The sequence below is a fragment of the Eretmochelys imbricata genome, chromosome 5, assembly GCF_965152235.1.
Source record: "Eretmochelys imbricata isolate rEreImb1 chromosome 5, rEreImb1.hap1, whole genome shotgun sequence".
In the NCBI taxonomy this organism is placed as follows: Eukaryota; Metazoa; Chordata; order Testudines; family Cheloniidae; genus Eretmochelys; species Eretmochelys imbricata.
In genome coordinates this window covers 43,610,278-43,754,456 of record NC_135576.1, presented here as the reverse complement: position 1 = coordinate 43,754,456, position 144,179 = coordinate 43,610,278, and the positions used below count along the sequence as shown (strand labels likewise).

The window sequence follows — 144,179 nt, the reverse complement described above, 5'->3', positions numbered from 1 at the left end:
ATCAAATTATTTAGCATCATACCAAAGGTGCATGACATATGAAGGATGAAGATGACTGCCAATGACTTCTCTATTCTCTAAACTCCTGCCTCCTTCCTTCTCTATCTCTGTTTCCATTATGCTTCCATCTCTGGTTCTTATGATCGTTATTATTTATTACCATGGCACCCAGAGTACCCCCATCAGGAGCAGCGCCCTGTTGCGCTAGGTACTGTATTTAAAAAAAAGAGGTAGACATAGTCTTTTCCCTGAAGGCCTCTTGAATCCCTTTCTTACTCACAGGTGAAATATTTTCCTTCAGACTTGAACTCTGATGACTATTCTGATTTAGTATTACTGGATTGTGATGGGTTTGCTACATACTACTCAGAAGCGACAGAAAGGCCTAAACTCTGTAGGGGGTTTTCCAATGAGACTCCTGTACCTAAGAATAAGGCTGGTACTTTCCCATGAAGTCAGGCTGTAGTTATGTTTTACATACACTCTTGGAATCTAGAAAGAAGCAGAACCCTTTACTAGGGGAGTCTCTACTCTAAAGCTCCGGCTTTCTCTTATTGCCTATAACGAATATATTTAAGCTCATTCTTGGTAAGGAAGTGGCACTAAGCAATGATGTACTGCAGATCAGGAAGACCATTTTTTCCTCATGCATAGTTTGTTGGAATCTGTTTGATTCTGGGGACAATGTATTAGAAAGATTCTTTTCATGTGCCATACCAGGACACTGGATAAACCAAAGCTAAAAAATATCTGAGGCTCCAAGAAATTCTTCCCACATTTCACAGAAGATCTAATGTATGCTGGGACCAGACTTCAGGAACTGTAGTTACTGTTGTATATGTGAACCCAAATGGATTGTATTTAATAATATTATTTGTATAGCCATAGTACTTAGGATCTCTAATCATGGAGCAGGACTCCATTGTGTTTGGTGCTGTACAAAAACAGAACAAAAAGACAGTCCAAATTTACTACCTCTCATTTACAGAATTAGTGACTTAATCCAAGGTTCCCAGAAATCTGAAACATACAATCTAACGCTCCGTGGCTTACAAGGAAGCAGGTGTATATTGTGCCATTAAATATTTGGGGCATTGCAGTACAGGCAATTTGAGGTGCTACAGGTGGCAGATACCAGTTGGCACAAAGGAGTTTCTAGACAAAAACTGGGTTTGGGGCATGCCATCAAGCTCTAAATCAAATTGTTGCTATTAGAGATTTGAGAGTTTATGGGTGTGGAGCTGTCTGTCATCTTAAAAAAATATTACTGCCAACTTATTGCACTGCCTTTCCTACTGTTGTTTGTTTGAGAACAAATTAATCTTGAAAACAAATTAACTTTAAATGTCACTTTTTGCTTCCAAACATTCTTTAACCATCTTCTCAGCAACACTGAATTATTTTTGCATTGAACTAAGACACAGAAGCGTATCTGAAAAGGGTGTTTAGATGGTTGTGGTGGGTAAGATGCCTGAGACTCGGAAGATCTGGGGTCAGTTTCCAGATCTGTTACAGACTTCTTGGATGACTGTGAGCAAGTCCCTTAGAAAAATCTGCAGCACCAAGTCTCGGAGCCTCTCCGAGTTTTGGAGCCTGGGCTCCAACTCAAGTAGGAACATCCACACTTCTATTTTTAGCCCTGCAAGTCCAAATTAATTGACTTGAGCTCCGAGACTTATCGCCAAGGGTTTTTCTTAGCAGTACAGACATACTCCAGTCTCTTTGTGTCCCATTTCCCCATCTGTAAAATATTAAACAAGATTGTTAAGAGGATAAATTAATTCATATTTAAGTTGGTCAGATACATATGACTCCCATCACCATTGTATCTGGAGTTGGATGGGAGCCTGTGGAAAACTCTGACCAGGTCCTCACAACTATAGACAAATTCATAGAATCATAGAATATCAGGGTTGGAAGGGACTCAGGAGGTCATCTAGTCCAACCCCCTGCTCAAAGCAGGACCAATCCCCAATTAAATCATCCCAGCCAGGGCTTTGTCAAGCCTGACCTTAAAAACTTCTAAGAAGGAGATTCTACCACCTCCCTAGGTAACGCATTCCAGTGTTTCACCACCCTCCTAGTGAAAAAGTTTTTCCTAATATCCAACCTAACCTCCCCCACTGCAACTTGAGACCATTACTCCTTGTCCTGTCCTCTTCCACCACTGAGAATAGTCTAGAACCATCCTCTCTGGAACCACCTCTCAGGTAATTGAAAGCAGCTATCAAATCCCCCCTCATTCTTCTCTTCTGCAGACTAAACAATCCCAGTTCTCTCAGCCTCTCCTCATAAGTCATGTGTTCCAGACCCCTAATCATTTTTGTTGCCCTTCGCTGGACTCTCTCCAATTTATCCACATCCTTCTTGTAGTGTGGGGCCCAAAACTGGACATAGTACTACAGATGAGGCCTCACCAATGCCGAATAGAGGGGGACAATCACGTCCCTCGATCTGCTCGCTATGCCCCTACTTATACATCCCAAAATGCCATTGGCCTTTTTGGCAACAAGGGCACACTGCTGACTCATATCCAGCTTCTCGTCCACTGTCACCCCTAGGTCCTTTTCCGCAGAACTGCTGCCTAGCCATTCGGTCCCTAGTCTGTAGCGGTGCATTAGGTTCTTCTGTCCTAAGTGCAGGATCCTGCACTTATCTTATTGAACCTCATCAGATTTCTTTTGGCCCAATCCTCCAATTTGTCTAGGTCCCGCTGTATCCTATCCCTGCCCTCCAGTGTATCTACCACTCCTCCTAGTTTAGTATCATCCGCAAATTTGCTGAGAGTGCAATCCACACCATCCTCCAGATCATTTATGAAGATATTGAACAAAACCGGCCCCAGGACCGACCCCTGGGGCACTCCGCTTGACACCGGCTGCCAACTAGACATGGAGCCATTGATCACTACCCGTTGAGCCTGACAATCCAGCCAACTTTCTACCCACCTTATAGTGCATTCATCCAGCCCATACTTCTTTAACTTGCTGACAAGAATACTGTGGGAGACCGTGTCAAAAGCTTTGCTAAAGTCAAGAAACAATACATCCACTGCTTTCCCTTCATCCACAAAACCAGTAATCTCATCATAGAAGGCGATTAGATTAGTCAGGCATGACCTTCCCTTCGTGAATCCATGCTGACTGTTCCTGATCACTTTCCTCTCATGTAAGTGCTTCAGGATTGATTCTTTGAGGACCTGCTCCATGATTTTTCTGGGGACTGAGGTGAGGCTGGCTGGCCTGTAGTTCCCAGGATCCTCCTTCTTCCCTTTTTTAAAGATTGGCACTACATTAGCCTTTTTCCAGTCATCCGGGACTTCCCCCGTTTGCCACGAGTTTTCAAAGATAATGGCCAATGGCTCTGCAATCACAACCGCCAATTCCTTTAGCACTCTCGGATGCAACTCGTCCGGCCCCATGGACTTGTGCACGTCCAGCTTTTCTAAATAGTCCCTAACCACCTCTTTCTCCACAGAGGGCTGGCCATCTACTCCCCATGCTGTGATGCCCAGCACAGCAGTCTGGGAGCTGACCTTGTTAGTGAAGACAGAGGCAAAAAAAGCATTGAGTACATTAGCTTTTTCCACATCCTCTGTCACTAGGTTGCCTCCCTCATTCATTAAGGGGCCCACACTTTCCTTGGCTTTCTTCTTGTTGCCAATATACCTGAAGAAACCCTTCTTGTTACTCTTGACATCTCTTGCTAGCTGCAGCTCCAGGTGCAATTTGGCCCTCCTGATTTCATTCCTACATGCCCGAGCAATATTTTTATACTCTTCCCTGGTCATATGTCCAACCTTCCACTTCTTGTAAGCTTCTTTTTTATGTTTAAGATCCACTAGGATTTCACCGTTAAGCCAAGCTGGTCGCTTGCCATATTTACTATTCTTTCGACACATCGGGATGGTTTGTCCCTGTAACCTCAACAGGGATTCCTTGAAATACAGCCAGATCTCCTGGACTCCTTTCCCCTTCATGTTAGTCCCCCAGGGGATCCTACCCATCCGTTCCCTGAGGGAGTCGAACATATGACCAGGGAAGAGTATAAAAATATTGCTCAGGCAAATTAGTAGGGTTGTCAATTAATTGCAGTTAACACACACGATTAACTCAAAAAATTAATCTCAATTTAAAAAAGTAATCTCGATTACTCGCACTGTTAAACAGTAGAATACCAATTGAAATTTGTTAAATATTTTTGATGTTTTTCTATATTTTCAAATATATTGATTTCAATTACAATGGAATACAAAGTGTACTGTGCTCACTTTATATTATTTATTACAAATTTTGCACTGTCAAAATGATAAACAAAAGAAATAGTATTTTTCAGTTCACTTCATATAAGTATTGTAGTGCAATCTCTTTATCATGAAAGTGCAACTTACAAATGTAGATTTTTTTTGTTACATAACTGCACTCAAAAACAAAACACTGTAAAATTGTAGAGCCTACATGTCCATTCAGTCCTACTTCTTGTTCAGCCAAGCACTCAGACAAACAAGTTTGTTTACATTTATGGGAGGTAATGCTTCATACTTATTATTTACAGTGTTACCTGAAAGTGAGAACAGTTGTTCGCATGGCACTTTTGTAATTGGCATTGCAAGGTATTTACATGCAAAGTATGCTAAACATTTGTATGCCCCTACAGCCACAATTCCAGAGGCTATGTTTCCGTGCTGATGATGCTTGTTTAAAAAAAAACAAACAAACCACGTGTTAATTAAATTTGTGACTGAACTCCTTGGGGGAGAATTGCATGTCTCCTGCTCTGTTTTACCTGCATTCTGCCATATATTTCATGTTACTGCAATCTCGGATGATAATCCAGCACACGTTGTTGTTTTAAGAACACTTCCACTGCAGATTTGACAAAACACGAAGGAGGTACCAATGTGAGATTTCTAAAGATAGCTACAGCACTCAACCCAAGGTTTAAGAATCTGAAGTGCCTTCTAAAATCTGAGGGGGACAAGGTGTGGGGAATGCTTTCAGAAGAGTTAAAAGAGCAACACTCCAATGTGGAAACTACAGAACCCGAACCACCAAAAAAGACAATAAACCTTCTGCTGGTGGCATCTGATTCAGATGATGAAAATTAATTTACTTCAGTCTGCACTGCTTTGGATAGTTACCAAGCAGAACCCATCATCAGCATGGATATATGTCCTCTGGAATGATGGTTGAAGCCTGAAGGGACATAGGAATCTTTAGTGCATCTGGCACGTAAATATCTTGTGACACCAGCTACAGCAGTGCCATGTGAACGCCTGTTCTTACTTTCAGGTGATATTTTAAACAAGAAGTGGGCAGCATTAGCTCCTGCAAATGTAAACAAACTTGTTTGTCTGAGTAATTGGCTGACCAAGAAGTAGGACTGAGTGGACTTGTAGGCTCTACAGTTTTAGGTTTTGTTTTTGAGTGCAGGTTTTTTTGGTACATAATTCTACATTTGTAAGTTCAACTTTCATGATAAAGAGATTGCACTACAGTACTTGTATTAGGTGAATTGAAAAATACTATTTTTTTATAGTGCAAATATTTGTAATAAAAAATAATAATAAAAAGTGAGCACTAAATGTATTCTGTGTTGTAATTGGAATTAATATATTTGAAAATGTAGGAAATATCCACAAAATATTTAAATTGTATTCTATTATTGTTTAACAGTGCGATTAATTGCAATTAATATTTTTAATCGCTTGACAGCCCTACTAATTAGAAACATGTTGATATTTCCTCAACAAATGGGTGGGAGAGGACAGGGTTAGTGTCTCTGGAAACATTTTGGCATTTATCAGTCCAGAGCCCTTTTAACACTCATTTTGCTATTAATTTATGTAATATCTATATCTATCTACCTACCTACCACATATATGTAAACTTTTGTCAAGTGGTTAAAAAGCAGCAATAAGAACTAATAAGGGCTCAATATGTCTAAAGTCCTTCCTGAAAACTAACAAAACTGGCTCAAAGCCCACCCAGAATTCTGGGAAGCATAAATCAATCCTTCTCTGTTTGCCCTTAGCAGGCAGGCTGCCCATTGTCACACACCCATCTCGTTCTAAGTATGAGTCAGTTACGGGGATTCCAAGTGCAACTGGAATTGTGGGTATGCAACATATGTAAATGAAGCTCACGACAGCTGTTCTTTTACATTTCCACCAACAGCATGAGCAGAGAGCTCCTCCTACTCTGGACCTTCTGACTATAGGCCTAATTCCAAAATATAACAAGCTCAGTCAATTGTGTTAATGTATCTTTTAGACAAGCAATGACAAGTGGGAAAATTATAAGAGGCTCCCCCGCCCTCAAGCTCTGCACTCATATAGTTATTTCATTCTCTAGGAATGTTTGTTGGACCCATCACCTTGGTATCTAATGACATTTAAATGAAATTTATAGTCCTAATGCCTGCTGTCCTTCAGGCAACAGCCAATTCCATAATAATACAAAAATAAACATAAAAACATCCATAATGGGTCAGACAAAAGGTCCATCTCGTCCAGTATCCTGTCTTCTAAGAGTGGCCAGTGCCAGGTGCTTCAGAGGGAATGAACAGAAAAGGTAATCACCATGTGATCCATCCCCTGTTGCCCATTCCCAGCTTCTGGCAAACAGAAGCTAGAGACACTTCAGAGCATGGTTTTGCATCCCTGCCCATCCTGGTTAATAGCCATTGATGGACCTATCCTCCATAAACTTATCTAGTTCTTTTTTGAACCCTGTTATAGTCTTGGCCTTCACTACATCCTCTGGCAAAGAGTTCCACAGGTTGACTGTGCATTGTGTGAGGAAATACTTCCTTTTGTTTGTTTTTAAACCTGCTGCCTATTCATTTCATTTGGTGGCCCCTATTTCTTGTGTTATGAGAAGGAGTAAATAACACTTACTTGCTCCACACCAGTCATGATTTTATAGACCTCTATCATGTCCCCCCTTAGTTTTCTCTTTTCCAAGCTGAAAAGTCTAGTCTTATTAATTTCTCCTCATATGGAAGTTGTTCCATACCCCTAATCATTTTTTAATGCCCTTTTCTGTACCTTTTCCACTTCCAGTATCTTTCTTGAGATGGGGAGACCAAATCTGCATGCAGTATTCAAATGTGGGCATACCATGGATTTATATAGAGATAAATATTTTCGGTCTTATTATCTATCCCTTTCTTAATGATTCCCAACAGTCTGTTCACTTTTTTGACTGCTGCTGCACAACCACAATGACTCCAAGCTCTCTTTCTTGAGTGCTGATGGCTAATTTAGACCCCATCATTTTATATGTATAGTTCAGATTGTTTTCCAATGTACATTACTTTGCATTAATCAACATTAAATTTCATCTGCCATTTTGTTGCCCAGTCACTCAGTTTTGTGAGATCCCTTTAACTCTTTGCAGTCTGCCTGGGACTTAACTATCTTGAGTAGTTTTGTATCATCTGCAAATTTTGCCACCTCACTGTTTATCCCTTTTTCCAGATCATTTATGAACATGTTGAACAGTAGTGGTCTCAGTACAGATCCCTGGAGGACCCTCCCATTTACTTCTTTTAATTCTGAAAACTGACCACTTATTCCTACCCTTTGTTTCCGATCTTTTAACCAGTTACTGATCCATGAGAGGATCTTCCCTCTTCTCCCATGAAAGCCTTTGGTGAGGGACTTTGTCAAAGGCTTTCTAAAAATCTCGGTATACTATCTCCACTGGATTACCCTGGTCCATATGTTTGCTGACCTCCTCAAATAATTCTAGTAGATTGGTGAGGCATGATTTCCTTTTACAAAAACCACGTTGACGCTTCCCCAACAAATTGTGTTCGTTGCTGTGTCTGATAATTTTGTTCTTTACTATAGTTTCAACCAATTTGCCTGATACTGAAGTTAGGCTTACTGGCCTGTAATTGACAGGATTGCCTCTGGCACATTTTTTAAAAATTGGCAGCACGTTATCCTCACAGCATCTGGTACAGAAGCTGATTTAAATGATAGGTTATATACCACAATTAGTAGTTTTGCAATTTCACATTTGAGTTCCTTCAGAACTCTTGGGTGAATACCATCTGGTTCTAGTGACGTATTGCTGTTTAATTTATCAATTTGTTCCAAAACCTTTTCTTTTGACACCTCAATCTGGTACAACTCTTCAGATTTGTCACTTAAAAAGAATGGCTCAGCTTTGGGAATCTCCCTCACATCCTCAGATGTGAAGACCAACGCAAAGTATTCATTTTGTTTCCCCTCAATGGCCTTATCTTCCCTGAGTGCTCCTTTAGCATCTCCATTGTCTAGTGGCCCTACTGGTTGCTTAGCAGGCTTTCTACTTCTGATGTACTTAATTGTTTTGCTGTTACTTGTTGTCTTTGGTTAGTTGTTCTTCAAATTCTTTTTTGGCCTTCCTAATTATATTTTTACACTTCACTTGCCAGTAGGGTGACCAGACTGTCACAATTTTTAATTCTTTGTCCCGCGTCCCGACCGATGCACGGTCGGGACGCCATTTGTCCCGATATTGCGGCTTTGGCCGCTCCGGTGGTTGTTTTTTGTTGTTGTTGTTTTTTTTGCTTCCCCCATGTGTCCCGATATTTTGTCCATTTCATCTGGTCACCCTACTTGCCAGAGTTTGTTCCTTTCTATTCTCCTCACTAGGATTTAACTTCCGCTTTTTAAAGGATGCCTTTTTGCAACTAACTGCTTCTTTTACTTTGTTTATCCAGAGTGACACTTTTTTTGGTCCTCTTACTATGTTTTTTAATTTGGGGTATAAATTTAAATTGAGCCTCTATTATGGTGTCTTTAAAAAGTTTCCATGCAGTGTGCAGGGATTTCACTTTTGGCCCTGTACCTTTTAATTTCTGTTTAACTTCCTCATTTTTGTATAGTTCCCTTTTCTGAAATTAAATGCTACCCTAGTGGGCTGTTTTGATGTTTTTTCCCCCCACAGGGATGTTAAATTTTTTTATGTTATGGTCAGTATAACCAAGCGGTCAGCTATATTCACCTCTTGGACCAGATCCTGTACTCCGCTTAGGACTAAATCAAGAATTGTCTCTCCTCTTGTGAGTTCCAGGACTAACTGCTCCAAGAAGCAGTCATTTAAGGTGTCAAGAAAACTTTATCTCTGCACCCCGTCCCGAGGTGACATGTACTCAGTCAATATGGGGATAGTTGAAATCCCCCATTATTACTTAGTTTTCTATTTTTATAACCTCCCTAATATCCCTTCGCAGTCACTATCACCATCCTGGTCAGGTGGTCAGTAGTATATCCCTACTGCTATATTCTTATTATTCAAGCATGAATATCCATTGAGAGTCTATTGTACAGTTCGGTTCATTTAAGATTTTTACTTCATTTGCCTCTACACTTTCTTTCAGAAATGTTATAAGGACATTCCCAAATACCCACTGGTACATTGCACTATTTATTGCAATGGACTGTTAAATGAGTCTTTTCTTGCAAGCAACACCATTCAAGGTAATAGTAAAATAAAAGTCAAACCTGGAGTTCTGTTAGAAATTGCCTCTACTCACCTTTTATTTATGCCATTTCAATAAATATTCATTTTTTTTCAGCCACCCTCACCAGGCCATTACTGATCAGTTTATTTGCTGTTCTACCAGCTAATATGTACTAAGTTCCCCAGATTATTTACTGGGTTTTTAAGACTCACATCCCATTTGCTGCACCATTTGTTTCAATACCTGTTGGCAACATTTTGTACAAGAGCTGTGCAGGAGATCACCCAGTCCCAAAGCCAGGGTACTGATGGCTTTGGTCAATTTTTCCTTACTTTCATCTTGGTGCTCAGCGAATGCTTTAAGTGTTGCTGCACTTGCTGCATAGGGCTAAGATCAGGTGACCTGGAATGGGGAGAGCAAACTGATAGTTGAGTAACGAGTGGGGGTCGGGGGAGGGGGAGAGGTTGTTTGTTACTAACTCCAAATAAACATTTTCTCAGCCTGTAGGCAGAGACAGCCCTGTACTTGAACTTTTCCTTAACAAACCTTCCCTACCATCCATCTTCCCAGACCCACAGGTGTTGTGGGGAAAGTTTATTATGCTGCAAACTTCAGTAAATACTGCCTTAGCTTTCCGCAGATGCTCGCTATTGAACTGAGAGTTCACAGATTGATCAAGGTAACGTAAAGAGGTTAGAAACATTAAGGGTAATGTAGAGAGACCAGAAACACAGAGAGAGAGAGAGAGAGAAACCCATCAAGCTGCTTTTACTTCTACTAATGCTGCAGAGGCTTTGTCACATTATGTACCTCTCTTCTCAATAAATGCAGTGGCTGGACTATTCTTTGAATTATCATCTACATGTAAATGGAGGGAGTAGGGGCTAAGGGTGCCCATTCCTAAAAAAGAATTATGGAGCATATTGCTAGGCATCACAGAATATAAAGTGTTAAAATATATTGAAGGTAGAGGTTATTGGCCTACAAGGGATGATTTTAATGTATATTATAGTGTCTTTGAAAATAGGTTTGAATAGGTGCACAAAAAGTACAGCAGTTGCCTTAATTATTTCCCTCTCAGAAGTCCTGCTTCACAATCCCTGGAAAATAAGTGAAAAAAGTTTTCCCAAATGCTTCCAATCACACACCAGAAGAAACTCTTGTCCAGGCATCCTCAGCAGTGGCAATTGAGTTGAAAGGACATCCAAGCAGCACTGTTACTAGCAATAATTCCAGCAGCACTGATTCTCCATCCACAGGTAAAGCAGATCATATGGTCAGGGCTTTGAAATGTGGTCAGTAACCCAGTGTCACACTCCTAGAATCCTAAACTATTTCAGGTGTCAAGATAACTCTGAGCACAATCCTTCGATGGACTGTTCACATCCTGTATGTTTCTCGGTGCCCTGGCTTCGAGTGAAATGGCTGAGCCAAAGGCAATTTTCATATAATAGGAAATGGCCTTAAGAAAGCCCTCATTACTAATGATATCTACAACCTATTGGCAAAACAAGTTCATTTGGATTGTATCTGTGAGATTAAAGGCTGTCCTCTAAATGTCATGCTAAAGATAATGCATTGAGTGGAGCAAAGAGTGATAAACCTAGCCACCATAGCTTGTCAAAATGTTGTGAAGTAAAGATATTTCATTGAAAAAATGGCCTACTCTAAAGATGAAAATGGTCATGAAAACATTGTAATTTTCTCAAAATTCACCAGTTTTGGACAACGTTAGTTGTTGATTGGGATTTGGTGGTATTCATTGCCATTTTCAATAGATTATCTTAGTCACATGGTGGGAATTCCCTGACCCTGAGGGTTCCCCACAAAAGTACTATGGATGCAAGGATAAGGTACTTCCAGCCTCCCCCACCATACGCAGTGGAATTTGTCCAGGGCACCTGCCCAGCAACATCTGATCTCACCAGCAGGAGCAGCTGGCAGGAGTCTTCACAGCCTTCTGACATCATGATTCACTAAACTCTGCACCTTGGACCCTGGGTGTTCTTTTTTCAGTTGCTCTGCAGCCATTAGCTGTTGGTTCTGCCCATCTTTTACTTCAGCTGCCCACCTTAGTATCCCTGCCAAAATGTGCTCCATGCCCTACTTATTTTCTTCCTGACTGCTCTCCTTTCTACCTTCCTCTCCCTTCCGCTATCCCATTTCTATTCCAATGAATGCTCCTTGAAACATTATTAGAATATAAATATGCCCAGTGTATAGATACACAAAGAGCACAACCTATCATAGAGCTAACATGATGTGGCCACTTGAAACCCTAACCGCTTTATATATATATATATATGAATGACTGACACACACACCTTTCCTCTGCCCTCCCCCACCCCCCAACTCTTGTCTTTTTAGCCAGAACTGTATGTCCTTTTAGGTTTGCACAGTATCTAATAGACTGTTGGCACGACCATAAGAATAGTAGTAATGAACAGTAATGATGATGACAGTGGTTTTGGATCTAACATGTCACAAGAAAATCAAATCAGGCTGCCATGAACAAAACAAACTGTCATGATTTTGGAACTCTCTGTTAGTTTTGTATCTAAATTGTTAGTTGATTACAACAACTACAATGACTGAATTATCACAGTCTGTATGCTTTTCAGTGCCTCAGCAGTGGTCCTTTCAAATGGACCAAATTAATTTTTGCCAGAAGTAGTATAATTACATAAATGACCTGGCAGGCTTGGTTGGCACACAAATGTCCACTGACTGTTTGAGAACATGCATATCGCCCACTGCCACTAATACAAGCCCTGACAACACATGTTCATAAGAGAACAAGGATATTTTTGTAGCCCCTTTACGAAATACTGTGATGTGCTTTCTTTAAAATCCAATGTCCCCTGTACAGCATTAAGGATGCCAGGTATTCAGTTTGTGCTTATGATCAGTAATAAAAATAAAAATTAGAAAAAAAAGCTCTTGAGATTTGGTTCTGGCCTATCTAACCTCTCTGTTCTTGCAGGAATCATTAGCTTTTACACTGTAACAATGAGGTAGGAAATATGGCCTTCCTGCCAATAAATAGGAAGACTAAGAGGTGAAGGTGCAGGGGACCAACAGGAAAATTATCTTTGAAAGTCAAGTTGCTATCAAGTAGATTTAGGTCCAAAATGTAGGTTTTTATAAAATCAAGAGATTAGATTAGACTGCTAGATATAGTACGAAGAAGGGCTGGTAACCATGTTAACAGAGGGAGGCACCTTGAAAGATTTCAATCACTGGGGGGAATATCATCAGTGTACTCAGTGTGATTTTGAAGGTTATTTTTTCAGTGCAATCTTAACCTAAATACACTCTCCCTGCTGTTGTAATCTGTATTTGTTGGCCACAGATCCTTCAGTGAAAGAAGATGGAACACTGTTCTCGCCTGCATTTCACATTTATTAAAAGATTTCATCTTCTCCTGTGTAATGTTTGCATCACAACACAAATCATCAGCTTGCTTTGACCCTGACACCATTTTATAGGCTTAATAATAATAAATCTATGTCCTGAAATAGTTTCTGCAGATTACAGCAATCAATCAAAATTCAGGGAGCCTTAAACTATTAATGTCATCGGCAATGATCCAGCACCCTGGGAATCCATCTAAATCAGCCATTATTACTGAAAACGCTGCTTAAGATAAAGATAGTATTTGGGAGCATAAATTGCAGTTCTGTATTTATCAGCCATTAAGGGATGATTTTCACAGTTACTTTTTGTATCTGTTTAGAACAAGATGTTGCTGAAACAATACCTTGTCTTGCTACATGCTGCTATTAATATTGTAATAGAAAAATACTTTGACTGTATGTCGATGCTTGAAATACTTGTACTAAAATGAGATTAAGTATTTTGTATCTAGAATAGTCTGTAAATCTGTTGAAGGAAAGGGGTAAGGGCCATGAATCCAAGACCCCCAACTCCAGCTCTGGTATACAAGAACATTTTGAGTTCAAGGCCATGCTCCAAGGAGATGCTGTGCTACTGATGTTTACAGTTTAGAACAGGTTAGGAGTTGTGGATTTGGATAATCATCATACAGGGCCCAGTGCAAATAAAACTTTCACAACTTTTTGCTGAGTGACAAGTTTATAGGGGACCTTATCCAACATTTCTCTAATCCATATAGGTCTCTATCTATTTTAGAGGTTTATACTGCCACCCATCACCAGTGTATCTGAGTGCCCTCCACGTTAAAAAAAAAAAAAAAAAGTCAATAAAAGTAGCACAGACCCCCATAGATTTAAAGTCTCTGGTCCTTCTCCCCAAAGCAAAGCTTAACCCTGAAAAGGGAGAATTTGTTGATTTGACTTTTTTAGGTTTTATTAATTTACTTTGGTTTTCGGTTGATTTGTTTCAGGGGTTTCTGGTCAATTGGGTCTTTTTGCACAGAAGAGGTATAAGTGTTGTAAGCATCATTTGTATGGTGGAAAGTCCTTTTTCAAAGAGAGAGGTTTTGGAGTGTTTCCTAAAGATGGTCAGACTGCATTCACCTTATCTCCTTTGGAAGATTGTTGCATGGCTCCTTGACAGAGAATGCTTTGAACCTAGCTCTCACATGCATTGTCTCAGAGGAGCGCATCTGTCATGGTGGTTCATAGTTCAAAGTTCTATCTTTAATGTAATAAGGGCTTGATCCAGTAATTGCTTTGAAGATTAGAACCAAAGACTTAAATGGCTTTGGAAGCTGACTGGGAGCTGGTGGAAGTACTTGAGCAAGGGCCTGAGGTGCTGGAGACAGCCTAAACCATGGAGAAGACAGGCAGCTGCATTCTGTACTAGCTGGAGTCTCTACATCACTGTCAGGTACAGTGAATTACAGTAATCCAGCCTGGAGGTGACCAGTGCATGCTAGCAAGCTGGAGGTGACATAAGGCGATTTTAGATACTGATGCCACCATGATCCTGATGTCCAGCAGGAAATGTAAACCATTTAATTGATCTATGCACTTCTAATGCATTCACCATTGCATGGAAGTTAGCAATGAAGTTCAACATGAAAAATTGCATCGCTTATCCACAGATGCAATTACAGTCTGCTATTTCTGGTCATGTGTTTTCATAGACAGAGCAAACATGTACTTACTGTTTGGATAAGGTGTCAGATGAAAGGAATCAAAGAAAAGAATACATGCAAAGCTTGCATGAGAGAGTACCGTGTGTGACACTCCCCGCAGAGCAGCAGCTGTCTTGAACTAACTCATTGGCAGACAGGCTCTTTTACAAATGAGCGTGGACTACGTAGGAAAAGAACCGTATGATTCCATAGTAACATTCTTGTCTTACCTGGTGTTACTATATTTCTGAAGTTACTACCATTCCATGAAGAGTCTGGCTGGTGTTCTGTGAGCATTTTTTCAGTAAGGCTTGTATACAAATTGTCTCTTGCATTGTGCTGTGAAGATGACCAGGTTCAGGGTAGATCTACACTGCAAAAAGGTGCTTTATTACTTGGGTTAATTAAAATAGCAGTGAAGAGACAGCAACTTGGCCTTTACCAAAGGTATGCTGCTCAAGTTCAAACCCAGGCTCCCATATAGGTTTTAACTAGAGCTGCTAATGTGAAGAATTTCCACAGCTGAGAACCCCCACAGGGTTTAGGGCTTTCTCACTGATTCCAGAAGTTTCTTCCTGGGTTCTGTCCACATTGATCCATATGTTCACCACCTGAAGATCAGTTTATTGAAACTCACTTATCATGAGTTAGCCACTTTCATGCGGCTGACTGTCGAGACCATACTGAAACTGCAGCTGATACAGCATGCAGTAGCTCACCTCTTGGACAAGGAAGACCTAAGACAACTCACCATTCTTTGATTAAAGGAAAAAGCAATACCATTTACAGGCGAGAAATGAGCAGGTGCCCCTTTTCTCATTAGTAATGTGAATTAATACCAGGATAACATATGTAAAATCATAATAAAAAACCATGCATCTAAATTATTACGTCTTCTCCTCCCCCTCCTGTCTGGCCATTTTCTAAACTGGCACACCTGACCCTTCTTGCCTTTTACATTTGACAGCTAGACTGATATCTTTCAAAAAGAGACACAGAGTTGTGACCTCGGCAATGTCAAATCCTTTTATATACCATGAGATGCACTGTCCTACTACTGCTCTAGCTGAACAATGTGACTGTTAATGGGGTCTACAGCTGTGATCGGTAGTGCAATAAGCTGTAAATGTACTCTTTTATTTTAGTTTTTACTACGTAAGTAAAACCAGTTACTGTAAAAGCTTAGAGCTGTTTGAGAAAATGGGTGACAAAACCATCTGTGAATGATGTGGGCCTTATTGTGGCCGCAATCTTGCTGTCAAAATGACACTTAAAGAATTGCTCGGTTAACTGGGGGGGCAGGGGAGCAGACCCAGGCCTTAGGAGTTTGGAATGGATAACTAGCTCATGTACCGTATGGAGCAGAATGGCAAGGACTAGCAGCAACGTTTCTATTAAGCTGTCTTTGTGGAAAGTCTTCCAGACTTGCTGAAGCTGAATTGAATTGAAGAGAGAGTGCACACACAAGCAAAGGACTCTCTTCCCATCCACATCTGGCCTGGTTTCATTCTCAAATAATAATTATGATAACAGTATTTTCGTTTGGGGAGGTAACATGGTCCAGTGGGTAGGGCCCTGGACCAGGAGACCTGGATTCTGTTCCGGCCTCTGCTGCTGATGTGCTATGTGACCTTGAGCAAGTCACCCAGCCTCTCTGCTTTTTTATCCCCCTCCCAGCGGTAGTCTGTCTTGTCTATTTAGACTGTAAGCGCTTCAGGGGAAAGACTATCTCACACAGTGCACTTGTGTGGTGTCTAGTGTAAGGAGACCCTGATCTCAATTGGGGGCTTTTGGCATTATTGAAATACAAAGAATAATAATATTAAAAGCACTCTAGTGCCTATGAAGGTGCTTGAGATGTTACAGATAGTTAACCTGCAACATAAAACAGAACACCTCCCACTATCATAGGAAAATGGGCCAGGAGGGAAGTTTGATTCTACACAGGCACCAAAAAAATCAACTGAAATAGAAAATACCCTTGAAAAAAATCAGTGTTCAATCCTCTCGTACAAGATGGGCTGAGGTAGAATTCTAGTGGGAGCGAGATCCTTACCTGCAGGTCACCACCGCATAGTTTTGGTGCCCTGCTGATCTATGTGCAATCACGAAACCCCTAAAATATGGGCAGTGTCAGAGATCTGCCAGATAAAAACCTAATCCCCAAATATGGGTAAAACCAACTTCTTTCCAGGTTCCTTTTTACAGAACAAGCAAAGGTCAATGAATCCCTGAGTTCTCCCAACAAGGTTAGGGGAAATTAAATCCCCGAGAGTTTCTGGGAAGAGGAATACCTGTACCTGGAATAGCTGTGTGTGCCCAGAATCCCTGCTCTGACAGTAGGTCCCACAGGAGCATTATCTTATCTGCCCGAAGAGATAAGTGGTCATTTGCTTTGAGTGGTATTGCTATACAGTCTAAACAGGCAGAGTATATTTCAGTGTTGGGACATATTGATGTGTGGCCTGTGTGGTGTGTGGACAATTTGTAGTTCTGTACATTTAAGTCTTTCCCTTGACTTCTGAGTGCCCTGTTGGTACCTGGAGGGTTTTTTCCATTTGATCTGTGAACTCTCATCTTTCACATAAGCTGTAGTCTGATACACAGACATGGACACAGTAGATGAAAGAGGCTCTTCCTGAGTGAAGCCCCAAAGAAGCAGCTGCATCCAGGGTGTCTACGTAGGAAGGGCACCACAACTGGATGGTGTGGTGCTGGCACATAACTTCAGACATGATGGAAATCTCTTGTGGTTCCTGTGAGATTGTACCACTTTGAATAGACTGAGGCTGCATTCAACTGAAATGATCAGTAGTGTTTTTGTTATATGAATGACAAATGTATCACAGTACATATGTTAGGCCCCAATCCTGCAAACACTTAAACATGGTCCATAAGGAGTTCCATGGGACTCCTCAGAGGTAGTTAGGCATGTGCACAAATGGCTGCACGATTGGGGACAACTTTATAAAATATGGGTCATCAGTGTCGGGATCAAACCTGGAACCTCTGGAGCTTAATGCATGAGCAAGTGTAGTCATTGCCACTGGGACCTTATGGGATCATGTATCGAAGTGGAGGTGGCCCTTGAAGTTGAGCACAAAAGGAGCTGTTGCCTCCATCGTTGTGTGTGGGAGAGGAGGTATCTTACGAGGCATTAAGATGTTTGAGAACCATTGGATTTGGTGCTGTGAAGATATATAGGTGAATATGGTCCCTGGTCCCAGTAATTTAATATCTAAGAAGGCGAAAAGAGGAATAGGTGAGGTGAAATGGGTACTGCACAGAAGCAAGTTTCATTTTCTTGTTTTTTTTTCAAGTTAAATTTATTGCAGATGTAACAGGGAGCAACCTCAAGTTACTGTACTGAAGTGTCTCAAAATTTTTGAGTCAGATAATTTAGAATGTGAAGTTTTTCCTTCTTCTAGATGAAATGTGAAGTGGAAGTGCCATCTTTTCTGCAGATGATGCATTCTGAGCTCAGTGAAGATGCAGAGTACTGTGAATTGCATACTGAAGGCTTACTGAAAACTACCCGCAGTTGTGAGACACTAACTGTATAGCATGCCTGTGCTTGGACTGATGCTTGAGTTAGCTACTAGCAGAGATATAACTGAAGAAATACACCACATTCAGAATTTCCTCTCATAGGGACTGATCCTGCCAGATGCTGAGCACCTCCTGAAAGGTGATGAGCGCTCGATTCCCACTGAAGCCAATGGGGTCTGAAAGCTGCTCCGCATTCCTCAGAAGTTGTTTGGCACCTTGTAAGACCAAGTCCTCAAACTGTTTGGCATAACTTACCAAAGAACTGCACTGGGAACCATCCATATGACTCCCACTGACTGCAGTGGAAACCTTGAAACTGAAGTCTACAATACCACTTGCAAAATAGAGTGGCTTTTCATTTTTTTTATCTACCTGAATGGTTATAAAGCTATAGTTTTTTAAAAAGTGTTTCACTTTGTTATTTTTGCGAGTATGAGGCAGAGGGTTAGGATAGACACCCCCAGAACTAGAGAGGAGAGTGTAAGTGGGTAGCATTCATAGCTGGCTCCTAATACAGTAAATACAGCCTTTGTATGATTAAATCCAGAGATTTGCCAGTATGGTTTTCTTAAACAACACAAAACAATCCCCTGCTTGCTCCTGGCTGTGTGTAGAGTTTTTGCCTGCAGCACCCTTCTGTCCCTGACCCTCGTTCCCTGTGCCTCAGAGGCCCTCTCTTAACGGATAAAGGGTGTGTGTTTCAGTCATGTTAGCTCAAGTGAATTAGCTTAGAGTGACTGAAAAGCCCCCAATCAAGATGCAGGCAGGCTAACATGTTCAAAGGGTTGTTAGCTGGCTGGCTGTGTTTTCACCTAGTGGGGAGTCTAGGCTTTAACACCACCAGCTAAAACCCCTTGAAATGTGTCTTTTGCTCGCTACACATTAATATATGAGGAAACCACTCAGACATAGTTGGGGTCCAAATAACCATGTTCACAAGTTTCAGAGTAACAGCCGTGTTAGTCTGTATTCACAAAAAGAAAAGGAGTACTTGTGGCACCTTAGAGACTAACCAATTTATTTGAGCATAAGCTTTCATGAGCTACAGCTCACTTCATCGGATGCATATTGTGAAAAATACAGAAGATGTTTTTATACACACAGACCATGAAAAAATGGGTGTTTATCACTACAAAAGGTTTTCTTTCCCCCCACCCCACTCTCCTGCTGGTAGTAGCTTATCTAAAGTGATCACTCTCCTTACAATGTGTATGATAATCAAGGTGGGCCATTTCCAGCACAAATCCAGGTTTTCTCCCCACCCGCCCACCCCCCAAAATGCATTGATTCATTATAAAAAGTAACCTATTTCCCCTTGTTTATTCCCCCCCCCCACTGTTCCTTAGATGTTCTTGTTAAACCCTGGATTTGTGCTGGAAATGGCCCACCTTGATTATCATACACATTGTAAGGAGAGTGATCACTTTAGGTAAGCTATTACCAGCAGGAGAGTGGGGTGCGGGGAGAAAAAACCTTTTGTAGTGATAAACACCCATTTTTTCATGGTCTGTGTGTATAAAAACATCTTCTGTATTTTCCACAGTTATGCATCCGATGAAGTGAGCTGTAGCTCACGAAAGCTTATGCTCAAATAAATTGGTCAGTCTGTAAGGCGCCACAAGTCCTCCTTTTCTTCATGTTCACAAGCTATATATAAATATAGAAGGCCTAGCTCCATATAGACATGGCTGCTCTAGCAGCGTTCTGGTGCTTTCTGCAGTAGAAGACTAGGAAGCCCACTAGCGGTCTCAGCTCCCAGGTATTCTATCACAAGATGCAAGGTGCTAAGTACTGGTCCAGATCTACTTCAGCTTTTCAGAGGACAGATTTCACATATAGCAACTTTCTAATTCAGATCCGGGCTTCCCTGAAGTACAAGTGTACTGTATTTAGATATTGATTGTGATGCCGGTCCATCTCTATTCCCAAGGCCAAAGCAGGATGAGGTTTTTTGCTTCCTCAGTCTCTCAGGTAGGGGAGAGGGTTCCGTGTTCTTTCCCCCCCTCCACTCCCCCATCTTGTGGTTCAGTTTCCATCTGCAGCAAACTGCAGTGCACATCAGTGACAATGGGGCTTTTACATTCATTCAAATAATGTCTTATGGAAACAGGAGAGATCCCAGTTCCACCCAGTGATGTCCCCTTTCCAGCTAGAGATGTTACCATTTGTTGACACTCACTGCTTCCTACTTTTGAGCCTGTCTGTCCCTATCTATTATACCCCTGTACCATGCGTTGCTACCCCTGGCAATGAGGAATCTTATCAAATGCTGTATGAAAATCTAACTACTGAACATTCTCTACATTCCACATTTCTCCCATAGCACTCATTTTTAAAAAAAGCCAATTTATTTCAAGCCAGTCCATCTCATAATTCCATGTTTCTAATCAAATTATGCTTCTGCTGGCTTTCTTTCAGTAATCCTTACAAAATTGTTTCTTAGCTAAGCTGATTTGTAACAAATTCTCCTCCATGGGATCAGTTCTGGGGCCAGAGCTCTTAGTCCCTCCCTTCCAATTCTGAACTTTTGAGGGTCTCAATCGTTCCTCTTAATGGGGCAGGGGATTGCTTTGACTCGTATTAGACAGGCATAATTTGTGCCATATTGCTAAGTGATTCCATATGTGAAACCTGCTTCATATGGTTTTGTTGTCAGCTTTACAACAGTACTTGGTTTTCATTTGATTCCAGAGCCCACCAGTAAGGTAACTACCGAGGGAAAGACAGGCATCCCCTGTCTGGGACTGAATGTGTTGCTGCCACATATTCTCAGTTCACATTAGCCCAGGGAATGAGAGACCGGGACTAGGATTCAAACCCAGGTCTCCACATGGTACTACAGTACACTATCATTAGGCCATGGGGATTGCCTTTACTCTGTCTTTTAATGGTTCCTTCAGCAAAGCAAAGGAAGGGATCATCATCCCTGGTTGCTGTGGGGTTTGGTAGTATCATGGGTTTGCTGAGCTTTGCAGTGAGGGCTGATGCTACGCTGTTCTTCTACAAGTGCTGTAGTGCTTGGCATGTCCCTCCTGACACTGGGGACCCCTCTAGCTGTAGCTGATATTTTAGAAGCACCAGAGTGTGTGGGAGCTTCTCCCATTAACTTTCTCATTTGTAACTTCCCATTACATATGGACTGAGCATTTCCCTCCTCAAATCAGCCGGTGGCAGTGAGCGGAGGAGATAAGACTTTGCTGAGACAGCAAAAAAGAAGGCATGTGACTAATTGCAATGACAAGTTTGCATTGGGTAACTTATCAAGTAGTCAGATGAATTCCCTGCCAACAGCACTAGTTAGCTGTTGCAGCAAGACGCCGTACTTGAACCCACAGAAAAATTCTGGGGACAGAAAAACCCTTTAATATCTCCAAGTTCTACACAACAAACAAAAATAGGCCAAACCCACCACTCCTGTAAGCAGAGATAACTGTATTCGTCAACTGAATTGCGTCCAATTATGCCAGTAGTGAATTTGTTCCAAGATTTGTGCCGATGTTAGTTGTAGGTATAAGGTCCCTTTTTACCAATCTGGGAATGACTATTCTAATGATTATGTTAAGCACCTGAGCATGCCCAGTAAATGGTATTTTCTAGACATACATGAAGAGGGTTCTGATCTCAGTTCTCACATGGTTAACAAAATGGCTGCACCTTCTGATTAACCATCGCCCTTGAGTCATTACCCACCACTACATCTGCTATTCTCTCTCTCTCTCTCTCTCACACACACACACACACACACACACACCCATACCCCCCCAAATGGTTGGAGACTGTCAAATGAAATTCAGAGTGGAACCTGGAGTTTATCAAATGAAATTAAGTTGAAACACTCCCTTTTGTGATAGATCCTCAATTAATAGCCTGAATTAGTTGCCACAGCTCTCCCCATTCAGGCCTTGGCCACGCAAACATTTAATTGGCAGCCACCCTACTTTGAAATGGGACTAGATCAAAGCAAACTAATAAACTGTTAATGCACGCCAACAGGGTGCACATGGACAGTTGGCTCCCTAGCAGGCTAGTGCAGGGTAGCATCACACCTCAGCTTGTAGACAAGCCCTTAGAAACGACCCAGAACAGTTTTGCTTGGGTCCAGATCCGATCTTTCTCTCAAAGGCTGGAGGATATTCAGTTCATGCCCAACTCGAGTCTGAAATAAATGATTAGGCAATGCCTAGGGGCTCCAGCAGAGCTTGGACCCCACTATGCTAGGTGCTATATGCCTAGTAAGACACAGGCCATGCCCCAAAGAGCTTAAAATCTAAACAGACAAGATAGAAGAAGGATGGGAGAAAATAAGCACCTATAGTTTGCAGATGAGGAAATGAGGTACAGGGAGATTAAGTGATTTGTCCCCTAAACTCAGACAGGAAATTTGTGACAGAACTGAGCTCTGTCTGCATCGAGTGTTCTAGCCACAAGATTAAACTTCCTTCATTGCCAGTCATTGTGCAAGAGGAACACCACCTTCTTTTCTGTCCCCTCCAGATAGTAATTTGGGCTCTCTTTCTGAAATGAATGGGAAAATCCTCCTGGAGTTTTAAGGACTGCAGGCTCAGGACCATAATAATTTTAATAGAGAATGTTATTTCCTTTCAGTTTGAGCCTTGCATACATGGGTAGGCAATTATTCATCTATTGCAGGCTTCCACAGACTGGATGACAGCTACTGAACTCTTGGCTTCAGATTGTTTAGATAAAGCAATACCTTAATTCTTCTCCCCCATTCTGTTAATGGGAAGAACAGCAGCTGGGAGGAACATTTGCTGTGGGTAGTGTGTAGGCTGCATTAGGGATCAGGCATTTAAGCACACCATTTCAACATTTATGCAGAACCCATTTAGATTTCAGCTGTGAACATGTTTAATCTTGTTTAAAACCGAGCCTCTTAGAATGTAGCTGCAAAAGCTGAGAAATACTAGAAATTAAGCTTGCATTTACCTTTGAAGCAAAAGGTCACTGCAACTCAGTAAAAACACACCCTTATCTGTTTGTGCTGACAAATAGTGCATTCCTAGCACTTGTAGCTATGGTTGAGCTGGTACTTTTATTGTCTGCCCTTGCAGTCAAAAACTTGTATCTTTCTGAAAAAAATGATGTATGAGATTGAAATTCCTCATGAGCCAGAGATGGAATTTTGCCAAATAAAAAAAAGTGTGTAATTTTATTTATTTACTTATTTGTTTAGCGATGGGTTTGAACCAAAATCCTAAAGAAAACAGAACCCCAAACTTTAGAGGATTCAAAGTCTAAACAAGGACATGGATCTGAATTTTGCAGCTGACCCTAGACACACAATGGACTGAACCAAAATACCCTGGACTCAGGAGGAGTTCAGAATCCAGGTGTGAATTTAGCAGCTTAGACCCCTCTCTAGTTTGCCAGAAGCTGGAAGTAGACAGCAGGGGATGGATCACTCAATGATTGCCTGTTCTGTTCATTCCCTCTGAAGCACCTGGCATTGGCCACTGATGGAAGACAGGATATTGGAGTTGATGGATCAATGGTCCGACCCAGTATGGCCATTCTTATGCTCTTAGTTGTCACCAGTTTTATTTTAAAATTTTTAAATTAGTTCTCAACGAGCACAAGTGCCTTAGCTATATTTGAAGATGTTTGAAACACCTGAAAAATCTTAGGAATTTCTGAACCAATGTGGGTAGTACCTATATGTACACAATCCAGGGCTTCCCACAGGTTTTATGTTTGATAAGACAACACAGTCGTGTGAAGCTCCAGAACCAGTGGGCCTGCTGTTCAGATCCTTGGAGGCTGTGAAGCAGTGAGTGAGCAATTTTTAGATATTTCCATGTACAAAATAGGTGTGCAGCTGCATGAATTTCAATTATGTATTGAATTATAAAATACACGCTATCAACATGTAAGAATCTACAATTTGTTCCTTTTTGCTAGAGGAAATGGAGACCTCCCTCTGCCCCGCCCATCAACAAACCACTTCCTCCACCCACCTAGCCCCGCAAGCAGACTCTTGAAAAAAGATAACCTTCAGCTGTAAGAAATGTTAGCCAACCTTGACTTGGTTGGGGAAAATGTAATTTGGTCACATAGTATTATAAAAACATACATTACACTAATACAGAATTGTGCATGTGAGCAAGAAGCACAAGTAACATTTGAATGAGACCAATAACTTAGGTTTCCTTACTTTCATTCATATAAAACTTCAAACATATAATATCAATACATTAACCAGAGCTAGCTGAAATATAGAAACACTTGAAAGCTTGTGTCTTTCACCAACAGAAGTTGGTCCAATAAAAAATATTACCTCACCCACCTTGGATCTATAATACTAATAAATGTCAGTAGAATTAATATTATTGTTACTTGGCAAATACTCTGTTGGTTGAATAGTGTTTGAACAGCTGTTGTTCAAATACACCAAAAAGAGTATTAATTGAATAAAGTATTAATCTAAAAATTCATCCATCAAGCACTTTATCCAACGAATACTCTTCAAAACAATTCTACCGTCGAAGTAGGTTTCTCCATTTAGAGCTCCCATTCAAACAAATGGGAGTCAGATTGAGCCTTTAACATATTGCATATTTCTTTAAGCCTAGAAGGAAAATCGGTGGTTTCTATTACTTACGAATTTAAAATTACAAATGCCAAGCAAAAAACCAGAAACCAACTGTAAATATATTTACCCAGCAAGTAGACAGGTAGATAAATCACTTTAATTTAACAATAATAAAAACCTTTCGAAACCTGGCTGACATCCAGCCCTGACTATAGGGACTGAAAATTTTTATTAGATTGTAGTACAGGGATTTAGGTGGATGCAGTAATCCCAGAGAAATTCCTGTCTCTCTCTCAGCCCCCCACCCCACTTATAATGCATATTAATCCATTTCCAGAGCATGTGTTCATACCAAAGCATATATGATGGGACCACAGGAGTCTGGCATTTGGAGTACTGTTCTCCAGCTAACATCATTAAGGACCTTTGTTTTCAGATCTGGCATCTTTAAATCAGTTTACCACAATCAGTGTTCCACACCACAAAATCCACGATTCCTGGAGCCACTGAGAAAGGCAGAATGGTCCAGAGCCTGGGACTTGTGAAATCTAGTTTCAAATGCCTGCTCTCGTACAAACTTTCCATGTGACCTTGGGCAAGTCACTTAAGCTCTCTGTGCCTCAGTTCCCCATTTGTACAATGAGATAATAGCACTGCCCTATCTCACAGGGTTGTTTGGAGGATAAATCATAGAATCCATAGAATATCAGGGTTGGAAGGGACCTCAGGAGGTCATCTAGTCCAACCCCCTGCTCAAAGCAGGACCAACCTCAACTAAATCATCCATTAAGGGTTGTGAGATGCTCAGGTAGTAGAGAGAAGGATATAAGAATGCATATAAGAGTACCATGCATTCAGTGGCCTGTTTGTTACCACTGAATACACCTGCTTTTTATTTCTGATCCAAGAGCTCTAGATATTCAGCTGCTACTTTTTGGTAAATATAAGCCAAAACCAGACCCTTGAATTTTGGTTGGGTCAAGATTCAAAGCTCCAAGTATGAGTAGTCCCTTCTAGTTTGGGTTCTGAGTTAGATTCCAGTCCGGAAGGGCTTATTTTCCTGTTCTGGGTTGGATGCAGCCATCTTATGTCAAAATCTCATGAGAGAAACTCACAAGGTTATGATACCTTAGACTTCAAACCTGAACTCAAAACTGAGCCCTAATTAAATTAGATTAAATTCGGAGATGCCAGGGCCAGAAGAGACCATTGAAATAATCTAGTCTGATCTCCTGTATAGGACAGGCCACAGACGTTCCCCAAAATAATTCCTTTGAACCAGAGCAGATCTTTTAGAAAGACATCCTATTTTGATTTAAACATTTCCAATGACGGAGAATCCCACACAGCCCTTGAGAAATTGTTCCCGTGATTAATTACACTCACTGTTAAAAAAATTACACCTTATTTCCAGTCTGTTTGTCCAGCTTCAACTTCTAGCCATTGGATCATATTATATATCTTTGCCTACTAGACTGAAGCACCCCTTATCAAATATTTGTTCACCATGTAGGTGCTTATAGACTGAACAAGTCACCCCTTAACCTTCTTTGTGTTGAACTAGATAGACTCCAGGAGCTCAATCTATCACTATAAGGCATGTTTTCTAATCCTTTAATCATTCTTGTGGCTCTTCCCTGAGCCCTCTCTAATTTAACAAAAACATCCTTGTTGAATTGTGGACATCAGAACTGGACGCAGTATTCCTGCCGCAGTCACACCAGTGCCAAATACATAGCTAAAATAACCTCACTATTCCTACTCAAGATTTCCAAGGATCACATTAGCCCTTTTGGCTACATTGTTGCATTGCAAACTCATATTCAGCTGATTATCCACCATGGCACCCAAATCTTTTTGACAGTCAATGTTTTCAAAGGCCTTGAACCTCAACATTAACCTAAAACGAATCCTGATGCAGATACGACATCTTCAGCCATAACGTTATGTCAAAAGCCAAGGAGTCAAGTTGGTTGGAGAAGAGAATCACAGCACTTTTATTAACAGCGTAAGCATACATCTCAGACTGAGCCTGCTTAGGTTTTGCAATCACTAGGCCCACCCGAGGCACATTCAGTGGGTAACAGAGGTACTAACATTGTCACCCCCAGATTAGTAATAGGTAAGGCTAAAATTTTGTCACGGGTATTTTTAGTAAAAGTCACAGACAGGTCATGGGCAATAAACAATAAATCATGGGTGCCTGAACCGCGTGGCCTGAGGCTGACAGCCTGAACTCGGCTGCCTGGGGCTGATGTTGCATAGGTCACTTAAAATCATGGGATCCACGACCTCTGTCAAGGTTCCTTCCCCACTCTGAACTCTAGGGTACAGATGTGGGGACCTGCATGAAAAACCCCCTAAGCTTATTTTTACCAGCTCAGGTTAAAACTTCCCCAAGGTACAAACTATTTTACCTTTTGCCCCTGGACTTTATTGCTGACACCACCAAGCGTCTAACAAATATATAACGGGGAAAGAGCCCGCTTGGAAACATCTTTCCCCCTCAAATCCTCCCAAACCCTACACCCCCTTTCCTGGGGAAGGTTTGATAAAAATCCTCACCAGTTTGTATAGGTGAACACAGACCCAAACCCTTGGATCTTAAGAACAATGAAAAAAGTAATCAGGTTCTTAAAAGAAGAATTTTAATTGAAGAAAAAGTAAAAGAATCACCTCTGTAACATCAGGATGGTAAATATCTTACAGGGTAATCAGATTCAAAACATAGAAAATCCCTCTAGGCAAAACCTTAAGTTACAAAAAGACACAAAAACAGGAATATACATTCCATTCAGCACAACTTATTTATCAGCCATTTAAACAAAACAGAATCTAACGCATATCTAACTAGATTGCTGGTTAGCCCTTTACAGGAGTTCTAACCTGCATTCCTGCTCTGGTCCTGGCAAAGAAAAACACACAGACTGAGAGAACCCTTTGTTTTTCCCCCCTCCAGCTTTGAAAGTATCTTATCTCCTCATTGGTCATTTTGGTCAGATGCCAGCGAGGTTATCTTTAGCTTCTTAACCCTTTACAGGTGAAAGGGTTTTTTCCTCTGTCCAGGAGGGATTTAAAGGTGGTTAGCCTTCCCTTTATATTTATGACAACCTCCGTGACCAACTCACAGCCTTAGTAATAGGATATGTAACTTTACATCAGTTCTGTTTATCTCGTCTCTATTGTCCGGTGTCCTTGATCAGAGCTGAAGTGTATTACTACAAAAAGGTAGGAAGTCAGCAACCACAAGTCACTGATTATGCCAAATATTATCCAAATATATGACTACAGAAATGTCTAATGTACAGAGTCACGTATAACTGTAAACTGATTAAAGATGGTAGTTTGTAAAAAGATCCTTAACAGAGTGTGTGTAATGACTGAGCTAACTAAAAAAAAAATCCACTCAGTCTTTGTGAGGCGATGTGAGCAGAAAAGTAGCAGCCTCTCTTGTGGAGTGTCCATTCTTTGCACCCCATTCAAGCAGCTCTCACAGTACGTTGAGGTGTAGAAATGGGAGACTTGAACAAAAATGGAAAGTGGAATGGATTCCAACAACTCATATCGCCTTCAGTGGAGGAGAACCTTCTCAAGCCTCTAGAACCTAGAAAGATGGGAGCTGGTGGAGAGTTGGTAGGGTTGAAAAATCTGTAAGGTACTTACAATCTTTCCTCTGCTGGAGAGCCCACAAATGGCCAGTTCAGTCCCAAAAGTAGATGGCCAAGGGATATGCTGATTCAGCAATTTCTAGTAACCAGAGATTAGGGCTGGAATTTTCAAAGGAGCCTGAGGAAGCTAGGTGCTCAACTCCCAATGAAATGCAATGGGAGTTGGTGCCTAGCCCCCTTAGCATTCTTTGAAAACCCAGCCTGAATCTGCCCATCACAAGTGGATAGGGGAAACAGAAGGCACAGTGTGGCCTGCAGAACGTTACTGATGATGAGGCATGAGTCAAAGAGAATAGTTTGACTTTTAGATCCCAGACTGAATTTGTGTGGCTGGCAATAAACTGAGAAGGATCTGAAGTGGAAGTCGTAGGCATACCATACACATGGAACCCAGACATGCTGTTTCAGACTGGAACTGTACTTTAAAGTCCCTCCAACTAAAATGGCCATGAGTGCATAGATGCACTGTGCTGCTGAACAGGCCCGTGATTGCCTATTTTGCACATGTAGCTTAATCACTCCTTTGTTTAAGTGCCCTGCATTTCTTAGGATTAGAAGGCTCTGGGGTCATCAGTTTTCTTCATTAATGTTCAGCCACTTTAAGAGACAAAGTAATTTAAAAAGAAGTGGTGGAAGAAATTTAAAACTTTTTATGGGGCATATTCATCTGGGGAACTTAACGCCAGGTCTAACTTTGTGTGCCCAGACCCATGCTCCTGACTCAGGCAACACTCCCCCTTACTTCAAATGCAGTGTTTCCAGCTTAGAAAGTGCTGGATTATTCCTAAAGTTGCAATCCTGAAATGAGCTCAGCATGAGCATCAATGCCAATGTGGTTCTTCAGAATTACAGGAGGACATACATTTGTTCTTTACTCTGGGGTATACAGTGTGAATGTGATCATGCTGGAGAAGAGTAAACTCTCAAGGCAACCTGAAAAGGGCAAGGGGCATCTGAAATACACTTGTACTATCTCTTGACTGGTTTCAGAGTAACAGCCGTGTTAGTCTGTATTCGCAGAAAGAAAAGGAGTACTTGTGGCACCTTAGAGACTAACGAATTTATTTGAGCATGAGCTTTCGTGAGCTACAGCTCACTTCATCAGATGCATACCGTGGAAACTGCAGCAGACTCTATATATACACAGAGAATATGAAACAATACCTCCTCCCACCCCACTGTCCTGCTGGTAATAGCTTATCTAAAAGCCATTTCCAGCACAAATCCAGGTTTTCTCACCCTCCACCCCCCCACACAAATTCACTCTCCTGCTGGTGATAGCCCATCCAAAGTGACAACTCTTTACACAATGTGCATGATAATGAAGTTAGGCCATTTCCTGCACAAATCCAGGGGGGTGAGGGAGTGAGAGAACCTGGATTTGTGCAGGAAATGGCCTAACTTCATTATCATGCACATTGTGTAAAGAGTTGTCACTTTGGATGGGCTATCACCAGCAGGAGAGTGAATTTGTGTGGGGGGGTGGAGGGTGAGAAAACCTGGATTTGTGCTGGAAATGGCTTTTAGATAAGCTATTACCAGCAGGACAGTGGGGTGGGAGGAGGTATTGTTTCATATTCTCTGTGTATATATAGAGTCTGCTGCAGTTTCCACGGTATGCATCTGATGAAGTGAGCTGTAGCTCACGAAAGCTCATGCTCAAATAAATTCGTTAGTCTCTAAGGTGCCACAAGTACTCCTTTTCTTTCTATCTCTTGACTCTATTAGTTTTGACAAGATGTGTCTTCTTTCTTCCTGTATATAACATCTGATATTGATGCCTGGCTTATAAAGGGAAATTGTTTTTGAATTCATGAAGTTGTGGGAGGTCCGAAGGAGTGAAAAATAAATTATAGGAAAATTGGTTATTTGCAAACTTCACCTGGAAAATTGTCCTCTATAGATATAGATTTTAGATCATAAGTATTTTAATATTATTTGATTTTGTACAATGCTCTTATGGATTTTCCCCACAGGACAAGACAAGAAGTAATGGTCTTAAATTGCAGAGAAGGTTAGTTAAGCACTGAACAAATTATCTAGGGAAGTTGTGGAAGCTCTGTCACTGGAAGTTTTAATAATAGGTTGGACAAAAAACTTGTCAGTGATGGTATGGATAATACTTAGTCCTGCCTCAGTTCAGTAGACTAGACTAGATGACCTACTGTGGTCCCTTCCAGTCCTACATTTCTATGAAAATAGAAAGTACCAGGCAAGCAGTGGAAAGTAAACTAGATTGTTAAAGTATTTTCAGTTTTAATAACTTAAGGTGTTATTAATAACATAGCTCTGGACATTTAAAACACCAACACAATATAGCATTCCACTTATTAAGCCAATCTGGATTCTTTTTCTGTTTACCCTGCCTTCCTCTAACACTTCCCCCTCCATGACCTGCCCCCGCAAAGAGTTTTTTGCGTTTATCCACCTGTTGTTGTCTTATAATATATAAACTTCTAGCACAACAGACTGGTAGCTCTAGGCACTACTGTAATACAAATAATAAAACTTGACTTTTAACATCCATTTAAAAAAAAAAGCCATTCCTCTTAATTTTTTTTAAAAAACATCGTAAATTCTTTTATCAAAGTTCAAGTATGAGAAGCCCACTCGCTCTTTTAGGCTTTAGGGATTGTTTTTATTTCAAAATGTACATGTTGCCTAGCACAAAACAATGGCAAACAACACATTCCAAGGATCTGCCACCAATAATTAAAGGAATCCTGGGACTCAAAAGTTATTAGATTTCAAGGAGCTTCAGAAAGTTCAAATTTTTCCTGTGTACACTATCACTTATCAGTATAAGCAACAGCTGCTTGCAAAATAGCTTTGGCCTGTTTGTCTCAAGCCTTGCTAAGGAACTTTATATTTTTTCAGTTACCACCCCAACCCCGCAATTCACTCTACCTGCACAGCACCCTGTTGAAGTCAATGGGGCTCTACATGGGCACAACAGTTAATTTCAGGACTGGGGACTTAGCTTTCATTTTACTAGTGGTTTCTTGCAAAGTGACACCCTTGCCTAATGCAATTTAAAGAGTTTTCTCTACTACAAAGTAAAGACCTGCAGCAGGACTGGGATCCCGGGGGTACTGCAGGACCCACTGCCAGAATAGCAGGAGCGGGATTAAAAAAAAACAGTTCCGCACAGGGCTCTACAAAGTGCAGTGTAATTGTAGGATGTGGGTAGTGCTCCAGGATCCTGTCTTCTTGCATTATCTGGGTAATGGGTGCATGGGACATGTCAGGATGCCTAAGGTAGAGAACAGTCAGGCTGATTGGGGGTTTGACTGCAGAGATTTTCAACATAGTTTTATCTTCATTATCCCCCCAACCCTGTATGCCTGGCAATGGACCCTCTTGACAACAAAGAAAAGCTGGAAAAGCAAACAGCTTACGTTCCCTTTGGCTAAGGAAGGAAACATCGATGTGGTGAGTAGCAAACTGACGTCACTAGAGAAATTCGGCAGCCTGTCTTCTCATTCAGTCATCTTTCTTCAGCTAACCGGGATCACATGATTTAGCAACAGGCTGTATTATTACTTACAGATAGGCTTGGAAGGGTTAGCTTTTTAATCAGTAAATGTTGGTAAAAGTTGATTTCATTGCGCACACATACACAAACAGACAAAAAATATTTCCATTGATCATAATTGAAATTTACAGATATGCAAAGCAAGAAAAATGTTGCTTGAGAACTTAGAGTTTGATTTAAGGCTATTTCCTTTGGCTATTTTGACATGTGATGTTGACAATTTGTGTTTTAGCAGTTATAAAGCTGTGACTTTTTAAATCTCAGGGTCTACTGTTATAAATAATTGTTGAACTCCCCACATTATCTCCTCCCACCATAATATCCCACAACTATGAAAATGTATATAAAAATGCTTAAAAAGAAACAGATGTTATCTGTCAGTTATAAAAATACAATTGAATGCTGCCAAGCCTACTTATAGAGCACCACAGATGCGCATGTACATTACACAACAGACAATGATAGAATCCCTGCCCCTAAAAATGTACAGTCCAAAGCCCTGATCAGACATGCCCACGATAATTCCATGGCTTGTTTTGGAATCAAGAATAGAAACAGAGCAGCAAATTCTCCCTTTACAATATTTATCTCCATTAACTTTAATGGAGTCACAGTGATATAACAATGAGGAAAATATGGTCCTGAAAGTTTCAAACATTACCTCCTTCAGCAGTGAAAAATGAACTACAAGAAACACTGATATGAAACGGGCTGACCTTCATGTCACAAACTAATCATGTCTTACGCTATATTCTTCATTATAACGATATCACACAACATTTGACAGGGTTAAAGAGAAGTTAGTTTCCTATCCATCGCCACATGTCCCTGAAGTTATCCAAATTTACTGTCTTATCGAAACAAGAGAGGGGGAGAAATCTGTAGAAGTCAAATGAACAGGATTGGATTAAATTCAGACCTTATGTAAGCAGGTGCAACTCCATTTGGCATTAAGAAGAAACCATTACTAAACAGTATAATAACTATCTTTCTTTGCATTTCCAGAATATCTTTCCTCTGAGGATCTATAAGTTCTTTACAACCATTAAGCCTCACACCATGCTAGTGAAATATGTGAGCATTCCTCTATGCATTCTCTAGCTGGGTAATAGGTAGGCCTTATCCATCTCTGTTAAGTGATATGTCCAGGATCACACAGCAACTCAGTATTAGTCAGGCACAGACTCTTAGAAGGCCTGATTTCTCATCCCCTACTTTGAATGCTAAACAAAACTCCCTTCAGGCATGTCACTGAAACATATGACACTTAGATGATTGAGCTGCACTATTTCCGTGTGCCCACATCTGCAAAAGATATTGGGGGACTTGTAATGCAAACCTATCTTGATAGATGTGATGAACACAAAGTTTACTGCTGTCAGGATCATGATAAGGGCTGTCAGGACTAAGGATCAGAGCAGGGTCAAACCTGAGGCTAAGAGTAGCAGAGGATTTCATAGTTAAGCTCCAGGCTAGGGTTGATACCAAGGATCCAAGTCTGAGTCAGGCTTCAGGGGTCAGAACAGGAGATGAGGTTCAAATTAAGGCAAGGTCAAAGCCAGGCATTCAAGAGCAGAAATGAATGTGGCAGCTACAGAAGATCCCTACTGCTGACTAGACACTTCCTGGATCACCCCTTGGATTTATAAAGGGCAGGGAGCCAATCAGAAGCCATGAGGCTGCTGTCTGACAAACCTCTTGAGGAGGGACATTCTGTGATTTGTGTTTGCCATGGTCAAGACCATAGACTTGGAACACTGGCTCCCGGGACCACTCTCCTGGTCCACAGCCCTCCTTGCCTACAAGGTACCAGAGGGACCTGCATTTGATTTTTGAGTCCAGCATCTTGTGGTCTTCATAATTGTCATGCCCTTGGACCCACATTGGAGGGGGCAGTGAAGGGTTTCTCAATGTAGGATTTTAGCAATGATATGTGGAACAGTAGGTGGATTTTGAGGGATCTGGGTCATTGAAGTCTCAAGGTCAGTGTGTTGATTATCTGACAGATGGAATACGGCCCGAGGTATCCGAATCCAGTTTACAACACAGCCAGTCGATGCAGAGGTGTTTGACTGAGAGCCCCACTTTGCTCAATGGTGGTGAATCCCAGGCTTTCCCAGTGCCGGCAGTCTGTAATCTTGTAATCTTCCTTGGCCGTGTCCAGGTGTGCCTTGAGTTCTTATTGGATCTCATGGATCTGGTGCACCCGGTCGGTGGCTGCAGGATTGGTGGAGTTCATAGGTATAGCCAGGTGGAGACGGAGGTGGAAGTCACAGTTTGCATAGAACAGACTCTGCCTGGTGGAGACATGATTGGCATTGTAATAAGCAAACTCTGCATGGGGTAGGAGGCTCGACCAGGTGTCCTGATGGAAATTTATGAAGCAATGTGAATATTTTCTATATTTTCTAACACTCAATTCACTCATTTGGATTGACAGTTTGTGGGTAAGTATGGACCCTGAACAATCATTGGGTTTCACACCAAGACTGCAACACAAACTGCAGACCCCAATCAGTTGTGATCACTCACTTCTGGAGTCCATGGAAACAAATTACATGAGTCACCAGGGGCTGAGCCATTTCTTTCGAGGAGGGTAGGTGCACACTGTGGACAAAGTGGACCATTTTTGTCAATTGATTGACCACAGTGAAGACTACAGTGTACCTGTTAGACACAAGGAGCTTGACTATGAAGTGCTGGGTAATGGCTGACCAGGGGTCCAAATGGGCTCTCAGAAGGCGTTAGGGTGCTAAGGGTTTTTTATTCCAGCATCTTGGTGCAGGCGCATGTCCCACAGGAATCAACATACAATTGGATTGTTGTGCTCATTCAGGGCCACCAGCAGGAGCAGATGGTCACACAGAGGGTCTTGAGGTGACCCAGATGTCCTACGAATGGTGAGTCACAACAGCACCATAGTACCTTTAATTGAAGGAGTCCTGGCAGAACATACAAGCAACCCTTGACATGAAGAAAGCCATCCTGAATCTGGTGTTGCCTCTGGCTTGCTGCCTCAAGTTCCTTGGGAAGCAGTTCCTTCCCTGCAGCTGAGCAGATCAGTGACACGGGGTCTTGGGTAATCGTAGCATCCAGGAAGTTCCAGGGCATAAGAATGCCTGGGGACTCAGCACGTATTGGCTGGTGAGGTATTCCCCTTTTCAGGACAAGGCACTGGTAGTCTTCTTCTGGGCCCCTGCGGGGTATGTGATGGTGAAATTGAAGCCTGTGAAGAACAGGGCCAAGCACAGTTGCCTCTGGTTCAGTGCCTTGGCTCAGTGTAGACATTACATTTTTAGGATCTATGTAAACCCGTATTGGGTATCAAGCACCCTGTAAATAGTGGTACCAGTGGTGCCACTCTTTGAAGGCTACTTTGATAGCTAGAAGGTGAGGAGTCGAAGGGGTGTTATCTTCAGGCCATCGGGTTGCCAATTTTGGTTGGACATATTCCTAGAGGTTTCATCACATGACATAATCTTTAATTAAAAATGAATCTTCAATTCATGGAGACTCCAGGACAATCCTGAAGGGTTGGCAACCCTATCAGGCCAACCCACTCTACCAGGCCTGAGTTTCGTTTTTCCTGAACTGAGTCATGCTGGAGCTCATGATGGGCAGATGGTGAGAGTGTGGCCAGATCCTCCACAATAGAAACACAGTCTGTGGCAACAACATTGCTCTTTTTCACCAGGCGGCTGGTAGTATTCAGATGCATTGGTTCAAGGTCCAGGTCAGAGATGAGAACCAAGGGGCACCAATTGGGGGTGCCCTGGACCCACTCCTCTCCTCACATCACTCATGGAGCTTATTGTCAATGTATAGGACAAGGTCAACCAAGGCATCTAGGTTGGTTGGAGCCTCCACATGAGTTAGCTCATCCTTAATCTCCTTGTGTAGTACCCACCAGAACTTGTTGAGTAGGGCTGCTCCATTCCAACCAGTGTCAGAGACTAGTTGCTGAAAGTGGGCAGCTTAGGAGGAGGATGGTTCCTGCCTGGCTAGAGTTTGCTCAGGGATGTCTCTGCTGAATGGGCATGGGGTGGGGGGGGAATCATCAAATATGGTTCAAAAATGCCTAGAGGAAGCCATCCCAGTCAGACAGAGCCAGGTGAGGCTAATACAGAGTACTACTTTTGCTTGGTCAGTGGAGTAGGACCAGAGGGTGAAGCAGAAACAGTAGGGGGCATTGGTTAATAACTACCCCTGAATTTTTGGCGGTACCTGTTAAAATCTTCTTGGAGGTGGTCTGGGGGCCTTGATCCAGATAGGCAGCTGCAGTGTGTGCCCATATGCAGTATTCTCATCCTGCAGCTGGGCTACCTGCTCTCACAGCATCAGGTTATCTGCCACATGCTGTGCCAGTCAGGCCTGCAGTCCCATATTTTCATCACGGATTGCCAGTGAAGAGCCTAGTTCTTTGTTGTGAGTTGCAATAGTTGGGCTCAAAGAGTGGGAAACTCTTCCTGGGAGCAGGCAGTTCATTCACTTATCTCCAGTACCCTCTGGGGCATGCTGGGCAGGGAGTGGCCCACTGCCTGCCTGGTCCCCCAAGGTAGGCCTTCACCGTAGGCTAGGCAAACTGTCAGGATCCTGACAAGGGCTGTCAGAGTCAAAGAGCAGAGTCAAACAGAGGCTGAGAGGAGCAGAGTTCATGGTCAAGTTCCAGGGGGTCTAAAGATGTTCATTATTGTCACAATACACTGGGATATCTAATGTGAAAAGTTTCTGTGTCCAGCGAAAGATGCTGCAGAGTTCCCACGTCCACAGTTTAAGTGATAAGAGATGAAAATCACTGAAAATACAGCAGCTGTCTGCTCACCAACACCCAAGTGCACAGTGTATGTGTGTGAGAGACGGTTTGAGTCATGTGAGAGTGAGGAGACCTTTGATGTTAGCAATCTTATCTGTATGCGTTATCTCTCTAGATATGATAAGTGGCTGTTGAAGTAGGGGAGTGGCAGAGTTGCCTTGTGGTTGGGGGTTGGGGTTTTGACGGGTTTGCCTTGGGGGGAGATGGGGATGCCAGTTTTTTTACATTTCAAAGGATAAAACAACAAGCATTTTGCCAGTTCTAAACATATTACCTGTTTTTTTCCATGATCCTGCAGCTTCAGACTAAAATTAATGACTCGGAAAAGATACATATTCTAATTAAACCTATCATTTTAATTAGCTGAATTTATGTCCAGTGTTATTGTCACTAGCCAGTTACTATGTGTTCAAATGACTAAACGTGGGAGGTTTTAGTGTGCTGCTGTGCGTTAGCCATCAGGTCTTCCTTCTGTAACTATTTGCATGTGCTTAAATTAGTGGCCTAAATTTCATCTAAGAATAGGACAAATGTCATCTTGCCAAAATATAAGGAATGAGTGGTAAGAAGTGGAAGGTTCTCATAATATTGTTCTGGCAATAGCCATGGCTGGGCACGTGCATGGTTAATATTCCTAATTTTTCGAGGAAACCTCAGTATCTTTCTGTTCAGCGGGTTGATGAAATCAGTACCCAGTCGGAGAGTAAAGTGCTAGTCTCCATAAAGATCATCCAAAGTCTGAATAGTGGCTGATCAATCAGTACAGCTGTTTACCTACGGTCAGAAGTGCCCCTGCACAGCTTCTATTTTTGGCACTCCACGTATCTGAGGGCATAGGTCCTTTGAAAGATCAAGACTCAGGACTGTTCTGTACAAGAATTTTATCCCCATCGGGCCTCAATTAATGAACTTTTTTTGTTGTGTCAATATCATTAATACAGGCCTTGTGTCTCTGGTGTGATTAAAGGCTGATTGGGGCCATGTTTAAGCCCACTCTCCTTGACCAGAGGGAATGGATGAACATTTATTGTCCTACTTTTAGCCAGAGAATCTGACAGCACCTTCCTGTATTTACTGATTTCCTTTTCTAGTAGCTTAGATTCTAAATAAGCCTCATATTTGGATGGGCTGGTGGCTGCAGCAGAGTACTGAGGCACTTATCAGGCAGCTGCAGTTGTATGGCAGGGCCCATAAGTAGGGGCTGTCATAGAGTTTCCTCAGGGTTGGTCAGTTTAGAATCAGGCAGCTTGGGTTGTGGGCCCCAAAACAGGTTTAATTTACCCACTGTGATTCGAAGAACCAAACAATCAGGGAGCTAGAAGGAAGGGTGCAGACTGGCCACAAAGAGAATGAAGCTGCTGCTGGACTCGGAGGAGAGGACTCTTCTAATTGGCAAGGAGGATGCTGGGGCAGGGGGGCTCATTCCACCAAACTGGGTCTTGACAAGTGTTTAAAACCACTCAAAAAGTAGAGTAATAGCATAAAACACAAGCTGCCACTGCTGCTATCTTTTATTGCTTCCTAGCCATTGATTTCACAGCCCCAATTGGCAGCAGCATGACGATGAGTCATACTTACCTTCAGTCCAGTGGCTGGCTGGCTGACTGCAAGTCACAGGTCAGACTGACTAGTGATTACTGTACTTTAAATGTGTTTCAGGAAAAGGAAGGGTGGTTGAGGTCTAACTTTGCTGTTGTGCACATGCAGTAACCCCTCCCCCCATGCTTTCTCATGTAGTCTCTACCTGTTCTTTGGTCCTTTGGCTCCAATTGTTTTGTGTGGAGTGTTGCCGTTTATCTGCACCTTGCTCAGTTGGCATAAATTGCACTATGCCTACCAGTGGCATTGCTGCTTAATGCCCAGTTGATTAATGTTGGCACTTGAGTTACTGGGTCTCTGATTTATGGACTTAGAGCAACGTACTGTAGTCCCCTGGTTTTATGAACATCGATCTTATGAAGACTAGTTATATGAGCCATTTTCCTGCCACCAAAGTCATCTTTCTTCCACTGCACGTGACTTCAATCCTTCAACCACTGTTCAGGCAGTTGTACAGGTTTGAAAAGAGAGATGTGATAGCAAAGAAAAGATGCAGTTCTCGCAAAGAAAAATCAGGCAGATTGTAGACCTTTGTTACCATTCATTTTGTACATCTCCACTGAACAATTAATTAATGGATGCATCTATCTACTATAATTCTGAGCTGTTCAATTTTATGAACTTTTTGATTTTATGAAGTCCTCAATTCCCAATTAGTTCCTATATAGGGGTTCTACTGTATAGGAAAGAAAATTCACTTTATTGCATCAGTGTTTGACCCATGGGCATATGCAGGTTAGCTTTAGGGAAGGAAAAATGGACAGGAAGAAGCGTTAAGGAGGAGGGACTAGTCCCACAGTATCATCCTTCAGGATGCTTTATTAAGCACGTGCAACTTCCCGAAATCACACTGTGTGTATCTTTTAATCTGAAGGCGGCAACAAATGAAGGGTTTACCATTTCTCTCTTTTCTGGGTTCATAAACTCAGGCAAAGGGACTAGCATGAAGGACTTGTTCAAGAACCTTATTTTGCACACATTAGACGTATTTTGTGGGGGAGGTACGGTTGGCATTCCATTCAAAATGGAACAGCAACATTTTTGCAAATTTCCATTGTCCGCCAAGGACCGCATCTACACAGTCCAGAAATACGCTTAACCAAAATCATTCCAATAGCGGACAATAAAATATTCCGTGGCTCAACGTAACACCATATAAGTTTACATCTTGAAGTTGGATCTTGTGGAAATTCATTGTTTAGAAGAGACGGTTGTGTTAACGTGTTCTGGTAGAAGAGACAAGTGTGCTATGTTTTCAGGTTTAGCAGAAGGGAACTGCAGTGTGTGTAATCCAGTTTAAAAACCCAACCAGACTTGATATTGAGAGGAATAAAAATTTAATAGTAGCCCATAGTAAATATTTTAAATAAGATGTTTGCGATGATTTGGGGAATCTATCTAGATACAGCTTCTGAATTCTGGTTGATTTGATGAATCACTGACTACTTCAAGTTTCAGAGTAACAGCCGTGTTAGTCTGTATTCGCAAAAAGAAAAGGAGTACTTGTGGCACCTTAGAGACTAACCAATTTATTTGAGCATGAGCTTTCGTTAGCTACAGCTCACTTCATCAGATGCATCAAAGAACCCTCCCCCCCCAGCAGGAGAATAAAGGGAAAGAGATGACAAAGCAGAGGTTTAAAAAGAATAAGGAGGCTTGGGGCAAGGGAGAAGAATAGAGGAGAACCCTTTTCTCCTTTTTGATGGTAAGATCAGCTGAGGAAGTAGGACAGTGAGACAGAAACTCCCGGATTCAGTGGAGAAACAATGTGCAGGATGTGGGATCCTGAATACTCTATAGGACTCTGACCAAATCCCAAACAACCTTCAAAAGTGGAGAGGGAATTGGGGCAGGGAATGACATACAGGTGTTTTATTGTTTTGTCTAGATCTGTATATCGCTTGTGCTAACGTAGAGTGTGTTAGAAACCCTTTACATAGCCTGTGTGTTATGTGTTTCAACTATCCCGTGTCTCTGGTGAGAGAAACTGTAAACCAGAGTGCCCACAAGGTTGGAGCTCTGCTTAAGCTATTGGAGTGTTTTGGGGGATCACCACAGGTCACCCAGATGCCATGGGTAATTGGATTGCGAGGTATGACTTCTGCAGAGGAATAACAGTCAGTGTCTATGCCCAGGCAGTATTCCAGAGAGGCCACAGAGATGGTCTGGGTAGGCTCCAGGACTCAGGGAAGGTTATGAGATCATGGGACCCAAACCATGGGACCCTGGTGAGTGTCCAGCAATGGGAGCTCTACTAGGGCTGTGAAAACATTAAGAACTATTATTATTTGCATGCTGTGATTTCTGGAGGCCCCAGTATGCACTTATAATTTGCACTATTTGTGCAAATTCTAAAATGGAACATTTGCTATGTATAGAACTGGTGCCTGCCCTGCCCAGATAAGGTTGTAAGCCTTCAGACATCTGGATTTGTTTTTTTATTAGGGGATATGGAAAGGGAAATCTTGATTGTTTTTCCCAAGTCCTCCCTCTTTAAAAAGTGGGGACAATTAGACATTTCCCACTAGCAAAGTCTGGAAGAAAATAACATTGAGAATGACTTTTTTTTTTCTTTTTTTTCTCATTGTTTTTTGTAGATGATTGTGTTCATGCTGCTAGGTTAAATTTGGATACGGGGATGAAATACTGGCCCCACGGAAGTCAATGGAAAAACCCTCATTGACGTCCGTGAAGCCAGGATTACACCTAGAGTCTGAAGTTATAGGGAACAGGCTTATAACATTACATTGATTTTGCAGTGTCACTGATCTAAGAAAACTACCATTCTTGGTGTCATTATATGCACGAGACTACTTCAGAGCTCTTCAGTGGCTACTGTCACTTCACTAAGTTAAACGAATAATTAAGAATGAGTATAAATCATAAGCTAACTAGCTCCCTTCACCAATATGCACCTTCAATTCTCCTCTACAAAGTGGGGAACAAGCACACTGTAGGAGTCAGTGATGTAACCTGTTGAAGTAACTTCTCAAAAAGTCCTTAGTGAGGCCTCAACAAGTAAAATGCAGTTTCAAAACAATCTTTATTCTGTTTGAAGACCTAGTACAATTTTTAAAGCAACTTAAAAACAAGACACAGCTCCATCAAATCTATAGCTTGAACAAAATTTCAAGGAGGCACATTTTTATTATTGCCTTGTAAAGGCAATTTACAACCCACCCTACCTTCCATCTCCTCCAAGACCATTTTTTTAAACAAAGTAATTTTAATGTTTTAAAGACATTTAACAGAACAGAGTTTTATTTTTTTAAAACAAGAATACAAAAAATAGCAGCATCTTGGGCAGCTAATGCAGTCTCATAGGGACAAGTGCAATGTAACTATCAGCTCACAGACCAGTCCAGTTTAGCCTTCTATGATAGTAATATTTCATTTTCTTTTTTGTACAGAATGTTGCATTTTGGAACCTTGTCCCATGGGAGGCATTGTGCGTTGAGCTGCCCATTTCTAAAGTGACCCTGAAGAAAAAATAATATCAGGACTCACTTTCCCAACTGAATACCATGCATAGCAAAAGCACTGTGTTATAACCGGCAGAAGTTTTCCCAATTAGAAGCATCAGAAGGATTTCCCAAGCATTATAGTTCATTGCCAATTACAAGACAAAGCCACTCCTTTTCTACAGAACAGCTGGCATTAAACAGAAGATTTGGCTTTACAGATTTTTTGATAGATAAGTGAACCATCCAGATGAGTTGTTTTTAAAAACAGAACTACACAATCTTCTCACTTTATTTGGAAACAACTTTCACCAAAAAAGGGGTGTGTGTTTGTTTTTAAACAAAAAAATGAGTGACAGCATGTGTTTTGATTGAGCAAAAGGACTGTGTTTGGTGTAAGATGCACCTAGATTATGATCCATTCACACACACACACCCCCTCCGGTCCCCAAATCCAAGCTTCAGTTTAAAGAAACAATAATTTGCTTTCTCTCACTTTTCTTGTGGTCACATGTACATCTACCTTTCAGCAGCCTTGTAAAAAGTACTGCGGCAGCTCAGAGACTTAAGTATTCAAAAACTTTAATCATATTAGATGGAAAAATTACCGCTGAAATGACATTAGAAGGACCGTGTTTCTTCAGTTATATCAACATACCTTTGTTTCATATGAAGTTTGAGTTTCCAGGTATAGTAAAGCTGGTTTAGTTCAACCAAAGTGAGTGGATCATACAATATATAAAGGGCATAAAACTCAGCAATCAAAAAAGGTGTTTGGCAAAGCTGCAGGACTGTACAACTCACTTTGCAGAGAGCCCACACATGGCCTAGGCACCACATCAAACCAACTAAAGCCCTATTTTGAGGGTTTAAATGACCCTTAAGTAGTGCATGGACCTTGTCCAGGCTAAATTTCAACTTAAGATGCCTTAATGAAAAAATCTTCTCAGCTTTGTGCTTGTTTGTCCTTGTTTGTGCAAGAGAAGTCAGGGGCCTGATTCTCACATATACTAGTTTTTCTCCATTGTAAGCACAGATCCTCAGGTGGTGTAAATCGGCCTAGCACCACTTAAAACAATGGAGCAACCCAATGTATCCCAGCTGAGAACTGGGCCCACTGACTTCTGTGGACGTGAGAGGAAAGTCAGGTCCCAAATGTCTGTCTACTACATCCTTTGCTGAAAAGTTTTAAGTGACACATCAATCCAGGCTATATACATTTTGCCTAAAGAAAATAAATGTAATACTTTTCCTCCAACATCTTTAATATTTTTAATTTTTGTTTTATCCTTAGAAGGATATGTTGACATACCACGAAGGTTGCTTAATTGCTGAAAACTGGATGGATTTGAATTTCGAGCTCTGTTGAATGACATTAAAAGCAGAATAAATGGTAAAGTCAAGGAAAGGCATTAGAAAAAACAAATTCAGATGGTCTCTGAGAAGTCTGCCTGGGAAGGAGAGATGAACTGTAGGCTTGTATAACTGGAAAAAAGTTCAGTTTGATTTTGAAATTGTAATTGTCCTGAGACATTAGTGATGGTTGAGCTTTGCTCCCTGATATGTGAAAGATTAGGTTCTGGTAAGATAAAATACATTCCACAGAAAAGCAAAGTCAACAGGCTAAAAAACCAAAACCAAAATAAAAACAAAAATCTCACAGCATCAGAAATGAAGAGGTAATGTAGAAATAAACCACAGGTGACAAACTAATTGCCTAACAGTATTTCTAAAAGGTACAGATTTCTAAATAAGTACTTAATACTTCCTTTTAAGAGATGTACATTTTTGAAAGGTGGCAATAATCAGAGAACTCAATGGGATTTATTCCTTCCATTGTGCATGCAACTAACTCCCTTTAACAATAAAAGGTGTTACACTTGTAGTTCAAAGGAAAAACAAATTCATATCTTCACCTGGACTAAAAATCTTCAAGAGTCCTCTCAGACATCACTGCCCTATTAATCTGTAAAACGTGAAGCAGCAGCATGAATTTTTCCAATGTTGTGAGTGGATAACCATGTCAGAAACCCACAGTGAATAAATAACCCTTTACAATTTTGGTAAGTGGGACACTGACATCCTTTGTTTCTTTAACTAACAGAAATCCTGTAACTCTCTGGTACCTAAAATTTATTCTTTTAGATGACATTACCTTTCAGCCAATAAGTTTGTGAAAAACATCAAAAGTTTGTTATGGAAATCCTGATGTTAAAAAACCAAGGGTTTCTCATCTGAATTAACCCTGTCTTGTACCCTATTGTTCAGAACAAACTTGGGAGTCTTTTTCTAGTAATACAAAAAACAAACACATTTTAGAGAAACTTCTTCCTTCATATGAAATGAAAGGTAGCTTGGCATGCTGACAAAAAGTCTACTATGGTAGGTCAAGATGCTGGATTTGCTTTTTACGATGGATTTACTATGTGGATGGAGCTTGAAATCCAAACGGACTGCTCTAGTATCCAGGGTTTCATTTGTTCTTCCGCAGTAATGCTCAGGAGGGGGTGTACATTTTTTCCCCTTCCAAATACAAAGACAATCGGGACAGACGTTCAAAATGCGCCAAGAAGCAAATACAGCATGGTACCGTATTCTAAAGATATCCTTGAAACAATATTTTTAGACTCAGTGATACTTTGTAATGCTCATATATTTTTATTGAATAAAGCAGCTTTGAAGCTTATCAGGCACGGCCCAACAAAATATTTAGTCCAGAGGGGGGGGTAAAAAAAAAAAGGAACTTTTTAACCTTCTATACAAGGAAACCTGTAAACTATTCATAGTTTTAATTCTGAAGCCAATTTTTACTGGCGTCCTGTACATTTCTTAAAAACAAAACAAAACAAAACCCGAACAACAAAATGAATATTAACAAAAAATAATACTCAGGAAAAACATTTTTCAGGCAACAAAACAACAGGAAAAAAAGCTTATCCTGTAGGTATACTTGAAAAAGAAATACAACCAAAAGAAAATTCAGTATTGCATAGCACTGTCTAAGGATTCAGCTTTCAGCAAACAGAAAAGAGAAACTAGAAGCAGTTTGGTATTGATAGTTTCCATTGATGATAGTTAGTCATCCACTATGTACATTTTTATATACCATATGCCATTGAAAGTCCCATTCTCTTCAGTCTTAAATATGTTCTTAACACGAGATTTTAAACGTCTAAACAAAACACTTCCTGGCACTTTGCTATTACATCATTTCCTCTGAACAACATACTGTAACCGAAGTCTTTTTAAAGTGTCCCTTATAAGTGAAAGTGCCATTCTGCTACATATCATTCATCAGGAAACGAAAATCCACAATGCTCTGTGCCTGGATCCACTGAGTACAGCAACACCAAATCTGAACCTCGCCATGACCGAGAAATTCCATAAACAGAATTACACAGACCTGTTGCCCCTGGGGTCTGCAGAATCCCACATTCTAGCTGGTAAAGCTTCAAAGAGATCGTAAACAAGCACCATGGTTAAAGGCCTCTATGTTCCTGCAGGGAGATAGGTATAGCATTTCCCTCTCTTGTGTTTTTCTTTTCTCAATAAAAAAGCACTTTAGATTAGAAACATACATTCACAGCTTAATACTGTGATCTCTCCCACTGCAGTTGTCAAGAAAGCTCTAGTCCCATCTGAAGACAGACAACTTTGATACTGCAGCTGAAATTCACAAATCAGGCTGAAAGGAACCTTCTCTCTCCAGAGGCCTCAGTGTTGTTGATTTTTTTGTTTTAAAACTGAGTATTAAGGTCTTCATCGCCTCTGCTGTGTATATACTGGATAGGCTAGTGTGACATTGAGAGAGTCATTGTGCTGCACGAGTGATGTGTGTTGGTAATGTAGCACCAGTTCTTTAAGAGAGCTGTACAAGTTATATGGCTCTGCAAATCCATACCCAGTAGGGGTTTTGTTTATGACACAGTGCTTTACTTCTCCATCCACCCTAAAGGGAAAAAAATAGAAAGGTTTTTAATTTGTCAAGAAAGCGAAGTTTACGTGTTAAAGAACAGGCTAGGGAATAGCGAATTGACAGTAAATATATAAATGTTGGTAAATATACAAAATGACAGTATTCTACATTGGAATAATTCCATACATCTTACATCTAACTAGAATTCTCAGGGTGTCATGCTTTACACACTGTTTGGGTAGGCAGAAGGTACAAAGAACTTAGTGGATCAGCAGCCAGTAGTTCTATGCTTCACTCTAAGGTCCGTCTGTGGGAACTTCCCAGGGTTGAACTTTGCAGGACGCAGAGGAGCAGTAATGAGGGTAGATGATCCTGACAGCCCAGTCCCAAGCCTGCTGAAGTCACTGAGATCAGGCCCTAACAGGATTTCTTGCTCATCACCCAGATAAACTTACTAGCAACAATTTTTTTTAACCTCATTGTCACCTCTATGCTTTTACAACCAAAGCAAAAAATCAGGATACATACACAACAGAGCAGGCATAGCAACCCTGTTTGCTGCTCTCCCGAACAAGGAATGTTCCATCCCGTTTTCCCCGCAGCAGATTTTCAGCTTGGCTTCTGTTGATATTTCCCACATTCCACGTTCGCTCATCATGATGGGGCAAATCCTCATCATCTTCAACCATAGAGTATTGGCTGTACAAATATGAAAAGGATAATCACAGAAATGTAGAGCTTGTCAGGACCTCGAGAAGTCATCAAGTCCAGCCCTCAAACACAGCCTTTGCAAGGGCTTGTCCAAGGTTTTTTGAACCTGGGATCTCTCTCTCACCCCAAGCAAGAATCATATGCCTACACCAGCAAGCCACATTCAGTAATGTCACAGAGAAGAAACTAGGTACAGGCAGCAAGACTTGAAAAAACCCACTAGTAGGAAGGTGAGTACAGGGGCCCAAGCCATATAATTCTTCTGACTTTAAGTTTTCATGTAAAAATAAAAATGTTATTTCTAGCATTACTGTGCAGATACCCTTATAAGTATGAAAGAAATATAAATGGAGGCAGTGTTATCTTCCTGAGTCTTCAGAGAGTGCTTCTGCTGCTGCTCCTAATTTTGGCAAGCAACAGGCCCAGCAAACTGAACAGCACCCTAGGTCAGTTTCATTGCTGATGGTCAGAACTCTGTGGTCAGCAGTGAAATTGTCAGGAATCAGTTCAATTTCATGCTGCTGTTTGGGAAAGTTATGTGCAACAGCAGAGAGGGGCAAGTGAATTATTCATTTTGGGAAAGAGACCCAAAAAAATAAAAGGTCTGGAAAGGGCAGCATAATAGACTTCTCTCTCCTCTCTGCTGCAAACGGGGGGTTCTAAGAAAGGTACAGAATAGAGGCTCTTCCCTCCCCATGCCTTTCTGCAATTAGGATACAGAAAGCTTTTCTCTCTTCCTTCAGCCACATAGGATGGAATTTCATAGTTATTCAGACTACTGTAGCTAGATAAAGCCTCCAACCAGGGTTAAAGGACAGCACCTCGACAGTAAACAAGCAGCTGGAGACTGTGGAGAAGTGGAATAACGCTCCCTCCGCACACCAAGGTATGGCTGCTAGCCTGCACTGATGGGACCCTCCAAATTTGTCCATCGGTATACTTTTGGCTAGTAGATTTAGACCTCTGGCTAGTAGGTGTCTGGTCAGTTTTTCAAGCACTGAGTAAATACGTCTTCTCATTCATCCCCAATTCCTTGATTCTAGTTAGCCTCAATCTGTGCTACAAACATCAGTGTCCACTGTTGGAATTCAGTTTCTTTGGAAGATTCTGGTTTCTCTCACTAATGAACACCATCTACCTTCCTTATCCTGTCACACCCCATTGCCCTTATTTGTATTTCTACCACTTTAACTCCAGCTATCTCCTAGACAAGGATCCCAGTTGTCTGTTTATTCTCATTTTCAGTGTTTATTTTGGCTATATTATTACTTCGGAAAACAATCTGAATGGTGTCAGCATAAATTTGAGCAGAAATCAGATGGCTCATTAGCAAGGAAAGACAAAATAAATAAAAGCTATTTTTTCAATGTTTCATTTCATATTTGGATCCTATGTTCCCAAACTGTGGCCTTGTCTGCACTAGCCTTATTTTGGAGCAATCTCCAATTGGCTCTAGCGTTAAGAAGAAAATCACAGAGCCATAGGATTAGAAGGAACTGCACAGGTCATCTAGTCTAATCCCCCTGCCAAGACGCAGGACTAGTTGTGTCTAAATCATCTAAGACAGGTGGCTATCCAGCCTCTTCTTGAAAACCTCCAGTGACGTAGCTTCCACGACTTCCCTAGGCAGCTTGTACCATTGTACTACTGTTCTTACAGTTAGGAAGTATTTCCTGAGATTTAATCTAAATCTGCTAGGCTGTAGTTTGAGCCCATTGCCTCTTGTCCTGCCCCCTGTGACAAGAGGGCAAATTTTTTCTCCATCCTTTTTTATGGTAGCCTTTCAAGTATTTGAAGACCTCTATCATATCCCCCCTTAATCTTTTCCAAACTAAACATACCCAGTTCCTTCAGCCTTTGCCCATACGGCTTGCAGTCCATCCCTTTGATCATCTTTGTCGCTTGCCTCTTGATCCTTTCCAGTTTCTCTACATCCCTTCTTTATAGCAGTGACCAAACTTGAACACAGTACTCCAACTGAGGCCTAACCAGCGCGAAGTAGAGTGGCACTATCACCCCTAGTGATTTGTAGCACCTTATTGTCTTTGTGGCATTTCATTTTGTCGTCTATAGTCCAGTTCTCCAATTTATCAAGATCCCTCTGCATTTTAGTTCTGTTCTCTAAAGTGTTTGTGGGCCCTGCTCCCTCACCTTAGTGTCATCTGCAAATCTGATCAGTATGCTCTCTAGTCCTACATCCAGGTCATTAATAAAGATGTTAAATAACACCCAGAACAGATTCCTGTGGAAACCCACTTGAGATCTCCTTTCAATCTGACATCACTCCATTCATAGTTACTTTTTGTGGTTGTTTAACTAATTATGTATCTGCACTTTGGTGCAGAATTCTTGTCATAACAATGATGGGAGGCCTAATGGAGACTGGCTGCCTACATTTTTACCACCTTATCTTCTACCTGTGCTCTGAAAGGTCAAACAACATGGTTGTAAAAATGCCTGTGCCCTGTCTATCCAATACTTCCACGATTGCCAATCCCAGTGGAGCTGCACCAGTTCTATAGCAATAGAAGACAACTAAGAAAAGCCAAACCACTATTTTAGACAAAGCTAGAGTGGAACCATAGAAAAACACATCACTGACCATGCTGCAGCTACCTCTGACCAAGAAAGGAAGTGTAGAAGGCAAGGACAGGAAGCAACATAGGGTGATAATGTTAAACAGTATATGAATTCCACTGACACCTCTTCTGAAATTCAGGTTTTATTTTTTTTTAAACTATTGATTCATGAAGTTACTCTTTGATTCATGAAGTTTCTGTTGGTTAGATTTGGTTTTAAAGGGAAACTAGAATCCATCACTATAGTCACCTCACCTAGCCTGGAATACTTGACAGTTACATGATCAACACTTTTCACCCATGATCTGTGTGTGGTGATGGTCCAGTGGCCAAAGCAAGTTAAAAACCTGTATCCAACTCATTTGCTTTAATGACAGAACAATATCTGCCTCTACTCAGACAAGTCATAAACTGGAATATAAAGGCAGAGCAGATCCACGCTCTGGATCATGTCCATCTCTGGTGATGGTTGATACTAACCACCACCAATACTTTGCGCTTGTAGAGAGCCTGTCATCAGAATTTCTCAGAGTGTTTTATAAATATTAATTCAGCTACATAATACCCCTCTGAGGAATGTATATCATATGATCCCCATTTTACAGACAGGAGCAGCAAGGTTAGAGTTTTAAGTTCAAGTCTTTCAAGAGGTCAGTGATGGAGTCAAGAGCCGAACCCAGAATCCTAGATTCCAATTCCTCATTATAGTCACCTGACCATATACCTCTCTTAGGTATTTATAGAAGAGCAAAGGATAAGACTGGTGCCCTTGCTAATATTCTCAGTAAAACAGGTGGTCAGGTCCAAACCAGTATCAGCTATGCTCAGATGTGCTGTGCCTGAGAGTCTTCCTACAGTCACTGAACTAAACATGCTTAAACTCATTAGTGTGTAGCATTATTTGATTTCAGGAGTATTCAATTCCTTAAATACTTACTCTTCTGTATTTTCATTGCCCAGCCATTCATTCAACTTCTTTTGCCGAACACCTTTTTGAGTCAACCACCTGGAAAATAAATAAAAAAACAGGTTTATATATATTTTTAATCGGCAAAAGTTGGACATTATGGGAAAACTAAATTCTTTGTAATTCATATATGTACTTACATCAAGTACTGGTCTCTTGTCTTTCTCAACTGTATAAGGTCTGGTTTAATGCTGTTCATACGTTTGTCAATCTCTCTATATTCAGCTGCTTGCTTCTTTAAATCCTCTTCTAGTCTACGTCTGCTGTCCACAATTTCACTTATTCGAGACTTCAACTTCTCATAGTTGTGCATTATTCTGAAAAGAAGAATTAGGTTTGTTATACTTTGTTAGATCCTGGTACATAATCCAGGTTTCCTATTTTCACTTGTAAACATCTAAGAGAAGATTTATTTTTCAAGATTCAGTTGCAAAATTTGTAAGCTGTCACCCACTGCATTTCAGATTTATTTCGTTGACGTACCTTCTCATGTATGGACTTTGTATTTTTTTACTTTGTCTAAATCACACACATTTTAAACAGATAAGCACTGGTACCAACCTTTGTATTTCTTTTTCATTTCCTTCCCGTTTAAACTTTTCAATATACTCTTTGCTGTATCTTTCTTGTGTCTGGCACTGCTCTTCAAATATTTTTATTGTTTCATTAAATGCTTCAATAGCCGTTCTTTTCATTTGAATTTCCTGTAAATAAAGTAATCATCATTATAGACCCTATAAAACTGAAGGGATGATTTACTGGCCTATATCTCTGGAAAGGTTTAAGTTATTTTGTAGCAAAATGATTGTACTTTAATATCCCTGAAGCAACATGTGAGTCATCTGTAGACCTTTACAATATATGAAAAGCGAGCCTTGTACAACTTGCTACAGTGATGCTGCTTTCCAAGAAAGGCAATGACCATAGGTAGAATTATCTACTACATTTGTTTTATATATTAGTTTTATTTTTACAATGGGAGCCTTTCGAAACTGCCCTCACTTTACCCTTTGTACCCCTACAGGTATAGTTGGGACTCTTGAAATACTAAGCTGATCTGAGTGATTACTTGGCGTTTCACCCACATCTCCAGTATCTTTCAAAATTCCTATCTTTTAGGTATGTTTCTTGCAGGTTCCAGAAGGCACAGTATTCATTCTGCAACCATAAAACAGTGCCACTTCCCTGGCATTCCCAGGCTCTGTTAATTACTGGTAAATATGAGAGAGGTGGGTTGCTATTCATTCCTGCACTGTGTCTAGTTGTCACACCCACGTGCCATACATTTTGTACATGATACCTTTCTCTCGAGAGAAATTCTAAGGCATTGTAGTTTGAATTTGTGCCTTCAAGGCATGGGGATCCAGACCCTACAAATGGTCAATATGCAGAGCTGCTGCCAAGCCAAGAGGAGGGTACCAACCTATGGTTATAGTGCGTAGTGGGTAACAGTGCACAGACATGAGTAAATGATTCCAACTTACTGAACTATCACATCAAGCAACTTTTGTCTTTTAAAAGAAGAAAAGAAAAAAGTACCTCAAAGTTAACATTAGCAATTTATGTCAATGTCCTTCTAAAACCAAATAAGAAGTCCTGCACTCTACAAGTCCTGCTTCAAAGATAACTCACCTGAGATGTTCTGGTGTAATCTTCATAGAGTCTGTCATATTCTCGACTCTTTTCTTGGAACTGAGTGTTATATTCATGTAATTTCTTTCCCACTGCTTCAATACTGTCCTCTTTCACAACTTGATCCTGGGAGGATAAGCAGAATGAAATAAATCCAGTAAAGGAGCAGTTACACAGTACAAATTTCATAATAAAATTGGTTAAGAAAAAAGTGACCATTAGAAAGAAATACAATATAACTTGACATTTCTCTCACAATATGGAGAAGAGATGTACTGAATGCATATAATATGCACATTTGAAATGAAATTAAGCACAAAAGACAATTTTGCACTGCCAACACATAGCATTATGCTGAAAATTATATATTTCATCATTAAAATTGTCATATTTAACCTGGTAAGTTTATTTCTTAATAAACTATGTAGAGTATTTAAAGTTTGTATTGTTTGATGTACAATTTGTAGAGTTGCTTTTTTTTTTTAAGTCTTAGATCCAGTTTATTCGTATCTCAAATATTAACTGAAGAGAGTTTCTCCATATTGAATGGCTCTACACACTAATAACTTTTCTGTACATAAACAGAATAAAAAATATTACCTGCTGGTACTTGGATACTGGATAAAGTAATTTTACATCCAGTTTCGGATTATACTGGGCTAGAGATTCATTCCGGTAGTGGTTTATTAGCTCAACCACAGAGTTGAAAGTTAATGGGTCTGAAAAGCCGTACTTCCCATCTCGGTGAAATATTTTGATTAATTTGTTATTTCCTCCTTTCCTGTAAATATAGTTTGGAAAACAGTCAGCCATACTTCGGATGCTCTTGCCAAAAGAAAGTAGCATTTTTAAATGCAGCTCTGTAAGAATATATTCCAATATCAGAATCTAGCTGAGTATTTTACCTTAGTGTAAGCGTGTAGTCTCCATGCATTTTGGTAGAAGCATCTCGTACCAAAAAGGTACCATCAGCAGTGTCACGAAGCTTCTCATTTACTTCTTCCCTAAAATGAAAGCAAAAGTAAACAATGACTACCTCTTACTAATTTCCTCACTGTAATCTATCATTTCTCCCTCTATCTTTCTTAAAACAGAAATACATCTTTGCTTTTTTCATCAGCCTTCTCTGTCTCCTTAAGAACATTACATTTATTTCATAGTTCTACTGGTGAACAAATGGAATATAAAAATGCTGTATCCAATACCCTCCCACTGCTGGAACAGATTTATATTTCTGCAAAGTTCTTCCTACTTGTTCATACAAGCCTGCACAATTGGAGCATCCAGTGACACTCTACTACTGTATCTATATATAGTAAGGTCAAAAATGTTGCTTATACACAGCATTTTTTAGTCTGGTTTATTAACACAACAGTATTGTGCCTCAGAGTTATGGTCTTGGATGCTAAAAGGAGGAAAAACGATGGTTCTCAGTGTTGTCCTTTCATGCTAGTGTTTCATATAGAGGTCTTAAAATAATAGAACAACTTACAAAGAATTATATTTTTGGACATACTGCATTCTAACTGACTGTCAGTCACTTTTTAGTCATCTTTGCAACAAAACCATCTATGGTATGTTTGTGTTGGAAAATGTTCTGAAAATGGTTCTTAATACAACAATCATTCTTCTGTAGTTAAGTAGAAAACAAAAGAGAATATAGCAAATACATACATGCCTTTTGCTGACTTACCTTGAGATATCTCCCCAATACCATTCAGCATCTTGTAAAGACATGTTGTTATTCATACCGTTGTTAATTACAGTATTAGGTTTCGGTGGCTTAGGAGGCAGTGCTGCAGAGGAGGGGGAAAAAAGTTATTTGTAGCCCGGCTGCAAATTAAATAGTACATACTTCAAAATTCTAATTTGTGCTATGATTTACAACAATCATTATGTCAAAAGAAAGCTAAAATGATTGCAAAACACAGGTTTCTGTTATTGGCAATCTTTGAAAGATACCAAGTAAATCAAGATATTTTACTGGCAACAAACTTAATTACTCCATAAGGATGTACTACACCAAAAGATGTATGTTAGTTACTGAAGAATACATTTCAAGCAAAACACAACCAAAAAAGGCATTTTGTGGCAAAAATGTTTAAACTAAAGTTTTTCACCTTTGTCCGCCTCCTACAACAAATATCCATCCTGCGATCATTACGAACAACAAAACATGTCAAGTTTCATTTTTATTTTTCCTCCCATTTAATTATCCAAGAGGAATTTTGCAACTTTCTAGTACAAGTGCCGCTGTGGGTAATAAAAGCAGCAAAACCACAGCAATACTGTATGTTTTAGGAAGAGGAATTGAGTTTCTCTGATCCTCAGCATTTTGTACAATGATCTGCTAAAAACCCCTTTAAGGAACCCACCTGTCACCCAAATATCCGTAGTGTTAATCTTAGTATTTGACAGGATAAACTGTGTTCCAAATGGCAAGTCTGATTAAAAACCACATCCCCTTTTCTCAATGTCAAAGCTGCATACGTACACCACTGGGTGCCAGAAAAGATACTGCAGCATTTCTGTCTTACTAGCTAGGAGGACAACATTGGAATCAGGGTTAAAAAGGAAACAAGGTTTTAAGTTCTATAGTAAATTTTACATAGTTTATGTATATGATTGTATAATATGCTTGACTGCAAAAGACAATGTTTTTATAATAATAAAGAGAGTGTCAGGATAGTATAACAATTCCACTATCAAATGACTAATAGATACAAAGTGAGGAATTAATTTGTTAGATTTTAAAATGTTTTCCCCGAGACAATCCTGCATACTGATGTGTAATCACTGTACCAGGAAATACAAGTGTTTTTATAGGATCTCGTCAGTCATAATGTAGAGCAGAAATAGCAAAAATAAAAATAAAAATGATGCAACATTTTTAGTATACACTAAAACAGAACTAAGACTACATATGAGAGAATAAAATCAAAATTGAAACACCTGAATTCAATTCAATTCCAATTAAAGATGAAAAAAGGTATTTACTACAGGCTATGATTCTAATTGCTACTTCTATGCATTAAAACCACAATTTAATTCCAAGTTATGAAAAAAATCATTTGCATCAATGACAAAGGAAGTAACTCCTAAACATCTAATGAGATTTTGCAGCAGCTATCATAAAGACCAAAATGAACCAGTCTTTTACAATAAGACTGCAGTATTATTACCTGGTGGATCCATTTCTATGTAAAACATCAAGTCTGTGCCACAATTTATATCTGTCCTGGGATATTCTATATCCAGTTCTTCCATATTCCAAACAGTGTTGTACATTTGTATGAGTTTCACTGAGTAAAGCTCAGTTATAAGAAAAAAGAATCAGGCTCTCTTTGTCATGGTGTCTTGGAATTCATTTTAAAACCTATAAGGGGCTGCACTGTAACCTATTACATCATCATCCTCAGCCAATCGTGTCAAAATAATGTCACCAGACCACTCCTGTTTCATCATTTTGTTCTACACTAATCTTAAAACAATTTCAGTTTCAGAAAGACTCGACATTTAAACAAAATTGCAATATATGAATGATGTTATACACAAACAGACTGACTATGTTCTCCTTATGCTGACTTCTCCATTTTATTTTTCTGACTCTTTGCAGCATGGTACATTCCACTGCTGGCAGGTTGACAAAGGCTGATATGCTGCAGCACGTAGCTTTTTTTTTTTTTTTTTTTTTTTAAAATACATATAGTGGATCTGTGTTTACAGATAGGTAGGTAACTTCTCAGTTTCAGTAGCCCATTCAGTTACCTAAAGATGACCATTCAAGACTCTTTTAGGCCTTTTGTACCTACTTTACATATTTAAAAAAAAAAAAAAAAGGGCGGGGGGGGGAATATGCACTCCAAATATGTAATGAACAGAAATTGTATTTCTATACAGTGCCGAGTTTTAAACTTTTAAATGGTCACAATGCCCTGATACGTTTTGTATCATACCAAGTGCCTTATTTCCTTATCATTTTGTAGTGCAATACAACTGTTAAACATTTTCACTTTAATTTTGAAAGCTAGAAATAAAATATTGCAATCTTATGTTAAAGATGTTAATGAGGTTTTTTTTTAAACCAGGGCAGTGAACCAAAATAAGCAAAATCTCAAAAAATGACTCTTCTGAACATACAGAGCCTGTCTGTCAGAATAATGATATAGTTTGCCTTTTCCCATTGTTTCTCTGCCCTGCTCCTATCATTTACCATGCTAGTTATTTTCTGAAAGCAGGAGCCATTGTCATTTTCTTCTTTATATATCTGACTTTATATCAACAAAAGCCTCCTGCTACTGAAAAATATTTCTTCTCAACCATACTGAATATGAAAAAAGATTTTTTGAATATTACTCTTTGAGCCTCCTCTAAAGAATACTATTAACGCAGCAGTAGGGTACTATGCATAGCACTTATGAATACTTTAATAGTCACTATCCTCTATCTAGGCAGAAAACTAGATACCAAAAATATAAGTAACTGAAGCAATTAGCAATGCAGTCATCTTAAGAAATCTTTTTGACCACTGGATAGATAAAATCTGTACATACTACGCGAATACTTGTTACATACTTAAAAATGAACAAAATTATTTGCATCTCCTCAATATTGCATCCACATCCCGACCCAACTATCTCGTTGTAGTTTTATCCTTTTAGACAAGTACTAGCATGCAAGAAGATGGCTATAGTACCAACATCATCAATACTTGTACATGCTGGTTTGCCTGCACATGATCATGCTTAAGCTCCTTTTGAAGTAGCCTCCCTCTCTTCCCCATTTAGGTAGACAAGCACCAAAGATTTGTTCCATTTGCAGAGTGTAACAGGATACATAAGATGCTCCCAGACAAGTCCAAACATTGAACTTGAGGGGTTAGCCCACCTACTCCTCAAACAGTTGAGTTGCAACAGTACATTACTTAAAGTAGGTTATGAGAGATTTCCTGCAAATAATATATTGCTACCTTTAGTCTAACAGGAGGTTAGTATGATTTTTATTTAAACTTCCATCAAAAACTGCTCCCAGGAAAAAAAATGCTTCCCACCTTTTCTTACCATTGACCAAATTCTAGACAGCCACACTTGTAAAATCAGGTTACTGCTCAGCCCAAACTAGTCTAGCTTGCTGTGACACTATACGGCAAACCAGAACAGACAGGACACAGGTGATTTTCCACTGCCCCAGCTTAACCTGGATAGGTATTGACTTTCACTCAGGCACGTTATGACTGGTGATCAATTATAATAAAGTACTGAAAATATATACACCCTATTTCTGTAAGGACTTGGGGGGGGGAACTGCATACACATTCAAAACCACTTACTTTGTAAATTATGCATCGCAAATGCTCACCCCAGTAATACTTGTATCCAACAACCTGAAAAGTTCAGATAGCAATTCTTTCACATAGAAAAGTCTTTTAAAAAAATTCCTTTGTTAGGACACTTCTCTGAATGAATTAGGTGAACAGTTCTGAAAAGACTCTGTGCTTTCCAATTAACACTCCATAAAATCCACTCGAAAGACCTGTAACATGAAGTCAGAAAATCCAAGTCCCCTCTTCTATTCTAAACAAATTAAACTTCTGTACTGTGCATTGGGTATCCACACATTTCTGGTTCATAATTAAAAAGTGAACAGGATTGTAGTACTCTAAAAAAAAAAACCTCAGTAGCTTGCACAGCTCTCTCAGATAAAGATCTCAGTTTCATGATTAACTTGGGCAGGTTCAAATATTTGCTGAGCCAGGGATTTCAGATGGGGGAGGGGGGAGAGCCAGAGTCAAAGTAAAAGTTGTCATCAGCTAACAAATGGCCAATGCAGGAGTAACTTTCTCATTTCGCCAAGTAAATGAGAAGACCATTGTAAGTGGATTTAAAATAGTCTCCATAACAGGCTGTTCAATGCAGTATTAAAGTAACTGAGTGTCAAGAAAAGCACTATGAGCAGCCAAATACAGGAAGTGGCTGAGTTAGTTCAGAAAAAAATAGAATCAAAGGCTTCCTTGTAAAGTTCTGTACCTCTCAGAACAGCCCAGTGCAAAAGTAGCTTGTTTGCATGCCCCGCACCACCTCCCACATACTTACAGGACCACAACTACAGGTGTTGATTGAAGACCCTTAGAATGAAGTTCTAAACTGTTAGTCAGAATAACAGAGAGACAAGGTGGATGAGGTAATATCTTTTATTGGACCAAATTCTGTTGGTGAGAGAGAGAAGCTTTCGAGCTTACACAGACCCGAAGAAGACGCCTGAAAGCTGTGTAAGCTTGAAAGCTTGTCTCTCTCACCAACAGAAGTTGATCCAATAAAAGACATTACCTCAGCCACCTTGCCTCTCTAATATCCTGGGACCAAGAGGACTACAACAACACTGCATAGTCAGATTAATATCAATTTAACCACTAGACAGACACATGTCTATGTCCATGGTGGTTTCCAATACTGGATACATGTTCTCTTCATTACTTGGTGAGCCAAAGGTAGCTTCATGGGCATGTGGTACAGGAAGGTCACTGGGACAAATCAATCTTCCTCGTTTTAGTGTCAGACTATGCATGCTTGATGAGGGAAGGAAGAGGGAATTAAAGGGTCAGTTTCCCCCTTCACTTACATGGCTTCACTCCTTTACCTTCAAGAGTGAAGACAGTTAAGTAACCACTTCAATTGTTACATGGAAGGAAATCAGGAGTAAGTGAAAGGAGAAACAGGCCTCCTAAAGGGATGGGGCTTAAGACTTCCTGTTTCCTTTACCAAGCCATAACTAGTATTTCTCCTAATTAGCTGTATTCCTTGGGATCCTCTGTGTTTGTCAAAAATGCTACTGCAAGGCCAACTCCTGTCCCCCAAAATAAAACTACACACATACGCACAAACTACACAGAAAAAAAACCCTATACATGACTTTTAGTTAATTTTCCAAATAAGTGGTTTCACCTACAACAATTTCTTGCTGTTGTTGTTTTTTTCCCTTTGCCTACTAAAGGATTGCCATTTTTACTTGCCCTTTGAAGCAGTCTTGTCTGGAAAAGAACATGGCATATTTCACACTTGGATGGTAATCTGTCTTTCCGTACTAATTATCAAACCGTGAGAGAACAGAAAAACCTAGCTTTTGGTAGTAACTGATATGCACTCTACTACAGGATTTAAAAAAAAATATCTAGCCAGTATGATTTACTAAACAGTGCTGTAGAAGGCTCATAGTTTTGGAGTCATCAGAGAAGTCCTGATCTTAGAGCTGGCACAGACTGTTCACCTGCTGGAGATGCCACTTTCCCTTTTCAAGGGGAGTGGGAGTAGGGGGGGAGTACAGCATGCATCACACAACCTCCATCAACCATCCACAGTACACTATGGTATTGCCACAGGAGATCTGAGGGGGAGGAACAACAGCCAAACCAGCACTGTAATTAGCACACAAACAAGACACAACTGTTGAAATTTCACTGTGGAAAAGCAGTACCAAGTCCAATGTTTGTTTAGTCCAATGTTTGTCTAATGACCCATGCAAAAATGAATTCCCACTCATCCCCACACATGCGATTCAGGTGTGTGTGTCCACATGAATATATGAACACAGATGCATTTGCGCACTATAGCTGCATCTGAGACTTTACTTATCTTTACAAGTTACATCACCTCAACTGGTATGCACTTTTTGTCATCAAACCGATAGCTTTTACAACTGCTGAAAGATCAGATTTCATACTAATTCTTATTACATGATTGCTGCTACTTAAAGTGCTTTACATGCAAGACATACAATGTAAGAAGCAGGACTGAGAGCTGGGCATGGGGCTGAGTGGTGTACAGTTAATTGGTACATATTTGTTATAATACAGTACATGTGGTTTTACCAATAATTACAAGGCGTTGAGAAACCTAAGCTCTACATAGTGTCAAAATTTAAACAGGACAACCTCGTGTTGCCCAGGCTGGAGATTAGTTAACAATGTATTTTGATTTCGTTAGATTAGGTGTAAACCGCATGATTTTTATTAGCTTAGAAGGGGAGCCCTCTGCTGGATGAAAAGGAGAATGTACAACAGCTATAATTGTGAAAAGTCAAAACAGTCTTAGCATAGGCCACAATATTCACAGGACTATTAACATTTAAAAAATAATGTTGAATTATGATAAACATTTAGACTAAATCTCTGACATTGCATGTAAAGTACTGACAACTGATAATAGTCTTACTTTTGTACTGTGTTGTGATACAAAACAAAAATACAGTTATGAACTAGAGGGCAGATTCTGCACCAGTGAAATCAGTGGGAGCTTTGGTACTGATTTCAATGGGAACAGGAGTGAGCCATTATTTTCCTGCTGTTTATTACTCCACTAAACTCACCCGAAACAACTAGCATCAGTTACAGCTTCTGTATATGTCATAACATTTACGCTGGAAATCTCTCTAATGCATTTACAGCTATAAAAACAGAGAATTTGTCTTTCAGCTTTGCCATTGACATTTATGACCACCCCACCAACCAACATTTCAGCAAGTGACAGTTTGTGTATAAACCAGAAGTGTAAGATAGTCTCATTACCTCATATGTTCTTTTACCTTTGACCCTATAAAAACAGTAAAATCTGACATCTCACACCAAAGTTTGTAACATTTGTCACAGGAGACGTCTTTCACAAATGTTATTTGCAAACCTGGAATAAATTAGGATAATAGCCTAGATAGAAAAGCCAAGGTCACTGATGGGGGACAGGGTGGGTGAGGTAATATTTTTTATTGGACCAACTTCTGAGGCAAAATTTCCAGCTTACCCAGAGCTCTTCTGCTATGTAGCTTGAAAGCTTGTCTCTCTCTCCAACAGAAGTTGGTCCATAATAGATATTACCTCACCCACCCTGTCTTTCTAATATCCTGGGACCAACACAGCCACAACTACACTGCTAACATCATTCATGACCTGAAAAATCAGCTGGCTTCTTAGACCTGTAGGAACTTATAGCCCCAACTCCCAAATACTCTTCTTAAAACATGTAAAAGGACATGTTCCTTGATATTTTTTAAACTGCACTATAGTTAAGATACTTTTGTTTCATATGGCACATATAAGGAACACACACCTTTTTCCGGATGCTATACCCGTCAATTCAATGTCAAAATTCCCAGTGACTTAAACAGTAGAAGCAGTCTCTCCCCTCTCTCTCCACCAGCTTGATATTTTGATTTAGCTGATCAAGTTTGGATGTTAAAAAAAAAAAAATTGAAAAAATCTGGTAATTCTAGTCAAAAGACTGAACAGCTACACAGAACGAGAGAGGGACAAGGTAATACAGACAATGGAACTGGTTAATAATAATTTCTGCGACTAGACTCTTTTTTCTAATCTCTTTGCTCCTGTAACCTTACTTTTTCTCCATAGGATTACACAGATATTGACAAAATGTATTTCACTGTGGCATATTTTTGTATGATATTAAACTGTGTCCTCAGTTCATGAACAAAACGTTGTAGGTGTTGGGTTGGACATATTGGCAGGGTAAGGTCAATACACGCTTGTGTTAAAAACATTTCAAAAATGGGCTTAGGATGCTCATCATAATAACTACAGATGCAAAGCTGCACATGGCTCAATTTAACATACAAGTCCTACTTTTCTCACTTTCCATGGCTGCATGGAGAGAAAGAAAGTTTGCATTTAAAAGAAAACAAGCAATTAACACATCTGCCTCCTGTATATGACACCACGAAAATTCACACAACTCATTTTAGACAGACTTATTTCTTTCCAGGTTAAAGGGTAACAGGAAAGAAAGACAAACAGGCAAAACCAAATCACTTTATGAAGAAGTCAATCTTTTTTTAAAAAGTAAGATCTTTTAAAAAAAGTCCTTCCATTTCTCATCTTTGAAATTCTTTTCACTAGGGCATTGTCACAAACTGCTCAACACCAGGAAAAAGATCGCTGAAAGTTGCCTTTCACTTTTTTAGGAATCTTCCTTTATTTTAACATCTTGCAATATCCCTGGTTGAAGCTCAAGCCAGAGATGTTAAAAGGCCTGATTCATAACTGTACTGCACATGAATATTCTGCAACATACCAGATATCAGAAATGAACTTTGACAGTGGGTTTTGCATCTTTTACATACGCTTAAGGTGTTCAATTTTTAGACTTCAGTTATGATGCAATGCACCATAACTATCTAGAAATGACAGCTTTTCCATCCAGAAAGAAAAATGTCCAGCAAATTAAAGATATACAAGAGAAGGAGATATTTTCTTAGAGACAGTCAGAAGCACATGGATGCATTTTTGAAAGTGTCATCTCAAAATATAACACATATAAACCCCAGTTTATTGTACTTTTGTCTGGTAGAACATTTACATTGTTTAGGGTTGACTGGGCATTGGGAGCCAGCCTTGTCAAAATAAAGATGTCAAAAGTAAACCCCTGCCTCGGTAAATTGCAAATTCCCCTTCCCCACTTATAACCATTACAATTCAGTTAGTGTCAAGATGTTTGTAAAACAATTTAAGTCAGAATTCTCTAGTTTAGCTGCCTAAATGATATGAAGGGCCAAATTTTCATAAGAGCTCAGCTCTAATGTAGGAACCTAAATGCTGTTTCCCCTAAGAACAATATGGAGCTGCTGGGGGCTGGGCACTTTTGAAAATCCGTCCCTAAATCTTCGACGTGAGCTGTGGGGACTCTGCACTTCTAAACAGATGTCTCAATTTTTCAGGAGCTCAAGCAGAGATCTGGATCCTAAACCTGCAAAGATTTACTCATATGCTTCTGAAAAATATTCAGGCATGCAAAAGTTAAGCACAAGCAAAAGTCTTTTCAGGAGGCTGCCAAGTTTGAAAATTTTGGCCTAAACCTTTTGGCTACATATTAATGGATGGGCAGATATTATATTTAACTGAAGAATAATGTACAGTATGGCAATTACTACACAGATTGTCCTTTTGCCAAGTATGGACTTTGAAATATACAGATAAGAATGGAAGTTGTCATAACACATCCTATCAAAATGCAGAGTTAAAACCTAGTAAGCAAGGCAGGATTAATGAAGAGGCCACTTCGGCATGTTCCTAGGGCCCATATTCATGGAGAGACCAAAAATCATAGGCCACAATCCTTCACCGGCTTCTCTTTGCCTTAACGAGGGGACATAGACCACCTTCAGAGCACCCTTTGCCCTGGCACTGGAACCCTAATCCTGGCCCAGTGTTGCGGGGAGGCACAGAGAGGAAGTTGGAAAGCAAGCCCACTGCGCATTCACCCTGCAGCTTGGGGCTAGGCCTGGCTCCCCGCACCTGTCTGGTTTGGCCTAGCTGCCCCTCCAGCATAAAGGTACTGCAACTCTGCATATCAGGTTGCAAGATTACTCACTCAAATCAATGTACGGTGGGTTTGGAAGATACCTTGTTCCAACACTCTGAGAAGTCTGTACCAGCTCTTCCAGTTCTTACCCAATCCTGCAAAACCTTACTGCTGTGGTCTCTTACTGTACTTTAGAAGCAGAGAGGGAGGAACACTAAAACAACGTTCTGTTTCTTTGTTAAAGTACCCTTTGCTAATATTACTGTAAGTCAAGGCTTTCAACTTCTCTATATCGACATGCGCTTGCTTTGCTGAACTGAGAAATCACGTTGCACAGCAGCACAAGTTCTTTTGCACAAGTCTGGCAACACTGCCTCACCCATACTAAGAAAAGGAGGAACGCTTGATTTCAAATACAATCTGTTGCATTAAAGTAGTGCTAACCTTTGCTCTTGGTTGTATGAACTAAATGCTAACACAGACAGTGAAAACGTGTCAACTAGCTATCCTGAAGCAGTTTTGATTCTGCCTACACTAATAAGAATGTAGATTTTGGCTGAAAAATGCACAAAGCTAAACAGAGGACTAAATTTGAGGTCTTTAATCAGTCCCCACTGGGCACAGTTCTTTTGAGGAAATATGCTTAAAAAGGCTTGAGTGAGAGCTAAGAAAGGACTTCATAATTTGTCCGCTTTTAATAGTAAGGAATGCAAAAGTACATATATACTGCTTCACAAGTATCTCACATTCTTGATTTTTCATACAGTGTTCAATAAGAAGCAATACAAATTCTAAGGCTATGGAAAAATCTGCACACATTATTCAATGCAAAATTATTTCAGAGTAAAGAACAGTTCCTTGAAAACAAAAATTAACTTCTGCTGCATATCTACTTACTTCCATAATTTTATTACTTTAATACATTTGTTCAATGAGCTTACTTAATCTGAAGAAAAAAATAATGGACCTTTAATGGCCACCAAACTGATTTTTGAACTATATAAAAATCATCCATAACCAATTACTCTTTAAAATCCAAACTTTTTTTTACCTGGTACAGGCTGTCTCTCATTCCATTCACTTGTGATTAAAACTTCTAGGATTTTTATGAGGTGTTCAGCATTATCAGAGCTGTAAAATAGAATGGAAAAAATTTAAAGGTTTACATTAATGCCTTTAGAAAAGTAATGCAAAGATAACAGCATGAGCACAAGTCCTCTACATTAACTTATTAACTATTTTGAATAACAGAGCCACATATCATGGTTACAATACACTAGATAATTAAGATGTCTCACATACCTTCCTAACTGGAATTTGAAAAGCAGAGGGCTGAAAATTTCAGCTAAGGATCTTGCATTCAAGAGATTTTTGCTGGAGGTTTGACAAAGTCTGAAGAAATGTTTGAGCAAATATTGGAGAGTGAGCCAATACTGGTGAGGTATATTTGGAGACCTGATGAGTTTCTTCAGCAACTGAGCATATTCGTCTGAGCTCTGCACTTCTGCAAGCAAATAGAAAGTCTCTTGATATCAGAGCAGAAACATTCAACAAATAAAATGAAACCATTACATGGTTCCCTGGTAAGTATCAATTTTACAGAAAAAATATTCTGTCCTTCAATAGAACCCAGCCTCTTCTTTCTTCTTTTGCAAAAGTGAAAAACTCAAGTGACAGAAGAAAACAACTGTATAAAAGTAAAATGGAAACAGAACATTCGTTTGGTAAAAACCACAATATGTGCAGTGCGTACTGGTAGAAGTCTGTCTTGTGTTTAGCGTCACACATGATTGGGTAATTCTGAGATGCAGTAGATAAGAATCACAGGTGCTTTTCTAACTTTGAAGGTTACCAGCCACAATGTCCTGCCCATGGAACATGCAACAGTACGAGGCCCACATACCGAAAGTTGTCAACTGTACTGTCTGAAATGACCACTGCCAAAGATGAACCTTATATTAACATATTTATTGCTTTGTATTCCATAACTGCCAATGGACCTCAGAACACTGTGTTCTTGAATACATTTACTTTGTCAGCACTGATAAAAGGTTAACAATTAGCTCTTTCTGCACACAGATAAGTCCTTGATTTTTTTTAACCAGTACATGCACAGTTATTCTTACTTACTAAATGCACCAAGCTGTGTAATATCTTACAATTTTTATTATATTTATATTGTTAGGTAATTTCAGCAGCTTTTATCAAAACCAGCTAATATCTAATAAGTGAGGAAAAGACTTATTTTTGTTTTATAAGCACCACCTGTTGCGGTGTACAAAAACCTTCCACATTTTATGTAGGCTGAGACAGTATCACAGCCCCTTCATGCTGGGTAGTGCCGATCCTAATAAATCTTTTTTTTCCCTCCTGTGAGTGGAAATACTTTCACATTCATACCTTGAGCTCCTGAAATCATTTCACTGTAAACAGATGCTGGAATGACAGAATTTGGCAGGTCCAGGAGATACCTCTTGAGAGCATCTGCTAAGAGCTGCACATCAATTGGCTCAAAATCCATTGAAGAGGCATCTGAAGAAAAAACCCAGACATATGCAATTTAAAAATTTCTGAGGACCTTAAAATTGTCATTTCATACCACACCAGAACAGACAACCTAAATCTGATTTATGAAGAACAATTTGTAAGAAACCAGTCGGAGAACACTTCAATCTCTCTGGTCACGCAATCACAGACATGAAGGTCGCTATCTTAAAACAAAAAAACTTCAAATCCAGACTCCAGCGAGAAACTGCTGAATTGGAATTCATTTGCAAATTGGATACTATTAATTTAAGCTTAAATAGAGACTGGGAGTGGCTAAGTCATTATGCAAGGTAGCCTATTTCCTCTTGTTTTTTCCTACCCCCCCACCCCAGATGTTCTGGTTTAACTTGGATTTAAACTTGGAGAGTGGTCAGTTTGGATGAGCTATTACCAGCAGGAGAGTGAGTTTGTGTGTGTATGGGGGTGGGTTTTTGGAGGGGGGTGAGGGAGTGAGAGAACCTGGATTTGTGCAGGAAATGGCCTAACTTGATTATCATGCACATTGTGTAAAGAGTTGTCACTTTGGATGGGCTATCACCAGCAGGAGAGTGAATTTGTGTGGGGGGGTGGAGGGTGAGAAAACCTGGATTTGTGCTGGAAATGGCCTAACCTGATGATCACTTTAGATAAGCTATTACCAGCAGGACAGTGGGGTGGGAGGAGGTATTGTTTCATATTCTCTGTGTATATATAAAGTCTGCTGCAGTTTCCACGGTATGCATCCGATGAAGTGAGCTGTAGCTCACGAAAGCTCATGCTCAAATAAATTGGTTAGTCTCTAAGGTGCCACAAGTACTCCTTTTCTTTTTAAGAAATCTCTGAAGACATCTAAATGAGTCTTTGCTGAAATGTGTTATTTACAAGGTGCAGTGAATTCCCACAGTAGATACCAAAATTGTTCAGCAATACACTGTAAAGTTAAGGGGTCAGAAACTTCAATCATGAAGAGATTCTGACTAATAAATGATCAGATGTAAATTATGCACGGGAGTCAATATGCAGTGCAGGAAAATATTTATGTGGAAATGTTATAAGTAACACAAATTCTATTACTCAAGAAATGGCTTTACAGCATGCTTGAAAATTGTCTCATGTCCCCTCTAGTGGCTAATCTACATAGAGACTAACAGCATACTATAGCTGTCACGTGTTACTACTATAGCTAAAGTGGTGGTGGTTTGTATATTGGTGATGAAGGTCCTGGGTTCAAACGCTGTAGACAGCCCCTAGTGAAGGTTATTATACTTTCGCTGGGATTATTTCTGAAGTCACCAGAGTGTTTAAAAACACCTTGCTTTTTTTATATCCCAACCTTGTAAATTATATAAGGAAGACCCTGGATTCTGCATACTTTTCAAATGTTACTATACAGTTACAAATGATGCTTGTGGTAATATTGTTATAGGGCTGCACCTGGATATTTTTAACAGGTTTATGTTTTACATGTAAATATTTTGTGTAACCACTACTATAGTAAGGAGCAATCCATAGTTAGGGCTGGGTGCAAATGCAGTATTTCTATTGGTAGCTGATTAGCAACTCAGGCCTTGAACCTGGAAACATTTATGTGAATAAACTGAAGCATGTGTAGATATATTTGCAGAATCGGATCCTTGGTTTCTTAAATAGCAGTTAGAATTTGCACATTTGTAATGGCCCATGGCCTGCTAGTGTAATTACAACTTGGGATAAAGTTCAATAGAATATTCTATCACTTATAGGACTGTCTGTTAACATTGGTGTAGTGAATAAAAGAAGTCAAAATAAAAAATATAAAATTTTAGAAGTGTTTATTACAAGCCAGGCAGGTTTCCTGTCAGACATGAAGCTCTCACAAAAGTTCCAGAATGCTCCCAAATCCAGAAAGTTTCAAAGGGCCCAATAATTTGGGGTGGGAAATAGGGGAAGGAAGGGAAATAATTCTTTAAAAACCCAGTCTATCAGTGCAAGAACTCAAACTCCATTAGTCACTGTGGCTTTTATTCTCTATGCTGGATCAAGTCCGGGTTCCGTTGGTTCAGTGTCTGTAAGAAACATCCCAAATGACTGGAACGAGAGCTATAGTGAGAGCTGGACCTATTTGATATATAGCAAGCTATTTGTTGCTGCTGTTGTTGTGACCTTTCTATTTTTGATCATCTTTACCGGCTTGCTCAATAGGATTGTGAGCGCTGCTCAATAGGAACGAAGGACAGTCAGTTCCTCAAAGGCTAAAGCCTTATTTTCCTGTTTTCCAACCTAATTAAATTTTGAACAAGAATACAGGTAAACCCCAGTTTTACAATGGTCTCAGGATACAGGTGGATTGTGCATAAAACTACATTTCAGATGTGAGATTCTATATTGATTTTGAATAAATTAAGAGATTCAGGTATTTGTGGTTTGGAAAGTCAGTGCTGAAAACAAAAATATTAAGAATAAAGCTTCCGTTGCTAACCCACAATTCCATACCTTTCTCTACCATCATTCAAGATCATGATGCCGGCTAGATTTAAAACATAGTGAACTCAAAAATAATTTCCTCCTCAATGTTAATCTTTAATTACTTTTAATTACTAAAATTGAAAGAATAGAGAAATTACTTCTCTTTTTAGAGTTTCCATATTTTGTGCCTTTGACAACACGGTGTGTAATCAGTTTAAATTCCTAGCCTCATGCAGTGGTATGATGCCCTGGTACCCTCACGCAATTCTCTGAAAGGGGAAGTCCATACACATACTCTCCTTCACAGCTTGCAGAAGCTTGGGTAATGCTACCACCACAACAGAAGAGCTTTGCTTTTCCACAGTTTGACTGACTGTTGCTCTGGAACTATTTCTCATTTAGATGGTTAGTTTTTATTAAATTTTTAAGAATCTGCTAAAGGAGACTGGAGGCAGGGGTGCTGGGACAATTAATATAGTGGGGTGCTGAGAGCCATTGAACCAAACTGTAAACCATGTATATAATGGAAACCACTTCAAGCCAGGGGGTGCTGCTAGACCCCTAGTTCCAGCACCTATGACTTGAGGCAAGAGGACAAGTAGCCGGGGGGTATCTCCCCACCCCACTAGGCCTACTGCAGGGGCCAGAGAAGGGAGAAGCCAGATGAGTGTCCGAAACCCTAGGACTCTGGCACAGGGGAGGAAAAGAGAGAGATAGGAATTGGGGAAGCATGCTGTACACGGGAGGGAAGGGGAGAGGGGGTGGGGGAGGAATTCTACTGCCCTGATACCTAGATCCCTGCACAAAGTAGCATCATCAGCTAGGTTCTCTTCCTTCACTCTCAGAACCAAAAGAACCAGAACCAGATGGAATATGCAGCAGAGCCAGGAGTCTCCCCTCCAACCCCCTACACTGGGCCAAAGGAAGCAGAGGGCTGAATGTATTAATGTATGCACAAAATTATGTGCAGCTGTACATGCATAAATAAAATGTATCCCACAGCATTATTGGGACAGCGCATCTTTATCTTGCTTCTGAATGAGACTCCTTTCCGCTTCCAGAGCCCTCCTCAAACAATTAAGTTACTAATAAACATTAAACTAATTATTCTTGGACAAAATACCAGTATAATGGGGACTTGGAGAAAAATATTTATTCCATGAAAGTGGAAAGGTTAATATTATGGCAAATGCAATGGAATAAAACTATATCAACTAAACATCAAATTATATAGTTTGAATAGGGGGTATAGAAAAAAAATGTTAAAATCTTAATACAAAACCTATTTGGTACTTTAAGAAGAACAGTTGTACCTACCACACTCAAGAATTTGTCTTAATTCTGCAATACTGCTTGACCCTTGTGTTCTGTACAAAGTTGAACATTCCAGACCTTAAAAACACAATAGATTGAATACATGAACTTAATATCCTTTGTGGCTTTATATAGGAAACAACATATTTCTATTGTCCTCAAATAACCATTTACAGTATAAGTTAGTACAATTCTTACACACCATGACAAAATACTGTATGCTATTGCTTTTATAGGGCAACAACATACCCCACAGGAAAATATACCATGCCTTACATGCATGCCTGCAAACTGCTGGGCCAGCAGAAGCTGCCAGCCAAGAAACAGCAGAAATCCAGTCAACCCTCATTCCCCGCTCCCACACTCAACCAAATTGCCAAGCACTGGCTTTAGGAGGCCAACACCAGCAGAAGGAGAAGTGTGTACTTGCCAAGGTAAAGATTTGCCTGCAGTGGAGCAAAGTGAAGTTCAGTAGGAAACACCCCAGCCCTTCCCTGCCACTCTATGCACCTTTCCAGCTAAGGAACAGCTGGCCTTAGACCCTCTAGGAACTACTGCTCCCTTGTCCATGTCCTATTGCCCCATCTCTCCAAAGTGCCTTCATAAGGCAAGAAGAGATGGGATACAGGGAGGAGACAGAGAAAATGAAGTGGAGGTGTCCCACCAAAAGAGAGGAGAAGCTCAGGGCCTGCCACCCCAGAAATACAACTTGAGCAGAGACAGCAAACATGGTCTGCCTCAAGAGGAAACAAACAGTTGAAAAGCTGCTTGAGAATAAATAATTCCTTAGATTGTGATAGTGTATGGTACCCAAAGCCGAAGGAGCTATTTTTCCTTTTGGGGGGATACTTTACTGTTCTTATCCTAAAGCCAATCACTATCTGGTTTTCTGCATATTTATTTTATTGACTTCAGACATAGAGAGCACACACAGTACGTAAGCTGTCAGTGCTGGCGGTGTTGCTGCAGACATGTTAAACAGTTGCCCTGTATTAGCCCCATTTCAGTGGTGGAGTTAGTGATCCCTGTGTATACTCTGTAAAGTGCAGACATCCTTCCAAATAAAAGGCACCATAATAAATGTAAGATTTTTTGCTCCATATTTTACATTAAAGAGCATGCCCAGGGATACAGGCCACATATGATTTAATAACATCCAGTGTGGTCTCCTAGAAACAGTAGCTGACTATGCTGGTTGCCATTAAACTCTGGCTCTCAGTACTGGCATCAGCAGCCCCTGATCCACCCATTAAACTTGTGTATCTTCCCAGCCCTCGAAGTGTTGACACTGATAGTAACCAGGCCACAAATCCTGTCTTGCCCTCCAACTCCCAACTACATGACCATTAGGAGAGCAGGGAACAGTGGGCATCTCCTGGCCACATAAGGTTGATGAAGGTGACATCAGCAGAGAAGCTGGGGAAAGAGACAAGGGGGTCAGGAGGCAAGAGATGGACAGAGAATGGGTTATTTAAACAGGAGAGGGAAGAGAAACAAAAGACTGAGAAGGCCAGTAGGGGTAAGGGGGAATGGTATGGGGAGGAGGGGACCAGGACAGAGGGGGACAGCTGGGAGTGTGGGAAGGGAGAAAAGTCAAAGGGCATACAACAAATATGGGCTGATTGAACAGACAGTAGCAATAAAGGACAGCCTCTTTGGAGGGCAAAAAATACCTCCCAAAACTTAGCATTCTGAGATATTTTCCCCTGCTATCTCATGGCAATAAGTTTCTGTGATTACAAATATCAACTGGGTGCAAGAGTATTACATTATTCAAAACCTCAAATTAAAATCTCTCTTTTTGCTCTGTAGCAGGTTACCAGGTGTCAGGTGGTATAAGCTATGTTATTACCTCTATAACCCAAATAACCTCTGTTGAGCACATACCAACAAGATAAGGCTCTGACTAAATTTGCTTGAATACCAATTGAGCAATGGGATACATTACAAACCCTCGGTAGGGAAATGTACAAACTCTGGGCCTGATCCTGCAGTCCCCATTCACAAACATAACTAAAACACTGGCAGACTGTTCATCATCCTACCTTTCTTTTCAATAGCCTCCACTATCTTGACAAGAATTGGTGGAGCGACGTCAGGAGGCAAAAATTGCTCTGTAAGATCTGGAAGTGTAAAAGCTGTTAAAAAAACAGTTAAGCTACAGTTAGATGCAATTTCAGTTTATGAATGTCATGAGATATAATGCAACTGGTTAATTTTTAAACACTGAACAAATTCATTTTATCAGCTGTGAAAGTCCATGTAGACATTTTGCTTGTCTGTTCTGCATGCAAAGTAGAATACTACGCAATTACTTATTGGTTATTTTAGAAAAAACAACTCTCACATGCTAAATATCACTACTATATTTAAACTAAAGACAAACATCCAGTACATAATTAGCAAAATCCTAGTAACTATTCCCCTCATTTGTTCATCTTATTTTTTTACTTTTTTAATCAAGCAAAGCTGTCCACTTCATGACATTTTGTTCCTCCAAGTATTCTATCCCTTCACCTTTTGTATTTACACAAATCCATTCTCCAGGACTGAATAGTGATGGTAAACAATAACAATAACGAAAATGCATTTTTATGGCACCTTCATTCAGAGAATACCAAAAATGCTTTATAAATCATTAATAAATTTTCACTACTCCTGTGAGGAAGGTAAGTAAGATAAAGTAAAAAGTGTAGAATCCACACAGAAGCCATATAAAATTCTTAGGGGTGGATAAAAAAAGAACAGTTTTTTGGACCTGAAATATTTTACCCTATGATGAACCAGATGAGGGAGCTATATACATATCTCCTTGGAACTGCTAATCTACTGAATGAAACACACTTCTATTGGTATGAACTCTCTGCAGGAACAACCAACATGTCATATTAATGAGAAAGCTTAACAACAGTTGCAGTTTGTTTTAATTTTTATAGGGTCACAATATTGACAATATATGCCCGATGGTGCAAAGAGAGCCTCCTGTTTTGTACAATGATCAATAAATAAAGAATAAAAATAAGATATTCTAAAATGAATCTTTTGCAAACTGAAACAAAGCTGCATACTGATTTTATCCAAAGTCAGTTCTTTACTGAAAGAACAAACTAATACAAGAACGTTTTCGCTCTGATAAATGCATTATTTTTGCCAAAAAGAGTAATTTCAAAATTTAAAAGCAGTCGTGTTTGATTTTTGGAAAGCTAGGATGTTTACAGAAAGATATTCTTACTAAACAGTCACCAGCAACATCTGGCATGACTGACAGATTATGATGGATAAAGATGAATTAATCACTGGATTGGAAATTGATGGTTGCCTAGGGACCAGTGATCATGACCTGATTACATTCAGTATGGGCAAACAGAGGACAGTCCCAAGCAGTAATATACATACCCTATGCTTTAAAAGGGCTAATTTCACAATGCTGAAAAATATTATGAACAAAATTTAATGGGAAGAAAAATTTAGAAGGAAAAATATGAATGAAAATTGAGAATTCTTTCAGAAGAGTTTATTAGATGGCTAAAAAGCCATGATTCCACAATCTACAAAAAGGACTATTTGGAATAAAAGCCCATCCTGGTTCTGTGGTGAAGTGAAGACAGAAATTAGAAATAAATGAGTAATATATAACAAATGGAAAAAAGGGAAAACAGATACCAATTGATAGAATTTAGATGTTATGAAGTGTAGAAAACTGATAAGAGAAGCACACATTAAATGGATTAAGAACTGGCTGACAGAGCTCAAAAAATAGAAGGGGTGGTGGACCAATTTGTATAGTGGGGGTGCTGAGAGTCACTGAACCAAACTAAACCCTGTATACAATGGAAGCCACTTCAAGCCACGGGGTGCTGCAGCACCCCCCGCACCCCTAGTTCTAGCACCTGTGAAAAGTCGTTGTCAATGGGAAATCATTATCAAACGGGGGTGTTTCTAGTGGAGTTCCACAGGGAACAGCACCAGGCCTGATACTATTCAACACTTTCATCAGTGAGCTCGAAGTAAATATAAAATCACTGTTGATAAAAATTTGCACCTGAGACAATAGACTGGCAGAGGGGTAAATAATAACAAGGGTAAAGTAGCCAAACAAAGTGATCTGGTTCACTTGATAAGCTGGGCCCATTCAAGCAAAATGCATTTTAATGTAGCCAAATGCAAAGTTTTATACCTAGCAACAAAGAATGCAGATCATATTTACAGAATGGGAGACTGGATCCTTGAAAGCAGTGACTCAGAAAAATATTTAGGGCTCATAGTGGACAAGCAACTGAACATGAGCTCCCCTCGTGATGCTGTGGCATAAAGGGTCAACACATTCTTTGGTTATATAAACAGGGGAGTAGTGAGTAGAAGGGAGGTGTATACAGCATTGGTTAGACCAATACTGGAATACTGCATACAGTTCTAGTCTCCACCGTTTAAAAAGGATGTTGAAAAATTGGAAAGAGTGAAAAAAAGAGCCCCCAAAATTATTTGAAGGCTGGGGAAAATGACTTACAGTGAGACTTGAAGAGCTTCCTCTGTTTAGTTTATCAAAAAAGAAGTCTCAGAGGTGGCTTGATTGCAGTGTGTAAATACCTCCACGGGGAGAAAATACCACGTACTAAAAAGGCATATGAAGAACCAAATTAGAAACTAGACACAACTTTTATCAGTGAGGGTAGTTAATCACTGGAACAAACTGCCAAAGGAAGTGGTGGATTCTCCATTTCTTGACATCTTCAAATCAAGGCTGTACGTCTTTTGAGAAGATATGATTTAGCCAGACAACTAACTGGGCTCAGTGCAGGGGTAAGTGGGTGAAATATCATGGTCTGTATATAGCAGAGATCAGAGTATATGATCTAATGGCCACTTCTGGCCTTAGAATGTATGTATCTGCTATAATAAATGTACATTTATTCAAAGAATATGACAGTGTCAAATCAAAGGCTCTGCCAAGAAAATCCTCAAATTACAAAATACCAATTGCAAGATATAATCTAACACTACTACTACTCCTATTAATAAGTCTCATTCTGATGAAAGTCAAAGGCATAAAATCCCTCCCAATATCAAGGTGAGAATATGTTTTAAAAATAGAGAGATTAAATTTTTTCCATGATGAAAATAACTTTTTGCTCCGTTAGGCAGTTATTGCATTAATTTCTACTCTCCCACCTCCCTTCTGCCAAGTCATGAAATGCCATGAGCTCTGAGCAGAGCTCACCATGAGCTCACCTCATTCTTCTAACTGAAGACAAGATGCAGAGCTATGACACAAAATTGAAAGGAAGGGGAGAGGACAAAGAGGATGGTAAGGTTAAATGACATCCAGGATGAAAGGCTTGGGGAGAGAGCAGGACAGGGAGGGCCCAGTTACAGATCTTAATCCACTATATACTCTTTGGTTCATACAACAGAAGGAACTAGAGAGCTACACACTGTGTCAAATTAAGCGAGCGGTGCCTAGGGACTATGATAATAGGTACATTACAAATGCCTACTTAGAAAAATTAAGTTGTCTTTAGGAAAAGGAATCAACTAATTTCTAACTTGATATTTATTTCTGAAAGTTAAAGGTGTAGTCCAGGCAGACCAAAAATGAAAACCTGTGCATCTGGTGTCCCCTGAAGGCTTTATGTCATGGGAGGAAGCCACTGGGAAGGATACAGAAGATTCTCAGAAAACATGTTTTCTTTTCAAAAGGGCAAAGATGGAGGGACACTAACAGCCTTCAACTTACTCCAAAATGGAAAGCTTCTCCATACCCTATCTCACTTCCTTTGCTTTTGATTTACATTGTAAGCAGGTGACTTATGGCAACATATGTAAGCATCCATGAAGTGAGAGCAAAATGCAAACAGAGTCCTCGGTCATGTCATTCTTCTGGAAACAGAAGCAGACGTTAGGTCTAGTACTCATTTTTAGAAATACCCTGAAATACTAAAGACTCTCTATAATGATATAAAACCCTGTCTAAGACATAAAACCATCCTCTTCCAAAACAAAAGAAACAAACAATCACCCCTCTCCCCAATCTTTTGACCTTGAAATCTGTAAAGTTGGTCACCTAAATCCATCTTTGGGCACTTAAGTAGCCTCATTTTTCCCCACAGATCCTAGCTATCGGTGGTGTTCTCAATCAATGGGAGGTGCTGGTGCTTAGCACCTCTGAAAATCAGGCCATGGATTTTCCAGTGCACATGTAAAAGTGCTGATGACGGCCTTTCAACACACATGCAGTATCTGAAGCACATGCCTAATTTACAAGCTATTTAACCTTTGCACAAATCCTCTTTTGGTATATTAGTATTGGATTATAAAGATTTCAATGAAAAGGAAACACTCTCTGGAGTATATATTTACATATATAATATATACATTTAGAGCAAACTTTAATCTTTTTTAAAATTAACGCCCCTCTCCCCGTACTTTTTCCTCAAAAGAAAATGTGTGTTTTAAAGGGGAAATACCATAATATAATAAAATAGAGAGAGCTTGGAGGATTTTGGTTTTATTTTTTCCCACTGCTACAGATAACTATTACATCACGGAAATTGATAATTTTGCAAGTACTTAGAATACTTTTGAAACCATTAATACTGTTTCATAACTGTGTAAGTGATAAAATATTTTTGAATTCATGACTATTTGGGCTACAAATCCCCATTTCAGTAATGCTACACAACAGATATAAGGAGTTTATAACAAAAGGCTATAAATATAAAGGAAGTTTTTTAAAACGTAAAGTTGTCTTTTAATATACTGATAAAAGGACAATGCAACTGAACAACAGATACACAAGTCATCAAAATTGACAAAATGTCAAAAAATAAAAGTTTAAGAGATACCATTTAAAAAAAATAAAATTTATTTTTTTAAACAATTCTACAGTTTTCTATTCTTTGCTCCTACTTATGCTATTCAATGTATTTCCTTCATAAAATTCCCATAGCATTATATTGTCACTGGTAATTTAGTCTTTTCACTTTGGCATAAGACAGAAAATTATAGTCATTTCAAGATGAAAGACCTTAGAAAACATATGTCTGCCAGAATAGAGACTTTACACCACTCTCAGAACTAAATGCCAGTTCATAACATTTACACAGAAGAAAGCCAGATTTATGCACAGTGCCCTTCACATTTAAAATACTGAAAGGAAATGGCAGCATTTGAATTGGAAAAAATATGACCAACTCTGGAAAAAGTCTCTGTTTCAACTTCTGAAGCCGTAAAACAAAGTTATCATTAAAGAATGTCCTGAACACGGATTAGATGTTCTAGAGCAAAACACAGCACACATAAGGAGATTTACTGTGGCAGGGAAAAACCCTTTTAAGCATGCCATTTTCAGTGAAAGCACAAAGAATCATGCAACCTTCATTTAGTACCTGATTTTAAAATTATATTTTGTTTTGAAGCATGCTGTAGCACAGCACAGAGGTTTGGAGAACCAAATCCACTCTTAAGAATCTGAGCAACTTTGTAGATTCCTTTGCTACAATCCAATATCAGTTTTTCACTTAAAGTAATCATTTTGCTTTTCACAAAACAAATTCTGTAACTTGTTTTAAAAATCCCACTGTATCCAAAATATCAAGACTCTCACAAGTTGTTACTACTACTACTGCCTTCTTTGCCAGCCATTAAGTCTCAGGAGTAGTATGTATCTCAGATAGTAGTAAGCCTTCTGATGACACATCATAAATGCTGAATTTTCCACTAGATCTATTTTTACCTTGCCACAGTGATAACCAATCAGATGAAACAGAAGTCAGGATTCCCTCCAATCTGAGAGCTCTTCTCTCTCTCACTAATACAGGCAGGACTGAACAGCTCTAAGGCAACAGCAATGGGTGGGAGACGATAGCATACCTTACGTTTAAGCGCTGCCAACATAGCTACAAAGTGCAAGATGAAACCAGCACACAGCTGCACCTTTTGGAGGAGTTCTCAGTAAAAAGAGATATTTTAGAGTTAGTACCTGGCAAAGCCAAATGGAAATTTAAAGGTGGAATATTGGATCCACAAGTCTCTGAGCCAAATCTTTCATTATTGCTGGAAGAAGCATGAAAGTGGATAGAAAAAAATAAAGCCTGCCCTTTAATATGTAGTAAGATACACTATGGAAAAAAGGTTCATTTAGAAGTCTTTTACAGAGGAGACCTTAAATAAACAACTGAATTTGGGTCTGAACCAAAATGATTCCACGCAATTTTTGAGATTTTTAGACATGGATATGTGCAATTGTGAACACTTAAACTGCACATGTAAATATCAGAGCGGTGCATGCAAGTCTGGTATATGAAAGTGTATAGGTCCTATTATCTGCATAGCAGGTTATGTGTGCAAAGATACAGTTGAGTGGACAAAATGGGTATCATTCTCCTTATGTCCATCACACACACAAGCTTTGAAAATCTCACACTTCACGTTTGAGTAAGAAAAAGTTTGCCTTGTTAGCAGGAGATCCTGATGAACACTAAACTTAAATATATAACAGTAAACAGAGTTATCAAGCAAATTGAGTAATGCTTTCAACATGAGTAGGTAGGAAAATGATTGGGAAACAGTGGATATCATCAGGAGCCACTCAACGCATTATTTTCAAACAATATCCTCAAATTAAATTGATGCCCTCAGAATAATTTATGACATTAGAAGAACCTCCAGATAATTTAGCACCCATACTAAGTATTGAAAATTGATGGGAAATAAATTATCTTTCTTAGCTGCTTCACATGTATTTAAATCCAGAAAATAAGCAGATATGTACAATACCTGGTAGGGGGCAAAATGAAAAAAAAAAGTTTCGTTTTACCATCCATATTCCCAAAGGAGCCTCTAAATTTAAATTTAGAATTCGTAATGACTAAGTGCAAATGCTTGTGCAGTAAAAGTTAAATGAAGGTACAAATTAGAGATGAGGCACACCTGACTGTCAAAGGCAGCAAAATAGACTACTTGACAGTTTATAAAACAAACACCACCACCCAACCACAGACAAACAAAACAAATAAACTAACCCACCACCACATTACTTTGATTGCGTGGACTTGTTTATCTCCATATGTGTACACAAATCCGGACTCCAAAATACAGAGAAGGTGGGATTCAAAAAGGCAGAAGCACTATACTCCCTCTACTGATACAAAGATCTATTGACACATCTTCAAGATATGTCATCCCTATCTGTAGTCCATATGTTGGTATATATGCACACCGTGTGCCGGAGTCTATAAATTTTTACTAAGCAGTGCCCAGTGTGCACATGCACAATAGATCTCATTGTGCTCTGAATCAACCTTATAAAGCGCAGTGCGGACAGACACCTCTCCAGTTCCTAATCTTACCGTGAATATGGTCATGCTCCACAGTAGAGGGGACAGAAGTTGGGTAGTGCAATACATATAGGGACCATACATTTAGAAGACCCTCCAGTTACAGATAAGTACATTCAAAGAAAAAAATGAAGCATGGTCCCTTATGTGCATTCAACATGTGGGAGCTAAGTAAGCAGTAGTCAAACACGAGGCAGGTGCAAGGAGGCAGATAGTACAGCTATCCATATTACTGCTGTGTCCATAGCTGTACCTGTGGTAGAAGTCTGGACCAACGAGTAATGTCTCGTAAACGTGTGTGTGGAGTTCCAGGTCACCGCCCTATATATATAACCTAGTGAAGGCATGCCTCAGAGGCTGCTTGAGCTCTGGTGGAATGGGCTCTCTTGGTAACAAAAAATGAGGCAGCTTGAAATCCACTTTGAGAGTCTTTGCACAGATAGAGCTTGACCATTTGATTGCTACATTATGATAACAAGTTTGGGTGTTTTTCTAATTGCGTTTGTTCTCTGTTGATAAAAGGCCAGTGCCCAACAGATGTCTAGAAAATGAAGCCTTCTCTTCTCATCAGAGGCAAGCAATTTTGGAAAAAACACCAGTGAGTGAACGGTTTAATTCGTGTGAAATTCCAAAATTACTTTAGAGATGAATTTCAGGTGGGGGCAAAGAGAGACTTTCTTTTTATAAAAGATGGTATATGATGGATCTGCCATGAGTGCTCCCAACTTGCTCACGATCCTAGCTGATGTGATGGCAACTAGCAAGGCAACTTTTATGGAGAGATGGGCTAATGGTTCAAAAGGAGGTTTGGTGAGAACCGAAAGTACCAGGCTGATGTCCCACTGAGGTGCTGGCTTCGCCATTGGTGGAAAACTTCTAAGAAGTCCCATCAGGAATCTAGTCACTGTGGGGTTAGTAAGGATGGTATGGTCACCAATTGGGGGAAACTGTTGCAAGATGGACCTGCAGGGAACTGACGAGAGGCCCGATGTCTTGGGGGTAAGTAAGTATTCTAGAACAATAGGGATCCTAGTGGATTCTGGAGATAGCTGGCATTCTTGTGACCAAGAGGAGAAGCACTTCCATGGGCCCAAACAGCATCTCCTGGTTGAATCCCTCCTGCTTTGGTTGAGAATGGATTGAACAGCCACTGAACATGAGGGCTCTACATCTGATTCTTTTCCAGTCCTTGAGTTGTAGCTGTCTTTGGTTGGCATGCCTCATTGTACCATTGTGTTGTGCCAGAAGATCCAGAAATAGTCAGATTTTGATGGTCAGATGGGTTCATATCCTCAGGAGTTCTGAGATTCAGAACTATGTCAGTCCGTTGGGCATGAGGATGACCCAAGCCCTGTCATGGCAGATTTTCTGCAAGACTTGTAGCATTAGTGAGATTGGAGAGAAGGCATACCTGAGGTGGTCCGTCCAAGATAGAAGCAAGGTATTGTCCTTTGAGCCATGGCCCAGAGCTTCCCTGGAGCAGTATTGGGATAGTTTCTTGTTTCCTTTTGAGGCAAAGAGATCCCAAGATGGTGTTTCCCACTGGTTGAAGATTTGGTTCAGAACAGAATCATAAATCTCCCATTCGTGCTCGGTGGACAAATGTCTGCTGAGACTGTCTGCTAGGGAATTCTGCACTCCTGGTGATTAAACTGCTAAGAGGGTTATGTGGTTTCTGATCCACCAATTCCAGAAGATGACTACTTCTACTCACAGGGGAAGGGTTCTCCTCATATGATGATGATAACAGTATTTCCATACCACTACTAAAAAGTTAGATTTTTTAGATCAGTAGGTCTAGATAACTTTCATCCAAGTGTTTTAAAAGAACTGGCTAAGGAGCTTCCTGGACCACTCATGTTGATTTTCAATAAGCCTTGGAGCACTGGGGAATTTTGAGAAGACATGAAGAAAGCTAATGTGGCAATTTTAAAAATGTTTAAATGGGATGACCTACGTAACTAGAGTCCTTTCAGCCTGACATTGATCCCAGGGAAGATAATGGAGCAGCCGATACAGGATTTGATTAATAAAGAACTAAAAGGAGGGTAATCAACATGGGTTTATGGAAACTAGATTCTGTCTAGATTCTGTCAAATGAACTTTCTTTTTTTGATGAGATTACATGTTTGGTTGATACAGGTAATAGTGTTGATGTATTATAGACTTCTCTATGGCATTTGACTTAGTTATCACATCACATTTTGATTAAAACTAGAATGATATAAAATTAACATGGCACACATTACATGGATTAAAAACTGTCTAACTGATACATCTCAAAATGCATCTGTAAATGGGGAATCATCAACGAGTGGGTCTGTTTCCAGTGGGGTCCTACAGGGATCGGTTCTTGGCCGTATACTATTTAACATTTTTATCAATGACATGAAAGAAAACATAAAATCATCAGTGATAACGTTTGTAGATGTTACAAAAATTGGGAGAATGGTAAATAATGAAAAAAGGTCATTGATTCAGAGTGATCTGGATCGCTTGGTAAACTGGGTGCAAGAAAACAAGATGCATTTTAATATGGATAAATGAAAATGTATACGACTAGGATCAAGGACTGTAGGCCATACTCACAGGTTGGGGGACTCTCTCCTGGGAAGCAGTGACTCTCAGAGATTTGGAGGTTGTGGTGGATAATCAGCTGAACACAAGTTCCTACTGTGACACTATGGCCAAAACAGCTAATGCAATCCTAGGATTGCGTATAAGTAGGAAGGTTATTTTACCTCTGTATTTTGCACTGGTGAGACTACTGCTGGATCACTGTATCCAGTTCTGGTGCCCACAATTCAAGGATGCTGATAAACTGGAGATGGTTCAGAGAAGAGCAATGAGAATGACTAAAGGATTAGAAAACATGCCTTATAGTGATAGACTCAGGAGCTTGATCTATTTAGCTTAACAAAGAGAAGGTTAAGGGGTGACTTAATAACTGACTGTAAGTATCTATGTGGGGAACAAATATTTAATAATGGGCTCTTCAATCTAGCAGAGAAAGGTATAATATGATCCAATAGCTGGAAGTTGAAGCTAGACTAATACAGACTGGAAATAAGGGGTAAATGTTTAACTGAGAGAATAATTAATCATTGGAACAATTTACCAAGGGTTGTGGTAGATTCTCCATCACTGACAATTTTTAAATCAAGAATGGTTTTCTAAAAGTTATGTTCTAGTAATTATTTTAGGGAAATTCTATGCCCTTTGTTATATGTGAGGTCAGACTACATGATCATAAGGGTCCCTTCTGGCCTTGGAACCTATGACCACAATTTCGTTTTGGGATTAGTAATGATAAAGAGTTTAATGGTATTAGCCAAAGGGGCAAGCAAGCCAGGTTCTGTTAACCAAGGCTTTAACTGGATTATGTATATAAAGAAGGAAGTTGTGCGTAGAGAAAGAGAGAGATGTTAAGTAACAATGCACAGTCTGTCATTAATTAGTCAAGTACTGTAACAGAGTAGAAAGTCAAGCTGCTGGGAGGGAAGAAGCAGGCTCTTTCTTAAGGCCCTCATTATCCAAGGAGGCTGGGTTGGCTATATGAAGAATGAAAGTGCCACTCAGCATGGGAGAGAGATCTGTTCCGGGCTCTGGAGACTATTAGGACAGAGCTATCCAACACCTCATTAAGAAGATATTTTAAAAGCCAACATGGTTCCTGGAAAAAAGAGGGGGCTCAAACATCTCTAATCTTGACATGTGTGATTACAGGTGGCTTAATAGGCCTGTTTACTAAATTTGGCTTTTTATTTTTATCTGATGTTGTCAAACTGGCAGACGGTGCAGATTCAGGTCACCAGGAAAGCCTTGGCAGTAAGGGAGAAATGCAGAATGTCGCTGAGCTAGATACAGAAGCAATTTGGCCTACCTGGGCTAAAAGCCTTTTAGACGAATGACCCCTTTTTGTCTGAACAGAGAGAGATTTGCAAGTCAAGATTTATTGAGCTGTGAACGATTCCAAAGTCCCGAACAATTCTGACAGGAAAAGGAGTAGAAGAAAGAACCACTGCCATTCACCTGGTGTGAAGCAAAGTCCAACTGGGAAACTTGGGAGCACTGGATTTGTGCCTAGAGACCCTTCAGAAATTTCTTCACAATATGCTGCATATCAAAGATTTTCTTCCAAGTTGTCCCGCTACTGCAACCATAACAGTAGGCTGTGATTATGATATGGAGGATGGGAATGACAACTCCATTTATATGTTCCTTTTGGAGAGAGCTGAATGGCCCAGCAGTACCTTTCCTACAACATCTCTCTCAATGATGCCAATGACCTCTCATGGATACAGAGCACTCTGTTAAGTGCCCTTTTGTTTTTCAAGAAAAAAGTAAAACAAAGAACCTCTTTTGGTCCTACACCAATGCATAGAATAATGGTAAGAATGCTTTCAAGGAAAAAATAATGCTCTTTCCTAAGAGGAACTGTGAAGTCAAGGGGAGGGGCACCCTTAATAACTTGAACTTCAACCTACCCATAATATTGCTCAGAATGCTTACTGAACATCTGTAGAATCCCGTAAATGAGGTAGGTACTTATGACAAAAATGTTCAAGGGAAGCTGCAAAAATATTTTTGTATAGTTGTTGAGAGAAAACACACATACCTTTAAAATGCACACAATATTTCATAGAATAAACCAGGGGGGTTGACTAGATGACCTCCTGAGGTCCCTTCCAACCCTGAGATTCTATGAATAGGAATACAGCTGATTTTCAAGTGGGCAAATAAAAATACAATCCAGTTGGACCATCCATCTGATCAACAAATATATAAAGGACATAGTGAAAGCTGAATGTACCCTCTTTTTTACCCTGCCTACTCATTATAAAGGGAAATAAGTGTACTACAAGTCTAACAGTCGCTTCTAGAAATTAATGCTAAAAGTGAGCTGAGTCAAATACTTTGCCTGAATATTTTCAGGACATACCAGTATAGCTATACAAGCAAATGTCAAGCTTCGTGTGATGGGGTGGAGGGAATGGGGTGAGACGAGGAGAAAAAAGCAGAAAACAATTCCTGCCCCAGTCAGCATGTACAACACTGAACAAGACTTGGGGCAATTTTTTTTTTTGGGGGGGGTGGGGGGGGATGAAGCAGGAGGTGATTGCAGAAGTCAGGGGAGCATGCATGTGGGAAAATTAGCTTGCTATAAAAACTAATGTAGTAGTCACTCCTAGATGATAGACAGGCTTCAGAACTAGACAGAACAATGCTCTGATCTGATATGGCAAGTCATACATTACTATATATTGACCTTCTGCCCCCCTCCCCCACAAAAGAACATGCTAGAGCTCCAGCATTAATAATGGAAAAATCCCTCCACAACAAACTTTAGAAAAAAAGCATCTGACTGGAAAAGCTTGGTGTGAATGTCCAAACAAAATAAATCTTAGTGACACCGTGCCATTGGCTTAAAGCCAACAGGTGATATTCTGGGATACTATTTTTCTTCATTAAGAAGTAATACTTAACTGCTGCAAGTTAGGTCCTGCCCCTATTAATTTAATGTTTCATAAAGCCTTGTTTCTATCTTCTGTTGAAAAGGAAGTGATATTGTCTATGGTGGGGAGGAATCGTGTACATAATGTTCTATCAGATTAGGCCTCAGTAACTTTATGAATTATGAGCCGTCATCCACTTTTTTCATCTGCTATAGAATATACTTCTTAGAAATAGGAGCTATAAATAATCCAACAGATGTTTTTTGTTGGCTTCTATTGGAGCACAGATAATTTTAAAAAAGCAGCAGCCTGAAGTTAAGAGCCTGTTGTAAAGATTGTATTCTGCTTCCCCCTATGAGTCAGTTTTTGCAGTACCCCTTAAAGGTCTAAGTGCATTTACGTAAACAGTGTTGTAGCCATGTAGATCTCTTTCGCCAACAGAAGTCGGTCAAGTAAAAAGTACTACCTCATCCACCTTGTCTCTCTAATTGCATTTAGTTATTGAAATCATTGCATTAGATTACTAATCAGCACTTTCTACAGAAATATATGCACATGAAAAGAAACAAGAAGTCGCACTCTGGGGAAAAAAAAAACATCTGGAAGGCAAACAAGAAAGATACCAGATCTATACAAAATATATTCCATCACAAAGCTACATGCCTTGTTTGTATGAATTTTATTCTATGTTGTAAAAAGCATAAATATGAGTGGAGGAGGTAGAAAGAAAAGAAGCAGTTGTCAAGTATGAGCCAACACATATTTCTATCTAGATTTGTATACCATGCCCCTCACCCTACCTGAGTGACTCTACAGGAGCATAGTATATACCAAGGCTTCCCCAAGTCAATCATTTATTTAAATGACTCATCGGGAAAACTGCTCTATAAGCTGAAGCACCCTACATGATCACCAGGGTGAAAATTTAGGACATATTTAGTGGAGGAATATTTGCTGACCACCCCGCGCCTTTGGTTTTGTTGTTTTATTTTTTACACAGAAGCTGCACTCTTCATTTCCTGTTGTCATGTGCATGTTCTGAGGCACACTCTCCCCTTCTCTTTCTTGTTCAGGATGGCAGCTCCAGAATTACAGCAGAGCTGTGCTCCTAAGTATGAATCCTATCCAACTTCCTTCACAGCACGCACTGTGGTTAAGAACTTTGCTGCAGCAGAGTGGCTATGACTTAATGTTCCAGCTTGTGGCAATAGTTTTATAGCTAAAAGCGGGGGTGGGAGAGAAGGTGCTCCACTGAATATTAGAGTGTACCCTGGATAGGCTGTGACTACTACCAGTGTGTTGTACAGAGGGCAACGTCTTGTAACCTACTTACCAGATCCTTGTATAACTTTATAATGCAGCAATCCCTAGTCAAAGCACCATTGTGTAAGGCAAAGCCCTGGCTGGGATGATTTAGTTGGTGTTGGTCCCGCTTTGAGCAGGGGGGCTGGACTAGATGACCTCCTGAGGTCTCTTCCAACCCTAATCTTCTCCGAGTGTATGATTCTAAGGCACAGTCCAAACACAGTCCCTGTCCCAATGACCTTACAGTTAAACATGTGACTTGTCAGAATGTTAATCCTTCCATTTAAAACCATGCAATTATTTCTAACACTACTTCTGCATTCCATAGTCCCATTTAAAAACTACACTGTCCAACTTCAATAAGAACACACTTTATTTTCAACATACCAGGTGCAGGGAGATAATACTGTTTTAGCCATTTACATAGGATTTCACTTATTGTGAACATATTGAAGGGAGTATTAGGAGCAGCAGGGCTCCCTCTGGCGGACATGTGGTACACTACAAGGGATATAATAAATACAAATTACTCTCACACACAAAAATACCCTACCATAAAAGAACATTAAGGTTACCAAGCCAAGCACTCAGAAGTGAGGAAATGCCAGAATTAAGGTTGCCTGTGAAATCTTAATTTGCGCCCCCCCTTTGTGCATATGTATTATGGTAAGTCTTTAATTACATGGACTATTTTTTCCCCCACAGGATCCCTGCCTCCTTCTGTGTACAGAAAGGACAGCGCTCCTGGGATTAATTGGGGATAAGAAGCAGAAGAGGCTGTTTTCTTGAGTTCCATTCAGGTTCTGGAAGGGGAGTATCTTCTAGTGGGCACAGTCCCTTCTGCCCCTGTTCCCCTTCAAGCCTGACTTTCCTCCACCCAGTAATTCACCCTAGAGGTGCTGGGAAACTTCGTCGTACAACTTGTGTTCTGGATCCATATTCTCTCCACCCAGTAATTCACCCTAGAGGTGCTGGGAAACTTCGTCGTACAACTTGTGTTCTGGATCCATATTCTTAGCCTTATGATGGCAAGTGGGGAAGCACTGGATCACTTGTTTGCAGAGACTGCAAATGCCTTTCTAAGAGACGGCAGGCTGCCTACTGTTCAGAAGGAAGCAATAGTAGAGCCTTTGTTCAAGAAGTCATTTCTTGGAGTTGACAAACTTGGTAATTACTGACCAGCATCACACCTTCCCTGTTTGGGTAAGATTGTGGAGAAGGTGATGGGTCAACTTTCACATAACTAGAGGCCTTCAGTCTCCTTGACCCTTCCCAGTCTGGGCATAGACCTGGCTATGGCATAGAAACCACATTGGTTGACAATCTCCTCCTGGCAATGGATGAAGACCAGGTGTCCAGGCTGGTAGTATAAGATCTATCAGCAACCTTCAATACCACTGATCACAAGACATTGCTGACTCATCGCCGGACCCTCACAGGAGTGAATGGGGCTGGTCTGCAGGCTGTTCTCAGCAAGATAACCACCTTATCTTAACCCTCTGAAAATGACAATGCCCCAGCAAGGAGGACAACCACCATCTCCTAGTGTTTCCAGCGGGGCTGAAGTCAGGCTGCCCTTAGGGACAATGGTGGTCCCTAAGTCACCACGTGAGAGCCCAGCAGGGGACAAGAGAATAGAGAGTACGAGTCTGTGCAAGTAGCAGGAAAGGGAACACGTTAGGAAACCGAACAAGAAACTGTGAGAAAGGTGGGAAAAAAAGGAGGCAGATGGGGAGGGGGTGACAGGGAAATGTAGCATGGTATAAAAGGAGAATGTGACAGGTAGGAAAGTGTGAGGGGAAAAGGAGGGTAGGAAGGCATCACGTAGGGAAGTAAATGTAAAGGCAGGTGACTGTGGAGAAGAAAGAAGGGACAATGTGAGTTGGGTAGCTGCCTGTCCTATCTTACTAGGGAGACCAACAGAATGGTAAGTCCCCATAAAATGGGATAGGAGAAGCTAAGCCAAGTTCCCTGTAATCAGTGAACAAGGAGTTTAAATTAGTGTGTGTGTGCATTTTGTCCCTGAGATAGTCACACAGACAAGTTTGGGGTACCATCATTCTCAAAATGTGAAGAAACACCCAAAAGCAGACAAAAACCAACTGATTTTTAAGCTATTTTTGGGGGGGAGAGGGTCTGACTCATGATTTTTCAATGTTTGGAGTTGGTATTGCTGATCATCTAAGCCTATTTAACTTCTTAGGCTAGGCTAACCCTACAATTTAGGGGTGTGAGTCCCAGCTCACGTAGACATGCTTGTGCTAGCTCTCATTTGAGTCTGCGCACTAAAAACAGTACTGCAGCCACAGTAGTACAGGCAGCGGCATGAGGGGCTAGCAGACCACAGTACAACCCCCCTCCCCCCCCGGACCCTTTAGGATACATATTTGGGCAGCTGGTCTGGGCCATCCCTTGCTACTGCCTGTGGCTAGACTACCTATTTTTAGCATGCTAGCTCAGAGGAGAGCTACCATGAGTGTGTTTACACAAGCTGGGAATCACAGGCCTAGTTCATAGCGTAGCCATAGTTTTTGATTAACAATTTAATGCTCCAGTTCAGCAAAGCACCTATCATATGCAAAGTGTTTAATCACATGCTTAACTTAAACACATCCGAATTCCTAGTCACTAAAGTGGGACTTCAGCATGAACTTAAGTGCTTTGATGAATCAGAGTGTCTCTTAGGCCATGATGTGCTGCTGAAGGGCAAACAGGCTCACAAGGGCTGGAGAGAGAGGGTCCAAATCTCAGAGAACCTTAACAAAATGAAACTAGAGAAAACAAATAATTTTATATAGTAGAGAAAAAGCATCCACAGCTTCTTTCCTACAGTTTCCTTGATTATCATACACATTGTAAGGAGAGTGGTCACTTTAGATAAGCTATTACCAGCAGGAGAGTGGGTTTGTGTGTGTGTGTTGGGGGGGCGGGGGATGAGAAAACCTGGATTTGGGCTGGAAATGGCCCAACTTGAGTAACATTCACATTGTAAGGAGAGTGATCACTTTAGATAAACTATTGCCAGCAGGAGAGTGGGGTGGGGGGAGGTATTTTTTCATGCTTTGTGTGTATAAAAGATCTTCTACACTTTTCACAGTATGCATCCGATGAAGTGAGCTGTAGCTCACGAAAGCTTATGCTCAAATAAATTGGTTAGTCTCTAAGGTGCCACAAGTACTCCTTTTTTTCCTGCGAATACAGACTAACACGGCTGCTACTCTGAAACCTGTCATTTGCTACTATGTACTATTTTTCATAGTAGAAATACTGATCACATAAAAATTCCTCCACAATTATTTTTGCTGGGGAAATTTTTTTAAAATGGAATACTACTTTAACAACACAAACCCCAATTTGTATCACACTCACCCCAGGATTTGCACAACAGTTGTACTAAGGCATATGCTATTTTGGCTTGTTTCTGTATTGTATCAAATTGAATATGTACTAACTAATATTGCTGGTGAGCTAATCATTAGTCACGAGTAGGGAAAAAACCTTCAACTACTTTAGAAACTACAGCAAAGTAGAAATCCAGTAGACTTTCAAAAACCATACTTGTCTTAAGGTAAGCTTGTCACTGAGCAGGTTTCAGAACAGATGTTACCGAGCAGGTTTCAGAACAGATGTACTGTGTAACATTGCTATCTGGACAAAGTAGAATGCAGTGATTTGATATAAAAATAAAACAACTGCAACAGAACCTTGATCTTGTGACAATATCTTCAACTTTAAAGATTAAACACTCCTGCACTGCTTCAATATTTTGTCACAAATTACTTTGCTTTGTCTTTTATACAGCAGTAGGTCCTCATCAGAAGCACTGAGTTTAAGGCCAGGAAGGACCACCAGCTTGTGCTAGTGCTCAGCTCTAGAGACATCTTTTAAATGATTCTGTTTATTCAATAATTTGAGTGAAAATATGCAACTTTGAGGTAATAAGATGTTTTGTTCAGAAAGAATGAAATTCTGTTTTATCAAGTGACTGCACGAATGTGGAAGTGAAGGAAAAAATCAAGTCATTCTCACAGTATCCAGCCAGGCGATTTAGAGAAGTAAAACAATATCTTTGCTTTTTCAATAGAAAAATACTGTGTGCGATTGTGTTTGAGAAGTTAAATTGTTTAGATTTGGAAGATTTACATAAAAACCCTGGCAGAAGCTGATGACAGACAAAAGCCAAAACAACAACTTCATCTTGGGAATTATGGATAGCATTTATACGTAGCCTTCCAGAGAAATGAGAAAGTTAAAAATAATGAGTGCACAGCAGCAGTCACCCATCAACAAAATCCCAGCATTAGGATGGGTTTTTTATTCTGCAAGTCAACATGTTTCAACTTAGGTCTCTTTCTTTTCCCTACCCTGGAAGAAAAGGGGAATTGCAGCTCTTATGCTAGGAATTTGAAAGAACAGAGCAATGCTAGAAGTATGATGGCAAATCTGTTAAATGTGAAAAATTTTTTTTATTAATTCATGCTGTGGTGAATTCACCATGAACTAAATATGGGCTAATTATACTTTAGAGCCATTAAACTACAGCCTGACCTCACATGAATATATTACTGGTAAGGAACAATAAAGGTCAGTATCAGGAGATTTCCAAAAATCAGATTGCCTCTTAAATTCACAAACTGGTCCCTGTAGACCAGCAATGGCAAATCTAATGATGATCATCACAATATTTTATTTAAGATACTGAAGATGATGATTCTTACTCAGAATATAAGAAGATCCTTGAACCCTGCCACCCAGCCACCTAGATTTCCTTTATGCACCAGTATCAGGGTATGTCTACACTGCAATTAAGAACCTGTGGCTGACGTGTACCAGCTGACTCAGGCTTACGGGCTTGGGCTAAGGGGCTGTTTCATTGACATTCAGGCTCAGGCTCTAAGACCCTGCAAGTTGTTAGGGCCTCAGAGTTCAGAGCTAGAATGTCTACACTATAATTAAACAGCCCCTTATCCTGAGCCAGAGTCAGCTGGCACAGGCCAGCTGTGGGTTTTTAACTGCAGTGTAGACACGTGTGTGTTCTCATTTTAATGTGCTTCACGTTCCCCACATATCATACAGGGTGCTGTCCAAATGTCATTCTGAAGAATATGAAGAACTGGCACATATTGCACAAGCGTTCAAAGTAATCTACTCTAGCACCTACGTAATCCATTGTAAATTTGTTCAAACTTTACTGTCTGAATGACTGCTAGGAGCTCGACTTATTTTATTCAGGCTTATTTGCTAAGTTAGCAATTGAACTCAAAGCAGTAAGTCTCTGAATTGTACTGTCCATTTAATCTAAACAGGACAACAACTTGTCTTTCTCTATATGTTGCAGAGCAGTGCTCAGTTTAGACACAAACAACACAAAGTATATTTTTGGTAAGAGGGAAAAGATGGAGAACTGGAAAGAACAGCTAGGTTGGAGCTACTGAAAAGCTGGAAGTTACACTAGTATCTGCTATAGTATGAATGTTTGTGCCCATGGGTGAAATCCTGACCCTAATGAATTTTCCCATTGATTTTAATGGGACCAGGATTTCACCCTGAATGTTTTGGTGCTGTTAAATTGAAGAGACAATAGGAATAACATGAAGATGCTTTCTCTTTAAGGAAATCCAAATTTTAAACAATTGAGCTTCTGGGACAAGGCTTGACTTCCACTCCATGCAACCCTGATGGTCTCAATGGGCTTGCCTGGGATGTAAATTAAGATAGAATTTAGCCCTTGATAAGTAATGTAATATTTTAAAGGTCAGATTACAGCTCAAACATAACATGTTAAACAAAAGCAGCATGTTCAATTGGGGGGACAGACTATTTAATTCTCCTTTCAACTACTTATGAACATGAAGGACCCTCGCACTGCTGAACTGGAGTGCTTGAGGATGGCTGTGCTTAAAACAAAAACAAACAAACAGCCACCACATGTATTTGATTAGGAACTGAAGAGGTGTTCCCTGCTAAGCTGATTTCAAGTGTCTGAATCAGCCTCATTGCTACAGAGAGGAGGTAGGGGGCATTGCTTCTTACTGCTACTCCTGCATTGCCAGGATAGGTGTTACTGAGATAGGGGAGCACTCTGAGCATCTGCTGTCCTTTCCCTGCTGCAGCTGATCAGCAGCTCCCCTGCAAGCCAACTGCCATATTGCAGGGGAGGGCAGAGGGAGCAGCTGTGGTGGCTCCGGTGCTTCCCTATCAGACTGTGAGAACCTTAGAGGAGCAGGATAGGAGCTTGAGTCAACTGGCTCCATCTGAGCCTACGGGAGCACTAAATGTACCACTCAGTATGCCAAAAAATACACATCTGCCATATATTTGTTTGAAGTGTTGCAAGCATAAGGCAGATTCCTTCCCCATCTCCACAGATCTGGAAAATCTGACAGCTGCCTCCACCCGTATGTTATCCACTATCTTGACCAGCCCACCGGCCTCTTCAAACATAATTAACAAAATCTCTATAATAAATAGAGGAAGGGCAAAATATTCTAGCTGCTTCTTCGAATATATGATTAATGACTAGTAAAATAACCACAGTTGCACAAGCTATGATAAAAATGTACATGAAAAGGTCTTCCAGCTATGACTCATCAAGACACAGCCATAAAACGGGTGGAGGTTTGCTGAGTTGAGAGGCTTCTGGCTGGAGAGAGCTTGCCTTCTTCCATGCTGGCTAGTGAGGACTTGGCTCTGGCTGCCCTTATGTTAAGAGGCCAGACACTTTCTACTTGTTTTTTGCTACCCTGTGAAAAACGGATCTTTGTTTTTGCTATTGTGCCCAAGAGGAAATCCCTTGGCTTTCTTCTTGCCAAAGGACAGAACCAAAGTTGACTTTCTTTGACCCTACTAAAAGGAGATCTCCCCCGTTTTATTTTCCCTACATACAAGGAGGAATAAAGGGAGTTGCTTATTTGGACCCTGTTGAGGAAGGAACAGAACTTCCTTCCTGCTTACCAAAATTAATTCATTGCAAAACTGTTCCCTGCCCAAAGAAGAGGAAGAACCAGTCTTTTAAGTAGACTTTGTTTCTCTTTAATGGGCTAATGATCCCTTATTCCTGAGTATATTGCAGATGTCCCCATGCAGCTCCAGAACATTCTGTAATCTTTCTATCCATATCCATTTAGTTTTACCTTATTGAACTTGAATGTGAAGCTGGAACTAACTTGTACCCTTTTATTTTTAGAAGTTTCTATAAAGTTGTATGAAGTTGAGCTACTTTAAAAACTGTTGATACTGCAGATGCTTATATAAACTACCTTATCCACATATTACCACCACCAGAATTGTGGTTCTTTCAGGATTCAGTCACTTTTTAGAATATATTACAAAAATGGGTTTTTTTTGTTGTAGTATTTCATACTAAACTATCGCCTGTCTCAATGAGGCCACTAAAAGGAACTCACTTAAGACTACAGCCTTGTTTTAAACAGAAACACTGGATTTCTTACACCAAGAAATTAGATTTTCTCAGAGGAGTCATTCAGTTCTGTTGCTTCTTTTCCTTGCACTTTAGTCAGCTTTGCACTTTTATCTACACCAATGCTTAAATCAGAGGACACTTGGGAGACAAGGCCTAAGGCAGGTATGCAGGACTGTTCGTTAAGGTTGCAGGTTTATACTACATCACACCCTAAGGTTTGTACTTGGTCTAATGCACAGAAGTGGGTAAACGATGGCTGTATCGATGACATCCAGTTAAGAGAAAATAGTGAAAGGGAATATAATGCTTCTTATCTATGCTGCCTGAAGTTGCTGTGCAAAGTTTTCCAGGAATAGACCAGAATGAGAAAATGTTGGTAAAAGGTGGAGACGTAAAAATTCAACCTGTTTGGCTTCTTTCTCCATGTCAGCTTTAAAGGGGACCAATCCGGTTCTAAATTGGTGTGACTGAATAGGGTATCAATTTACCTGTATAAATTTAAGACATATTGGGAGCTGTCATCACCTTTTACAACCAGTAAAACAGAATCAGAACAAAAACTTAAGGGCCCCTTCCAAAGTCAAATTTAAGGCAATGACAGCCTTTCCACTGACTGCAGTGAATCTGGATCAGGCCCAAAGTGAGTTTCCTACTCTTATTTGAGGGGGGGAAACGCAGGCTTCTTTGCAGCCTCAAATGAGAAGTCAAATCACACTAACAGTTAGTAGAATAGAGAGTTCTAGGTTTTCCAGTATATTAACTTTATCTTGAAATAAGAAAGTTTCATCATTTACTGCTGAACTGCTATCATCTTGAACACAGTAAAACAGACTGGAACCACATTTAATTATACTTTTTCCTGTTCACTTTATAGCTTCCCCACGCTTTAAACACACTACATACACTCCCTCCTTCCTTGGCATTTGGTCCATTTATTTTTCTTTTGGCATTCTGTAATCTTGCCAGCAGACAAGCTTTGCTTTTAATAAGTAGATCTGCCAATTTAAACAGCAGTCTCCTACGGCAATCAAATAATGAAACACACATGTATGTACTTGCACGTAATCTGTCAGATGCCTTTACAGCCTAACACAACAATTCCTGTAATTTGGGTTTTTCATAAGAACGTATATTCATACACCCTTGGTTTTCAAAAGTGGAAATATTGTGGTTCTTCGTGAGTCCTGTGCCCGTGCCGCACCTCCCCACAGACATTTTCATCTGCACGCACTCTTTCTTTACATGCCAAAGATCCAGCAAGACATGAGACGTCAAAGGAATGACAACTAGGAGGATTGTGCAAACAATCTCAGAAAGAGAACACGCAGACAGTACTTCCCTGCACCTTGTGCCTGCAGGGATCAGGTGTCACCAGCCCCACTCACTCAACAGCAGGAGTGTGGGAGCCATCCCCAGGCAGGAACTGTTCAGCAGCAGGGTGACCTCCCCCACAAGCCAGAGACTTGTCCTCCCCCTTTGCAATCCTGGCAGGGAGCTGGGGGAGGGGAGCGTCTCTGCCCCAGGCCGACTGAAGCCTCCCCACACCTGAGTGGGTGTCACTAGTCCTGTGGCTCTGAGGGAGCCCTCTGCAGCTCCACTGTCACAGTCCTGCTCCCACACTCCAGCTACACTGGGGCTGCAGAACAGGGCTTGGTGCACAGCCACATTGCTGGCACAACGTGCAGGGACAGTTGTACTCCTAGCAGGGCAGAGCAGAGACCCATAGCACTCCCGTGTGGCGAGTGAGAGAGGGTCTGTGACAGCAGGGCTGCGAAGAGCTCACTTCACTGACACCACAGCCACTGGGCAGTGGGGTGGCCTCCCCCATGGCCAGGGGTCTTCGCTCTGCCCTGCGAGAGCCACAGCTTCTCCCCCGCCACCCCGCACCTTGTGTCCACAGGGATCGCCCTCAAGCAGTGCAGGGAGCCCTCTGCAGCTCCACCATGACGGCCCTGCTCCTGTGACAGCAGGGCTGCTGTGGTGACACCCAGTCTCTGCAGGCATGTCAGCTGTTACTAACTAATATTTTTTCCCCACTGATTTCATTGTCAGCTGAAATCGAGGTTTACCAACAGCTGTCGACTAATATCGAATCCTGCCGAGCCCAATCGCAATGTATACACACAGCAGGGCTAAATTACGATTGCACCGGCAGCCTAAGTTCTGGCATTTCTTAACTTCTGAGCGCTTGACTTTGCAACCTTAATGTTCTTTTAAACAGTCATCTGTGTGGAAACATTCTATGTACAGTACGCACCTACACTAAAATTGTAAAACTGCATGTTTACTCCTGTACAGTAATATTGCTACAGAGTACTAAATTTAAACCGTGGCCATTTCATTTTCTCACTTATAAGAAACCATAGTTACTGCCATACTAGTTACTCAATTGTCACCTAAGAAACGAAGTGTGCTTGCCAGATTATCTAGTTTTATGGATCTCTCTTATTTACATTAGTTAGTGAAGATATCGGAATACAAAGACAGCAAGATGGCTAAACAGAATCTACTTATAAAGTGCTATGTTTTAAGCACCAGCTGTAATTAAGTTAAGTTTGTGGACCATAATTGGTGGCAATTGTACCATGACTCTAGCAAATCTTTATTTGTACAGGAGATACGCATGGTGAAAAAGCTAAACCAACTTCATTAAATGTGTACCACCAAGAGGAGACAGAGGTGACTAAGGGTATGTGTACACTGCAAATAAAAACCTATGCCAGCTGACTTGGGCTCACAGGGCGTGGGCTCAGGGCTGTTTCATTGCAGTGTAGACATTCAGGCTCAGCCTGGAGTCCAGGCTCCAGGACCCTGCAAGGTGGGAGGGACCAGACCTCAGGCTGAGGTCTGAGTCCAAACATCTACACCACAATTAAACAGCCTCTTAGCCCGAGCCCAAATCAGCTGGCACAGGCCAGGCATGGGTGCCTAATTGCAGTGTACACATACCCTGAGAGACAGAGAGAGAGAGAGAGAGAGAGAGAGAGACTACCCTCAACCAGAAGTTATGGGCTTGATACAGGAATTATTGGGTGAAATTCTGTGCCCTCTGCTATGCAGTCCAGACTAGATGATCATAACGGTCCCTTCTGGTTTTAAAGTCTCAGAAAGGACTAAGAATAATTGTTTTCCTTTAAATTATTGTATATAGTGTATTATACACTAATTTGGTATACTGTAAATATGGTGGCTCTACACCACAGAGCTGGCATAATTATGTCTCTGGTGGTCCAAATCCCATAGTACTTCTAAGGCAAAATGTCCATTGATCAAATTAAGGGACTGCAGGATGTGTCCCATTGCTGCTAATTCTTGACTATAAATCAGGTCCTAGTCCCAGTGAAATGAAAGGGGGTTTTGCCGCTGACCTAGGCGGGAGTAGGATCAGGGCCTGCTCTATTTTATATTACTATTCCTTTAAACAAGCAAAGAACCCAGACCCTGGTTCTCATGGGAGACTTCAACCACCCTGATATCTGCTGGGAGAGCAATACAGCGGTGCACAGACAATCCAGGAAGTTTTTGGAAAGTGCAGGGGACAATTTCCTGGTGCAAGTGCTGGAGGAATCAACTAGGGGCAGAGCTCTTCTTGACCTGCTGCTCACAAACAGGGAAGAATTAGTAGGGGAAGCAGAGGTGGATGGGAACCTGGGAGGCAGTGACCATGAGATGGTCGAGTTCAGGATCCTGACAAAGGGAAGAAAGGAGAGCAACAGAATACAGACCCTGGACTTCAGAAAAGCAGACTTTGACTCCCTCAGGGAACTGATGGGCAGGATCCCCTGGGAGAATAACATGAGGGGGAAAGGAGTCCAGGAGAGTTGGCTGTATTTTAAAGAATCCTTACTGAAGTTACAGGGACAAACCATCCTGATGTGTAGAAAGAATAGTAAATATGGCAGGCGACCAGCTTGGCTTAACAGTAAAATTCTTGCTGATCTTAAACACAAAAAAGAAGCTTACAAGAAGTAGATGATTGGACAAATGACCAGGGAAGAGTATAAAAATATTGCTCGGGGATGCAGGAGTGAAATCAGGAAGGCCAAACCACACCTGGAGTTGCAGCTAGCAAGAGACGTTAAGAGTAACAAGAAGGGTTTCTTCAGGTATGTTAGCAACAAGAAGAAAAAGTCAAGGAAAGCGTGGGCCCCTTACTGAATGAGGGAGGCAACCTAGTGACAGAGGATGTGCAAAAAGCTTTTTTTGCCTCTGTCTTCATGAACAAGGTTAGCTCCCAGACTACTGCACTGGGCAGCACAGCATGGGGAGGAGGTGACCAGCCCTCTGTGGAGAAAAAAGTGGTTCGGGACTATTTAGAAAAGCTGGATGAGCACAAATCCATGGGGCTGGATGCGCTGCATCCGAGAGTGCTAAAGGAGTTGGCGGATGTGATTGCGGAGCCATTGGCCTTTATCTTTGAAAACTCATGGCAATCGGGGGAAGTCCCAGACGAATGGAAAAATGCTAATGTAGTACCCATCTTTAAAAAAGGGAAGAAGGAGGATCCATGGAACTACAGGCCAGTCAGCCTCACCTCAGTCCCTGGAAAAATCATGGAGCAGGTCCTCAAGGAATCAATTCTGAAGCACTTCGAGGAAAGTGATCAGGAACTGTCAGCATGGATTCACCAAGGGCAAGTCATGCCTGACTAATCTAATTGCCTTCTATGAGGAGATAACTGGCTCTGTGGATGAGGGGAAAGCAGTGGACGTCTTATTCCTTGACTTTAGCAAAGCTTTTGACACGGTCTCCCACAGTATTCTTGCCAGCAAGTTAAAGAAGTATGGGGTGGATGAATGGACTATAAGGTGGATAGAAAGTTGGCTAGATTGTCAGGCTCAACGGGTAGTGATCAATGCCTCCATGTCTAGCTGGCAGCCGGTATCAAGTGGAGTGCCCCAAAGGTCAGTCCTCGAGCCGGTTTTGTTCAATATTTTCATAAATTATCTGGAGGATGGTGTGGATTGCACCCTCAGCAAGTTTGCAGATGACACTAAACTGGGAGGAGAGGTAGATAGGATACAGAGGGACCTAGACAAATTAGAGGACTGGGCCATAAGAAATCTGATGAGGTTCAACAAGGACAAGTGCAGAGTCCTGCACTTAGGACAGAAGAATCTCATGCACCGCTACAGACTAGGGACCGAATGGCTCGGCAGCAATTCTGCAGAAAAGGACCTAGGGGTGCCAGTGGACGATAAGCTGGATACGAGTCAACAGTGTGCCCTTGTTGCCAAGAAGGCCAATGGCATTGTGGGATGTATAAGTAGGGGCACTGCCAGCAGATCGAGGGACGTGATCGTTCCCCTCTATTCGACATTGGTGAGGCCTCATCTGGAGTACTGTGTCCAGTTTTGGGCCCCACACTACAAGAAGGATGTGGAAAAATTGGAAAGAGTCCAGCAGAGGGCAACAAAAATGATTAGGGGATTGGAACACATGACTTATGAGGAGAGGCTGAGGGAACTGGGATTGTTTAGTCTGCAGAAGAGAAGAATGAGGGGGGATTTGATAGCTGCTTTCAACTACCTGAAAGGGGGTTCCAAAGAGGATGGATCTAGACTATTCTCAGTGGTAGCAGATGAGAGAACGAGGAGTAATGGTCTCAAGTTGCAGTGGGGGAGGTTTAGGTTGGATATTTCGACAAACTTTTTCACTAGGAGGGTAGTGAAACACTGGAATGTGTTACCTAGGAAGGTGGTGGAATCTCCTTCCTTAGATATTTTTAAGGTCAGGCTTGATAAAGCCCTAGCTGGGATGATTTAGTTGGGGATTGGTCCTGATTTGAGCAGGGGGTTGGACTAGATGACCTCCTGAGGTCCCTTCCAACCCGGATATTCTATGATTCTAACCCCACCCACCCCCAACTCACGTGCAACATTTACAAGCACTCTAGTACTAAAAAGAACTTTTCATTGCATCTGATAGGATTTTGAATAAAATATTTTATGTCTTAATTTAGAAGAGAACTGCTCACATCTTTTTAACAAGCACATGCATGTTCCAGCTGAACGTTTTGACATACATTGTTTACCTCTGTGTTTGACTGACTGGATATTTAGAACAGTAAGATAAGAATCTTCTTTGCTTTCCATTATTTGGTTGGTGTGCCCTTACCGCGTCATAATAAAACCCTAGATATTTGCCTTGGAGGAAACATCTGGAGAAAAACCATACCAGCCTATAACTGTCTTCCCTTTTTCACTAAGCTATAAAAGCTAGTCAAAGTTTCTTATCTTTAATCATCATCGAGATACCAATTTGTTTTTCGCTGTGAGATTTAACATAAGTTTGAAAAACATCTGGTATCTGCAGATCTGATTGTTAAACTAGCATAGTCCAGGACAATAATTAATATTCTATACAACAGATGGGTGCAAAATGTTCCTTTAGCTCTGCAGAGCAACAGAATTCTATAGTCAGCCAATAACCAGCTCAAAAGAAGCCGAGCATCTTAAAATGTTCTGTGGTAAATGCTATTAACCCAGTGATTTACTATACCAAAAAGAAAGTATCCTGCTAAGAATAAGATTAGGAATATTTAGCAGTTTAAATTTCAGACTGCAAATTACACAGATTAAACAAGGACGGGGTTAGTAGATGTCAGCCCTAAATTTGAACCCAAGAGGAAGTTAGAAACACATAAAAGCAGTAGGGAACGCAGGCTAATCCTTCAACTAATGGTAATAAATTACAAATACAGCAGAGCAAAAAGAATTCAACAAAACTCCCAGTGCCCTCAAGGACCCCTTACTAAATGAACAGAGGTCCTTTATTTCCAGATATTTGATACAAAGCAAGCTTTTGCTACTTACCATTGTGTAACTAAATATGTATTCCTAAACGCTTTCTCTTGCTAACAGGCCAAAAAGTGAAGACCACAAAGAGAATTTAAGTTTCAGAACAGGCTTATACTGGAAAAAACCCTCGCTAAGCCTTGCTTTTCATAAGAAAATTGCTTATGTAGGCTAATGAGTAACTATGTTGTTCTGGCTTTAGAACAATTGACTAGATTTGGATTGGCAGGAACATAGTTTAAATTGAATTCAAACCATTGTACAGAATCCACTCCAAACTACTCAAAATAACTTGCCTCAAAAATGTCAAGAGATGACATTTTCTGAAGTTTCTCTCCAGGGAAAAAGTACATTGCAAACAAGTAAAATAAACATGAAATGAAAAAGGAATGGCCAGATCTTGCCTGTACTGCTGTGAGAGGCACAACGGGGCTGGAAAGTAACCACATCTGGCTAGCTAAGAATTCCCCCAGTGCGGTGGAGCTCTCAAATGCTACAAAGTCAACATAGCTGACCCTTGCATCACCCCCTATATCTGGCTCACATATGGGACTGGTTGGGGCAGGGAGAGGACATGGCTGCAGCACAGTAGACTCTGCCCCTCCCCAGCCAGTTTACAGTCCCTGGGAGACCTCCAACCCACATCAGCTGGCACTGAAGCCTGTAGGGCCAGCACCAACCAGCTCAGAGAATCAGGAAGCCATAATGCTCTCCCCAATAGCCCTTCCCAAGCTGGAGGCAATCTGGGCCTAACTCTTTAAATAATGTAGACATTTTTACTCCTCCATCTAACACCATCAGGTAGCAACAGAAACCAAAACCTAGCAATGGAGCATTGGGATGCCCTATTGCTAGTGCTGTAGGCAATATGAAGGTGGAAAAGTCTGCAAGAATCTTTCACCTTAGCTTCTTATTTCAGAGTTTTTAAGGTTTTGGGGGTATTGTCATGTGATTCAACCTTAACTGTCACTATATGTAGTTTCTCTTTGTTAATTTACTAGTATTTTTATACAGGTTTGGTGGACCTCCAGGGGACAGTTCCCTGGTGTGAGGGAGAGAGCTCTGTGTTCACTGGCCTAACCAAAAACCCAGTGACAGAAGATATCAGAAAGGCTGTGACATGCTGCAGTAAAGTCTGGGTGTCTATAACATTTTATCCCTGTTTAAAAGTTACTGGACGTAAGTGCACCAAGAGCATCCCTCCCTATTTACCAATGATATAACCTGTTAGCTGAGGGGAACCTCTGAAGGAGTTCATATCACTAGAACTAGTAAAAAAAATAAAAATCCATTTCCCCCTGAAAATTGAGTTTTTACCAAAAATAAAAAAACCTAAGTATTTCCACTGAAAGTGGTGCAAGGGTGTCTCATAGCATGGGTGGTATAGTTTGGGGGCATTTTGCTTTCATTCTCCTCTATGGGCCATGCTCTCCAGCTGAACTATAAATCCTGTGATTTACTACTACCTTCTCCCTTCGTGGTGAGGTGTATCCTCATAGGAGTAGCTGGTTGTGCTGCATCATGGCAGATGTAGTCTGGCCAGAAAAGCTGGCCAATAGAGGAGAAAGGGCACATAAGGCATCAGAATTACCAGTCCTATGAGGCACTTCATGCCGTTTAAAACTAAAATGTTTTGGTTGTCAGCCACAGAGTTTTATGACAAAGTATCAGAATTTTCCTCAGACAGCAAAAACTTTCCATGCCTTTTTTTTTTTTTAGGTCAAAAGCCCAATTTGATGTCAAAACACATTTTTGACAGAAATTTTTCAATCATCCCAAGTCACCCATCAGCGACTGAACTAGGGAGCCCCAGAGCTAAAAGAATATGTTTTTACCACTTCTGTTGAAGAGCTCTGCTCTCACATTAAGGAGCTGCCACAAACTCAAATTCTCTGTGGATTGAATGGGCACAAAAAAAAGGAGGCATAACACACAATGACATCAATTACACAAGTAGAATGCTTGACAAATTACTGAAATGTGAAACACATTCACACCATAGTTTACAGATTAGTTTTTAATGTACCAAATATGTTTCAGAGAGGTTCTCCCACTGTGTGAATCACATGCAGTCATATCATCCCCCACCATAGGTCAGCAATAGGTTTTGAACACCCTCACCTCTAGTTCTCTAGTTTAGACCCTTGCTACTTGAGCTACAGTATTCATTACCAGCCCCTGGAACTAGACTTCACACACACTTTCCAAGGGGTTACACAACTGTTTACTAGTCAGCAGTAGAATACTGGTGATCAAGAATCCTGGATTCCACCGTTGTTTCTGGGAGAGGACTGTGCTCAGAGAGACAGGATGCCCAAAATTAGTATAATGACAGCTACTATGGTGCAGGGAATAAGATTGAGGTTTGTCACATTAGACACCTGTCTGGGTTCTATTCCTGACTGCAGGAAGGGAGTTAGCATACGCATTTTGCTAACATTTAAAAAACAGAGGTTGAGATTCAGCAGCTCCTGGCCAGCACTTTCCAGGGTTGGAATTCATGGCCTTAGTCAATAGTAAGGGAAGTAACGTGCATGGAAATATAGCCAGTAGCCAGAAGAGATGAGATTTGAACTCTAAGACTCACCATTCCTAGCACAGGAACTTTCTCCTAGGCTACAGAGGTAGAAGTTTGGTCTTTTCCCCTCCAGCTAAAGTGAGTCAGTGATGGTACCCACATCAGATACATTGGGTTTGGCTTAATGCTCCCATTTGTCATTATTAACCTCCCCCCACACCAAAAAAAAAAAAAAAAGAGATAATAAATATAGCGCTTGTCCATATGGTGTTACTGATATTGGCATAATTGAAAACAGAAGGAGCAAAAATGGAGACAAATGACAGACCCCAGAGTACTTTAGATTTCTTGTAAAAGAGATAAAGAACAATCTAATAAAAGGCTGCCAAAGGAAGTGATTTTTAAACTCATTCTCCCTCAATCAGTTCATTTTTCAATCAAGCTTCTGTTTATTCAAATTTCACTCAAAGTTTACATTTCTATGTCTTGGTTTTTGCCATTTCAGATGTTTAAAAAAAAACAAAATAAAGGCTTAAATCTCCAGTGAAGATTGCATTTCAGTTTAACTATTCAAGGGTTTAACTACTTATATCAAGCCTGTGCTCCTACTTATAAACACTTATTACCATCATAATTAATAACTTCTGATACCATCCCCTTGTAAATGATTTTGTAATAACGGTCAAACTATGAAACTGCAGACTAAGATATAGGTGCTATTACTCCAGACTGCACTATGGAATCCAAACATCAGTTGTGACAAAGGGAAGTTGAGTTGGTACAAGCATTTGTACCTCCCTGTAATTCATCACAAGACTTCAGGTGACAAGTTATAGCCATATCAACCTTTCCTTGACTGTGCCAATTAAAGGTGAAAAAAGTATTTTAACTTTGAAAACAAACAGCAATGATACAGGAAGGCAAATTTAATACATCCATACAAAGTTACAGTTAAAAAGGCATTTTGTAAGTTATGACAGAGTTTTAATAGTTCTTTTTAAAGTAAAATGTGCAAACAGAAATCAGTCTTAATAACCAAACAGTGGGATATTAATTTCATTTTACATTACTAAATAAAACCTAAGATTACATTTTTTCTTCCCTTCGGTGTCAAAATAACGTAACTAAGTTCTCAAGTTTAGGGTGATTTCAATATAATGACCAAAGTACTGTAAGTGCTCTGAATATATAAGGCCTCTCACTATTCTTAAGTATTTATCATGCAATTGTCCTTCTCATTCCTAGCTATTAAAATAATGTAATTCGTCAGATTTCAGCCTTCAGGCTGATTTCATGGTAGTTTATCATGGAAACCAGCTTGGGAGAAAGATATACATGTGAAAGATTTGATGGCCAGCTGTATTGCTAACATCTGTGTTCTTTCACACAAGAAAATGTGGATGTGTAATTGGCACCATACAACTATTTAAGAGGGTATGGTCATTTGCTGGTGGTACAGAATTATTTTTTCTTGGCAAGTACTCAACAGCTGTAAGACAACATGTGTTGCTGAATCTCAAAGTTTTAATTTTCTCATGTACAGCCTAAATGAAAAGCATTTACTAGTCTAGCGTCTGTTTCAGACAGCCATGAGTTATAGATGGTAGAACAGATTACGATGCTCCTGATTAAGATGAGGAGGCCACTGGATATTTGCCAAAGTTTAAATCTGCTGTGTGTGTGCGCGCAACATATGGAGCTATTAAAAATGGCGAGTGGGTAGTACAAAAGGCTGAAGGTCACTTAAAGATTAGTCAAAATGGTTGTTTTGTACTTTTAAAACACAACTATAATGAGCTAAATAATGGTACAGATTTGACTAAAATAGCATCATTAAAATAACTGCAGAGCCAAACTAACAGGTGAGTATTCCTTACAGCAAAAAACAGGTAGTTTCTTTGTCAGTCTGGGTTTTTGAAGTACTAGCATGTTTACTTCCCTCTACCAGTCAGTGGGGTCAGGCAACAATCATGCACCTCCCCATGTCTTAGTGTTTAACATACAATTTAAACTAAATTTTTACAAATATACCACTATATTTTGTGCAATGCAAATACAACTCGAAAACTAAACAGTTCAGATAAAATCTCTGATCATTAACAATTACCAGCTGCATTAGCACACACAAACATAAAAATTCATAGATTTCTGGATTTAAGGAAAGGAGTACTTGTGTCACCTTAGAGACTAACAAATTTATTTGAGCATAAGCTTTCGTTAGCTACAGCATCCGATGAAGTGAGCTGTAGCTCAAGAAAGCTTATGCTCAAATAAATTTGTTAGTCTCTAAGGTGCCACAAGTACTCCTTTTCTTTTTGCGGATACAGACTAACGCTGCTGCTACTCTGAAACCTGGATTTAAGGAATCATTTTTCTTGTTTTGAATAAAACAAGAACATTGTTAGGATTTTGTGTCCTTACAAGTCTACTAAGGACACAATTTCTATATTCTTTTAAAAATAATATCTAGGCCGTTTGTGAAAAGTGAAGCATGATTACTCTTTGAGCTAACTAAAAAGGGCACTTGAAGACAATGTCCTTTGACAACTATCTGTTCAGCATTTCACATTAACTGCAAGAATGGGTCACAGACAGACTAGAGCTTCCTTCGTGCTTGACATTTGTCTTTATGGTGTTTATTACATTACAGAGCTCATGGCATGTGAAATAGAGGGCAATTATTCAACAGTATCCACAAAGAAAGTCATTAAGAAGAAAAATCTGCCCGACTTTAGTGACTTACACCCAATGCAACTGATTGCACACAAAGTGTAAGCCAAGACAGAATTTGGCACAAGAAGTCATTTAAATCATCATGTAGGCCAAATGCCTTGATCCTATGGAGAAAAGGCTAACAAAAATGCCTATAACTATGGAAAAAATGACATTTTCCACAGTATTTGTTTTAAAACCTTTTGCACAGTAAGGCAACACATATTTGAGGAACAAACAAGATTCAAAAGAGCACTTCAGACTTGGAAGTGGGGAACACACACACACACACCCACACACCTCCATACCCTCTGAAAAGCCTTTTTTTAAGACCAGAAGCCAGCAATACAATATGAAAAGTGGCTTTTCAGAACTTGAATTTTGGTGCTTATTTTTTTTAATCTTTACCATAACAGCCAACTACTTGGCCTTGTTGCTATGTTGCAAGGACCTGACAACTACACTAGCCTTTCTAATTTGCAGATGATCATGACCAAAAAAAAATAAATAAATAAAAATATAAATAAATAAAAGCACCTAAGAGAAGCCTCCCACAATTTTCAGAGTAGAACTGTACTGCAAAATATATAGCTATTTTGTATACTCAGTTTGCATATTTTGTACATTTTGTTTTTAGCAACTCCATCTAAAATCAACAGCCCAGCAAGTGTATCTCACAACAGGTACCATCTGCAGATGGAGTTCTCCTCAATCATTTTATAAGATAATGGAGGGGATATTTTCACACTTGCTTCTTCCTCCAACAAAAAAAAAAAGCAAGAAGATATAAAAGATTCATTGCTATGAAGTTTCAAGGGTCCACATAATTTAATAGTTCAGAAACTAGGCACTTGGCAAGGCAACTTTCTTCTACTATTAAATGCAGCTTTAGAAAACATTAAACTACAACTAACCAAATCTAAATGTGGGTTAATAGTCAAAAGCCGTGGTCAATAAAGTGACACCTTTGTACTCAGGGCAAACCATTTCCCGTTGTTAGTACTGTAGAGTCACTATAGCTGGGAAAGTAAGCTGTGTTCCATTCTACCTCAGCTAGGTGTAGACTCCAGAATCTTCATTCCCGTTCATGATGTAACAGGTAGTAAACTTGATTTTCAGATACACTGGCTGATCGGGCAGTTAGAAAATGTTGAGATTTGTAAACTAATGAAGTCACCGATGCACTACCACACTGTTTTACTGTCATGTTTCTGGTTACAGCAGCACTGTTAAGTCAAACATTTACTCCTGGGGGAATTCTGCACCAAAAAATTAAAATTTCTAGACAATATTTTAAAGTTCTGCAAACTTTGTCAAAACAACACTATATAATCATGCCAGTTTCAATTATTTTGTAATTTATTTCAAAATACTTATCAGCAACTGTGTCTAACAATACAGACGAAAAAATTCCCTCAGCAGTAGAGTGTTAAGTAAACTGCTATGACAACCCAGTGTCTGCTTCTCTGCTCCCCCTCCCCCTCGTCCAGCAGATAAGCCAGACACCCAGAACCTAGCTGTGGGCCGCACCCCCAGCCCAGACACTCACACCCCTGCTCCCCACCAGAGCCCAGGATCCAGAAGGAGAAACAGCCTGATGCTGGGTCCTAGTCTTGTACGGTGTTTCCAGCACGTCGCCTCCTTCCCTCAGGGCGGGCTGGGTACTGCAGCTGCTGGGAACCCTCCAGCTCCTTCCCCATCCCCCAGGCAGCATCTTCTATTTGTGAGCTGGGCTCTGCCAGGTCCAGAGCCCCGTAGTGGTGGCCAACAGCTCTGCAGCCCATTTTTGTGAGAGGAAAAGGAAATTCTGTACATAACATTGATTTCTGCACAAATTCTGCACTGTAATGCAGTGAACATTTCAGAAATGAAGTTCACAACTCTAAGGTTGTTAATATTAAGGTACCAGCAGCAATCCTGAGAACTTCCTAGAAGCCTTCATCTAACTGGCAAATACATTTACTGAATAAGATAAAGACTCTTCCCTTCTCCTGGCAATTTCCTTCTTTTTCCACCCGCATGGTAGGGTTGCTAGGTGTCCAGTTTTCAACCAAACACCCAGTCAAAAAGGGTCCCTCCCCAGCCTGGTGAAAATGAGCAAGTGAGCGAGGGTGGGGGAGAGCAAGTGACAGAGGGAGTGGGGATGGAGGGAGTGGGGCAGGGCCTCAGAGAAGGGGCGGAGCAAGGGTGTTCAGTTTTGTTCGGTCAGAAAGCTGGCAACCCATAATAGGTTGGGAGGAAACATGATCTATTTCCTCCACACCTTGGAGAGAAGGATGGACTCTCCTCCTCAGAGTGTGTTTGTGTAGGGAAAAAGGAAGGAAAAAAATAATGAGCCCTTGGCATCTCTTCTCCCCACACCACTAGGGTTCATCTGCTCACTCTTCCCTCCGCTGCCAGCGGAAAGTGCTGATGTAGTGTTCCCATCAGCTTTGCAGTGCAGCAAAGCAAGTGAAGCTCCAAATCAACATTATTTCTGAGTAGAGGAATCTTAGAACTATCCAGTCTCACAGCTCATACAGCATCAAGTATAGCTGAGCTTGCATGTCATCAAATAGCCATCACTTCCTAGAGAAGTGATGCTCCAAGCATACTTCACAAATGCCCCTTATTCTGAAGGACATCACTCATTTTATTTCCCAAGTTACCTATATTTCACACAAAGCATCTCCCTTATTGCTACTGTTGAACATTATTTATATTGGAAAGAAATAATTGCATTGAGGTTAATTACAATAAAGGAATGAATCCTACAGCATTTTAATTTTCAGGCATAAATAAAGTTTTTAGTCCCCCTCCGTTTCGGCCTTTGCCACACACTGCGTCCCATAATTGGTCATCGACGGGTTGAGCAGTATGGGGAAAGGGAGTCCCAACACTTTGGCGCATGCGCCATTGTGGCAGGGTATGCACCCCAGACAGGCCCTGAAGGGGTTAATGTGGGCCTTAGAGGCCAATTATAGTATCTGGCTGCACCTGGAAGGAATACCAAGCTTAACTGAACATGAAGCCCAGGTAGACAAGAGCAGGCTGGTTAGCATAAAGCCAGGAAGTCAAGAGCCAAAGAAGGCTGTAAAGGGGGAGTGTGCCATCACTCTCCGGGACCAGAGATAGGGGAGGAGAAAACCTAGAGGGAGAATAAACCCTGGGATCCTAGCCCTGGAAGAAGGAATTGTGGGGAAAGAATGCCTGAGAGGGCTGAGTAGGAGGAGCCCAGGTAAACAGCAGCAAGGAGCACAACTGAGCAGATCTTGGCTGCTCATTATTGGGTTCCAGCCCAGGGACTCTGTGTAGAGAACAGGCCTGGGTTCCCCTACAGCTAGTCTGGAGGCACTTTGTTACCCTGGGAGGACTATATAATGGCCTGGCCGGATGACTGAGTCACAAAGAGGGAGCACCCCGAGTCGAGGAGAGGGAGAGAGAGAAGGGTAACAGCGTGAGTAACCAATGGAAGAGGGCACCACACCACACAGGAGCTGGTCCCCAGAGGAAGGCACAAGGAGGTGCCCCCTATAATGAGTGTACCCCAACACAGCCATCATGTTTGACTTGCTGATTTGTATCTATACAGCAGAATAGAGAAAGGAGGGTTTAAAAATCTAGGCTGAATTTCTGTGATGACGCTGAATAGCCTCTACTCGTGATTATTAAATGCTTTGCATACCCTTTGAGCGAGTTCATTGTTAACAGATGTGACAGTTTTAAATTGTACAGGAAGTAACCAAGCTCTTTAGAACAGTAAAAGTGAAACAAATGGCTAACGTGAAATTCTGGTCTGACTGTCCACCTCATTCTGCAAACTCAGTTTTAAAAACTGAGGACAACTTAGCATATAAAATTCAATCTGAAAACATTTCTGTAAATTAATGAAACTTCAGACCCCAGAGTCTAAGATCCACTTTCAGCAAACTGATTCAGATATGCATAAATTATATTCTATGAAGACATTTGGTCAGATGAGCACTGAGTCAAAAACCAGGGAACCTAACAGGGCTACAAGTAACCTGTTAATTTTGGATTAAGATAAGGATTTGTAGGGCAGAAGAAGGGAATTGCTCACCTAAGCTGTAAAACATGAACTTATTATGTCCATTAAAGTCACACGGATGGATTCTCCAGCCTGCTAAGGCTATTTTGCATTGTGTAAACTTCAAGAGGCTACAGAAAGCTAAGAAAAAATCCCTGCTGTGCTGGAGAACGCTCCCCTGGTGGAAGTGGCTCTGCTATCTATAATGCCAGCATCCCCATGCCTCCCTTTTTCCTCCGTACACCAGGTGCATGTCAGGATAGGAACTCTGTACCAGTGGCACAAGGTAAGGCTGGCTATTTGCAGCATAGCCCTGACCAGCACTGAATCAGTGCCCTGTAGCTCCTCCTCCCACCCTTCCCACAATCATGATCCCACCCAGATGCAGTAGAAAAATCAACCCCATGCAAACCAGACTTGTTCTGAATTCAGAGAAATTAGAAGGAGGAGGGAAGATACTCAGAATGAAAAGTCCTAAAATTTCATGTAACTAACCAGAATTCTGGCCCTCTGCATTCTCCTATAAATAACTTAAATGGGACAGTCAGTTCAAATGGTGCCCTAAAATTATAGTTTACAGTTAGTAAAAACTGCTTTTATATAATTTAAGATTGACAAATATTCTAATAGCTTATAAATTTTGAATAATAATAATAAAGAGTTTATGCAGTTTATAAACAAAGGCTTTGATACTGCAAATGTTAGGAGTAATTTTACTCGTCCATTAAATTTAATAGGACTACTAACATGTGCAGTTATTCATCTGGGCCAAAAACTGTAGCTATGATCTAGTGCATGGAAACCTGAAAGTGAAGTTAACTAGAGACTGACTAGCATGAGAAAAATACAAAAACAACAACAAAAACGTAAAACATAAATAGTCAAACATTAGATTATTAAAAATTCTCTCAACTTTAGACAATGACAGACTAAAATTCATTTTAAGGACCTGGTATGGTATATATGGTATAAAGAACTGTCTTTCTGATAAGCTCATTAAAACTATTATCATTGTGTCTATATTACACACACACACACACACACAGAGTTGGCTCAAATTACAGAACAAATAAAAAGCACACAAACGACAGACAGTTACAGTAAAGAAAGATGTCATTATTTCCAATTCCTCCATCAGTCTGTCACTTTGATTTACAGCAGTTTCAAATTGTTAAGCAATGAAAATATAAACTTGACCAAATACAGTCAAGCAAGTTTCTCAGCAAGCATTAATGTACTCAAAATGCATTCTAGGGGTGTGCAGAGCAATACGTTATTATCCTGGGAAGAATCTTGTTGGCTTGCTGCCATGTTAGTTTGGCTTGTAGACAATACTAACTATTCCATTCCCTGCAGCAATTTTTAAACCAGAACCAGCCATCTGAAAATCAAATGCACTTTTAACTACTCTTATTTTCGTCTGGTACTGTATCTCCCATTTCACCTACAGGTCTCATCCCAGTGACACTTTGCACTTTTTTTTTTGGTCCAAATTACTTTTTTCTTGTGTTTATATTTAACATTAGTTTCTATCCCCTCCTTTCAGTTTGATTTCCCCCTTCCCCTCAACCCATCCTCTTTTGTCCCCAGTATTTGGTGCACATACTCTGTACCTTAATTTAAGAAGTTTGTATGGTGTGTTATTTAACAACAACAAACAGATCCCTTTTCAATCTTTACTTTTTTCTAATTTGTCTCAAGTAAACATACAAGCTTTTAACTCTTCACAATGCCACTTGGACTTCAAAGTTTTGTGTTTCCCTCACAACTGTGCAGAGAACGCCATTCAATGATCTTTACGTGCTAACTGTATAGTCAACTGTTACAAGATACACAGAAACCCCTGAATTCAAACAAGTCTTGGGGAAGTAAAGGATTTTTACCAGGAAGTTACAGGTCTAGGACTGCAACAATGATATTTAGAAGTTTCTGCAAAAACTCACTCTGGCTGTTGGCCAATCTCCTTTCAAATTATTAAATTCTCTGTTAAATTTGGCACGTTTTGCAGTTTAGGTCACTAGACCTCCAAGGTAATCAAAGAATGCTAATCTCACATTTAATTAATACTCTGTATTAAACCAAGAGCTAGGGGAGATTCTGCCACTGGAGCTCTGGGCACTGTCCCACTCAAAAAGGGAGATACCTATTTTCGTCTGGGATTTTTACCAGCACATTGCACTCATTCATACACAAGCCAACAATGGGCTCTAAGGCAATATCAGAATTTCACTCAACAGCCGGAGCCAGAGCTTGCAGAGGTGTCCATAATGAGCACATTCCATAAGGGGCTCAAAAGCACCAACATTAGCCGTGTGACTTCTCTGAAAAGTTTGACAGTCGCTATACAGTTCTGAGGGTAACTTTCTAAATTGCCCTCAGGTAAACATGGAGAGACATGTGGAGCTCAGGCAAGTTACTATGCACCACCTAAATTTCTGACTCAGCAATCACTACCTGTTAATGGTGACTGCCTCAGCACATAAGGCAATAAATATATTCCACTCCTAGCCTGCTGTATTTTCAAACGAGCACTGTCTAGTAGAGTTGCTCACTTCTTGTTTTTACTGCCCACCCAAGTAAGTTATTGTGCAGGTAACAAGTTTAGAGCAGAAATAACCAATCTTTACCAGACTTGTAGTCGCATCAAAATCACTGTGTTCCAGTTGCCAAAAAGACAATGAAAGGTTGGGACTTTGAAAAGTACCTAGTTGAGTCAGGAATGTAAAGCCCATTTGCAAAAGTTAGGCAGGCTCTTCCATGCTTAAATCCCATTGAAAGCCAATGGGATTTAGGAGGCTGGGGCAGATTAAATATTTAGATGCCTAAAGATACAGATAGGGTGCCTAATGGGATTTCCAAAAGTGTTTAGACACCCAACTCCCATCCGATGAAGTGAGCTGTAGCTCACGAAAGCTTATGCTCAAATAAATTGGTTAGTCTCTCAGGTGCCACAAGTATTCCTTCTCTTTTTGCAAATACAGACTAAAACGGCTGTTACTCTGAAACCAACTCCCATAGAAATCAATGGGACTTAGGGCCCAAATCCTTAAAGATACATTGGCATTTATTTGCCTCTTTAGGTGCCCACATTCATCATTTAGGCACCACTGACATTTTCATAGGCACCAGCATCTAAGTACCCATGGCACCTAAGTCAACCTCTGTAAAGCCACCTGAGCGCTGATGCTGTTCCACAGCTAAGCTAGGGCTCCAAGCACGTCTTCAAGTCTAAGTCCCGGAGACACCAAAATAGGATTCTTAAAGTACAGTAGGCAGCGGAACACTTATCTCACCAGTGGGGCCCAATCCTGTAGGCATCCTCAGAGCCTAATACCTGTTACCTGCCAACCTCTGCATCAGGAGGGTCGGGGGTAGGCTACCAATAGGCGCAGGAGCAGCAAAGCACATGCAGAAAAGGCAACGAGGGCACATGCCAAGTATAAGACAGGTTTCAAGCACAAGCAGGAGATACAGTTCTGGATGCTAGGGCATGGGCTACCTAAGAGGCTGACCCAGCTTAGGTGCCTAACTCCAGGAGAAGATTCACAGCTGATGATCTCGAGTGGAGAGGTGGTTATCTCTGGCCCATCAGCCACATGCCCCAGGTCAGCCAATTAGATGCCTAAGCCCTTCTTCCCACCACTTCACTTCTGAATAGCTTAGCAAAGTTCCTGCCCAGTTGATCAGCTTCTGAAAATCCCTTTCTAAGTGCCTAAGCTCTCTTCATGTATTGTATGGGAAGCTGGGAGCCTAGTCTGGGGCAGACCACCTAAGGATTAGGCATTACAACAACAAGCAGAGCAAAACATAAGTACTTTTAAAGACTTGGGCCTGGGTGATTTGAAAATCCCACTAGCTGACTAAATACTTTGAGTAATTTAGGCACTTAGGGCCAGAGTTTAAAAATGGGATATAGATGCTTTTAAAAATGTTACCCAGGGTCTAAGTCCCTATGATCAAAACACTAAGAGTTATAAGTAATTCATAAATATTCAAGGTTGGGTCACTGTGAAGAATAAGTAATGTGAGTTCTTTATTAAGCCTCCACCACATTTTAAAGGTGTGTTTTAGAAATTTCCATTTAGTTATGTATGATTTTCTGTATTCCCTTTCCGGTCATTGTAGATTATCAAAGCAGCTATGTTTAAACAGAATCTCCCATAACCAGCTGCCATCCCACTCCATCTGATTAACTAATGTCATGATTTTGAGTAACACAACCACCTCCACATCCTTGGTAGCACGATGTGATGTCACTGTATATGATGATTGTGCCACCATAGAAATCAGGGTGATTTAAACAAAAATGCTACTATACGTAGTTAATTATTGGTAAAAACAAACAAAACAGAAAAAAAGGAAACTGTTACAGAACAATTACTTAAGTGATTTTTTTTTAAGCATTTCTGCACTTGAAATAAGGACTAATGCAAAAAGTGTCCTTTAATTTAAATATCAAAATACTGTCTGCTGGGCTTGCCTGGTTTCTTTTGGTAGACTATGTCTACATTGACCTTACAGTGGCACAGCTGTACCGCTGCAGCTGCACCACTGTAAGGTCTCCCATGTAGCCACTTGATGCCAGCAAGAGAGAGCTCTCCCGCTTGCATAATTAAGCCACCCCCAATGAGTGGTGGTTGCTATGTAGGCTGGAGACACTCTCCCGCCAACACAGTATTGTCGACACTGGCACTTTTGTGGGTGAAACTTTTGTCGGTCAGGTGTGTGGTTTTTTTTCCCCCACACCCCTGACCAACAAAAAGGTTTTGCCGACAAAAGTGTTAGTGTAAACACTGCCTAAAAGTTTGAATTTTAGTAGGTAGATTACACAAATCATCTTAAGACAGATATTTACTTACAATTTTCAATTAAACTCCCTCCAATGTCAGCTACGGACCATAGACCAAATCCTACCTTCATTCTGACCACCATGTTGCAGAAGTTAGGCAAGAATGTGCTTAAATGTAGGAAGTTCTTTCTCCTTTATACAGAAAAAAAACTAGACACTTTCTGGACAGGGAACACGGTAAAAGAACTAGAGTTTCTTCTATGATAATTCTATTACTTATTTTATAAATACTTGATCTTACTGTAAGAGAAAATGTTTAACGTTAGAAATATTTTCACCTGGGGTTATATCTATCTTTTTAAGCTATTAAACAAAAGAATTTTACAGTGGGAATGCAATATTTGCAGAGAACTCCTGCTAGTGAATTGGATGCACCAAAAATGGAAAAACTGCCATCAGCTTTTTCTGCTCATTGTCCATATGAAATCTTTATAGGATTTCTATAAATTGCTGACTACAGTTTTGCCAGTTTTGTCCTATACACAAACATATTTAAATGAAAAACTGTGGAACAGAGAGAAATCTAGTAAGAGAAAAAATGTCACAAGAAAAACAATTATTGAACTAACAGCACTAACCTTGCTGCTCACTGTCTGCTTCAACTTTTGCAGAACTTGGTGCAACAGGAAGGGGTCGAGGAGGACGAGGCTTCGGAGTCGGGGGAGATATTTTTTTTCTTCCAATATATTCTACATAAGTTCCTGGAAAATCCCCCCTCTCCCCTGTGGTTTCATTACAGCCGTTCAACCAACCAATTTCCTCAGGCTTCGCTTCTTCCCCTTCACTAAATCCAAGTGCTACTAAGGTACCTTTATTCACAGTTAATATATCCCCTAAGTGCAAGTCAATGTCTTCTTCTCGCTCTTTTTTGTAGTCATATAAAGCTCTGTACTGGTATCCTTCTGCACTCATCTTGGCAAATATTTTAACATTCAATAATGTAATTAAACAATAACAAAACTCAAGTTGTCCAGATTAATCTTTATGTACAAACAGATTAAAAATGTACTAAATGGGATAGTTAAAATGTCAATAGCAATTCCTAAAGAATACAATCCTCCAAAGATTCAAAAAGCACCAGGATCTGGTATTATGTTGCTGATGTGTTCCACTTCTTCAAGTCTAGATCAATATTCTTCCAATTAATTCCTTTTCTGAGTTTCCTGGCACTCCTGGGACCAAGAATTCAAGTTTAGCTGAATTTTACAGCCTGTTACACCTTCTTCTGATGTACTTGCCATAGAACATTCATTATTGAGCTCCATGCACATGCTGTACCTAGAAAAAGAAAAAAAAAGATTCATGACATTGTTTCAGACTTCATTAAGTTTGCAAGACTTCAACTATGTTACATTTAAGTTATATGCAAGACATACTCCTGAAAGCATGGGAGAGGTCATACATTCCCATGGAAAGGCTGAAAAGAGGGTCAAAGTCACACCAAAACTATGGCCCTTTACACATGCTAATTTTCCAAAGTCTTATCTGGTCAGAAGAGATCAATTTAAATCCTTCAGTCAAATAGGAGGTATGTCCCTCTGAACCACCATGTCTCAAGACACATGGCATACACTGTGGATACCGGGCCACCTGCAGAGGGCTAGCTGCTCCATACTTCTTCCCTCAGCACACTCAGCTGTCTAACCTCGCAGCAGGACTCCATCTAATGCCTTTCTGCTAGCACATGGCCCCAACCTTTCTTCACAGGAGATATGTCAGAACAGAATGGGAACCCACTAGAATTAGTGATGACATGGCCAGAATTCACATCAAGGGTATTCCCCTGAAGTTTTACCGGAGAATGAGGATGTGCACAATTGTTTTCCTGTAAGCCCAGGGACCTCCATACATGCTTGCATAGAGGAGCTTACTTGCTGTTTTGGGGGGGGGAAGGGGAGTGACGAATGATGCTACTTTTACTAAGCCTCCCTCCCCCTCCAACAGATTGTTTGGGCCCTTTTAGCACTGTTTCCTTTAATTTTCATGCTCTGTGCAACAGAAGTCAGAAGTCATCCTGCCCTCTCTCAATTTTTCTTTAATTATGCTATGTTATGTTTTTGGTTAGGTGAGGGTCTTCCCCCTCAATTTTTAATTTGTTTTTCTAGTGGTAAAGTATGTTACTCAGCAACTGAAAATGACACACCCAGACCACCTAAGAAGGAGCAATTGAGCAGGGTTGAGAGAGTGGGTGCTTAAATTACTTAACACAAGAAACTATAGGTCTGAAAGTTCAATCAAGTCTAACTAGAAAGCAATGAGTAAAAACACTGTTGAAAATAACCTTTTAATACATAGTAACAAAGATATACAGAACAACAGAATCCTTTTAAACTGTATTATTTCAACTGTTTTTCCTTTGCATCTATTTACGTCCAATCATAAGGATACCTGTGTTGGGATACTAAACTGCCGTGTTGGGATACCAAAGAGTGCGAACTATTCAGTGTCACATTGAAAAACTTTTAAAATGCATCAGAATAAAAGTCTTAAGAGTTATGTAATATGAGTAGGCAATAATTTTACTGTATATTGAAGTGCTCTGCAAGTGTAAGAAATGTTCATAAACTAGTTTAATGTAGTAGAAAAAAATCCAGACTGAATAGTCCCATATCAAAAAGAACAATGTGAGAACAAAGGGCCCAATTCACTGGTATGTTAGAAAAATTTTGCACTGCTCAGGTAGCATGAAGCAGCCCTGAGCCCAGTTTAACTGGGCACTGCTGGATTCATCCTGAATAGTAGAATCCTCAAGAGACACAGCACTGCCATAGGGGCTGCTGCATCACCCTCCATCACAGCTACCAAGGGAGGGGGGGCATAAAATCCTTGCTCCTGGCTAATTTCTGGCTGCTATAATGGCACCTGGCACACCATTGCAGTTGGACCAGGAAGGAATTATTGAAGCCACGCTTGCACACAACTAGTGGCCCAAACAATGACATAGAAGTTGCAGATAGTATGCTGGAGTAGAGGTGGTGTCTACCAGGAATAACGGTTTCCGCAAGGTTAGACCACAACATCAGGCCTGCCTGTCAATTTTGGGTGAGGGGACAGCAGCCATTTTGTCCTGCTACCAAAGTTCCTCACATAAAGCCCAGTCAGTCTTTATACACTGATGGGCAAATGTGGTTAAAGACTTTATAAAACAGCAATAAATGACAGTCTTAGATATTAGTTTAGCTGTATGGCAACGCTCTCTTTAGAAAAATCAACCGTGTCACCAGTTCTTTATTTTGTCCTGTTAAGATGTTATTCCAAATGGAGTTATATTGTCTCTATCTTCAGACATTTGAGTTAAAAATAAATAGCTAAGAGACTGCCTTAATTATTATTCAGCTAGGGGAGTTTAAAAGAAGGGGGGGGAGACATACCATTGGCAAGAAACATTGCTATATTTAGGGAGGAAATATGAATGAATAGCCAGGTGGCAGACGGAGTGGAGTAGTGCACAATGGGGTAGAAGGAGGATTGTAAACATACCAAATGCTAATTTGTTCTATTTGCAGCCTAAGGGCTTGATCCTGAGGAGATAGGAGTACTTGTAACCTTATCAGTCCTTAATTCTGGGCAGAATTCCACTACGAAATGCCTTGTGCTAACACCACTTACTTAAAATTAAACACTAGATTGCTAGAGGTTCCTAAAAATCTGAGTGAGGGATGATGTGTAAGTATTTTCCTCCGTATCCAAAAAATAATGTTCTGGCACCCACACCTGTGGTACTTTCAAAGCATTTCCTCCCACAGCAGCATTCCTCTGTTGACTAACTAAAAAGGAAAATGTATCTGCCTTCCACCCCCATGAATAAATGCTGCTTTCAGTCTTTGCCAGGCTGGAGGGAGACTTGCTTCAATTTGCTCACGTTCACATGTATCCACAAAATACTTCTATATCATCAGAGTAACAAAAATCCACCCCCTCCCCGCCCCCAATAGACTACACACAAGATACAATTGTTCCTATCATACATGCATTCATCTGACCTTTCTTTCCAAAGATTCCCTAATCCACTGTGGGGGAAAAGAAAATTCCTAGAAAAATCTGCCTAGCATAGAAACTTTCCTTCTCTAATTATCACATGAGCTTTGTCAGCAGACCGGATCAACAAATTTAGAGATGCAGTGCAATGCACTGAAAGAACTGAAATAGAAGTTCAACAATGGATATTTGCTTGACTAACTTCTCCCCACTAGGTGTCTACAAGGTGCAATTCAAATTTCAGTTATCGCTACAATGAAAGTGTGATGCTACCATTCTCTAAATAAAAATAAGAAAGATAAGTAGCTTGTTTGGATGTTATTTTGCTAAAGAAAAGAAAATTAATATAATAAACCAATGAAATACCATAAAATGTATTGTATATGATTTATCACACCGTTTATAATGCCTTATCCTTAGATGAAGCACTTTAAGCATCTGTGGTTTCCTGCACTGAATTAATTCAAATATTTTTACATAGACAAACTACACTGATCAATCGCAGATTCCTGCAAGAAATGCCATTCTGAAATTTAAGCAGACATTCCATAAAATAGTATATATACACTGACTGCAAGGCCATGCTGGAGATAAATGACAGCATCTTGATTTTTTTTTTTTTTTTGTATTTTTACCAATTTATATTGCAGCCAGACCTAAGTGTCTTTCCATCCTATTAAGAGGAAGGATAAGTAATCCCCTCTGGAATCCTCCTCTGACAGGCAGTTAAGAGGTCACCGATAGACTGAAATCACTTCTGCAAGGAAATCAGATTTCCATCAGTCAGAGGGACAGAATTCTGTCCCCACAGGTGTAGGATTGGGGGACAAACTAACAATTGTCAACACAACATACTGCAAGTACGGCCAATCCATTGCTTGGAGGCAGGGATTTGGCAACCAAGTGTACTTTTTCCTCTCACTTATGGACCAGAATCCTTGAACCATTAGATTGTTTCTACAAACCCAGACAGGAAAGTTGCAATACACTTAACAAAAGCTATTCTTCCTTCAAATACCACCATTAAGATTCAGAAAGCAATGCAGTTTCTCAAAAGTAGTATAAAATATTCCCATACCAAGCTGCTAAATATCTCCAATGAAAAAAAAGTTTGTTATAGAAATCTGTACATAAACTTGCCAAATTGGAAGACATTAGTTATATTACTAAGTAACTCTGAAAGAGTTTTTTTGTTTTGTTTTTTAAATATATGGGGAAAGTTTTCAGAGATCACAAATCTCCCAACATAAATGCAAGTAAATATTAATTTATTTTTAAAAAGTTTCTAGACACAGTCCATTAAAAAAAAAAGCAGGAATAAATGCATTATGTACATATACCTCGAAGCTCTAATGAGAATAAACCAACGGGGCAGTTTTTCATGTGAAGTTGTACGGATTGCTCATAGTGGCTATGAACAAGAGATTGAATGCTGACATTTAAATCTAAAGCTGCAATGCTATGAAAGCTCTTCAACAATATAAAGATTTAACATCTTGCTACGCTCATACACCACACATATCATTGAAGTAGGAAGTGCCGTCCACTCTTTGGTTTGCTAAGTCAGCCAATTCCTTTATTAAAAAAGAATCGCTACTACAGTTTGGGGACACCATGCCTGCTTTGGTTCCTGACGAGAAGTTAATAAACGCTGAAGTTTAAAAGTTGGGAGCGTCCTGCGACCCTGTCTCCCTTCCCCAAGCCCCGGTGCGGGTCGCGGCGCGGTCTAACAAGGGAGCTGGCTCCCGCAGCAACTGCACAAGACGCTGCACACAAAGGGGAAAGTGGCTCCTGCAAAGAGCCTGGCTGGCTGCACAGGGCAAACCCGGAGCGCTGTCTCTCGCCCTCTCGGCCACGGGCAGGACCAACTACGGGCTTTAAGCTAGGTTTTTAACAGCCCAACGCCCCCCACCGCGGGGACGCAGGCTGCCTGCAGCACGGGGCAGCGCTTCCTGCCCTGCCTGCCTGCCACCACCCCCGGCGCGCGGGGCTCAGATCCTGCCCCCGCTCCGAGAGGCCCCGGCCGTGCAGGAAGGAGCCCAGCGCCGAAGCCCCCGGCTCGCTCGGGCAGCTCTTCCCCGGGGCAGGCCGGGCCGGGCGCGTACAGCCCTTACCGTCCGCAGCGGCTCCGCGCCGTCCCTCGCTCCCTGCGGCCGGGAGCCCGCTCCAGCCCCTGCACCCGGCACCGCCGTCGCGTCCCGCTCGCCTCCCGCAGCTCCGCTCGCCGCCCCAGCGCCCCTCCGCTCGGTGCCCCCTCCCGGCCCGGCGTGCGCCCCGCCTCCCCACGCCCGACCAACCCGCTCCGGCTGCGAGGGCCGGGCGCCGCCCACCCGGCCGCGCTGTCATGCGGCGGGCAGCCTCAGCGCTGGCCGCGGCCCCGGGCGCCTGCTGGGTCCGGCCCGGGTCCTGCGGCCGCCGCGCTTCCCCCCGGGGGTTTCTCCCGGCCGGGCGGGCGCCGCCTTCAGCGGGAGGCCGCCCCCTGGAGCCGCTCTCCCGGCCTGCCCAGAGACCCCCAGCAGCCCCGAGAGGGCGGAAATTGGGGCCCTCCGTTGCCCCACCGCCCCGCGGGTGAGCAGAAGGAAATCAAGGCCCGCAGCTGCCCCTCGGTTACCCCGCAGGGACCCCGGGGCCCGCTGGCTTTTCCTGGCCGTGGCAGGTGAGGGGGTTGGGGGCGGCAGCCGAGTTGTGACTGTTGTACCTGCCGCCCCGCATTGGCGTGGCGCTGTACGCACAGCCCCGGCCCCCAAGGCAGGCCACTGGCCTTGAGAATCCAACTCCGCGCAGCAAAGGACATCAAGGCACAAAGGGGAAGGAAGGGAAACGGGGGAGGAGAGTTGGGCCAGTGAGAGATCACCCTCCTCTCCGCATCCTGATCCTCTTTGGGTGTTTTGTTTTGTTTTTTAATAATAATGTAATACATGAGGGTGGGGTTGAGAGTGTCCAGAAGACAAGCCTGGCTGTACCCGTGTGGGTGTATTATAGGTACCCACTGCAACGCAGTGTCCTCTTCATTGGTGGCTGACCCAACGGCATGATGCAACAGGATGGTGTTGTTTCAAAACATCATCCTGTCACAATGTGATGATATTTCCCAAGTCCTCAAACTTGACCATGGGACAGTCCTATTTAAAAAACGAGGCTAGCCTGCAAAATCTGGTACAGATGGTAACGAACCCTTGTGCACTGCTCACTTCCATCCAGTGGTACATGCTCTAAGCTGTCGCGAACCCAGAGCTGCGAAGGACCTAAGTGTCACTACTGTGAACAGCCCTGGTTTGGCGGGGGGGGGAAAGGGAGGATAAAGCAAGAAGCACAGTGAAATGGGAGGCAGTGGGAGCCAAGATATTAGGCAGGTATAATTAATTATCATTTTACAGTGCCAAAGTATGCTAGGCTCCACACAGTACAGATTAAAAAGATATAGTCCCTGCTCCAAAAGAATTTACACTCTAAATTGTATATGTGACAACAGTGGGTGTAACAAAAGCACATGGGTTGCAGCAACAGGATCGTGCAGTTAAGGCATATACACATCATGCTAGAACAGGTATTTGATTGTCTGTAAATTAAATAATAAATATGTATACAGATGTTATGATTTACTTGTGGGTATCAGTGTGCAAGTGGGTCTTGAGAGATTTCAGTGAGAGAGTGGCTTGGCAGGTCAGTTCTGGAAGGACATGTAATGCATAGAGGCCAGCAGCATGGAAAATCATGCAGAGACAGCCATGCAAGAAGCAAACAGGAAATCCAGGCCGTGTCATTGGGGGTTGGGTATGAGTGGACAGAGTCACAAGATAAGGGACTAGGCTGGATGTGGAGGCACAGGTGGAATCTTGAAAGCAAGGACAAGAAATGTAATATTGATGTGGTGCAACAGGGAGAGCCAGTGGAGGGATTCAGAAGGGCGGGATATTGTAAGATTGACGAGCCAAGAAGATGATTTTAGCAGCTGTGCTTTGTATGGATTGGAGAAAGGTGATGTGAGTGTCAAGGAGGTCAGACAAAAAGCAGTTGCAGTAATCAAGACAGGACATAAGAGCATTGACAAGAGTTTTGCCTATCTGGAAAGCGGGAAAAGGTCAGATCTTTGAAATGTGGTAGAAGAAACAGCAAGACTTAGACTGATAAGGTGATGCAGATGCTCAAAAACGTATATGGTGTGAAGCCTGATGATTAAGACAAAAGTACATTTTTTTGTGTGGAACTGCCCTGTTTTCAGTGGTTCATTCGTGGAAAAAAAAAATCTGTTCATCGACTGATTGTAGCTACTTTTGGTAGGGAGCAAAACAGATTCACTTCAGTACAGTCTAATTAGTTTTCACTCTCTCTAAAAGGTTAGTGGATAGTGGGCATGGAGGAAACTAAATATTTTTTGAGTTCTGGCTTACTTTTGACCCTATATTTTTCTTTTTAATCAAGGGATTTTTAATCACAAAACTCTGGAAAATCCTGAACTCTATTATTAAACTTTACATTTCTCTTTGGTATGTTAAATTAGTTACTACTATTATATAGGCCCAATATTAAACAAATGAGTTTTAGGGTAGGGTGTACTTTGCAGCAGGAACATTTTTTCACTGATCTGACTCCACAAGTTTTTAATTAGAACATAAAATCAAACTTATTTTTTTTCAAAGATGTTCTCCTGGGGCAAGTTTTCCCATGATTTCCTTCTAGGGTTCTGTGGACTATTTAATATTTTTTCCTCCTCTCTGAATCCCCAGTCTCATTGCAACCTCTGCCTTTGCATCCAAGGAGAATTGAATGGACTCCCTTTGAACCATTAGCACCACTCCTTCATCAGTTCTTTAGGTTGACTTATCTCAGCACAGGTGTTTTCTGCTTCTGTGTACATCAACAAGCACAACAGGGCTCCAATTGTGATAGGGACCTGCCTAAACATTACTGTAATTTATATATTAAATACAATAAATTGAGGGATGTTGAGGGAACTGCCAGGCCTATCCATCACACATCTGTTAAGGGTTAAAAAATGGAGGACTAAAGGCAAAGGTAGAGGAAAGGAAAAAAAGAAAGGTACCCCTCTTCTTTCCAGACTGCTACTTCTGGGATTTTCTGTAGCTGAGGGCAGAAACCACATGAATTTTGAAGGGGGTTAGAAGGCTGGCCTGGTTGGAAAGCCAGTTCCAGGCATTGGTCAGTCAGTTAAGGATTTAAAGACACGTCAAGAACCTCTGCAGTTTGGGGCCTTGAACTGTGAATGTACAGGTGGGGAAAATTCTATTTGTGGGTGCTTCTCCTCTGAACAGCTGCTTGGAAAGAAATACATGACCAGTCCTGCAAGCCCTCTGCATGTAAAGAGGGCATGTATTTCAATGGGAGTTACATTTGTGGAGGACTTGCTTGATCAGGCCCAAAGTTTCTTCTGAAAAATTTCATTAACCAACTGAAAGGCAAAGCCACAATGTAACATAACAAGCAGGGAAAATTGTCAAACCAAGCAATTGGGGAAAAGAATTAAAGACAGAAGTGGGGGAAGGGTGAAATAAAAGAGGACTCAATTCACAAAAACTGGATTAGCAAGGTGCAAGCCATATTCACAGGAGGTGTGTGCTGTAAAGGACATCTTTAATCTTGCATTCATCGTGGCTCCACAGAAGGCCAGCTGGCAAAGGCTGCCTAAGGGAGTGCAATAAATCAGCGGAACTTCCATCTACCCTAAGCATATCATTCTCTGGAGCTGGTGCTGATCACTTTGAGGTTTGTGATTGCTGTCTGTTAGCAACTAGGTGAGTTGAGCCAGAATACCAGCATCTTTAAAAATAAAAAATAAATAAGTAAAAAAGCTGTGCCATCCCCCCTGCCCTCAAGGAAGCCCCAATTGATCAAATCAGCAAGTAGTGTGGAACTATACAAAGTGTCACAGCAAAGTAGAGTTGGAGTTTAAAGAGGCTGCCTGGAGTTTTGTCCTTTGACTCTAAGACATCCTCAGTCCCTGATGCATGTAAGAGCCCTATCTAGGGCAATGCAGCAGTGTAACTGGATCAGCACATTTCTCTCCCCTATATTCAGAGGCAGTTACTGTGCTGTACTTGAGTGAAATTAGCCCAAGGAGCATATTTCCTTGTAGGAAAGAGGTTCAGCCTGATCTCAAGTTGGAAATTCAAAAAAACAAAAACTGAGGTGAGAGAAAGGAAACCAGGGTTGTATTTGTTTAAAAGATCTGAGATGATGGCAGTAGCATCCACCAAACAGAATCCATGGGGAAGCCAGATCTCCCACAGCATCAGGTCCCTCACTTCAATTTCACCTGACAAGCCCCTTTTGTGCATTCACTGTCAGATTACTTTTTGGAGGCAGGGAAGTTTCAAAATTCTTCTGCTGCTTTTAAAATCTTTTATATTTTAAGTCCAATTCATGTCCGGGTAATTCCATTGACTTCAGTGGATTTGCAGTGGGGATGAATTTGACCCATTGAGGCAGATTGTAAGGGGTGTCTGTGTGTAGGGAAGTTCTGTTGGAAAGTGCTTTGGGAGGAGTGAAGTGTCTGCATCACTTGTCATCAACTGAATGAGTCCTGTGGACACTTGAGATGATATCATACTATTCTGGAATAGACAGATTTTAACCAGCAGATTTAAATGCAGTTGAGAAGTGCTGGTTGAAGATGAGTCCGTGTATGAACTGTAAGATAGACTGTTTATTCCATGTTCTCTGTGTGTGTATCTATAGTAAGTCTGTGGCTACACCAGCACAGTTCACTTTGTCTTTGCTAAGTTACTTATGTAAAACCCCAAGGGATTAAGCAGAAGTATGTGTAGTCAGGATAAACACAGAAAACCAAGCCAAGTTCATTGCAAACATGAAAGAAGGGAGAAAAAAATCTCAATGAAGAGAAAGAATTAAAGGCTGTGAACTGTGATGTATTCCTGTCATAGCTAGGACAAAGGGCATATAGTATTCCAAAGAATCAAACTTAATGGATAGCCTTTGGAAGGTAAAACAGTAACATGAAAAGCAAGCTGCTTCTTTGCTTAAAAGTGTTTTTAACATCAATACATTGCCACCCATGACCTACAGAGATGGAGGGGATGCTAAAAATCACACAGGAATGTATAAAAGAAAAAGCCCAAACTTGCTATCATATTGAGATGCATGGAAGCAAACCCAGCCAAATACATACTAAATAGACTGTAAAGAAGCTGAATGGGCACGTGAGTAACAGCCATGCTGCAAGTAAAAGAGGTGAAGAATGGACTAGTTTTATGACTCATACTGATATTAAAGAGAGCAAAGGCTAGCTGCTAGTTGTATATCTTTACAATTCCATGTAAGATAACAGTCATATGTACTTATAGTCCCTACATATCGCAAATGGAGAGCTTTTGCAGAACCTACTTGCTTTGTTTGATTCAAAGCAAGAATGTTTACAGAGGTAAGAATGAGACTTTTGTTCTGCAGTTGACAGAATATGGCTGTGATGACGATATCTCCGAAGCTCCCAAGATTTTTCCTCAATCCACCAAGATCACCCTGGCCTGACCAGGCACATAGAAAAAGCACATGAATATCACTCATCTGACGGAGCCAAAAATCCTGACCAGTCATACTGCTCCACCTTCCTCTTTGGTTAAACTTTTCCACAATACTTAGAATCATTCAGAATGACTCTTAGAGCAATTACCCAACCTCAATACACCCAAAAAAAAACCTTACCCCATGAGCAGTTTTTTACAATCAGTAAAAGGAGAAAAGCCAAAGAATTTTTTACATTCACCAGGGACCTTGATGTGCTAATCTATTAACTAGAAGGTGCTCCAATATTATGGTGATGAGCAAACTTACAAAACACTAGAGTGGGTTGGGAAACTATTTTGTTCCTGCAAAAAATGTCAATTGAAATGAATTCTTTTGTTTTTGTCAACAAAATTCTTTAACATTTTTTAGGTTTAACGTCAAAACCCAAACATTGGGGGGGGGGGGTTCATTTCTCAGCCACCGAACACTGAATTTTTTATTTTTTTCCAGAAACCCCAGAAATTTTCAACAAAAACATTTTTCGCAAAAATTTCATTTTTTCAAAAAGCTATTTTCTGTTCAAAACAAAATGCCAGTGGAATGTTTTTGATCAGCACTACAACACACAGAGAGAAATATTTAATGGTTTTCTTAGCTGCAACATTGCAGAAAGTGGTAAAATAATGTATTACAAACAACATATCTGCAAATGTGACATCTGTGTTTATTTTTCAGCCATGTAAAATGATATAAACATAGATTCTGCCTCTTATTAAATATGAGTAATTCTTCTTCTGTTGGTGAAGTTCCATTACAACACTTCCCACCATCCTGTACAGATTATTTCATGTTCACGAAAGGTATAGGTCAGATAGCTCTGCAGACTAAAGTGTTCTGTGTAGACAACAAATACATCATGAGTAATAGTCTTAGAAGCTTTTACAACTACTGTATCACTGATGCACCCAGTGTAAGTTAAAACTGTCTTACAGGGACCCCCTAGAAATTAGAGAATGTAATTAAATGTCTATAGCCATCAAATTTATGTCTTTTCTTTTGAGACTATTAATAAAGGTGACAGTTGTGAGATGGGTTTTAATATGGACATCTGAGCTTGGGGGGATTCTGATTCTATGATGATGGGCACTATGCAAGAAACAGATAGATTTACATAACAGGGTGGTGTGTCCTCTTTTAAGGAGTAGTGGGGGGGAAAGGCCAGCCAACCCTGGTTCCATGACATGGGCTCTTTAAGGAAATAGGTGTTCAAGGGAGCAGCAGACAAGATGGGGGATGGGGACCAAGTCTTAATCAGGTAGATAATCATGATAAACACAGCTGCCAAGTGACTCTCAGAAGGGGAGAGAGGGCAGACAGCCTGGAGAAGAGAATTGCAGGGGCATATCGAGTGAGGAGAGAAAGTCCCTGGGATGGGAACCAGAACCAGAAGAGACTGGTAACCTGGGGAAGTCATCTTGAATCACAGTACAGCCCGAAGAAGAAGAGCTGTGGGGTCCCTGAACCAATGGGAAGAACCAACAGGGACCAAGGTAGGAGGAGATCTGTGGAAAAGACTCTCTAGAGAGGCCAGGGGCTGCAGTGAGACTGGCAGAGCTCCCTGACTCAGGAGGAACTGCATCAAATTGGGGAACTTGAAGCCCTGGAATAAGGGTTATATGGAAGCACCAAGAGGGAAGGGTGGGCCTGAAAGGGCCAAAGGAGACTGACTTTTGTAAAGACATAATAAATTAGATCCCCCCAAAAGGGGTTACTTGAAGTACTCAGGACTATGAGTAAGTTACTCGGAGAACCAAGAGGACAGGTGCCTGCAGGACCACATTGGTCCATGAGAGGTTGTGCTCTGGGATGCCACCCTGCCAGTTAGATTTAAATGAACTGCAACTCATTTTGTGTAAACTCTCATATGGTAAAGGCTCTCTAGTTTAGTCCAAGGACTCCAGCCATCTGTGGCATCCAGTTCCCCGTAAAACAATTATTCGTAGCAGTCAGTGATCACTTTAAATAGTGATATACCTCGTAGATAGGCAGCACCTTCATGTCTTCAAAGCATGCAAAGCACAAGGCCCTGCCATGCAATATTTTCATGTTGATGGTGAAAGTTTAGGAGCAGGTTGATCTTCCAACTTAAACAGAATTATTTTTGGATGGGGGGAAAGATATTTCAATATAAATATGAATGATCCAAATTCTGCATGGCAGTAGTATGTACATAAAATGTTCATGCATAAAATTCCTCGAGAGATAGCAGTAGCTTGAAACTAACATGAAATTAGGGCCCTATCCTGTGAAATCAGTGGGAGTTTAAGGTTCATGAGAAATGCAGGATCTGATCACTTTCATTCGCTGCTTGGGCTGGGGAAATACCCTGTGCTGAAGCACCAGACAAGAATGATTCTTTGTTGCTACCCTGGACTAGAGTTGTTAGTTTTAAATCTTAGTCCTTTGGGATAAAGTTGTCAAATGATGAATTTGTGCCAACTTGACACCATGTTGAAATCAAGCTACATAGTGACAAAACTTCATAATGTCATGCTGGAATATAATCTCAACACAACGTAGCAGATATTGTTCCATCAGGCCCCAAATGGTAGCACTGACAAAATCAAGGTTGTTTCATAAATCTGAGATAGTAATGGACGCAAGGGAGTGGAAGAGTGTCTCTCACCTTCGCATATGATACTAAACTACAAAAGCAGTGCCTCTATTGTTCCTTCACATAACATTTTTCCGACAGGAATAGCAGAGTGAAACTTACAATGGTTGTATTAGTTCCACCCCACTGTTGCAGCCAGAGCCATTGGACAAGTACCCTCATCAGGAGAATCCTCACGGGTAGGTTTTTTTTTTTTTGGCACAAATGAAAGTAGCCAAGCATGTCCTCTGACATAAGCATTTTCATGTCTAAAGTTACTCACCTACTTTTGAGACACCAATAGAGGATACTTTTGAAAATTGGGGCCATAATATAAACGTATATACCACTGTTCTCACTGCAGTTGTCCTTTTTTGTAGTGTGTTTCTGCTGTTTGTAGCCGCTATAAAAATTCTATATTATGAAATAATATGCATTACAATAAAATGTTTTTAAGAAAAAAAATAATATCAGTGTAAAACAAACATAATAAAATGATATACAACCTTTTGGGGGGAAAAATTCATTTCAGTTGGCATTGGCAACTTTAAAAGAAATGTTTGCCAGATATAATAAATTGTTACAGAAAGATTTTTTGTACTACTAATGTTTTAATCACCAAAAAACTGATCAAATAAATTTTAGTTAGTATTTTTAAATATAAACAGAATTGTTGTTTACAAGTTATTTTCTTACAAAAGCAGAAAAAGACAAGGTGTCAGCTGTCCAACCTAAAGGAATACTGCAGAAAAGTGTTGTTTTGAAAAAACAGTTATGAGTAGCCCTTTAAGAACAATATATCAAAACAAGTATGCCCAGGACTTTGCTAAATTGGAAATAAAATCCATCAGTTACTAATAGAATGAGAGCAATGCTATCCACATGCTTCAGTTGTCATCTCCCTATTATCAGTGAGCCTCAGAATAACAGAATAATTTAATGTTTTTACGTGCAGCTGAAGTGGTGCAACTCCCTCCCAATTCTCTTTTTAACTGTTAAACCACAAAAAAAAAAAAAAAACCCAACCCTAAAAAAAAAACAAAACAGCTATACTAAAATGAAGTTGAGAGTTCTAAGGAAAGCATGTAAATTCAAAGATAAGGCTGCTGATATGCAGCCCATTACTGTTGGAATTGTTCCTTGTTATTGCACATTTCATGTGAGATGATGATCCTGGGCTTTTGTACAACTCCGGCAATTCTAGAGCTTTATTTTAAATGTTGTTTGGAATATAGGCTATCTCCCTGTAATGTTTCAGGTAGGGAAAGAATGCCTGGAATAGAGTTAGTTAATCTATTAAATTCAAGTAATGTTTGTTACAAATTTAGTTATTTTTTGGATAGCAAAGGAGGGAGGAGGGTTGGCTAATAGATACCTACAGCATCAGCCCCTCAAAGCCATGTGGAAAATACAAAAGCTGCATTAGCTTTTCAACAGCCCTCTACATCAGTGTGCAGAGAGCCTGAAACAAAAGCGCCAAAAGTTGTGAATTGTCCCTTCCAATTTCATTCCGCAATCTATGGCTCGGGGAAAGCCTTCACCATGATCATCCCAGCAAAGAACTCTATGGGAGTGGGGGTACTATTGTGGCTTAGTTCCATCTCATCATAGTTCTTCTAGGGAAGCAACCCCTTTAAGGGAAGATGTCCCAAGAAGGCCTGATACTGAGGCGTCACTCACTAAGGAAAAGGAATTCTGGGAATTGTACTTTCTCAGCAAGAGTCATGTGTCTCCGGGATCACCTGACTGCCTGTGAGGGAGCCATATAAGAAGTAGCCTGTGTCCAATACAGAGAGATAAGGGTTGGGAAGGGACCGTATTGGGGCTGTTCCACACTGGCACTGTGGAAAGCCTGGGATGAGAGACCTGGATGGCAGGGGAGGGGGTTGTGATTCTTTAGAAAGAGCAGCAGCTGATGGAGCCTGGTCTTCTTCTTTTGCATGGCATAAAAACATCAGTGTTAGATGTTCAGGTCTAGACTGGTGGGGATGCAATTGATTGCCTCAGGTGATGTACATTGGATGGAAGAGATACCAACAGGATATGATTGTGTGAGACATTGGTTGATGAGGTGTTCCAAGGTTTGAAGTCACAAATAGGATTTGCAAAAAGAAAAGGAGTATTTGTGGCATGTTAGAGACTAACAAATTTATTTGAGCATAAGCTTTCGTGAGATACAGCTCACTTCGTTGGATGCATCCGACGAAGTGAGCTGTAGCTCACGAAAGCTTATGCTCAAATAAATTTGTTAGTCTCTAAGGTGCCACAAGTACTCCTTTTCTTTTTGCAAATACAGACTAATACGGCTGCTACTCTGAAACAAATAGGATTGTGTCACAGTCCCTATTTATGAGGGAGGTAGCTGCATCTGCCTTGTGATGTGGACCTTATTTTCTACGGGAGTGAAAAGCCAATGGGTTCTTTGGTTGGGTTTTTGATCAAGTATTTGTTTGGGATGGTGCCATCCTTCCATCTTGCTCACCATTAATCTTCAGGGGAAAACCCTGAGTGTTCAAGCTCTTGAACTCCAAGCTAAAGGTTTTCTGGATTTGTTTCAGAATCTCGATGTTATATAGGTCTTCACATATTGGAAGACCCTTATTCTCTCTAATATGATGGGATTCACAAAGGATTTTCACATTGTAATGAATGTGAGATGGGTGGATTTGTGCTAATACAACAGCCACGGTTGTACATTAATTTTACTGTGAGTTGTGCCGAGGGCTCTAGACTCCTTAATCCAGCTGTGTTTATAACTAGTTCTCTGGCTGCCATTGGTTCCCCAAACGAGAGAACACTTAGGAATGGCATTTCAGACACTGGGCTGTTGAGCTCTGGCTTGAAAAACATGCTTTTTAGGGAACAGACTATTTTAAAAAAGGGCCTATACTTTGTGAAGATTCTGCACTATAGACTAAAATTCCTACACAATTGTCATCTGGAGAGGACCATCTATGTGGCACCTTTTAATAAAGGATGATGTCTCACCTTAACCCTTAAAAGAAGTAGACTTGTACTGCAGTTCATTGAAAAGTGACTGTTTTCAACGATTTATTGTGGGAACAGGATCAGAAGGGCACCATTTATTCTCAGGTTGGATGGATGCCCACTCCATATAGCTAGGCAGGGCTCAGGTGAGATTTTAGTGAGGCATTGGCTTGCTGCTGGTTGCACGGGGGTAAATTTTACCTTGTATCTTTAGGGTGTCATGTAAGCTTTGAAAACAAACAGCTGGTTTTTATTTTGGGATGGATAAATAAATACTTTATTTTGCACCCAAATCTCCTTCATGAGACTTTAATATGTACTGAAGATCTCTTCCCCTCCCAACGAAGACATCAGAATTACAAGGCTTAGGCAAAGCCTAGTGTGTAGATCACGGGAGTAGAACTCAGGAGACCTTGGTTCTAGTCCTGGGACTGCTACTGGTGGGCCTTGGGCAAATCATATCCTCTCACTGTGCCTGTTTTCCCAGCTGTAAAATAGGGATAATATTTACCTCCCTTCATAAAGCCTTTTGAGATCTACTGATAGAAAGTGCTATATAACAGCTAAATGCTAGGTGGATTTCTCTCTTCCTCACCACCCCAATCATGAGCACCTGTTTTGAAGGGGAAAGGAGGGGGCAGGGTACAATTCTTAGCCAGATAGGGCCTTCATTTCCCCAGATGGAAACCTTTTTAAGTTACATCACTTTTTTCATATTGCCCTTTTAAAATCTATTTCCTGTCTGATTCTTTCAGCCACCCAAAGAAGAAGCCACCCCCATGTTAAGACCTTATGAGGGATGCATGTGTATGGCATTTGGCAGGCCAGGGTAATTTCAAGGAAGGGGCAGGCTCACTTCTGTTATCTAGTTGCTTCTGAGAGAGAAGCATCCCCTCAGGTGCTGTGCAGAATGGGTTGCCTTCAAAAATGTAGTTGCAGATGTGGCCCACTGCTCTGACCCTTCACAGGCTTATGCCCAGAGGATCTGTGTTGTGCATGGCCCCGTATGCCACAGTCTTGTTTCCTCTCAACATAGGCATGGTAGCACAGGGCCTCTATGGAGATCTGTTTGCTGCGAAGTATAGACATTATGTGGGCCTGATACTTCTCTTGTGTATGCTTATGTGTAACTCCATTGATTTCCACAGATGCTCTTGGTTACCCTGTCTTAAATAAGAGAAAAATCAGGTTCCTTTTGTGTGCCTTCACACTGCTCACTCTCTGGCCTACTGGAAATATGGCTTTGCTGTTGTATCTGGGGCCTTATGCTCCCATGTAAGTGTCAATGGGATTTGCAACAGTGAACTTGATGTATCCTCACTGATGCAGACAGTTGCAGTTTGTGACTGTAGAGGGGCGCAGGAGCCCTCGGAGGGCTGGACTGCTGCCAGAGGTGCAGATAGCAGCGTGTGTAGTCTAGCTAGCTCACTAAAAATAGCTTTGGTTTGGGCCAGCGGTTTTCAACCTTTTTTTCATTTGCGGACCGCTAAACATCTGTCGAATGGAGGTGCAGACCCCTTTGGAAATCTCAGACATAGTTTGCAGACCCCCAGGGGTCAGTGGACCACAGGTTGAAAACCCCTGGGTTTGGGCTTTACAAGCGAGTATGTACCCAGGGGGCTAGATGTGCTCGTACAGCCACTGTGTCCTCACTTCTATTTTTAATGAGCTAGCTAGAGTACCTCTACCAGATCTGCTATTCTCATGCCCAGCTGCACTGTAGAGGTACTCGAAGAGAGGGTAGCCAAGATCATGGTCCTACTGAGTGGGGACCTCCAAAGCTAAAAGTGAGTCTCAACAGCTTGAGTTAAAGAGTCAGGCTTTAGGAAGGGACTGTAACAGATGCAACCTCTGCATGTGACACAGAGGGAGACAAGTAACCCATTAGTCAGTGTGGGTTACATGTGCACCCTGGCTGTCCTTCAGAAGTTTTACTGTGAAAAAGCAGCTTCGAGGTTACTGGCCTCACTGAACCTACTCCAGTGGAGGCTGCAGGCCACCAAGTAGACCGAAATATTACACAAACATGGTTGTACATATGTTCACTCTTTGCATGCTGTCCCCATCCTCCACCTGCTGACAATCAGACCTATGATAACATCAGTGCAGGGTTACTTTGTTGAAGTTCTGCCCCCTACCATACATGCCCATGGGGGATGGACCTTGGCTGTTGAATTCACAATAGTTGCAACTCCAACAGCCCTGCCTTCACCCCAGACTCTGTTTCACCCATTGTTCTGTGTGCTTGGAACCATTGTAGAGCAGATTCCATCCATATGCTCCCTGCATTCTTGCCCATCTCACCTCCCCACGTACTGGAAGTCCACAGGTTCTGCTGCCCATCAGGGTTTTATACCTACAAAGAGTCTTATGCAATGTTGTGATGGCGCTATTACTCCATCAGTTGATGTTATTTTCATGTAGAAGGAAAAAATATGGGGGTGGGGAGGGAGGAGGCTGTACAGTTTGTTTCTTTTTAAGGTCTTGCTGCAGAGTTGCCTAGTAATATTTCACTGAAATCCTTAGACTAGTTTTGTTCATAACATTAGATATGATATTCTGCTAAACTTTCCGTATGGCATCAGGACCCACACTATTTGAGTCCTTAGTGGATGTAAATTGACATATGTCTATTTATACCAGCTGAAGATCTGGGTTCAGTGCAGGTACAAAGGACTGTCCTGGCCAATCTCTTTTGTAGAACTGGGCCTTAACTTTGTCCTGTCCTGTATAAGTATTAATCATTCATGTAATAGATAAGATTTCATTGAATTCTGCCATCAGGGTACCGAGCAGGATTGTTAAACACTTGCAAAATTATATAATTATACTCCCTCATGTCAGCTGTCAAGCCTCCAAATATAGGAAAAATGACAATATACTTTTAACTGATGAGCCACGTACAATGCAGAAACATTATTAAATATCTCTATCTCTCTCTTTTTCACAATATTTGGTGAAATTCCTTATTTGACCACTCTTTGTATTAAGAATTGCACACTCTAAATCTCCATACTAAGTGCTAATATTATGCTTGCTGGAATCCACTTTTTGTTTCAATGAGTAATTTGTTGGTATGGAATGGAATTTTAATCTTTTATGAGAACATCTTGGCTGTGTGTATGTTTATCTCTGAAGAAAGGAGCTGTAATTCTGCACTGGGCAATGGATAAATGTTATCTAATGCAATGTGAGAAGGTGAAAATAATTAAGCAAGGAGCCAGTTACAAACTTCTCTCCTGGATCAAGGATTTTGACCATTAGCTTTCAGAGAAAATAGTTTCCCCGTAAGGGACAGAGGTATCACGTCAGATGCTTGGCTGTTCATTTCATAATCTGTCACTATTATAAGATTCAAAATGGCATTGATATGAAGAAAGGAAAAATGGGAATTTGGCTCTTCCCCTTTTAACTACTTAGTGAATTTAGTTTCTAAAAGGACTAGGGAAAAGCTTTCCTAATCAACAAACAGTCCGACTGTCTCACCAGTATTAAGACCTTGTATAAGAATTTTAAAGGACATAGCTTCCAAGGTAGGGTTTAAAATGGGAAAAACATGCTTTCCCATTCTAGGGGACAAACTTTCTAAACAGAAACCTCAATTTGCACCTGCTTTTGACTTTATCCTCCCATTTAAAGGTCAGCAGGATGATTAAAGGTGCAAATGTGGTAGGTGATGGTATGGGTACTCTAATTCACACTTATAGTTCCTTTTGCAAGAGCTAATATGCCAGTTCCAAGGAGATAGATTTATTTATTTATCCATCTTCCCTTTTTGGCATGTGCCATTCGTACATGTAACACTGAAAGTGTAATGTTTCAGATGACTTGGGTCTTCATTAGTCAGCAGTGCATCCCAGAGCACATCCTGTCACATGCCTTGATCAGTTTTACAAACAAACAAGAACAAGCCATCTTGATATGTGATCTACAGACAAACTTGTCAGCAAAATCTCGTCCTGAGGCTGTAAACTAAGACTCTGTGTTGAACCTGCTGAGTCTGCACTTACATGTTATCCACAAAGCCTTGAGATAGTATCACCGATAAACTGCTGATCAGCACAGATGTTTAATGGTTAGTGAGGGCCCTCTCCCAACTCCCCAGTTCTTCTTTCTTGGCAGGTGGATGGGCCCTTTGGCTGTGCCCATGCAGATTGTTTTAATGTCTGAGTTACGTATTCATTAATGCATTACATCTTAATTTGTCAGGTGCAGCACTGACATAAGACTTTAATTCTTCATCATAAAAACAAGATCAACACTACCATAAAAATATAAAACAAACTTCCCACAAAGTGTGAAATGTAGCTTCTTAGTCAGACATCCCAAGTCTCTGTTCCGATGTTAGCTCTTCTGATATGTGAGAGGTTTAGTCAGCTTCCCCTTTGATTCTGGAGTTTCGCAATCCAGATGATCTCCTACTCATATGTCACTTTTTTGGCCAAGCAAGGGGGTGAGGTGACTAAAGCTATTATCTAACTAAGCAGGTAGCCAATATCAGTAACTGTTATGAAATATTCCATATTCATTTAAATATTAAATAAAAAAGGACTTGAAACCTGCAATTCTGTAGTTGTTATTAGTCTATGTAACGTGTATTTCGATTGCTCATCCTCCTTCCCTGAGCCCTCCCAGTTGTCAGTTATTAGACCCTCTGCACCCTCCTCTCGTCTTAGGGTTATGTCTCTGTAACCACACACCTCCTGGGTGTGGTGTTCTGTCCCATCTAGTGGCACCGAGACCACTTAGAGAGAGAAAATGAGTCTGTTCTACAGCCTTAGCTAAGAGCCAGTTGGCTTTTAGCTCAGGTGGTAGAGGCTCATGCACTAAGCTCCAGAGGTCCCCAGTTCGATCCTGCCTGCTGGCACCCGGGTTACATCTGTCGGTGTTACATCTCCACTGCAATCAGAGATGTGACAGCAGCATGGGTAGTCATACCTGCGCTAGCTTTGATCTAGCTAGCTCGAATAAAAGCAGTGAAGCCTTGGCAGCACACGGTAGGCGCTGAAGTACATACACATGGTTCCAAGCGAACTTGTACAGCCCGTGCTCCTGGTATTGTTATTTGAGTTAGATACATCAAAGCTAGTTTGGGTATGTCTAGACATGCTGCAGTCACACCTCTGATTGCAGTGGAGACATACCCTTGGACTGTAAACTCTTTAGAACAGGGATCGGCAACCTTTGGCACATGGCCCATCAGGTTAATCCTCTGGCGGGCAGTGAGATATTTTGTTTACATTGACTGTCTGCAGCCACGGCGCCACCCCCCCCCCCCCGCAGCTCCCAGTGGCTGCTGTTCGCCGTTCCTGGCCAATGGGAGCTGCGGGAAGCAGCATGGGCTTCAGGGATATGCTGGCCACCACTTCGCACAGCTCCCATTGGCTAGGAACAGCAAACCGCAGCCACTGGGAGCTGTGGGGGGCCGTGCCAGCGGATGGTCAATGTAAACAAAATGTTTCTCGGCCCGCCAGCAGATTACCTTCATGGGCTGCATGCCGAAGGTTGCCAACCCCTACTTTAGAACATGGATTGCATGTTACTATGGGTTTTTCCAGAACCCAGGACAACCGGGCTTCAGTCCAGATCGGGGCCTCTCAGTGCTATTGTGATACAAATAATCAATTACTGCTATCTTGTTTAATTGTTGGACTTACTCCAATAGTTGAGACAGGCTTCTTCTTTGTCTGCAGTTCTGCATTTCTGCTACAGTGACAAAACCAAGCCTAGGTTATTAATCCCTGGCTTTTTTTTGTGATCCTAACATTGGATCTCTCTGCCTATAGTAACTATGAAAAGTCATTTCTTGGCTCTGGTCTTCATAGTCTTATCCTTTCTCTCGGAAGGTGAGAGGTGTCTGAGAGTCTTCCTGGATTGCTTGGCCCTCTCATAGAAGGCTTCTTCTCAGATCCAGGTGTGGTCCTCTTCCTATTTGTAGCTAGCCCCCTTTCATCTTAGTCCATGAGCTCTTGTCATTCTTACATGACTGCTATGAAACAACCCTGATACCTGGAGATAAGAACCATTATAGAGACAGAAAATTGGGGGCTTAAGGATCAGCAAGGGAAAGGGTGGTTTCCATGCCCTTGTAACCCTTCAAAGGTGGCCCATGTTTCCCCTCTTCCAGTAACGTAACATCCTTCTTTCTATATTTGCTAGCATTGCCATAACTGTTCCTAGCCAGGAGATCCAAGTGTGACGGTGTGATAGGTTGGATCACAGAACCCCCCTAGGAGCTGCCACCTGATGTGCCCAAACTACTTCTGCCCCTGCTTTCCTGCCCTGTCAGCTTAGGACTTCAGTGTCCTGCCTGGTTTGAGCCAGACCCGCTATCCTGCTGCAAACCCAGACCCAGGTCTGAAACACGTCCCCTGACAGCTGTAGGCTTAACTGAAAGCAGCTTACAGAAGTGTTCCTGTCCTTGACACTCAGATGCCCAACTCCCAGTGGGGTCCAAACCCCAAATAAATCTGTTTTACCTCATATAAAGCTTATACAGGGTAAACTCATAGGTTTTCACCCTCTGTAACACTGATAGAGAGATATGCACAGCTGTTTCCCCCCACCACCAGGTATTAATACATACTCTGGGTTAATTAATAAGTAAAAAGTGATTTTATTAAATACGGAAAGTAGGATTTAAGTGGTTCTAAGTAGTACCAGACAGAACAAAGTGAATTACCAAGCAAAACAAAATAAAACACGCAAGTCTAAGTCTAGTACAGTAATAAAAACTGAATACAGGTAAAATCTCACCCTTAGAGATGTTTCAATAACTTTCTTTCAGAGACCGGACACCTTTCTAGTCTGGGCAAAATCCTTTCCCTTGGTACAGCCCTTGTTCCAGCTCAGGTGGTAGCTAGGGGATTTCTCATGATGGCTCTCCCTTTGTTCACCCACTTATATATCTTTTGCATAAGGCGGGAATCCTTTGTCCCTCTGGATTCCCACCCCTCCTTCTCAGTGGAAAAGCACCAGGTTAAAGATGGATTTCAGTTCAGGTGACATAATCACATGCCACTGTAAGACTTCATTACCCACTTGCCAGCAGACGTATACAGGAAGACCTTACAAGTGAAACAGAGCCATCTACAGACAATTGTCCTGGTTAATGGGAACCATCAAGATTCCAAACCACCGTTAATGGCCCACACTTTGCATAATTACAATAGGCCCTCAGAGTTATATTTTATATGTCTAGTTTCAGATACAAGAGTGATACATTTATACAAATAGGATGACCACACTCAGTAGATTATAAGCTTTGTAATGATACCTTACAAGGACCTTTTTCATGAAGCATATTCCAGTTACATTATATTCACACTCATTAGCATATTTTTATAAAATCATATAGAATGCGTCACAGATGGGTTGGACCCCCCTTTCTGGGATGCCACCTGATGTGCTGGGGTTTAACTAAGCCTCCCCTGCTCAGTCAGCCTGCGTTCCCTCTTACTGCTTTGCTGGATTAGGCTCTCCAGCCTCTTGCAGCACACACACACAGGTAGGGCCACACCCCGCTGCAGACACAGACTGAAGTCAGCTCTGTGCGAGAGGGCTCCCCCAGCACTCACGTGCCCACTCCCTTTAAGGGGTACAAACCCAAAGGTTTTATGAAGTTCGCCCCCTCCCTCAATGTGGAGGGAGATATGCACAACTTCTTGCCCCCCAGTTAGAAATTACATAAACTGGGTTCGCAAAAAGAAAAGGAGTACTTGTGGCACCTTAGAGACTAACCAATTTATTTGAGCATGAGCTTTCGTGAGCTACAGCTCACTTCTTCGGATGCATGCTGTGGAAACTGCAGAAGACATTATATAAACAAGCAATAAGTTTATTAACTGCAAAAGGTGAATTTTAAGTGAATATAAGAGATAACAGACAGAACAAAGCAGATTACTGACCAAATAAAGCAAAATATGCAAGCTAAGTTCAATATACTTGAGAAACAGGTTACAAAATATAAATTCTCACCCTAAATGTTATTTTAGGCAGGTTGCAAAGTTTCTGTGGTTCAGAGTTCCACTTATATTCCTTTTCAGACTGAACCCCCGTGTCAGTCTGGACACCCCCCACCCCCTTGCCTTCCCTTCAGGTGACTTTAGCAGTCTTTCTTCTTGGGCAGACAGGCCATGGAAAGGAGGAACCATGTTTGCCTTCCTCCCCACCCTTAAATAGAATTTAGATAAGGTGGGAATCTTTTGTTTCCAAAATTTGAGCCCCTCCTTCCCTTCCAGTGGAAAGTTATAAGAAGTCCCAGGTAATGTTTAGTATCAGGTGACAAGACCACGTGACCTAGCAGTGTCACAGTTATGTCCCGGGATGTCTCCGAGGAGGGAGAGAGATTAGTATCTTCATGGTTTTGTTGTTCCTTCCTGATGGCTCATCAAATCTGATGGCCTTTCGTCTGGTGGGTATCTTCCCAATACACACCCAGTTGTAATTGTTACATAGTCCATATCTTTAGATACAGAAATGGTATGTGCATACAAATTGGAAAATCCCATTCAGTAAATTATAACCTTTCCAAGGATACCTTACAAAACCCATCTTGCATAAAGTACATCTCAGTTATGTCATATCCATATTAGAAGCATATTTCCATAAAGAGTATGGAGTGCAATGTCGCACCAAGAACCTGGTTTCTTTTGGTGCTTAGTTAGTGCTGCTCCTTAACTGGCCGGCAAGGATTTTACAGCGCTTCCCTTCCCTTCTGAAAGCTGAGAGCACCACCCCTGTAGCCTTCTCAGCCATTACTAAAGGCTTCAATCTTGGTTTCCCGCTTGGTAACAAGAAACATTACCAGCACCTCTAGGCCGCCAGGCTGGCTAATCATAAAAGTCTCATTGTACTTAACTTCTGATTTTTTCCCTCTCTTCTCCTGTGGGAAGGTTTATGGCCTTTACTAGAACATCCTTTTTTGGCTTTGACAAATGCAATCTTGCCCAATGCATATTCATTCTCAATGCTGCTGCAAAGATCATTTTCCTAGCCTGTCATTTTGTCCACATTGCCCCTCTCTTTGCATCCCTCTTCTGGTGCCCCCTTCTCTTTAATTTCAAACACATGCTTCTTGTCTTCATTTTCAGCCCCCTGCCTCCCCTTAATGGTCAAGCCTCACTTTACCTATCAGCTTTCATTCGCTATCAAAATGTGGACTGTTGCCTTCAAGAAACCATGATGCCGGTCTCTATTGCCCACTTGTTAAATTTGCAAACAGGCACCTTCACGCTTTCTTCCTTGCTGCCCACACACTTGGGAGGCGCTCTGTAAACATCCACAAAGCTGCCTCATTATCCTCCTTCAGATCCCTCCTTAAAACTGTCCTTTTCCTACAATAAGACAAATAATAACTGATTACAGGGTTAGATGCTCTATTGGTATTGAAATTCAATGGGGTTTGGGTGTCTAACTCCCATAGAATCCTTTGAAAATTCCAGCATACATGTATTTGCTGTAAAACCAGGAAACTGTTGGATAATTGACTGGTTGTTTAACTTCTTTTTGCAGTTTTCATAATAATTCTGCTTCAATGAGTTTAAAATAATAAAAATCCAAGATGAAAAGGGTTTATTAAGTTTTCTTGTTCATGCATACACATCTCCAATGCAGATTTGTTCCACACAAGCTATTCTCAAATGCTTTGACCAATTTCTATGTAAGTGACTGACACTTTTGATCTTTCACCATTTCTCTTGGGATATTATTTCACATTCTGATAGTCTTTGCTATTAGAAAACTTTTCCTGATATTCAGCTTTAATTTTCCCTTGTCCGGCTTTAGTCAGAACTAGTCACATCCCTTTTTGATCATAGTAAAAATTTTCTCTCCTTCCTTGGGGTTAAAAGAAAATATTCCTGTGATTAGCTTAGCTGGTGCATAATATTGTGTCAAACGAATGCGTAAGGTAGCTGTCAATTCGGCATCTGTGATCTGAAGCAAACCTGAATTCAGACATTAAAAAATTGCTAGAAAACCAGAAGAAGTGGTTATATCAGCTGTGGCAGAATAACCAGCTATTTCTGAATATTCATTCAGCAACATGAAGTCTGCCTTCTGACTTCAGAGGTCACTGAAGAGGTTTTGTAAGACCTGATCTTTGTAATTTCTTTCACCTCATCATCTCTTCCAGAACAAGAAAGAAAAAATAAATTAGGGGGACGATCAGACACAAGTGGAAGGGAGAAAAGATCAAAGGGAAGAGAAGGCCTGTTAAGAAAAATATAATGACGGGGAAACTTTTTCATGTGGTGAATTATAATTGTTTCCTCCTCTTCTCTCCCTTCCTCCCCCGCTCCTTAATTCCATCCTCATATGAGGATGTTTCAGGGTATTGAAGGGCTCTTCCCTGAGGCATGGAGAAGGGCCTTACACTTTATTTTTTTCTTATTGTACTGTGGTGGCCATTCCATTGGAAATCTCCAAAGTGTTCAATTTCCCTTGTCACCTTGTTTCTCTTGGTACCTGAGAAGCAGCTGTGCACATGCACTGTATTCAATTTTCTTGGGCTTGAAGCGTCTATGTTAATATTGTCACTTACCTTGCTCGTTTTGCATTTCTTGAGTGTGTGCTATTGTTGGCTACGTATTCAAATGCCATCTGGGTTTGGAGTCTTCCAGTTTATGATGTCATCTCTGCAAACACTGGATTTCAGAAGTCTGTTTATACTCTCTGTAAACTGAAATGCTCACTCTAAAATATTTTCAGATGCTAAATTATAATCAAAACATCGTATGGTTGAATTATGCAGGATTTCTACAGTTATGAACAATTCCTATTTAGGCCAGGAATATTAACATTTGATTTAATATACATCTGAAGTTTATTTTCTTCCTGGACCCAGAGTAGCCAACCACATTCAGGGACCAAAGAATAAGAATAGTGAAGATACACACGCTATTTTTTTCTGGAAAAAGAGAAACAAAATTACACTATTGGCCATTGCCATTTCCCTGATAGGCTTGAATTGGGGGAATTGTTAGTTACTTGTTAATTCAATTGCCATCTAAATTTTTGTAAATCCCTTGAGATGTCATGTGATGGAGGACTTTATAAATCCCAAAATAAGTAAGTGCCACTGTTCACAATTACACTATAGTGGGGATCAGCCACCTATCGATGTGTGTCAATGGAAGCAACAGGTGACATGGTGAAACGGTTCTGCCCTGTTAGGGACCGATCCAACTCCTACTAAAGTGAATGGAAAGACTTCCGTTGACTTAACTGGGAACTGGATTGGGCTCTAGCTTTCACTAAAATCAAAGGCATCTCTCAGTGCATCAGCCCATTTGGCACACTTTGAAAAAAACTATTGTAAATTTTGAAAATGAGTCCTCTCGCAAAGTAGGCCAATTGGTCAGCTGCAAACTTGGCACAGCTGTGAAGAATGTGTCCTGGGCAGTCCTCAAGAACACGATGTTCTTTTTCACTTTTGAGAGCTGTGATGACTGAACTAAGGGCTTAACCCAAGACAGAGACGGCTCAGCGCTGAAATAAAGGAGCTAAATAAAAAACAAAGAAATAAACAAATACTATTCAAAAGTGAAGCTCAGCTTGGAAGAAAAAAAAGTAAGAAAAACACCACAATCTAAAAAGTGAAACATTTTTAGAACCAATGTTCTGGTTTATTGTGTGTCTTGGAACAAAACCCAGCAAAATTCAGAGAATTCTCTGGCAGAAGCTTATGGAACTTGACCTTTATATCAATGCAGTGCAGAATTGATGCAAAATTCCTGAAAAAAATACTGTGAAGTATTTAATTTTTATGCTGTAATCATGTCAAGGGTGTAAAACAGGGGTTCTCAAACTGGGGGTCAGGACCCCTCAGGGGGTTGCAAGGTTATTACATGGGAGGGTCGCGAGCTCTCAACCTCCACCCCAACCCTGCTTTGCCTCCAGCATTTATAATGGTGTTAAATATATTAAAAAGTGTTTTTAATTTATAAGGGGGGGGTGTCACACTCAGAGGCTTGCTATGTGAAAGGGGTCACCAGTAAAAAAGTTTGAGAACCACTGGGTAAAACTAATCTGAAAAAGGGAGAACCTACTAACCCCTGCCTATTCAAAGTGCTACACGGAATTTTTGTTACATGACTCCCAGTGGGGCAACTCAGCTAGAAGTCTGTGCTGTGAATTTACCTATACCCAAATGTATAAAGCCTGCTGTAATGGATGCGTCAACAAACCTGTAGGTCCAGTCTTAGCATCTGCATCAATAACACACATTTGCAAAAATGAGAATAACCTATTCAGATGGGTGTTGCGTGCAAAGATAGAAAACAACACACGCACACAATGGGGCAAGTCCACAGCTGGGGTCAATTGTCATGGCTCCATTTATTTCAATAGCGCTATGCTCTTTAGCTGAGGACACCAGCTGAGGATCTGACCCACTGTCTTTTTAGTGGCTCACAAGTTTCACTGAGTTTTGAAAACTTGGTACTTTTGATTTTGCACAGTAACTTATCTAGACAAGTCTAGGGGTATGTCTACACTAGAGCTGAAAGGTGTAAATTCCAGTTCCAGAAGACATAATGCATTAGCTCTGATCACATTAGCATACTAAAACTGGAAGTGCAGCCACTGTGACAAGAGTGGCAGGACAGGATAGCTGCCCCGCGTGCATACCTAGAGTCTCAAATGGGATCACGCTTAGGGTGGCTCGCCCCTTCTGCTGTTTCCACCGCTGCGGCTGCTCTTTTATTTTTAGTGCAATAGCTCAGTCAGAACTAGCGCGTGAATGTCTCCTCGAGATGATAATTACAACTTCCAGCTCTAATGTAGACATACCCTAGCTCTGCTCCCCCATTATTGCAAGTTTGTTGAGAAGAATATTGCCTGTGCTTTTTTCTTCTCTTCAGGATGTGTGTTTTAAACAGCCATAAAGGAAGAGAAACTGCATGATCAGTAGAGTAGTGTTAAAGGGATTCACTGCCCATTTACAGTATTTTGAAAAATATCTCAAAACTGAGCTTTCATTTCGATGGTTTCTTACAAAGGAAACTCCTCTCAGTTATAAAAATCAGGAGTAACACCATTAAAATCAATGGCACTACACCAATGTACAAGTAACGGGAGTGGAGAAGGAGGCTCTGTCTGTGCAACATATCTTAGCCAAAAATTCAGAGCCAATGCCCTTGAGTTCTCTTAACTCAATACTCTAGAACAGGGGTGGGCAAACTATGGCCTGCGGGCCAGATCCAGCCTGCCAGCTGTTTTAATCCGGCCCTCGAGCTCCTGCTGGGGAGTGTGGTCTGGGGCTTGGCCCGCTCTGGCACTCCAGCTGGGGAGCAGGATCGAGGGCTGCTCCACACGTCTCCCAGAAGCAGCGGCACGGCCCCCCTCTAGTTCCTATGTGTAGGGACAGCCAGGGGGCTCCGCTCTGCACTCTGCCCCCACCCCAAGTGCCACCCCTGCAGCTCCCACTGGCCAGGAACCCTAGCCAATGGGAGCTGCAGGGGCAATGCCTGCGGACAGGGCAGAGTGCAGAACCACCTGGCTGCGCCTCCACGTAGGAGCTGGAGAAGGGACATGCCGCTGCTTCTAGAAACCACTTGAGGTAAGCGCT

The 144,179-nt window shown here is 40.9% G+C and overlaps 1 protein-coding gene across 1 annotated transcript; it reads right to left on the bottom strand.

The window, feature by feature from the left end:
• Positions 1-41,266: 41,266 nt before the first annotated feature.
• On the bottom strand, positions 41,267-119,717 carry PIK3R1 (phosphoinositide-3-kinase regulatory subunit 1). The gene is made up of 16 exons (XM_077816965.1): positions 119,601-119,717; positions 114,087-114,786; positions 71,132-71,224; positions 69,090-69,164; positions 65,202-65,333; positions 64,104-64,305; positions 63,853-63,932; positions 53,195-53,297; positions 52,407-52,505; positions 52,102-52,282; positions 51,502-51,627; positions 50,431-50,573; positions 50,010-50,186; positions 49,840-49,908; positions 46,141-46,311; positions 41,267-45,645 (listed from the first exon to the last, which is right to left on the bottom strand). The coding sequence occupies exons 2-16, from the start codon at positions 114,418-114,420 to the stop codon at positions 45,456-45,458; spliced, it is 2,175 nt and encodes a 724-aa protein (XP_077673091.1). The 5' UTR covers positions 114,421-114,786; positions 119,601-119,717; the 3' UTR covers positions 41,267-45,455.
• Positions 119,718-144,179: the final 24,462 nt, after the last annotated feature.

Bases quoted from the DNA above. Each gene is read 5' to 3' on its own strand.
- PIK3R1 (XM_077816965.1), bottom strand. From the start codon at position 114,420: ATGAGTGCAGAAGGATACCAGTACAGAGCTTTATATGACTACAAAAAA. The intron at 53,298-63,852 runs GTAAAAAAAAGT...CCTCCTCTGCAG, and splicing joins TGAGAGACAGCCTGTACCAG to CACTGCCTCCTAAGCCACCG. The intron at 49,909-50,009 runs GTAAGTACATAT...TTTATTTTCCAG, and splicing joins ACAAGAGACCAGTACTTGAT to GTGGTTGACTCAAAAAGGTG.